Source organism: Anser brachyrhynchus (genome assembly GCF_964034855.1).
Source record: "Anser brachyrhynchus genome assembly, chromosome: 2".
Taxonomy (NCBI): domain Eukaryota; kingdom Metazoa; phylum Chordata; class Aves; order Anseriformes; family Anatidae; genus Anser; species Anser brachyrhynchus.
The window spans coordinates 154,084,407-154,215,770 of record NC_137695.1 but is presented as its reverse complement, the minus strand read 5'-3'; the positions used below and the strand labels follow the sequence as shown (position 1 = coordinate 154,215,770).

Sequence of the window (131,364 nt, the reverse complement as noted above, 5' to 3'; positions counted from 1 at the left end):
AAGTTTGAGTTCTACAGTGGCCTCAGGTTTTGGGGCTTAAAGTTTGGCTACTCCTTGGATAAACCCATGTGGGAGTAGATCACAGTGGTACTGTTGTCGAAGCATTCCAAGTAGTTTGGCTGATCCTAAGGGAGACAACCCACTGAAAAGCGTCTTGAGGAAAAATTTCTGAAGGTAAGCCAAGCTGCTGTTTTGTTTTGTTTTAAAGTTGAGGATGTGATAAGAGAACGAGTATTGTGTGTTGTGCATGCGTGCATCCTTGCCTGTGCATGGTTGCAAGTGCTGGTGTTAAAAGTAAGCGCTAACTTCTTTTCCTCTCTGTGAAAATCCCAATTTGAGAATTAAACAGACTAATTCTGTTTCTCCTTAGCCATATCTACTGGTTAATTCTCACCGTTCTAATTTGTGCTAAAGTAAAACAAAACGTCAGACTTAACCTAGAGTATGTTTAAAGGTTCTAGGAATAAAATAACATTGCACAATTTGGAAACGCATTAGGTCATGTAGATCGTTTTTCTTCCATTGTGTTGGTGCTTTCTAAACAGATAAGTCATAATCCCGTGGCGCCAGTGACGGCATAAAACAAAGCTGGAAAAATAGCTGGGAAAAGGCTACAACGTGTATGATTTATAAGATTGTCCGGAAGTTTTACATAGATATGGTGGCAAAGGTAAGTCCCTTAACATTAGTCAAAAATTAAATTTCTCTTAGAAAAAAACATGCAGGCACAGTTAATGCAGTTTGGGGGGTGGGGGGGCACTTTTGAAAACAGGCATTTACTCTTCTGTTTAATTCTTCCTGCTTTTGCTTTGTTTATGACAAAAATCCAAACTTATTTAAATAAAAGTACATTGGTACGCATTTTTCTTGTCTGTTTTGTTCGCTAAGATTTTTCTTCCAGTAACTGCGTGCTCCTCCTAACCAAGTATGCCAGGTACATCCAGCTCGGTTCATGTTTTCTAGGGGTTCTGTGCAAAGGGCATAGATAAAATTTTGTCTTCCACCATTCTGCAGGGGCTGAGTATCAGTAACGTGGGTCTTAGCTGTGATGTTGAAGCCCATTCAGGCAGTCCAGGAACACCCGGGCGGTCCCTCTCTGTTAGGGATCAGCAGCCCATCTAACGTGTCTGTTTAAAGCAGGAAAGCCCAACGCATGGGCTCTATGCACCATGAAGGGAATGCAGTTTGTGTCAGTCGGGATCATTTGCTGCCTGATAACATCTCTTTCTCGGTAGAGAAATAATTTCCTGTAAACAATATGGCTTTATCTGTCGTAGGAATCTGCCGCTTTAATAAAGTGAAAAATTATTTTTTCCAAACTTTACACAAGCCTTATCTTTCTCTGACAGGAAGAAAGGGAGGTGGCAGGGATGAAAGATGCTTTGTGAACTGAGCTATGTTTACTTAAGGTTATGGAAAACACGCAGAAAATGTACCCATTAAATGCATAGCTCACTACATTCTTTTAAATGCATTTTCCCAAACATTAAGGAAGGGTAGAATTGACTAACTACCAGTTTGTAGGAAATGTGGTGCATGAATTTTCTTTTGGGGGAGATGTTTCACGCTTACAACGTAAGGAATTTATAAGCTGGCAAATCTCTTCTTAACCCGGATTCCGGTTTAGAATTAAATAGTCGACAGAAACGCTAGGGCTGAATGCGATTTCACGAAATATGACATTTTTGCAGACTACACGAGGTCTTTTCTATGCCATTAAACTGCCTGCTGTAGCCATCGTAGGTTACACCCTTACTCCTGAGCGCGGTGGAGATGCACCACATGCCCGCTATCTCCACTTTCAAAGCTATTCTGGTGCTCCAGGCGTAGGCGCTTCTCCATCACCAAGCCTTACTGGTCCCGCGCTGTCAGCTAGGAGGTACGAACCTCGTACAGGCGCCTTGACAGAGGTGTTGATGAAACTTTGCTTCTGCTCAGTCAAGAGCCTCTCACACACGCTTGCGTAATTTGCAGTCTTCCAGAAAAGTTGGTGTTACGGGATAGAGACAGTGAAACGGGAAACAGACTGGATCATAGCAGAAGGAGGTCTCTTTGTGAGCATGGGGACAATAAAAGTAATTTAATACAGAGTTTTCAGGTCAGATGTACCAGTGTACGTGTGTACTCTTGGTGCTAGAGGCCAAGACCAAGAGAACATCCGTTGGTTTCCGCTTTCAAGTGAAAGCGGCAGGTATGGCTCAGATACAAGCTCAGGAAAATCACTGCATATTTTTTCCTTTGAAAAGATGTAAAAGAAGAAAAAAAGTCATCCAAAAAGGGCTCTTTTTACTGACGTATCCTGTCCTTCAGAGAACTGAGGCGTTCTGCTTCGTGTCTTAAATGCATTGCTTCTTCTCATTTTTATTTGCTAAAATTGATTAAAGGAAAAATAAATAGGTATCTTTAAATGTGTAGAGGCTTGTTCTCTAGAAAATTTACTTCCAGATAGGAGACCTAAGGAAGGACAAGCTCTAAAGTTCAGGACTAAGCTTTTCAAGGTTCAATCAACTCTTAACCGCTTAGTAGCAGTCTTCAAATGATGGCTGTATAGTAGTTACAGGAGCTCAACTTCAGATACCAAGTTTCACACGTGACTGTTTGCCACTGCACCTGTGTAGTTAAACCATATAATAAGAGGTTTTAATGGCTACTCCTTAAAATGCTAGATTTGCATTAGATATGGTAAGCTTTTAATTCTAATTTGGGGAAACAGTAGTAGATTTCCCCTTTTTAAGAATCAAGTAAGTTGTTTATAACAGCAATCAAGAAGCATTCTTGATTAAAAAAAAAAAAAGTTAATTTTGGCTGATATACCTGTTCCATATTTCCGATAACTGGAGAGACTCCTGTTGTCTACAGGGGGGATGTGCGTAAGTGGGGTTTGTACCTGTTATATACATAAACAAAGCTGCTGAAGCCAGTTCAAACTCCAGGGAGAGCAGGACTTCTGGTTTTATTTTGACTTCTTGGGATGACATTAAGATGCAGAGGTAGCTCTGGTTTTACTGAATTTTGCCATATAAGCTTTCTTCTTCATTCTTAATGTGTGAATATGACAACGGATGGTATTTGCAGTGTTTGCTGCTGGAGAGTAAGTGGCTGGCAGAACATTATCATCTTCCATGTACATCCCGCTTTATACTGAATTTTGGGTCCAAAAATGGCTCCAGATAAATGTAATGTGTACTTATGGCACAACAACTGAAAGGGCGTTAAACTAAATGGAAATAAGATCATTTCCATTCATTTAAAAACTATTTAAAGGAAAGTTACTTAAATGAAGGAACGGATTTTTGGAAACTGCCTTCCTTCCCTGTTGTGATGAGATGTTGTAGCAGTGTGGCAGGGTCCTCATGTTGTGTTTGTCTGAGCTTATACAGGGCAAAACAGTGGGACTGAGGAGCAGTCTGAAGCTTCACCCGCTTGTACGGAGATATTCAGGCTTTTGGGTGCAGTTCGGAGCTTTGCTGGTGTGCAGGATTGTGCGAGCTAGCTGCATCATCAGAACAAAACTGCTTTGGGGTAACCATCGCTGATTTTCCTTCTTGAAGGTTACCCCAGTAGCCACAAGGGCTAGTTATCTTCTAAGGAACGTTAAAAAAAATAAAAAAATAAAAATAGGAGTAAAGCAGAGCACAGTTTAGCGTGGTCCCAAGCATCGGTGGTGTTCCTCACAGCTAGAGATCACTGTACAGTGAATTTACTTGCAGGAATTTAGGACGGCTGTTTCAGTTTGATGTATTTCTATAAAGACAGATTAATAAAGCCTGCAATATTAAATCACTTAATCACACAGATCTGCCTATTTGCCCCATCTATCTGTCTAAGAAATATTGGCATGTCATTCATATTTCCGTTGCTTTTTTCTTTTTTTTTCTGAAGCTTGTGGTCCCTACCGCACATGCCCGAGTGACAGAAAATGAGAATGGCTAAACTTGTGAATATCCCGGTGTAGTGGCAGTGAAGGATTATTTTTTTTTAAACTCTACCATTTTTTAAATTTTATTTTTCCCGGAATAAAAATACTTTTGGCATTTCCATTGTTAGGAATGGATGTTTAGGGAATTCCCAGATTTCCATTTAAAAAAGACACTTTTAAAGCAAGTGGAAAAACACATTTATGGCAAACATTCCTATGTTGTAGGGTGTAATATTGATCCTTAAGATTTTAATCCACTCACAAAAATTAAACTTGAGTTCTGTTGAGATTTAGAAATCCTAGAGCACTCCTGCTGGTTCCTTTCAGAGAAAAAGGGGATGGAGAGTTCCTTCCATGGCAGTACAGGAACTCTTTGCCTTTCACTCCTCCTCATCTCCTCTCAGAAAGAAGGGAAGTGTTCTCCCTCCTGAGGAAAGAGCATGGGGAAGCAAGTGCTAGTAAGGGAAAAACAGCGATACTGTCTTTGGTGGCCTTAGTTTGAGAATACTGGAAAGGAAATGGAGGAGGGAATGCTGGAAGCTAAGCAAAGAGCTATACGAGGAAACTTTATTTTACTTTTTTTTTTTTTTCAAAAGTTTCCTCAGTACACAAACCTTATTTATAGACAGTAAGCAGAAGAAGGGATTATCCCATGAACTGAGATATTTTAATATGAAGAGAAGTCCAGCAATGCCCATGAGGTTCCCTATCCTTTTTTGTTTGCTTTTACAGGGGTTAGCTTTATGTCTGATGGTTATGTTTGTTTGGTGCACCTGTCCGAGTGGAGTTTCGAAGAGCTGCTGTGGCCTAACAAGGGTTATTGTAAGGATGCCTCGATCTCTAAGGCATGGAGCAAGTTCGGGCTCCCTTTGCTTGGATCTAAAATCAGGAACAGGTATATAATTTTTTTCAGTGTTTTGAACAGAGCCTGTTCTCAGTAAATGTCAATGCATGGAATAGGATATACCATGCTGTTTTATTTTGTAATTAATTTATCAGGACAAGGTGCAGCTACAAATATTTCATTGGGGTATCTCTTGGTGCGTTCACGAGAGGGCATTTTCTCTGATGTGGGAAGATACCAGCCAGGTCTTGCAGGTGATACCATCAGTGGAAAGAGACCTGCTTCACCAGGTCCTCTAATTCAGAAGCTACTTCCATGAAGGCCCAAAGGCTTGCTTGGAATTCTGAAGCTACTCTGTTATCTCTGACAAGTTGTCATAACCAGCGTCAGGCAGGACAGAGCCCAGTCTCCGTGGTCTCTGGACACAAAGCCATCACAGAACCTAAACTACTTGAGATTGTGGGTTAAAGGTTTCAAAAATATAAAAGCGGCTCAGGTGAGTATATCCCACCGTCAGATGATTTTCTAATTCTCAAGGTTTGTAATTAGGTGCTAAAGTAGCCTGGAAAATAGCGTTTCCCAAAGTCAGCATGACACGTGAAAGTTGTATTTAATTTTATGCTACTCGAACCTTTGCCAATGTGTGGTGGTGGTGTGACTTTTCTCAGAGATATAAGAAAATATTAAGGAAAATCATAGAATCATAGAATATCCCGAGTTGGAAGGGACCCATAAGGATCATCGAGTCCAACTCCTGGCACCGCACAGGTCTACCCAAAAATTCAGACCATGTGAATAAGTGCACAGTCCAATCGCTTCTTAAACACCGACAGGCTTGGTGCAGTGACTACATCCCTGGGGAAAACAAAGTATTCTAAATACTGTTCTACCATTCCTGGTTTTAAAAACAGAGATGTATGTATAGGATGACACAGACCTAATTAACTGACCGGTAAATATTGGAATGCAGGGAAATTTGCTCTTAATTTATTCTCAATGTTAAAGAACACTTTAACATTTTTTAAAGGATTTAAAGTTATTTGAAGGAATAGTTATTTAAATTGCACACTTGGTAATTGTAATCCCGAGAAGTTTGTTTTGCTTGTTAAACTTTTTCATTGTTTGGCAATATTAAGCAGCGGTTAGATGGGGAGAGCACAAGTAGTATGTCTCTTTACCACAAGATGGAATAAAATCTTTATTTCTTAGCGATATGTAAGAATTAATATTTGACAGTAGTATAATTAAAAAAAAAAAAACAGAAATGGCATCTAGTTCTACTGGAAGATATTAAATGCAAGTAGACTAAAAGTATCAAAGGAAGAGTGGTAGGCTCTGTTTGCACATTTCTTTTAAACTAAATATGTAAAAAATGCCCCAAATGTCCTCCTCTTCCCCCCCCCCAAAGTGTTTCATACTCCAAATTGAGACCCCTTATTTATTTTCTAGTAGATCATGATTTGAGAACACGCACACGCATCCCACCTGTATAATGTCATCTATTTACTGCCACTGTTCTGCGCACAATGCTGTTTGGAGTTGCTCCTTCCGAACGCGTGCTAGAAATGAACTCATGACCCTTGGAAACCTTCATTAAAACTCTGTGTCAGATCTGCTGAGGTCATTTTGGTGTGGCTTTTCTTTTTCCCCCATTGGGGTTAAATGCTGTTTTGAGACGGCTCCTGTCGTACTGAGCAGTGTATGATTTAACTCGCTTGAATGTTGTCTCCTCAATGCCGTATTGTAAACATGGTGGGCTGAGGAGCTTTCCACTTGTTTATTTATATTCTTTTATTTATTTATATTCTTTCTATTCTGCAGGAATTCCAACACCACCACCACATCCAGTAAATATGTTTACATGTATGTTTAGCTCTGGCTTCCTCTCCTCCCATCGGAAAACTTAGTTAAGAGGAATTCACGTTTATTTTCTAGGTTATCATTTTCATTATTATTATTTTAATATATTTTATATAATTTAGTATTACATATATGAAGTGTATTATTATTATTATTATTATTATTATTATTATTATTATTATTATTATTATTATTATAGCCCAGATTTCCCAGATTTCTAAATTTGTTGCTACTTTCTGAATCCTTTTGATATTTTTTTTCCACAGTACTTGAAAGTGCTATTTTTAATCAGTGAATTTAGGAAACAGACTTTGTTCAACCATTTCACATGTTTAGTAACAGGCAATAAATATTTAAATGATCTAGGATGGTGTTTCATGAGAATGAAGTTTTGGATATAGTTTTTCAGCTTTCTTTTTGGTGCTAGAAAATTTATAGTATGTTATATCAGAAACAATTTCCATACAGATCTTCATCTTTCTTTATTTTTTTAGACTGCTTAAAGTACAAAGTTAAAGTATTGTACCAGAAAGACTGCGTATATAGTAGGGGTTAGAAAAATCAAGATCTGGTGAAGGTATTTCTAGGGTTATGCTGATAAGGTTAACTTACTATAGCTTCTCCAGCTGAAGTAATATTAAATATTGTGTGATGCACACGAAAGTCTGCAGTCCCTTATTAAAATAGCCACTTTTGATGCAGAAGCATTTTAATTAAGCCTCACACCTCTTTTTTTAGATAAATATATTTTGTTTTACAAGCAGGGAAGTAGATTTTGTGCATCTGTGATCTGTTGTATGAAGTTAGGAGGAGTTAGGGTTCTTGCTTTAGGGAAAGAAAATTTCTCCCATGAGTGAGATACAGGCCAAGGCTTTAGCCTGACCAATGTACAAGCTACATCTGTACCGACAAGTAATGCTAATTCTAGGGACTGATTCCTTCCCATCTCTTTTCTTACCACCACTAGAAGATTTCACACACTGCTTAGGGCTGTCTCCTCTAGCCTGGTGGCACCCGCACTGCATCTTCTCCGTCACTGGTGTAGTGCCGTAACGTGTGTGTGTTCTCTCAACGTCTGATGCGATGGTGCTGTGCTGTAGTTCATTCAAGTAGGAAGCTGAGGTGCACGTTGCATGGCTGAGTGATGGTGGCGGTGTATTTTGGTGCCTGAGGGTCCAAATGCAGCATTGCTTGGATGGGGGAGGAGGACTCCAGGAAAGAAGGAGCTTACTCAGTGGGCCAGTAGGTGTTGCTTGAAGCAAACTGTTCCAAAAACTCAGGGGTGACTGTTTTGGATGGAACTAGTTCTGCATACTCAGAAGCTTGGGGGATGGATATAATCCCTCTAAATTACTTAATGGCATGGACTCACTCATTCAGTTCGAAATTTAATCCGTTTCTTGCCCTTCTTCCACTTACTCAGATCCACTCACCAGTGTATCCTACTTGGGTCTGTCCATGGTTATAGATGTTATACCACCATGTGGCTGGCTTGGGGATACCAGCAGTGTGCCCTGACAGTCAGAAGGTCCAACCTTACCCTGGAATGCATCAAGCACAGCATTGCTAACTGGTTAAGGGAAGGGTTTGTCCTGCTCTGCTCTGTGTTCGTGCAGCCTCACCTTGAGTACTGTGTGCAGTTTTGGGCACCACAGTATGAGAAGGATATAAAACTGTTAGGGAGTGTCCAAAGGAGGGCTACAGAGATGGTGACGGGTCTGGAGGGGCAGACATATGAGAAGCGGCTGAGGTCCCTTGGTTTGCTCAGCCCAGAGCAGAGCAGGCCGAGGGGAGGCCTCATGGCGGCCTGCAGCTCCCTCACGAGGGGAGCGGAGGGGCAGGCGCTGAGCTCTGCTCTCTGGGGACAGCGACAGGACCCGAGGGAACGGCATGGAGCTGGGACAGGGGAGGGTCAGGCTGGGTGTTAGGGAAAGGGTCTGCACCCAGAGGTGGTCGGGCACTGGGACAGGCTCCCCAGGGACGTGGTCATTGCACCGTGCCTACCAGAGTTCAAGAAGCATTTGGACAATGCTCTCAGACATATAAACTGTCTTTTGGGTGGACCTGCATGGAGCCAGGGGTTGGACTTGTGAGTCCTTTCAAACTCGGGATATTCTATGATTTTTGAGGGCTAGGGAGAGGGAGATACAGGGAAACCTCAAGCATTCCCCAAAGCCATAATTGGCAGACTTGAGTTTGCTCTTTTTACCAAAAGACCGCTATTGGGGCTTCCCCCACGGTGGGGATGAGAAGCTTTCCTTGTCTCTCAGGAGTCAGGGAGAAGCCTAAAATGTATGTTTCTGTCTGACAGTGGGCATGTGGAGGTTTGCAGTGTGCCAAGCTCGGACCTTTCACTGATGGCTTTGGTACTGGAGCTGGTTCAGCCATCTCCTGCATGCATAGGAACCATGAAGTACCTGAAGGTTTTGCTGGGTCCTCAGAAGGATTTCCTCTAGTGCATCCAGGTGGGATATTAGAAAATCCTGTAGTACTGACCTTCCCTGAGTTTTTGTTTGAGCTGCTAGAAAAATAGGTAAGTAGAGTCACACTGAACTAAGGGCTTCCAATATCTTGTTTTCACTGATAGCTCACAACTATTAATTAGATCTGATGGCGGTTCTTACTGCAGAATAATAGCACAGATTGATGAAATAGTCTTTAGTCAGGAGTTACTGTGACTAAAGGCCACTTTCTGATTCCGTTACAGCTGGATGATTTCACTGATTCCTAAGGTATCTTCTTTTAGTTTTCATTAATGTAAATGAGACTAGAATCAGGCTTAGGTCAGAATATAACTGGAGAAACTAAGTATGTGCAAATGTAAAAGCATGTGGAGTGTGCACATAACTACATAAGGGTATTTAACTATAAAGTTTTACAAAATTCTCAGCGAAGATGTGACAGGGATGACTAATTTATGAGCATAGCTCCCCAGTATGAACATGAAAACTGAAGTTGTATATTTTTATTGGATGTTTGAGTAATGGTGTCTGTGTTACAAAAATAAAACCCCAACCCAAAACCCTTGACGTGATGTACTAATGAAAGTAGACTGAGCAGATGGTTTTTAGGGGCTGTACTAAACGTATTATGCAACTGTGCTGTTCTTTCAGGGAAAGATAAATGAGGCAGAAAGAAATATAGCTAAACCTTTAAAGCTTATTTTTCATTCATTGCCAGAACAGAAAAAGACGTGAAGAACATTCCAAAAATAGGAGAAATATTCAGGTGTGCAAGCTACAAAACTTACTCTTTCACCATCTAATTTGAGTAATTATCGCATTGCAGCACTGGAGTTAGAAACTTGTTCAGTGCATTGAATTTGTATGAGGAAAAATCATTGTAGGACCAGGAAAACCCTGCCAGCATGGCTAACAGAAGAATCCTAGATGGAACACACAGTTCCTTAGTTTGGGGATATCACAAAATGAAGCCTGAAAATACAAGTTTAAACTGAAGGAGTAATAAGAAGGAAATTTGGAGAGCTGATACCATTTAAGGAGTTTAACTGTGATTTAGGAAATTCAATTAAAAAAAAAAAGAAATTGTAAATAAACCTCTGCATTAAATTATTCTGTGAGAGAGATGGAGGGGTTTGGGTTAAAACTTCCACAGAGTGCAGTGCATGTGTTTTCCTCCTCATAAGGAGCAAAGAAGGAATAGGTGGATATCTCACATCATACGACATTGCTAGGAGTTGCCCAACATATTCAGACACGTGGGTGATTACCACAGTCTAAGTTATCTCCTCCCTTTTTTCCCCCCTTTTAAACAGATGTTCATTATGTTCATACATGGATTCCCAAAGGAAACAGCTTTCTGATTGCTGGATGCTGTCAGAACAAGCTGTATTTATTATTAAACTTTGGAGATCTGAATTCTGCTTGTTGTGCGTAGAAGTGTCTTAGAGTCGGGAATACAGAATTGTTGCCTTTCTCAGGGTATGAAATATAAGCTGTCAAAAGAGAAAACTGTGTTGCTTCTGGCCCTCAGGAAATCTACAGGAGTTTTGCTGTTGACCTTAATGAGACTGAACTTTCTGTAATACAAATGGAAAGTATGTATGAACTTTCTGTAGTATAAATATGGCCCGTCGTAACCTATCCATACTCCACTGGTGATAGAACCTTTTGTAATCGAGGAATACTAGTCTGAAAAGGATTTTATATACAGCTTTTTCCAATCTGTTTTTAAGGATTGTTTTCAGTCATCGATATCTATTATGTCAAAGCGTGAATTACTGGGCTGTGTTAATATGGAATTTGCAGTGTGATATGCAAAGACTAATGAGCTAATCAATGATTCCACCATTTCACAAGCTAGATACTCAAACTTTCTTAAAAATAAATAAATAAATAAATTGTTTCAAAGGTTGCTCCTTCAAAATGTTATTTAGATGTTATTAACATATCTATCCATGCAGAGTGAGGAGAGGAAAGTATGCCCATGGCTTAGTCAGTACTGCCCAAAAGTCCGGAATCTTGACTTGAAATGCCAAGTGGGTTTGGAACTGCCTGTGAGCTGAGGACACCGAAAGGCAGCAGAGGTTCATTTTCAGTCCCCAAGAACGGTTATGTGAGAATGAGCAGTGATCTTTGATTTAAAACATTCAGTTGCGTGCATTTGAAAGTCAGCCATCAGAGTTCACAACTAACTGGTTTTTGTTTGTTTGTTTGCTTTTAACCAAACAAAGGAGAGCTTTCAATAAACAGAAGCAACAAGATGCTTTTCATTTGCTTATATGTAAATCCCCATTACTTCTCCTCTCTCCCTTTTTGGGTGAAAGTCCTAGCGGTGTAATAATGTATGCATACAGTTTCTTGTAATTTAAAAAAAAAAAACAAAATAATGAAGCAACAAGTTCCCACCAAACTTATGGTTGCCTTAACCATTGAACGTGATGGATAGATGAAAGCATATCATATTTTATTTAAGCTTATTAAAAAAAAAAAAAGGCACCAAAGGTTCATAGAGCCTGAGACGTGTTTTATAATGAGGTGCATGTGGAAAACAGAAAGTAGGTCCTGTGTGTGTATTATATATTTATAAATATGTATTATTTAATTGGAGGAAGTAAAATTTTTTAGGTATGTCGTCGTGGTGGTTCCTACTTTCCTAGGAGGGAACTAAAGTATGAAGTATTTAATGATGTGCTAATATTGCAGAACAGTGATGGGGATTAGGAATAGAACAGCGGTCTACTGGAGCAGAGAAATCAAATCAAAATCCTGCCTATTGTCTATGAACTGTTAGATTTGTACAGCTTGCGGTTTGGGTACATAATTCCTACTGTACAGTTAATAAATCAAACCCAGCATGATCGGTGCTGTTTTTCTCTTTGCTCTGCTATCCTATAAATAGCTCGCTCTTCAGTGCGAATTGTGGCAACTTTCCCAGCAGGGATATAACAAAGATGTCTGTCTCCTACACCTGTCTTTGTGCCTTTTTCAGTACTGCTCGCTCTTACTACTGAGGATGAGCCTTCACGTACTGTGGATTTACTTTTTCCGTTTGACACATTTATTTGCTGTTTTCCCATATTACAGTAAAGGTGAAGAGAATGAAATCAGGGCTTGCGCTGTGTTTCTTATACACTTTCACAAATATAAATAATCTTACATTTTGACAGCATTACATTCTGAAAAGCTACTAGCAAAGTTCGCTTTCCTGTGTGCATTTCTATCTTAGTCCAGCTGTGGTGTTATTCTTGTACTTGTCATGATTTTGGCTGGGAGAGAGTTACTTTTTCTTCGTAGAGGCTCACAGGGTGATGTGTTTTGGATTTGAAATGAAAATAGTGTTGATAACACACTGACATTTTAGTAGTTGCAGAGCAGCGCTCACCCAGAGCCAAGGACTTTCCAGTGTCTCTGCTGCCCTGGCAGCGAGGGGCTGGGAGGGGACAGAACCAGGACGGCTGACCCAGGCTGGCCAAGGGATGTCCCACAGCACGTGGCATCGTGCTCAGTGATAAAAGCTGGGGGAAAGGAGGAAGAAGGGGGGACATTTAGAGTGATGGCGTTTGTCTTCCCAAGAAACCATTCCGCGTGATGAGCCCTGCTTTCCTGGAAGTGGCTGACACCTGCCTGCCAACGGGAAGTAGCAAACAAATTCCTTGTTTTGCTTTGCTTGTGTGTGTGGCTTTTGCTTTACCTGGTGAGCTGTCCTTACCTCAACCCATGAGTTCTTGCACTTTTACCTTTCCAATTCTCTCCCTGGGGAGAGTGAGCGAGTGGCTGTGCGGTGCTCAGCTGCCTGCCGGGTTAAACCACAACAGGACTCAACTGGGAGGAAAAAAAAAAAAAAGTTAATCAAATAGTTATGATTATATGATTGCTCTTAACTTTTATTTTTAAATATAAGGCTTTTTTTTTCTGTCTCATAGGAGCCTATGTAAGAAAGCAACCCCCAATCAAGAAGTCTATAAAGAAGGAAAAACGCCATTTAAATCTGCACAGAGCTCCAGCTGTGCTGCTGTCCCCAGATAGTCTGACATCACCTAGCAAAGAAAAACATGCTGTACAGTTGTAATAGGATTAAACAGTATAAACCTATGAGCAGAAATGTGATTAATACAGGGTATTTCGAAGCCCTGCAGTGATTACATTGCTATACTGAGAAAACGAGAGTCTGTTTATTAGAAACATTTTCAGTGTGTATGTATTTTTTTCTGAAGTTATTTATAATTGTTGCCTTTCCTCCAGGCCTGCAGGAGATATATATATATATATTTAAATCAACTGTGCGGTGCAATCAATATCAGTAGACTATGCAATCCTGTGATGGCAGGAATTATGATAAACCTCACAGTAAGCTCTGGAAAGATTTGTAAGTGTGCAGTTTGCACTGCCCCATTTTTATTAGCATTGTCATTATAAAGATGTTACTGGAAGCAGAAAGTTAATGTTCTGTAACAAAAAAAGAGCAATTATGCAGTCCTAAACACAGAATTCCACATTAAACATAGCAGATAAAAATAAGAAGCATATACAGTTAATCTAGACAGATACTATGGAAAAAAAAAATGAGCCCCTTACAGTAAAGCAATAACAACTTTTCTTTGTTAAGCACAGAACTAACTGCAAAACAACCTCCTATAATTTCCAAGTGTTTATCTCCTTGAAATTTTCAAGCAGAACTTCCAAAAGTGCACAGCGTCAGCTGGAATGGTTTCCTCGTAGTAATCAATGGGAAAATAAAAGTGAGAATCAAGTGCTGAATGCCTTCGAAACTTCCTCTTAAACTGATGTAGCAGGGGACTCTAGTGAGCCACGCAGATAATCCAACTGATGGAATGGGGATAACGGGCACAATTATTCACAAGAGGGTGAAGGTAAATGGGGTGAAAGTAAAACATTTTTTTAAATATAATGCTTTTGGACGAATCCATCGTTATAATTAGATATTTTTTTTAAACATAAATTATATACCTTACATTCCCTAAGTTATACCCTTCAAATATTTTGAGGATGCTCTCCTTCGTGTCCTCTCTGAAAATCTACCTAAAGGATGACGTTACGTACCTCCACCGCTGTAAATATACTTAGTTTTCCCTTAGTGGAAGAGTGGTTTACAAAACCCAGGAAAGTGTTACTTAATTTCAACCTTTATTTTTATTATTTTTTTTTAAGCCTGTATAGTCCCATAACTTTCTAACACAAAAATAAGCTGGAATATAAAACTAACGAATATTTGAACGGAGAAAAAAAATTAGTTAAGAAGATGGTGAAAGATGAAGACCAAAATGCTGTTCTGGTAAATAATTTATCTCGAAAATATTTTATTTATTTATTTATTTTGAAAATATAAAATGTTCTATAGTTAATTAACTGAATAATATTAAATTATATAAAATGCTGTATTTTCTGCATTAAGGACTTGATGAAAAAGCGTAAGAGTGGGAGGTGTGTGTACGGGGAGGAGGTGTTCAAGAACTTAAACTTTGGTCTTTGCTCTCATTAAACAAGAGTGCTTTTATTTAAAAATAATGAAACATGTTTCCTATGTGATAATACATGAAATAGGAATTAACAGAAACTGATTTTTAAAATACATAGTTATTATTCAGGGCCTCATTGGCTCTTCTGGTTATAGGAAAAAGTAATAATGCGGTCTGCCTGACAGTCTGCACCTTCCTGTAAAGGACTTCGTTGGGTGTTGTCCCCAGCACCCTCGGCTCTTCTCTCCGTTCCCCCTCAGCGTACAGGCTGCACAGTCAGGTTTTCCACTTCTGTTTCTACTTCTCCTCCACAATTTGTCACACAGTGGTGACCACGCACGCGCCCGTCCCACTCCAGCAGCGTCGAGCAAAGCACTTCTGCACATGAAATTCGTTGCCGAGTGAGTTCCTGAGCTGGGGGCGAAGGCGATGGGCTCTGCGGTGTAACATGAGCGCTGATAGATGCATTGATTGCTTAATTGAATAAAATTACCCAGATCCTTACTGCTGAGACATGGTTCAGAAGACCCGCAGAACAGAAGTTACGGATCGATGATGGGCACAGCTCCTGCCCCCAGCTACACACTCGTTTCGGTGCAGTTGCCAGTAGGCTGCCTGAGATAACTAATCCAGGTTACAAATAACTCTGAATTCAAGGTTTTTATTCATCCATCTAGATGGATTTGCGAAGCGAACATAGAACACTGGGCTGCGCAGAGTTTAACAGGCAGCGTTAGGCGGCAGTCAGCTTGCTGACAAGGACTGAACAGCTCAAGGGAAGGAGCGGGAAGAACATTAAGCCGTGCCGTCACTGTGCCACCCTGCTAATTCCTGCTAAACCTGGCATTATGTGTCTGCACCTTACACCAGTGATGGTGAGACCGGCGCCTAAGGAACTGGTATGCCCAATTTCATCGCTCTAGGAAACCTAGAGCGTGTTCTGAGGGGACGGTCAGGCAATTTGTCTCGCTGGCGGTGCCACGGGCTGTTGGGCTCTTTGCAGGCTGAGGAGGCTTCTCCAGCTTTAATGGTGTACGTGCATAGTCCCAACTCTGCTTAAATCTCTGCACTCCGTAATGAGTATTATGTCCTCAAAATGACCCAGGGGAAGTCTTGAAATACAAAATTGCAGTGGCATGTAGAGAATGGAGAATATTAAAGCTTATAATACGGCACTACTTGCAAACACTTGGACATGTTTTTAGTAAGTGTTTGTAATTTTGGTTCTTGGCATTCATTGTTGGGGTGGAGGAAGCTTTTCCTCTAGCAATTAGAAAGCAAAACCAGTAATTTTTTCTGAAAGAATTTTCAAGTTCAACAGTAATAGCGATGCATTTCAAAGTGGGAGCATGCAAAGGGGGTGGGGCAAGCAGTAAATGTTCTGATTAGTATTAAAGTGTCATCTCGAAGGCACGCGAAATCTATCAAACATCAGCTATGTTCAGTTTTGGGATGAGGTTCAACACGGCTAAGTGCCGGGTCCTGCACCTTGGCCACAACAACCCCATGCAGCACTACAGGCTGCGGGGAGAGTGGCTGGAAAGCTGTGCAGAGGAAAAGGATCTGGGGGTGCTGATCGATGCCTGCCTGAACATGAGCCAGCAGTGTGCTCAGGTGGCCAAGAAGGCCAAGGACATCCTGGCTTGTATCAGGAATAGTGCAGCCAGCAGGACCAGGGAGGGGATCGTCCCCCTGTACTCAGCCCTGGTGAGGCCGCACCTCGAGTGCTGTGTTCAGCTTTGGGCCCCTCACTACAAGAAGGACATCGAGGCCCTGGGGCGTGCCCAGAGCAGGGCTACGAAGCTGGTGAAGGGCCTGGAGCACAAGTCCTGTGAGGAGCGGCTGAGGGCACTGGGTGAACACTGGGGGTGCAGTCTGGAGGAGGCTCAGGGGAGACCTTACTGCTCCCTACAGCTGCCTGAAAGGAAGGCGTGGGGAGCTGGGGGTCGGCCTCTTCTCACAGATACGATTCCTGTAAGATTCCTATAAGAATGGCGTCCTTCCCAGAAAATTGTTTGCAAGCAAGCGCAGTACTCTCACATGCAGTAAAGTGCATGTGGACAGTAGGATTCCTTGAACAAAATGTAGCAGACATTTTGGGTTGGTTTCTTCAATTCCACAGCAAGCATACACAAAATTAATTTCAAGTCTTCTTACATGATGTAGTTTGATGTGTCTCTAACAGCACTCTGCGTTAGGCTTTGTGCATTCTACTTCATAAAACACTGGAGGTTTTACATTATTTTTAATATTCATATTATAATAAAAATAAATGAAGTTCAAAAATCAAGCACTGGGAGTTGGTAAGTGTTAAAGGCGACACTCGGTGTACTTCTGTTCTTATCCTCCCGCTAATATTTTTTGTTTTGGATCCTTAGGTCTGTGAACACAGTTTACGGCTTCTCTCAAAGGACTACTGCTTCATTCAGGCAATTAAATAACACTTATTTGTGTCCTATACTGAGTTTTGCAACCTCCCTGTAGCTTAATTAATTTTCTTGTGGGTGCTTATGTGGCATTTTTATTGATTTGCTTCTTCAACAGAATGTTTTCACAAAACACTTGTGGGGAAAAAAGGGAAAGTGATGCATTGAAGTTTAGGGTAAAAAGTTTCTCCAGTTGCATATGTTCAATTTAAGACATCTAGGATGAGGGGTTTAAAAAGAAATCATCACATTTTTAAGCACAGATTCTAAAAAAAAAAAAAAAAAGAGCTATGCACATACATAATGCTTTTCAAAGCAAATTGCAATATGCCATGGTGAGCAATCAGAAAGGAAGGAACACACAGTTAATGATCGCTTGGGTGTAAATCATAAGCTCTGGGAAAATTAAGAATAGATTTTCCAGAATAACTAAACCTCATGTTTCCCTCTCAGTAGTTTTCAGCTTTTGTAACAAAGAGGTAGTTTTATTTTACAGACAAACGCGTTTTCTGTGTAGCCCTAATTCATGTCTGGGTCAGGTCCATCTGCAGTGCTGAGTCAGAGATCCTGCAGAAATTCAATATGTGATGTTAAAGATCCCCAGAAATAACTCCTGCAAGAAACAAATGGAAATAAAAGCTGTACAGGGCAATATTAATTCTAACTTGTAATTGATTTTTACAGCTTTAATTCTGTGGGGCCACTCTATTGAACAGCTTAGCAAGGTGCACTCTGGTTTCACACGAGTGAAAACGCTTTTTCAGTAAAGTGCTTTGCCCTTTTCCTGGTGGGAAAGCCCAGCTGGTAACTGAGAAAAGGAGTCAGCATCTGCCCTGTGCCCCGGGTAAGGAGCATCTCTTCATCCATCCCAGCTCCAGAAACAGGCTGAAGCCCTGTGCGATACTTAACTCCTCTGTACAGGAACTTTGCATCCGTTTATTTTATTTTTTTCCCCCCTTCATTTTTATTTTAAGAGATTTGTTTAAGAGGAAATCAACTGCTGTGGGCTAGACATGGTGGCTAAAACAGGAGACCGCTCAGGGGACTGAAGGGAGCTGGCAGCCGTACTTGGAGAAACGTTGGTGCGTACAGGAACTTACCTGGGAGTGGCTAGACAAGAGCTGGGGCAAGAAAGTAACTGCAGAAAGTACCTGGAAAAAGCCTTTGAGGAAAATAATACACTTGTGAACAAAACTGGGACTGAGAGAAGAAAGGTAGCAAATGGGGTCAGACAAGGAGATAGGCAGGTGAGGCACGAGCGGGTAGAGAGCGGATCGTGTGTTTAGTAAACAGGGAAAGTAGGGCAGAAAGAGCTGAGCAAACAGGCCAGGGTCAGATTCCCTCAGGAGGTGAGGGACGGGATGAGGGCGCAGGGACTGTAGGGCCTTGCAGGGCGTGACCTGATGCACAGACCGCAGTGCTCCTCCGTTTTCAGAGGGTGCCACTGAAACGCACCCGAATGATGTGGGTTTTGATATGACAGCGTGCGGTGGAATTTCTGGAAGCACCCGAGGGTATTCTTGCTTAGGCTGTGGACGCTGTGAGTCAGAGCTGCAAAGACTTTGCTTTAATCTGGCTCCGTGGCCTGGCCGAGCACCCTCACAGCACCTCTCTCTTTCTCTCCTGACCTCTGACAGAGCTCCCAAAACATTTTGACTAGGCCAGACACCAAAGCTCCAGCTCTGATTTTTTTTCCTTCTCTTTCATCCTTGGTAAAGAAGCAGCATTTATTAACGCAGGCTTCTGATTGTGTGAAGCAGAGCTGTACGAAATAACAGCATGGAAGCAGCAACACACCATGTGCGGTGTTGATGCTCAAGCAGCGGCTCTGACTATGTGAGAGACTTGGGACAAGCACTTTTCTTGGCAGGAGAGTCCACCCTACTTGCTGTTGTGAGGCTCGGTGACTCAAGGACCAGAGAATGTTCTTTCAATGCCAAGGTAAGGATGAATATTACTCATGTCCTAAAAAGAGCACAAGCCCTTCCTTTCAGGGGAGGTGAGTGTCTGAGCACGCACGTGCTTTGATCTTTATTGCTCCAAGCAGAAAACGTTCTCCAGAAGCTGGCGGATACAGAGACAAGCAGGGATGGCAGGAAGGACAAAAAAGGGCACGTGAAGCTGGAGTCCAGAAAGTGAGAAGTGGGAGTCAAGGCAGCTAAAGACAAAAGCATGATCCTAAATGTCTCTTGTCATCAGGTCAGGATATCCATCCTGCTAAAATGTTGCTCTGTCATTCCGATCAGAGGAGAAAAGTTAGCAGAGGTATGTGTCCGCAGCTCACGTAAGGGTCGTCTTTTCCTTCTCTGATGTCTTGTATTTGGGCCCCTGATGTAAACACAAAAAAACCCCCGCTGCATTTCTGTATTAGCTCTCTTCTGAAAGTCATTCCAGAGAAGCATCGGTGGGTGAACATTCGTGCAGTACAGCTTCTCCAAGCCTTTCTGCTAGGGCCTAAGGCTCAGTGTGTCTGTGGCTGAGCCCTCCTTGGCAGCAGCCCTCCTGTCCTTTCACATGGCATCTGTAGAGACTGACAGTGTGCAGTGCGCTGTGAGGCTGCGGGCAGCGTAACAAAACAGAATAAGGCACCAGCTAGGAGAGGTGACTTTGTTTTGCAACAAAATTATTTCATTTCCTCACACTTGTCCTTCCATACTCATAAGCACCAGGACGCTTGAACTTCCTGTGGTGACACGGCGGGTGAGTTCCCATCACGTGTCCTGAGTGTCCTGGGTTTGCCTGACAGGCAGATGCGGTGTTTGGACGTGTCTTTTGTGCTGTTTTTGAGTTTCCAGTAGTTTTCATCTTTTGTGCGTTCATCTTGCCCCACTGCTGTAAGTCATCGGGCAACAGTGCGCTTTCCATAGGCACTGGTGGCTTAAGTCACAGGGACCCTTCTTCCTTTTGGCTACAGCGTTGTAGTTTGTTCTGTCTTCTTCTTAGATGCAATCTAAGGGCATTGGCTTTGATGAATCCTTACCTGTTACGGGTTTTTCTTTGGAGGCCAGAAGACACCTACAAGAATAACTACAGGATAAAATTGTGAAGCTGGTTGTTAGGATAAAAATCCCAATTCTTTCAAAGTCCTAGGAAAAAAAAAAGTAATGCAAAGAGGAAAATTGCAGACATCAGCCCGACCATCTTTAAGGACATGGTGGTAGTACAGAGGTTGCTTCCACAAAGACAAAAAGACCACCGAGACTGATCGCTCTTGCAACTAAGAATTTTTGCCCAAGTGATGGGAGAGATGGCTCAGTCCCAGAATTGTGGTGAATTGGGTTTGGGGCTCTGGAGGCAATATTTAGAAAATGTGGGTCATTATAGAACTGTTTTCTAAATTAAAAACTGGCCTAAGGAATATATAGGTTTTGAGGCCTTCTGCCTGTGGCTGAATTTTGCTTGTCACGATGCCATGTAAGCAGCGATATTTGTAAGTTATTTTAAAGGCAACTTCTCAGTAAATATGTATTCATTATTTCTCTTACAACAGGAAATTATTTAGGTTTATTACTGGAGTTAATGCCAAAATTAATTCTTGTTTTCACAAGTTTTGCTCTCTATGCTTAATTGAATACATCTGCAGTATGACAACAACAAAAAAATCAAATAGATAATATAATATCATCAATGTTTAGGAAGGATAATGCAATTTCTGTGAAGTCATTTGCACTGAAATTAATTACAGTGACAGACACTGGAGTTCAATACTAAGTTAATTAATATTGAATATGTACAACATTTATGATGATTTAAGAGTGAAGGTGATAAAACTGATATTTGGTGATTATTAGCGTAGAAACAAAGCAGAAAAGCAATAAAACAGAAAAACGTGAGGTAAAAGTGGGTGTTTGTGAGTACTCCGATGTAACTTGTTGCATTTTGTCATGGAATCACAGAATCATTAAGGTTGGAAAAGACGTCCAAGATCACCTGGTCCAACCATCCCCCTACCACCAATGTCACCCACTGAACCATGTCCCTAAGCACCACGTCCAACCTTTCCTTGAACACCTCCAGGGACGGTGACTCCACCACCTCCCTGGGCAACCCGTCCCAACGCCTGACTGCTCTTTCTGAGAAGAAATGTCTCCTCGTTTCCAACCTGAACCTCCCCTGGTGCAACTTGAGGCCATTCCCTCATGGAAATACCTGTCATCAGGCTCCTTTCAAGAATAAAAAAAAAAAAAAATAAAGAAATAACTTACTATCTGAATAAAAACTTTGGAGCTGAGTGAAAAAAATTGTGATTCACCATAGCTAACACATGATGAAGTATGGCTAAGGCGTGTGTAACTTTTGAGGCACATTCCCGTAAAAAATAAATTTACAAAACACAGCACAGTCGTAAACAGTATGTGAAACACCCATAAGAACTAGTGTTTATTTACAGATCCTTTAACATTGTGGAATTTTTTGGTTAAACTTGTACAAATACGTCCCAGTATACATGAGGCAGTATTATCAGCCACTGGGTTTCCAGTTTTGTCACGCGTGTTCTTATAAACTATGATTTTTTTTTTTCCATCGTTTTTAAACTATATGGACGTAAATGTAACATATAGAAGCTTTTGAGGTGATCTAAGGGGAGCCGGGAGCCCTCGCTCCGCCTGAGGGGAGGGCGCGGCGCGCGCCCCGCCCAACGGTCGCCCCTCAGCCGTTGGGCGGGGCGCGCACGCGCCCCCCTCCCGCTCCCTCCTCCCCCCCCTCGGGCCCCGCCCTCTCCCCCTCCCCGCCCCCCGTCGCTGCGGAAGAAGCCGCCGTGTCGGGCGCCGCAGATTCGCCATAACCCGCCGCTTGGCTAGCCTTACCCCCCCCTCTTCCCCCCCCCCCGCCGCCCCAAATCCATCAAAATAATTTTATTTATTTTTTTCAAGGAGGAAGGGCCGCGCGGCTCGGAGCGGTTTTTTTTTTTTTTTTTTTAAAATTTGGGCTCTTCCCTTTCCCGACGAGGCCGCGCCGTTGGGGTTTCGGTCAGCTGCCCCCCTCCCCGCTCCTCCCGCCGCCGCCCCCAGCCCCTTTCCCCGCCCGGTGATGGAGGCTGCGGCTGCAGGTGAGCGGGGCCGGGGCCGGGCCGGGCGGGGGAGCGCGCACGGGGCCGCTGACAGGGGCCGAGCGCTGAGGGAAGGGGGGAGGAAAATAGTCCCGGCGCGCGTACCCCTCCGCGTGAGAAAGTAGTCCCCCGAGGAAGGCGGGCAGCCGCCGCCCCCTGCCCACCCTTATCAGCCATCGCGCTGCCGCTGAGGGCGACGGGGGGCCGGGGCTGCTCGAAAAGGGTCGGGGAGCAGCGGGGCGCAGCGCGGGGCAGTGGGGCGGCGGAAGGATTACGCGCTCGCCGAGGTGAGGCGGCTCTGAGGGAGCCGCTGGGGGAAGGGGCGGCTGAGGCACGGCGGGTCCTGAAGCGGACCTGAGCTGCTCTCGGCTGTCCTCGGCCGCTCGCTGGATCTGTTGTGTCCCCAGTATTCAGCGGGGTGTGATAGTTAACGCGGAGTTCTGGCATTGCTCTGTCACCTTCGTGTGTTGGTTAGGGTTTTGTGGGGATTTACGTGCGGAGTCATAGAATCGCTACGGTTGGAAACGACCTCCGAGATCATCTGGTCCAACCAACCCCCTGCCACCAACATCACCCATAAACCATGTCCCTAAAAAATGAAGTAACACAGACGTGACAGCCAACATAATACTGTGTATGTGCTGTCTGCGTTTCACAACCCTGTGTTTGTTTTACGGGTTTGTGAGGTGATGTTGCAATGCTTTAATGCCGGTTAATTGCCCTGTAGACTGACATCTAGCTTTCAGCTGTCATTCCTGGAGATGAATTTTTAATTGATATTTAGAATCCCAAATTATTTCTGGCTCTCCTGGGCAGTGTTCATAGACAGTACAGCTCAGAATTTTATGCCAGAGAGGAAACAGGAGAATAACTTGAATCTAAACAGCGGAATACCCAACAAGTGTTGTGTTGCCTGAGTACTATTTTGTAAAAGCATTCCAGGACCACTTTATATTCTCTCAGAAAGAGCAGTCAGGCAGTGGGACGGGTTGCTCAGGGAGGTGGTGGAGTCACCGTCCCTGGGGGTGTTCAAGGAAAGGTTGGACGTGGTGCTTAGGGACAGGGTTTAGTGGGTGACATTGGTGGTAGGGGGACGGTTGGACCAGATGATCTTGGAGGTCTTTTCCAACCTTAATGATTCTATGATTCTGTGATTTAGATGGGAAACTAATTCTCTTACTACTACTAATAATAATTCCTAATTTATTCAAGCACATTTGTCTTAATAAAATGAGCACTGTGAGAGCAGTTGAACCCAGAAGTGCTGTGAGGGGCCGGTGCCCGATAGATGCTGCACCCAAAGGGAGCGTTTCCTTTGGGTGTGCTTCCAGAAGCCAGGTTCAGAGCATCTCAGCCAGATCATCCTGAAGGTGATGGCTGAGTGCATCCTCTGTGCTCGTTCTCTGAGGGCTTCCAAATGTTTTGGGTATTACAGTGCTATGACCTAGTGTATTTTTGTGGGGACTCCTGTAGTGTTGCATTTCACCACATGAGGGCGATCTTAGAACGTTAAAAAAGACGGTGTTTATGGACATGTATCTTTTTAAATGATGGAAAAACTACTTTGTTTATATATTTGATATATTGATTATTCTGAACTGCTGCGGATAAGCTTCTTTATTTTATTATGTTTTCATACAGAGCCATTTGTGGAGAAGACTTGTTGCCTTTGGTAGTGGTCTAAACTTGTTAATAGAAGATCCCTTTTAATCCAGTCCTGAATTTATACTCTAGGCAACATAAGTGTGTGTAGGGGGTGTCTTCTTTTGAAGAACTTTACACATACTTCTGGAAAAAGTTACAGAAAGCTAGTGTGTGTAAAAACTAATAAATAAAATCATATATGTATATCTGCCTTCATTGATTAAACATCAGTAGTTTTAAAGTATTTTTTTTGACAAATTTAGTAATGCAGAGGTTAAATACAGTGTTTTGGGGTATTGTGAGAATGGAAGGATGTGCTTCAGACAGAGGAGAGGAGTAAGAGCTTTGTGCCTTTTCCCTGTTGGGGCAGCTTCACAACGAGGCACGAGGCAGGTTCTGCTTTCTGGTGGTATCTTGGACAGCTCTGAAGCAAGGCGATGTAATTTGTGATACCCAGTCTGCTCGTAACTCAAGTTAACTGCCCGAAGTTGGCGCATCTGTCAAAAAGCAGTACTGCGGCCTGTTACTCCTTTCTTTCTCTACCTGTTCATTGGAGATGACGATGTCAAACCACTGTGTCAAATAATCCCAAGGCTTTGTCTACTACATTGCTATCCCTAAAGATGTGCGCCCACCTTAGAGCCCTAGAAGTGCCTCCCCTTGTTTGTTCTTTTCTTCCTCCAGCACAGCAGTGGGGGCAGATGCGCTAACGTGAGCAGACAGCGGGGTCCTGGAGTCCCCTAGCTCAGAAAAGACCTTCAAGATCCCCGTGTCCAACAGCAGCCTGGCCTACTGCAGCCCTTCAGTAAGCCCTGTCCCTTAGTGCCGCCAGGTGTCAGAGGTTTCATCTCCTCCTTCATAACTCTTTGCCTTTCCCTACCCTCCAGTTCCCTCCTTCCCAGCTAGGAGGATTCTGATTTATTCACCTGCAGCTCCTACCGAACTGTGCTATGTTGTTGGCTGTACTTACGTTTATACCTTTAAAAGAACTTTTTTTCCCCCTTCTTTTAGATTTTCAAGTTAAAGCATCCAGAGTTCTAAGCTGAAAATGGACCTCTGCAGCAATAAGCTGTGGTGTTTGGTTTGCTTTGTTGGTCTGTGGTTTAGGACCATCTCGTTGTAGGGCTGTGTATTGTGCCTCTTAGGTTTTTGTTTTAGAGTAGTGCACTTCTTACCTTGATTTTGAGGCTGTCTTTAAACTGTTTGCCATTGTCAAGGGAGCTTTCATGGAAACCTCTCCAAGCCCTTATGGAGTGAAAGTAAATTGAAAAGCTTATTTTGCTAGGGACTTACCTCCTCTGAAGGCTCCTTTCATACACAGATTACTTTGGGCTTTCAGGCAGGTCTGTTACTGGTGAGGTGTTTAAAAAAAAAAAAAAAGCTGCATTCTGCTTTCTTATTTCTCACGTTGCTAAAATAATCCTCATTGACCTGCTTTACTGTGGTTTTATTTCTTAATTTGTCACCATTTACAGTCTGTTTGTTTTCCTCATTTCTATTCTGAGAATGTTTTCTTCTAAAGCTTCTTTTCACTGCTATGTGCCATGCTAGGCGATACATATATATTTTTTTCTTGGCCTTTCTAAAAGCTTTGATAATTAGTATCAAGTACAGTGCTTTTAAATAATCTTCATGGTGATTTAGCTCTTTTTGGAGCCCTTTTTGTGGTTTGCTTTTGTTCTCTTAAAGATGCTTTTAATCTTTATATGGTTCACGTGGTCATATTGTTGAAGTTAAATGTTTGGCTTTTTATCACTCCTGTCTGGGATTTCTGAGTCCTTCTTTAACTGTGGTTGCAGACCCAAGGAGGGTTACACATCCCAAACCTTTTCTCCTCTTGCCTGCTTGCTGGGCGAAGCGGCCGTTCACGGTGTCTAAATATTTAATCTTGGTCTCCTGTCCTGACCTGGCATTTGCATAAGGATAATTGAAACCTAACGGGTGTTGTTTCTCCTCTCTGTAACTTCTCCTGTCTCCTTCGGTGTGCCAGGGCCATTCCTGCTGTCGTGGTCAGGCTGTTGCTGATGTGGTCCTGCCGCTGCTGTTCTGCACAGTGCCGGAGTTTCCACCTGCAGAGATTGCGTTCCTCGTTGAAATGGCCTGTTAGCTGGGGCTAGTGCTATGCCTCAGCTAACAGAGGGCACTGCTTCACAACCAGCTACTTTCCTACTTTCTTTTCTCTTCAATTTTTATTTGCAGGCTGTGGTATCCCACCGGTGTTAGAAGAATATTTATCAGAAACCCGTTTGGATGTGTATCTGTCAACATCCTCATTTACAGCTCAGCGTTCTGGTTTTGACACTTTACTAAGTGTAGCGCGTTACTGCTGCAGCATGTGGATTTCTTTTTTCCTTTCTTAAAGCAACTACAAAGAAATGGAAGACAAAAACAACAGTTTGTCTCGACTCTGTGCTCTCGTTTCACGTTAAAGTCTTTTTTCTGTGTTATCCTTAATTTGAAAATCGACTTTACCACTTCAAGGCGAGTCTCTTTGATCTTCGTGGCCTGTTGCGCTTGCTTCGGTCTTCAATTCCAAAACTTTTCCGTAATAAGTTTTGGGTTGACGCCCGTTGCTTCTCCGTGTTCTTTCCTCAGCTTGTAATGCTCCCGTAGGCGGAGATGAAGCTGTCAGCCCAGCTCACAGCACTCATGTTCCAGGGGGTTAATAGCACCCCTGTAACTGCTGCTTTTTTTCCACAGCTTTTGCTTTTTCTGTCCTTGCTATATTTGTATTTTTTTTTTAAGGCAGTTTATATATTAACCAAATATATTCACACACTTCCGTGTGATTTATTCTTATACTGTATACCTCTCTAACATCTGAGAGCCTCTAGAGACATAGTTTGCCTTGGAAAGCGAACTTCTGGTTGTCTTAGGAAAAGGTGACGAATGCACATGATTACATTTACCTTAAAATCAATACAAATTAGTATGATCTCAGTGTGCTTTAGTTGTTTACAGGAATGTCTCGTATAGCTACGGTTCTATAACTTTCTCTCTTGCATCAAAATGAAAAATGTTTGTGGTGTGTAATAATTAATTAAATTATTCCCACCTTAGCTAGCAGCTAGAAGTGAAAACAGACACGGCCAGGTGTCCTTTTCCTCAGAAGCCGTGCTGTGCTGCAGGTTTCGTCCTCCACGGTCGTCCTGCACTGGCAAATTGCACAAAACCAGTTGCTAACACGAGTTGGGGATCAGGCGAAGGGAAACCTTAAACTAAAAAAAAAAAGAAAACCTAAAACCGCTGTCTTCTCTCTGGCCTGCTGCTTTCAGTGCAGTTGTTTTGTTAGTTGTGGACCTGAGTGCACTTAGCCATTTTAGAGGGGTTCTGGGGGATGCTACTGTGCCGCTGCTCCCAAACAATAACAGGCAGCGGGATCGCAGAAGCACAGAATTGTAGGGGTTGGAAGGGACCTCAAGATATGATCGGGTCCAACCCCGCTGCCAAAGCAGGTTCCCTAGAGCAGGCTGCCCAGGTAGGCGTCCAGACGGGCCTTGAATGTCTCCAGAGAAGGAGACTCCACAACCTCCCTGCGACGTTTTGGGATGTTTTATACAGGTTTTGTTTTTTTTAAATGCTTCGTGAGGATCATGCTTTTCATTTGCAGATATGCTATAACCCCCCCCCACCCAATGGTTCTTGGTGAGTCATAATTTAGAAAACAGCAGGAAACAAGTATTGATTTTTTTAATTCCATCAAATGAAGAGAAATAAAATTAGTCTATACTACTGTCTTTATTAAAATGATAACTGAAATATTGTAAGGTGGAGGAAGAGGTCTAGGGAATAAACCAATGGCTAAATTATAGCCTTTTGGAGCCAAAGCATATGGAATCAAAACTTGCATTCATTTAGACATCTTTTTTTTTTTTTTTTTTTTGAGATAGGAAAATGCAGCTGAGAGTTACTTCCATTTTTACAGGAATTATGAAATAGCGCTGATTACCTGAAGGTATTAAGAACATGTAATCATGCATTTCAGAGTATTTTAGAAAATTGTTTTCTTTTCAAACAGATTAAAGTAGATTTTAATTAAAACACAAAAAAGTGTCCTTTCTGTGAAGCAATAAAAACATATTACTCTCTAATACGGTTTTCAAAATTTCATATATTTGAAATATCATTGAAAATGGCAAAAGTGTGACACGCACAGAGTGATAAGATCTGATGCCCAGGAAAAAATACTGTCAATATATTTGGCATTAGCAAAGGCATCAGAATTGAGTGCACTGTCTGTGCCAATTCCTTTATGTGCGGTTCAAGCAACTTTTTATACTGAGGAATAATTCCGCCTGTGTTAAGCACAAGTTACTGTCTTTTTGCATGTTGCTCTCACGTTAACTGTTATCTCAGTATTTGAATACTTCTCCCTAAAGAAGCTACCAAGGAAAAGGATTGTTTATTTTTCTGGGACATTATGATACCTTACGTACTCAGTGTTTGTGTAGGAAGAGATCTTTAATAAAAACGATAGTTTTACGGGAAGAATTGCGCCCCCCTTCTGATACGATAGGCAGTATTGTTTTTATTGCATTTGGAACTTAAGCAGAAACCCTTACGTTTTCTCAGTAATTGTCACGTTGGTGTGCAATTACAATGTTTTGTGTCATAAATCTAACTCTATTGCATAAAGACAGCTTGCGGTTAATACTGCCGTGACTGAATGCTTGCAGGTTTCAGGGTGGAACATAGCCCAGGACAGGGAGAAGTGGCAAGATAGTGACCAGGTCAGGTACTGAAGTAACATGAGTATCTTTTATAAGCTCGTTTGTATCCCCAGATAGTGCTGTGCTTTGCCAGTAGATGAAGCTACAATTTGCTTATTGTAACGTTTATGTTAGCTCATTGTAAACACCCATCAGCTGTTAGATATCAGGAGTTTTTCTTTTATACTAATAATCGGCTTAGAAATATTTTGAAGTTAGTGCTGGTTTTAGGCAGTTGGTTATCTCTCACTACACTCTAGTGCCAAGATATATTTGGGTGGGAACTGATTTCCCTTCGTCCACAAGTGCAGCTGGTTTTGTAAGCGTGGGTTTGGAGATTTGAGGGTAGCACGCAATGTGAGGAAGTGAAAGTTGTTGGAGGAAAATCAGAAACAACGCTGCTGTTGTCGGGGGATGTTAGGAGCGGCTGCTGCTGGTAGCAGCCTTGCGGTTCCAGGGGCTTTCTCACCCGGTGCACAAAGACTACGGGGTTCACTCAGGTGGGCTGGACAGTGAGGTTACACGGAGGGGCTCTTGGGAAAGGATTTAATGAGACGTAGGACAGACAGCAGTGATCAGGCCAGGGCCTGGTCCGACAAGCATGCTGCCTGGTGAGAGTTTTCACACAACAGGTCCCTTTTATGCCGTTTTCCGTTCCTCCCCCTCCATCTAAACGTTCCTTCATCCATTTTGTATTGTCCCGCAGACCCTCCTCAAATATCCCAAGTCTTCCCGCTCCTCCTTTCCCTTTTCTTACCAGTTCCAAAGTCCTGGTGGCTTTCTCCACAGCTGTGCCTGCGCTTTCTTGGTGGCCCATCATTTAGTAGCTGGAGTATTTTGGTCCTTGGCATCGGCTGTGTTGTGCGTTGGCTGCCAGGTTTGTGTCTCTGTGTTCCCGTTCATCATCTCTCCCATTAACTTACTGACCTTCACACTGACAATGTCCCCGATCAGATAACCTTAATGAAGCCAACTCTCACTTCCCACGTGTCCTTAAAACTGAAAAAAGAATGAGATCTTTTTTAAAGAAATTGATGTTTCTTGGCTCACTATGTCCTGTTTCCTTGCTGATGCGCAACAGAAGGACTTTCATATAGTTGCTTCTAAAAGGTTTTATGTAGAGAACCTTTACAAAAATAAATAACTCACCTAGTAATTGATTTTGCCACAAGTCCTACATGCTATGACATGACTTATTCCAGAGTTGGAAAAGCTGAGTGGCAAAGAGGAAGCAGCATTTTGGACCTGCCTGTTGGGCGATACGACTGAGCATCTTAAATATAAGTTGTTGGGTTTTTTTTGTCCAGAAAATTCTTGGTCAAATTTCTTATTCCTCGGGCCACTAGCTATCAAGTGAACTTTTATTTTTATTTTTATATTTATCTGTGAAGTTCTAGTTCCTTTTAGCTGTTTCAGAACACTACTATGGAAGTTTTTAAATATTGTCTGTATTAAAAGTGTGCTGAGAGTTTTGGATACATTAGAATGATTTTTGGCATACAAATACAGATGGCAAATCTCCCTTTTGTTTACTTTCTTTGTGTTCATTGTGAAAACAAATATTAAAAACAAACAAAAAACCACCACCAACAACAAATAAACCTCCAGACTGTGTTTTGTGCTAAAGGAAAGTTTGTGACTCGTTAAAATTAACTCTTTAGTTATTGTCATATAATGATCAAAAGCATATATGGCAATAAGATAACCTATTTGCATAAATAATTCTATTTTCAGTAATTCTTCTAATATTACTGCTTTAAAGAAAAAGAGGACAGACTCTCTTATACTTTGGGAAGGGGACTGGGAACAGGGGAGCCTAGTCTGCAGCTCCCTATTTGTCTTCAGTAATCCGTTTGTAATCTCCCTTCTCTGTCTACATGCTCGGTATAACATATTTTTTTTGTCTATTTAAGAAGTACCTTGAGATCTTCAGAAGAATGGGGAAAAAAAAAAGGCTTCATTTAAATTATAGCTTAATTTGCCACTTTTCCATGTAAGAAGAAAGTCGCTGGTAATATTTATTTCAAGATACATTTAGCAGGGTTTACCTGGGCAAAGTGAAGATAATGAATTAACACGAGGCGAGCTCACTAACTGGAATGCTCCAAATTGGTTTTGGCTGAAATTCCTGTTGTTTGTTTACCTGCACGCTTGATTACTGTTCCTTTCATTCTCTGCATATTTAATTGCTGTCTAATTAATTGCTCTGTTGATTTCCCACATAATTAATTATCCACTACTTAATCATTGATTCCCTGCATAGTTAATTGACTTATTGCTTATTTGATTTTTACACTTAATTGCCTATAATTCATTGCTCTATTATTGCTATACCACCTAATTAGCAAACAGTTAATCAATTATCATTTGCTTATTCCTTATCTAGTGGTTTAGGCCCATGATCAGCACAGTTTATCCTCTGGATTCTGACTTCCTTTTCCAGTTATTCTTCCTAAAATCATTTCTTTCCTCCATTTTGTTTCAATCTCACTTCTAAGTAGAGCGCATGCATCTCCTTTATTTTGATGTGCTCTGTGCCACCTGGGCTGTTCCTTTCTGGTCTTCAGCTTTATTCCTGTTCGATTGTTTCCCATTTTTCTTATTACTTGGTGTTAATCCCACAAATTTCTAAGGAAAGCCTTAAGCTGAGGTTTGTATAATCAGGCACTTGAAAAAAACAAACAGACTTTTGGGCATTCTTCTGGTTTTCAGCCCCTCTCCAGGTCCTCACCGGGAGGAACAAGAAGTAAAATGGTTTATGAGCGCTGAGCACAACTGTTGAAGGAGGAGACAGGAGACACAAAGCAGTGAGCATGAACTTGCAGAGAAAGCAGCTGGAAGGTCAGGAAGCAGAAACAGTGGCAAAGTAAGCCTCAAAACAGAAGTGTCCGCTGCATCGTGGGATTTCAGCGTTCAGTCGTGGTTAAACTTTTGTGATAGATGCTCATAGGTCTTGTAGTGGGAACATTAAACACGTATTTAGACAGAAGAATCGTCATCCACTGGGTTAATAACAGGCATCATTCTATTTTTAATAAAAGAATACTGCTAAATAACCAGAGCAGAAATGATTCAAAGGAACATTTCCATTATAAACTTAATGCAACCAAAATAAAAATGTGTGTGTGCTCGAGACAGCAGAATGCCTGACAAGGAACCCTACCAAGCTCAAAAGACCATGCTGAGTATATTATAAGTTTTACATAGCTGTGTGTCTCTGTAGGATACAGCATATTCTGTACGGCAGGAATAGTGTTTGGGCTGCTTTTCAGAGCTATTTTAAGAGATGAAGGCATACTCTGCCTTTTATTTTTGAAGTAGTTGTATTATTTCTAAGGATTAGTTTGCTTTTGTTACAGTTTCATTGCAAACAACTGTAAATGAGAGCCAGCACTGCTATTCTGAACGTTCAAAAGTTTTTTCGGGAGTGGGGTGAACCATACAATTAGTGTGTCACAGAGGGAGGGGAAGAACATCAAATAGGGGGTTTGGGATTGTTTTGGGACTAGGTTCCAAAGTACAGCTTCTTTGTTCGCTTTCACCCCAGATTCATCCCAAAGCTCACAGAAAATCACATTGTTTCTGGCTATCCATTGTTTATCTGGCTAACCTGTGGATTAGTTTGTACCTTAAATAGTATTGGCTGTTCTGGTTTGATTTCAGTGAGGATATGTCCCTAGTTTTCCTTAGGGGGACAGAGGGAGGGGAGGAATTGAAACTGATGTCTGGGCCAGGGGTTTATATACAGAGCTGAGGAGCTAGCGTGCTGTTAAAATTGATTCCTGGCTGTTACTAGGTTTTACTGGAAATAGAAGGGAGCGGGGACTGTTGAAAAATCAAAACATTAAAGTGAATGACGGTGTGGTGGTTTTACTCGGGTGGGCGGCTGAGCTCCACCACAACCGCTCTCTCTCCCTCCTCAAAGAGGAATGGGGAGAAAATACGATGAAAAGGGCTCAAGGTTTGAGATAAGGACGAGGAGATCGCCCAGTAATTATCATGATGGGCAAAGCAGACTCAGCGTAGGGAGATAGTGAGATTTATTGCCTATTACTAGCAAGCTAGAGAAGCGAGAAACGAAGGAAAGAAACCAAAAGCACCTTCCCCCTCCATCCGCCCTCTTCCCCCCGAGTGGTGCAGCGGAACGGAGGAATGTGGGTTATGGTCAGTGTATAGCGCTGCTTCTCCGCCGCTCCTTCTCAGTCACTCTCGTCCCCTGTGCTGTGGGGTCCCTCCCACGGGATGCAGTCCTTGCTGAACTGATCCGGCGTGGGCTGCCCACAGGCAGCAGCTCTTCAACAACTGCTCCAGATACGGGTCCGTACCACAGGGTCCATCCCCCAGGAGGAAACTGCTCCAACCTGGGTCCCCCACGGGCGGCAGCTCCCCCCAGACCCCCTGCTCCTGCGTGGGCTCCTCTCCACGGGCTGCGGCTCCGGCCCGGAATCTGCTCTGGCAGGGGTCTTCCACAGGCTGCAGCCTCCGTCAGTGTAGGTCCACCTGCTCCACCGTGGTCTCCTCCACGGGCTGCAGGGTGGAACCCTGCTCCACCGTGGTACTCCATGGGCTGCAGGGGGACAGCCTGCTCCACCATGGTCCTCACCACGGGCCGCAGGGCACTTCTGCTCCGGCGCCTAGGGCACCTCTCCCCCTCCTTCTTCACTGACCTTGGCGCCTGCAAGGCTGTTCCTCACTCCTCTCCCTCTCCCACCTGCTGTGTGGTGCAGCGTTTTTTTTTTCCCTGTCTTAAATATGCTCTCACAGAGGCGCAAAACAACATCGCTTATTGGCTCAGCTCTGGTCTGCAGTAGGGCCCTTACCTAACATGGGGCAGCTTCTAGATCCTTCTCACAGAAGCCACCCCTATGGCCCCCTGCTACCAAAACCTTGCCACGTAAACCCACTACAGACGGCAGTCTTAGAAAGCAGACAAAGTATCCCAAATTAACTCTGCCAAAAATTTGTGAGCTTTTTTTCTTTTTTAGTTGAAGTTTTCTGAATTATTAACTTGATAGTAACCCTTCTTTATTATTTACTCTCATGTGTCTTTGTGTTCACATCATACCTCTACTACTTTGGAACTGAACTTAAAAAAAAAAAAAAGATTTTGTCTAAAAAATTCTCTAAAATATCAGTTTAAAGCATTGACCAAGAAATATTTTAACGTAGTTCTTCGTTGGCTGCTCCTTCAAGAACAGCAAGGTCCAGGACCATGTGTTAGACGTGCAGCCTAGAGTCTCCATCACAGAACTGCCTTGTAAAGGATAAAATGTTCAGTGTTTGTACCAACAGGATGCACACCAACACTGGGCAATGTCTTTATCTTATATAATTTTCTGTTTATTAGATGTTTAAAAAAGTGCGAAATCGTAACATTGTCTGAGGCTGAAAGGGCAAAAACTGGCTTTGTCTGTCCTGCTTCCTTTTAGGTCTTGTCGCCAAGATTTGAATCAGGTGAAATTTTTTGCCCTATGAAGATCTGGGTAGAAGTCTAACCGTTTCTTCAATTCTGTTTGTGATTTATCGTGAATGCTGTCATTTAATGATGTAATATTCTTTGTTTTAGCTATTCTTGATGATCTCACCAATGTGTATAAATACCTGAGGTGTGGGAGACAGAGGGATTTGCCCAACCTCTTTTCAGTGGTTTGTGGGGACAGGACAAGGGGTAATGGCCACAAGATGGAGCACAGGAAGTTCCGCACCAACATGCGAAAGAATTTCTTCATGGTGAGGGTGACGGAGCACTGGGACAGGCTGCCCAGGGAGGTTGTGGAGTCTCCTCCAGAGATATTCAAGGCCCGTCTGGACGCCTACCTGGGCAGCCTGCTCTAAGGAACCTGCTTTGGCAGGGGGGTTGGACTTGATGATCTCTGGAGGTCCCTTCCAACCCCTACAATTCTGTGATTCTGTGATACTCACTGCCTGTTACCTAGTGGTAGTATGAATAAATGACTAAAATTTGGAAATACTAACTTCTCTTTTAAAATCTGTTTTTCAGGGATCAGTTCCATCTTCATGTGTAAGCTTTGTAACTTATTTTCACCGAATCAGTCAGAACTATTGTCTCACGTCTCTGAGAAGCACACAGAAGAAGGGACTAACGTCGATGACATCGTTATTCCGCTCCAGCCTCTAACAGCACCAACTAACATAAACAGAAATGGAGAAGGTACATAGATAAATTGAATGACGTGTCATTTGCTAACAGTCATTTCGTTTTTTTAATGAAACCCGTGGCGTGGTGGGTTTTCATTGTGTGTGGAATGATTTACATTGCTTGTTTCTGTGATGGTCGCTGTACGTTGCCAGCCTAAATTTCAGTCAGTGCAGATTAGATCAGGGGATGGACGTGGATAAACTCAGCATGTGACAGGGGATGATTACAGTGCTCCATTAATTTTAAATGTCAAGTGTAGCAAAGGCTGCTTCCTACAGCTTTAATTTGAAGCCCTAACAAGAGTGGGAAGAGTGTTGTTAGTGCTAGACGGTTAAGTTTTCTTAGGCAAGCAGCCAGGGCACCGTGGGCTGGGGAGGTCTGGAGGTTTCGTGCTTTGAGTAATTTAACTCCTTGCTTGTTGGGTTTTAGATAATATTAATTAGTTCTAGTCCCAAAAGGCAGTGGCATGATTCATAATTTACAATTGTGCTTTGGTGTTGGCACTAGTAAAGAAATTAAAAAAAAAATCTGGTAGTCAAAGGTTGAGTTAGTTATGCAGAATGATTTTCCTCTGCAGCAGCAGCAGTTACATTTGTGACCATGTTTAGCTGATTATAATTGCAATCCCTTGTAACGGTAGCAATGGGTTCAAAATAATTCAGACTTTCTAATTATATCTTCTTTTAGACCCTTACTGAACAATGGGTTTATATAGTTGGCAAACCTCTTATTTCAACATGCCTACAAGGATTTCCAAAGTACCTAATAATTATGGTTGCTGGATCTTAAAAAGTGTGTGTTTATAAGTAACAAAGCAAAACAAACAAAAAAACAACCAAAAAAAACCCTACACTCTTAATATCATACTTGAAAACATATTTTATCATTAATGTATGTGTGTGATATTTCTTCCTTTACTTACCAAGAAAAATTCAGTAGTTCTATTGACTTTATCAACATAAGAAGATATTTCTAATAATGGTCATATAGTATTAAGCTATAGTTGTTATCTCCTCAGATCGTTGTTGAGAAAAAAATTGTACCAGATCATCATTTCACACAGTGCCTAAAATTAATGGCACATTAGAAGAAGATGAATAAATTTTAGATCTGCATCCAATTTTAAAATGCTATTCTTATTTTATTTTAATTGTAAAGAATGAGTATTTCAGGCATATGGAATACGTCTTTCTTTCTTAAATTTTTGTTTCCTGTTAGCACTTCACTCTGAGCATTGTGATAATGGTACCTTGAAACATATTCGTATTCCTTTAAATAAAAAGGCTCTTCTGTAGCGTGCTTGTTGCATTTGGGGTAGGGACTATCTGCACTATATTATATGTCATTAAACAAGCATTGTATTTATCAGACTAGTATGTAATTATGGTTATGATCTGAAGGAGCAGAAATTAGACTTATCCAGCTTTAAAGAGAATAACTTCATAAATCAAATTACGCAAAAAAAATCATATTAAATTACCTTTTTTATTGTTCTTGGTGAATGCATCTGACGTGATCACGTGGTGCCACCTTTTTCAGATCATGTAGCCCTATTCTTTGACATCTGCTGTTAGTAGGAATGCCAAGGTGAATTACTTTCACGTCATTTCAGCGTACAGAAATGCAATAATATATTTTTTTATTCTTATCGCACATTGATTGGAGAAAGAGCATAGTGTGTTCTGAAGTCGTATTGAATTTTTCCTATGTTCTGCTTAAAAAATTAGGAGACTTCACAGCTGAATGTAGCAATTTGAAATTTCCCCCTCATGTTATGGAATCAGCAGCACATAAAAGTTGAAGGTTTTAATACCCATTTTTTCCTTACTGGACTCCTCTGTACTTCTTTGTAGCATTTCAATCTTGACAGTAAAAGGAGAAGTGATTGATGAATGACAGCCTGGAAATTACAACTTCCTTTTGGTACTTGTTGGCTGATAGATGAACATATTTTTGTCCTTTGAAATCATAGTTTCTCTTCCAAGTACAGGTAAATGGTGTAGTTCCTCCAGAATTAGTATGGATGAGTGAATGTTGTTAATGGAGCTCGTTCTGCCTGAATACTAAATTAATGATTTTATAAGTACTGTGAAAAAGTAAAACGCTAGGCAAGTAATAAGTGCTTATTACTCTAAAGTTATTTTATTAGCAATACTCTCTGCTGAATTTTAGTTAGTCACGCCACTTCCCCGTAATAATTAAGGCATGATATATTTAGACTTGATTCGTCCTGACCATTTGGATTTGATTGGGTGACGTTAGAATTGTGCAACCAGGGGTACCAGGCAGATGTTGCTGTTGTACAGGTTATGAATTGGTCACGTCTTGTCTGGTGCTGGAGCATGGCATCTTTGTTTGGGAACGGACAGCTGTCTCCTGGTTTACGATGGTAATGCTTTGAGGAACGGCATGGATGGTCCTAACTTCCTCTGCCTGTGATATTATTCTGTGATGGATGTTTTAGGCCGTATCCGCACTATGGGCTACGTGCTCCCTGCAGCGCAATCTTCAGGCCTGATTAACTGACTGTAAGACCTGGAAGGAAGTTACAGTCTGCCTATGGTAATTTTCCCAGAGATTTTTAACTCATTAGAGGTCACTTAAAAATGCAGCGGATGCATCAGCCTTCTCACGACTTGAGGACGGGCTGTAGCGAGAGCAGGCTGAACGGCTTCGGGGCTAAGAGCGTAGGTGCCGTGATGTGCACACGTAACGATAACTGTATAAGGAAGCTGCAGACGAAATTTATTTGTGTATTTTTGTCTGATGCCTTCTGCAGCAGATTCTGAATGCAGCCACGTACTGTTGGAATTGTTTACATAAAAGAAGATAAGCTTTTTGTTTTTTTAGCAGATGAGGATGGGATCATGTTGCATAACGCATCTAGCCGGTAGCATTCGGTCAGGATGTTTATGCAAACACCTTCACAAGCGTTTTGTGACTTCTGGCAAACTTTTTGTTTGAATCGTGCTACAGCTCCCTTTCTTTTGGAGAAAAAGAGCAATTTGATAGGGATCTGTTATGTCTCCTACTCTTCCAGAGTCATAGATATTTGCCTTTTAACATAGTTTAGTGACAGTTGTTTTCTACATCTTTAACGTTAATTACCCATGCAATTGAGTTAAACCTGAGGGCTAGAAAACCAGAGAAAATTTTTATATGTTTATAATATATAGTCTTGTCTATTTGTTGCATCTCCCTGTGCATAACAAACTAACTTTGGAAGATCCTGCCTTGTAAGGGTGTTGTCCTTTAGTGAACCAGTTTTGGCTAAATTTGGTTTTGATGCGAGCTACACAACCCCTTCACTGAGGATCATTAAACCCAACAAAACCCACAGTCCTGGAGTGCTGCCGTCGTCTTCACTCTAACCTACGAAGAGTTAAAAACTGTGTGTGTGTGTGTGTGTGTGTGTGTATGTGTGTATTTGCTTAGTTAAACTTCAAGGGAATAATTGCATTTAATTCTGCTGTATAATAACACGAAGGCCTCATAAATAGAAATGTTGCATGCTACTCTGAACATTTCTGAGATGGTTGATTATTAAATGGACTGATTTGGGGAAGCTTATGTGAATAATTCCTGTGGAGGAACAGTGCAGGAGTAGACTTACATAGTTATGTTGTTGTGTTTTTTTTTTTTTTTCCTGTTCTCTTTGTAAATTGCCTTTTTTAATGCCTTTGAGTACATCAATACATAGCATAGCACAGAATGTCTTCCTAGAATATTGCCATTGTGCATTCAATGCCAGTTAACATAAAGGTTACTTTCAGTGAACCCGTGATGGGTGTAAAAATCCCTACGAACCACAAAGATGTTCTTGGGGGGAACGAGATTTCACTTGTTAAATCTTTTTAATGACCAATTAAAAGCTTGAGCTTCCCACTAACCATCTTTGAAATGAGTGCTTTTTATATATTTATTTATTTTATTATTTTTTTAGGCTGGTACTTTCCTTTAGCAAGGGGTGACGTTTATGATTGGCTTGTTTCTGTGCGAACAGATGAATACAGTGTTCAATTACTGTACGTTGTTAATCTTAGGTGGCTTTTTGAACTGTGGTTAGTACAATGAATGGATAGCTGGTGGCAAGCTGGGTACAGAGAGACAGCTGGCATTTATAGTCCTGTGCATCATTCAACATTGAATTCTGGCATTGTTAAAATAGCTTGAGGTATGTTTGGCTCTAGAAAGAGGGGAGAAAAAAAAGCAAGGAATTTTGGTGATACATCAGTAGTCCACGAGGCCTCCTGTTCCAGTGTGTATTGTTTCCAAGTGCTTACTGCCAAGCCTTTTAAAACGTCTGAGAACTGCTGGTAATTCTTCTGCTGGTAGGCTCATTTACAGACAGATGTAAATTTACACATTCGTTGTATTGGTTGCACCATTAGGAATCTTACTGGTAAGAACTACAATTTGGTAGCCCACAGAAAAGGACCTACCACCGACCTGCTAAAGGAGCAGTTCTCACATTTCCACTTGTATGCAGGATTTTGTTTCCATTGGTGTCTTAACGTGAAAGTGCTGTTCCGTTTTTCATTAGGTTTACATTAAAACCAGTCAGTGAGCGGTGAACCTCTTCTACCTGATTCTGTTCAGTTTCTTTTCGGAAAATATTTGGTATACTCTGGTAGAGTTTGGAACGCAAAGGAATGAAAACAGCGTCGTACACAGAGAATGTGGTGGTTGTATCCAGTCTACAAATCCTAAGACTTAATTGCTTTATGGTACCTTGAACAGCATCTGTCTTCCCGATACCATGCTTGATGCACGGGCACTCCGACCTTCTTACAGGCTGACATTGATATGTTGTTTGTTCTAATTGCGTATTAATTTCTTTAACTCAAGGCACCAAGTACTGTTTGCTGCAGTTGATGGATGTCAAAATAACGTGAATGGTAGTGAAGTTTTGAGAGCCCTGAAATCACCTTTCTCTTTTGGGCTGATAACCCCCTGCTGTTTGGGCTGATAACTCACCAAACTACTTTCACTGGAGTGCAGTAGCACAGAAATTCAGAACACTGCTCCTGAATAATTGCAAAAAGATTTGTGAAAGAGTTAATTTATTAATTTTTTCCCATTCACCACGAGGCTTTTAGTGTTCATATGACATGGTTAAGTAGACAGGCGCTGTGCTCTATCACTGCTATAACAAGACAAAATGCTTTCTCGTTCACTTGATACCAGTTTCATGATTATCTCGAAACTACGGTCTCTGTATGTGGGCTTTTGTTTGTCTGGGATACATAAGGGAAGTGATTCACGGATTCTGAAGCGATGCTGCCACCACCTCCTGTTCTCTTGCCTTAAGATTCGTTGAGGTCTTTTATTTTTCCTTATGTTTTAAGTCAAACAATTTAATCTTCCCTTAAAGCAAACTTCAAGGGACCTCAAAAGATGTGACTACCATAAGCTGAAATATGCAAGAGTACTTTTTTTTTTTTTTTCTTCCCAGAGCATCAAAAACAGAGTGGTTGGCTAAATTTTAGTATTTTCCCTTTGCTTTTCTCTCATACTACAAATACGATGGCTGACAGGCACTTCATACCTGTTCTATTTCACTTTTCACATTTTAATGCATATTATACAATGTGTTCTTTTGTTGTTTTTGTTTTTGCGATTCTATGACTATATCAAGAGTTTTTGCCCTTTTCTTTTGATTTTCAAAGCTTAAATTCACTGCACACAACTGAGGGTTCTTAAACTGGAATTTAGTCACCCTGGGGTCCAGAATGATCCGGGCCTTACACAATCTGCACAGCATTCTGGAGAGTATTTTCTGTGTTCATTCAATACAGGAGGCAAATCGTGACTAGTTTCAGAGCGTAGGTGTCTAACATTGGATAGAATGCATGCCAGAAGCCTGGAAGAAGCCTAGCTCTGTCCTGTTTCTCCATACACCATCAGGCAAACTCTTCTAGATGTGCATGAATTTTTCTCTCTGAGCTCTGCAGAAGCAGATCTGTTATTTCACCAGACGTCTGCTCAGACTCAAAAAGATACTTTAAAAGCGAGCATGCTTTGCTCTCGGTGAACTGAGTTTATTGCAGAAGAGCAGGTTCAAACTAAAATGTGTACAAAACAGATAATTCTTCAAGTAGTTCAGTGTAAAGAACAAAAAACAACCAAACCAAACCAAAACCAAAACCATAGAACACCTGAGATTTGCAAGAAAGTTAGAGACTGATACTTTTCATTGTATCCCCTATTAGATGGGAGGAACTGATAGCTAGGATGATGTCTCCTAAAAGTACCTGGTCACCATCTGGAAAATTTGGCTCCCTCTGAGTTTCTGCTTTTGTCAACTAAAACTTTTCTGACTGGCTTAGTCAATCCTGAACAGTTTCATCTGTGAGAGGCTGATAGCAAGGTTGCTTTTGAAGTAACTAGAGTAAGGATGAGAGAGATCACCAGCAAGAGATACGGGTGTGAAGCTAGAAAGTGCTGGGAATAAGAAATCATGGGAATTACAGAATCTTAGCAACATGAATGGTTTGGGTTGGAAGGGACCTTCAAGATCCCCTAGTTCCAGCCCTGCTGCCACCTCCCACTAGATCAAGTTGCTCAAAGCCCCATCCAACCGGGCCTTGAATTATTAAGAGTGTAATTGCTCAAATTATTACAAGGACAATGAGGTTCTGGTTTTAAAAGACAAACTGCTTTTTTTCTGAACGTATCTAAAGTGCTTAAGCAATTTCTTTGAAAAATCATTTTAATTTAAATGAGATTTTTTTTTTGGTGGAGTGTCAGAACACAGCAGAGCAACTCTGTAGAATTTGCGTGCTGATACAATTAGGCAGTAATCTAAAAGAATACTTGCAGTGTAATTTCTGTAAAACTGTAGCACTGATATCTGTCGATCTCAATAACACGCGTTATTGCTTTGGTTATTGCTTTGTGGCTAGCAGAAATGCCAACAAATGTCATTGTTTAAAAATAAGGCTGTGTGAAGCTAACATTTTTTTAAGCTTTAGGGTCTGAAATTTTATTTAATATTCTTAGCTTTCAAAGATCTGATGGATATTAGCTAATTACCAGAGTAACCCTGTGAAATTTCATTATAGCTTCTTTTTAACTTTAGCTTTCTGTTTCTAGAGCTCCTTGCAGTGAAGAGGAAAAGGGGCAGGCCAAAAGGGTCTACTAAGAAGTTCTGTGCAGACGAAGATGTGGCAGACAGTAACTCTGCTCCAAGTGAAGAAACTCAGCCGGGGACAGAAGAAGGACCAGAACCGGCTGAAGTCTCACCAGGCAGCTTGGAATGTAGGAAATGCAATCGGAAGTTCTCTAACACCCGACAGCTGAGGAAGCATATCTGCATTATTGTGCTCAATGAAGGAGAAGAAGAAGGAGATGGAGGTAAGAAAATGTGCAATAAAAAGATGCAAAGTGAGCCAGCGTGTTTCTGTCATGTAGCTTGATTGGTAACAACTTGTAAGCCCTAGTGTTAATTTTCAATGGAAAGGAATCGTCTGTTTCTTTTAACAGAAAAACCTTGTTGAAGCACAACTGAGAATATAATTAGACAAGATTATTTTAATTCTTTTTTGGAAAGGTCAAAAGGTTTATTGCACTACGTTTATTGCATTATAGTTGTCTTAAACTCACAGAATCACAGAATCGTCTAGGTTGGAAGAGACCTCCAAGGTCACCGAGTCCAACCTCAGCCCTAACACTAACAAGTCCTCCACTAAACCATATCTCTAAGCTCTACATCTAAACGTCTTTTAAAGACCTCCAGGGATGGTGACTCAACCACTTCCTTGGGCAGCCCATTCCAATGCCTAACAACCCTTTCAGTAAAGAAGTTCTTCCTAATATCCAACCTAAACCTCCCCTGGCGCAACTTTAGCCCATTCCCCCTCGTCCTGTCACCAGGCACGTAGGAGAACAGACCAACCCCCACCTCTCTACAGCCTACTTTAAGGTACCTATAGAGAGCGATGAGGTCGCCCCTGAGCCTCCTCTTCTCCAGGCTGAACAATCCCAGCTCCCTCAGCTGCTCCTTGTAAGACTTGTTCTCCAGACCCCTCACCAGCTTCGTTGCCCTTCTCTGGACTCTCTCGAGCACCTCCATGTCCTTCTTGTAGTGAGGGACCCAAAACTGAACACAGTACTCGAGGTGCAGCCTCACCAGAGCCGAGTACAGGGGGACAATCACTTCCCTAGACCCACTGAACTCACTGAAATGCTTATTTTAGATAAGAAACTTCAGTTTCTCAGAGGATTACACTTTTCAAATGAGAAGTGATAGGGGCCACAAAGGCGAGTATCATCCATCGGTGAAGAAGGATGATTCCTTAGAGATGTTTCTGTCATGCACCCTGGGAAACCTGAATTCAGTTCTCTTCTTTTGATAGATCCAAAAAATGCCTTCCAGGGTGGCTTGTTTTATTGTATGAAAAATAACGCAAAACTCACGTTTCTATTTCACCAAAATTAATATGGATTATTGTCTTTGAATTACGAGAATTCTGTTATCTTTAAGATGGGTTTAAATATACTCAACCTCTCAAAAGTTTTAAAAAGAAAAGGGTGAAAATTCATTTAATTTTGCTCTAAGGTGAATATCACATGAATACAAAACAATACAGTAGCCCAAGTTATCTAAACTTATATGAGCTTTGTGTTTATGTTAAAATGAGTTTTTTTTTCCTTTAGCTGTAGTTGCATTGCATGTTATCTTGTTGGTTCTACTTACAGACAAAGTTTGCCATCGATTTTTCTCCAGTTTTCTATTACTGTTTTGTGTCCACTCTATCATTATGGTGCACAACTAGTCCGAGCCCATTTTGCTTCCAGTGTGTTGTAGAATTTAACTTCTGCGGCTAACAATAAAATGGGCTTAGAATATGTTGACAGAGCGCACAAACTCTTGCTTCCATAAATTACCTGATTTTTTTTTTTCTTCTACTGTCATCATTGGTTGGATTTTTCAGCTACACGTAGAGACATTCACTCCAGCAGTCTCACCTTGGGCATCCCAAGTGTCAGTGCCCTTTGCTGTTTGTCTGTGTTAGGTACGATGTTAGCATTTGCCTTATTTTGTCAGTGTTGCCTTTTCTAAGGGTCTTTTTAAAATACAATCTGAAATCAGACTATAAGCTCAAATTAGCTGTTCTTTACCTGTTCGCTCATTAGAGCTGCTAAATCTTACCTAGATCCGTTACGCTACAAAACCCACTGCCAGATTTTTCAAAGTAAATGGCTCATTTTTTTCCTTTCAAAAAAGAAAACAGCCTCAATTTTATGTGAATGGAACATTTTTTATTTACTTTCTGGCAAAAGCAAAACAATCAAGAAAAATGGCATTCTTGCGGAGCGAATAATGAGGGCTTTCAGTTGTTGGCGATTAGTGCAGCTACAGTGTCTCCAGCCCAAAGCTTCGTACTTTGGTGGCTAACTGTAATGCTACTGGGGGCTGGCTTTTATCCTGAAGGGGTAATTGTTTCTTGGATTACACCTGGGAAATTCAGTCTTCAGCCATCTACTGATAACTGACCCATCGGAGGGAAACTTCTTATCTCTGGTTTTGCCACGTGAACTGCTTTGGCAAAACTTTCCAGTTTCTGCATGTGTCGATAAAAGTAGCATGCATGTTGTTGTTATCCTTTAAGGAAATACGATCACATTGAGTTGCTCAAAACTTTTTGATGCGTGTACAAGACCAATATGGCCTACACCGAGGAGTTGGTCATAGCTTTGTGCTTGACCAGCTCAGAAAATACGTTCTTCAAACTTGGGCTTTTGGAGTTGTATTACCATCAGACTCGATTTTCATTACAAAGAAAGTTTCGAGGATGATGGGTGAAACTTCTAAAAGTGAACAAAAAAGCCTAAAACTAAAAAGGCGAGCAAATCATGTAATTGTAAATGCCTTTTTTATCTGTTCATGTTATTTCATGGGGACCTGTTCATACTTCAAAACGCTTTGCACAAGTTTGCCAAGATCCTAAGTTGTTGACAGAGCCTGTGAGCTGGAGGTTTCACCCATATCTGTCACAGTGAAAGCTGCTGTGCTCGTTAATTTATCTAAGTGGGTTACAAAGCTGTCTGGTTTTCTGCTTGTCAGTATGTTCTGTGTTAATGAGTTTGGGAGCGTTATTGCGCTGTTTGTGAAATGGTGCCGCTTTGGATTGTTTCTCAGACCTGATCCTGCTCTTTTCCTTGGCTGCCATCTTGCTGTATAATTCTGTTAAACGATTATTAATAATTCTCATTAACCTCTTGCATAAGGTTCATAATTTAGAAAGCTCTATGTTCACAATGAGACTATTCTTATTTGGTGTGAGTCTTAAGTAGCAGACTAGATGATGTGGCAATTGCTTATACATCTAGGCAGTCGTGTCATTCCTCTCAGCAGCTCTGCTGTATCTCTTTGAAGATGGAGGACCACAAATACAAGTGGCGTTCAAAAAGCAAGAGCATCCTCGATTTAGGCAGTGGCATAAATGTATTTATTTTGCGTGTGTTTTTTTTTTGTGTGTATAACGTTCAAAACATATTTCAGTTCCTTGAATAGATGTGATCGACACCAACATTTTCTGGACTAAAGTGTCTATGAGACAAAAACTTCTTGAAATCGCACACGTTTTGGTGTGTATGAGAGAAGCAGGACTGACACTTCTGATTTGATGACATTTCTCTGTTGCTGGCGTTCTAAGAGCTGGATGAATTTTGCTGAGGCTCTTTGAAGCGTTCAGAATTAAAATATCCTCTCTCATTTCTGACACAGCAGTTGAGAATAGAGGGCTAAAATCGTAAGGATCTCTGACAGCAAGTTCTTCCGTAGTTTTTGACCTCTTGCCTAATACGTATGGATTGTTCTTCCCCATTTTTATCCAGTGTTTAAGCTTTTGCCATTCCAACTTGAAATTAGTTTTATCAGTTTCTCCACTGCTTCTTGGATTTTTTTTTCTGTTTTCATCTGCTTGCTCATGTTTTTAATTTCTTGCAGAGTTTATCACTGTATGGATATCTGATTAAAAATAAAGTACTGGGTTTGGCTGGGATGGAATTAGTTTTCTTCATACGGTGCAGCATTTTAGATTTGTGACCAAAATAATGCTGATAATACTCTAATGTTTTGGCTATTGCTAAAACAGGCTAAATATTGAGATGGTGTATATTGATATTCTCTGTAATATTCTTCACCGAGGGAAACCTAATCAGCATATTGACCTGAAGGTGAAGTTAAGATATCAGGTTTCCAAATAATAAAATTTGTTGCTTTTTATAGATCCCTAAGGGAGATGTTGAAACACTTATCATAATGGATGTCTAAAATTGCAGTGGATAAACAACTATAAAACGGTATGGAAACAACAGCATGTATTGGGCTGAGAAATGACTGGTGAATGTAATTGGCCTCTGCTGTTGTTTTATTTCTGGGATCAGTGATCCACATGACTTCTGTGAGGTCAGTTGCTCACTGAGGTGGTTTTCCCTTTCTTTCAGGAGTCAGCAAGCCGTACTGGTTACTGACATCCTCTGGGCAGCTAACTTACTGCCTTGATGAGTACTGGTTGCCTTCACCTTGTGGTCCCATTCAGTGAAACGGCAAGGAAAAAAGTGTGTTCAGAATTTGCACAGAGTTAAAAATGTTAATTTTTTAAAGAAATGCCCCATATACACCCTCAGTAAACGTACGTGTGTATACACACACATTTCCTAGAGGACTTCTCTGCCTAAGAAAGTCGCTATGATTCAAGCAGAGCTGTTTGAACGCTTGTTTTCGTTTCTGCTGATTAAGCCAAATTGAGGGTTTGGTTAATGGGCTGGCAGGAGGGACTGCCATCCATTCTTTTTGTCCTAAAACAAAACTGGGTGAGTTGAGAATCTGCCTGAACAGGCAAAAAATGGAGCTGCCAGAGCTCGTGCCACCAAGATGGGATGGGTTTGAGCGTTTTGGCTGTTGCTGGATTGGGTCGGTTCCCCAGCAGCTGCCTCTACACTCTTGCTTTGAGAGAGAGGCAACAGGTCATTAATTTAACCTGCCTCCCTTCCCCACACTGCAGCACGCATGAATCTCTGGCAGGTACACGACATTTGATGGCTGGGGAATGGGATTTGGGTGGCAAACAGATTGCAGCAGTGGTCAGCCTGGGTTCTCTTCTCTGGAATAAACCACCTTGAGCTACCAAAAAGGATTTTTAATCTTGATTAAACAAGTGCCTGATACAGATCAGTTTTGTGTCAAAGCAGAGAGGCTTCCATCAGTTCAAGTTCATTACTTAAAGCAGTTTAGGTCAAACAGCACAACTTTTAGTATTAAATAATTAGTATACTCAAGCAGTTTGAGAATTCCTCTGATTATTACCACCTCTTCATTGTACATCTTTAACACACTTCATAAGTTTTTCTGACCTCTTAAAATTGACTCCAGGTGGTTCTTCTGCTGCTCAGATCTTATTGCAGACAGTCCAGATATTATTTTAGACACTTTCAAGAGATTCATAGTGAATTAGGAGCCTGTGTAATTCTTAAGAAGTGTCACTTTTAGCCTTAGTTTAAAATACTTTTGCCATCAACTGGATTTTCATTTACATGACTTCGTTCTGTGAGTAGTGTGTCAACCCGTGCAGGAGAAACAATTGCATGTGTTCATTTTGAACGGCCAGTTTACTACTTCTTTTTTTTTCCTCCTCAAGCTGCTCTCTTGCTGCTATGAAAAACCAGTATGCTTTAGGGGGAAAAATAATAATTTGAATGAAGAGTAGTTTAAAAACAGACCAATTAGGAATGTGTGGCTGTGCCTGCGCAGTGTCGTACATCCAATTATGAAGGCAGCGAGCAGTACTCGCAGTTAAGGGCTCAGCCTGAAGCAGGGGACAGATGAACAGCCGAAGTCGACAGGACTCTGAAGGTACTGGTTTGTTCAGAGTCGACAGGAGGTTTCCTCATCAACGCAGGTACAACCATTCCTTAAACATGTGGGAAGGCGCAGGCACCGTGTTACGTTCCTTGCACGAACACAACTGGCATTTAAAATGCCTGTCGCTAGCTAGGGAAGGTCAGGTTATTAGTCTGTTAAGTGCCAGCTGACAAGGTGCTAAGCTGACTGCTTACCAAGAGAGGCACGGTGAGGCAGTTTGTCTAAATAAATCTGTTTATGGGCAAGCAAAGACTTACCGCTCGGAGGAAGTTTGCTTAGCTATTCTGAGTTGCGTATACTTCATTTGTCCTAAATCTTCTTAAAGTCATCAACAGATGCTCCTTTGTAATACACTAAGAATAGTAACAGGTGAATTGTCCAAGTTGTGAAAGATAAAACACGGTTATTTGACTCTAAACAGGGGAACAGTTAAGTAAATTTTTTTCAGGAAAACATCTAAATTACCAAGATGAAAAGGCATCCTGTATTGTGGCAAGGCACTGTGAGCCCAGTGGTCAAAGCTGAAGCTTATCTTTTTCATTAAAACATGCTTTCCTCTTTTCCTCTCCCTGTGTGCTTTCATAAAAGTCTTTCTAGTTCTTTTGTTGTTGTTGTGTTTTTCTCTGTTTTGTTTTTTGGTGCAAAGAGAGTTCAGGAAGAAAGCAGCTTTTGTTGGGAGGTAGGATGGTTTGGGTTTGGTGATTTGGTGGAGGGTGGTTGTCTTTTGTTTTGTTTTCACAGAACCACAGAACCACAGAATCATCTAGGTTGGAAGATACCTCCAAGATCACCCAGTCCGACCTCTGACCTAACACTAACAAGTCCTCCACTAAACCATATCACTGAGCTCTACATCTAAACGTCTCTTAAAGACCTCCAGGGATGGTGACTCCACCACCTCCCTGGGCAGCCCATTCCAATGCCTAACAACCCTTTCAGTAAAGAAGTTCTTCCTAACATCCAACCTAAACCTCCCCTGGCACAACTTTAGCCCATTCCCCCTCGTCCTGTCACCAGGCACGTGGGAGAACAGACCAACCCCCACCTCTCTACAGCCTCCTTTAAGGTACCTGTAGAGAGCGATAAGGTCACCCCTGAGCCTCCTCCTCTCCTTTGTTTTCAGGTTATGCACAAACTGTGACATTGTGCTTGTAGGAAAAAAGTATTGCAGCCCCAGCTCCTTATCAACAAATCACTTCTGGAAGATGCCTGTTGCTTTCAGAAAGGGAAGGAATAGGGCTACTTGTGTCAACGTGCATTGGATTAGTGGATAGATTTTAAAGTTTAACTATCAGAACTTTTTGTTGCAATTCTACATATCTTCTTAAAATCACTTTGCAATAGCATTTTTGGAGTTCTTTTTTGAAGGCAGGGAGTCATCGTCAACTCTTCGTTGTAACAGGTCTGGTCTTTTCCACAGCTCGTACCCTTGGCTGTACTGAAGCAACCAGCAAACTGTTCTGCCTGATAGAGGCACATAGGAAGAAAAACAGCATGAAATAGTTGTTAGCTGTTAATGTGGTAATAGTAGTTATTCATTAGTGTTGATCACTGACAAACTTAACTCTGTCCTTTTTTTTCCTTTTCTGCTTTCTAGTAGAATCCCAATATTCTAAAGTTAATAGTTACAAGTTAAGCATGAAAATGTTTTTGTTCTCTCCTTAAACTGATTAACTCTTACTTTGTAATGGTTAGAAAAGAGGATTTAGGAGTAGGATGTTTAGAATCTGTTCATATTCCTACAATGAATTCATTCAGCACGTGATCCTAAGCAAAACGGGGAAATTTCTAATTGCATCTTTCCCTTCAGTCTATAGTTCTGGATTTTGTTAGCTAAACATGCAAAGTGTCAAATCATTTTTTTTCTAAAACCGTCACTAACTGTGCACTGAATATAAGCAATGTAATTAACCTAATCAATTCCTGTATTGGTTGTTTGCCAGGACATAAAACAGCCCCAGGGAAACACAGTTCAACAGGCAGTGTACGTTCGTGTGTGTTCTGATTCCCTATGAGAAGACGTTCTGCTGGTGGCCCAGTCCTCCTCCGAAATTTGTGCAGATCTGTTGTTGACAGTAAACTAATGGAGGCAGTTTCACAAAGGAAACGTGGAAAAACGTTGTTTCCCCCCACCCCGCTTTCATACCACCAAAAGAAAACACTACACAAGCAGTTTCTGTCTTATTTCTTTATATTCAAATATAAAGGGGTTATTTCTTTATGTTCAAATATCCCTTTCAAGTTTTGCTGTCAAATGCTGCTGTTAGAATTATTTGGTTTCAATATCAGTAAATAACTATATTAAAGATCTAAATGGAGACATAATAAGCTCCTTTACAGCAAAGCAGGAATATCTTCTAAAACCGTAGAAATCTACAGAGAAAAAGGTAGTTGAGGAGAGGAACATATCACGGAATTTTATTAATGAAATCTAAGCTAACTCCTACGCACCTTGTGTTCTTCTGTGTGTTTTTGGTTTGTTTGTTCATTTTTAAATCTGTTTAGACGACTTGTAGTTTAGCCAAACACTGTTTACAGGTGCTGTCCTAACTATGCTACTTTGGTTTGTGCTTAGCCCTTTTTGTTTTTTGTTTTTAACCCATCTTCCCCTAATCCCTTGTTCCAAGACCATGGGAGACCAGAATCTCAGCTGAGCATTAACAGAACACAAAATGAAAACACAGCCATTTCCATGCATCCTATCTTGCCACCTCTTTTGCTATTTGCATGTCATAAACAACACAACACACTACAGCTTTTGCTGCTACGGCTTTATATTTATATACTGTTTCCCTATCGCAGCAGAGCAGCTAACAGCATGTTATGAATATACATTGAATGACTTACTCTGGTGATTGTGTCAGCTGCTTCAGATCCAGGAAAAAAAAAAAACCTTCTGAAATTCACTGGGTTCATTTATAATTTTCTTTCTTCAATCAGTTTTTGCTTTCCTTACTCATTACCTCTGGAATATTTGCATAATGCTTTAATTTGCTATGAGAGTTTTCTCTTGCCTGCATTTTACTACCACTTCATCTAATATAAAGAAAGTTCTGGGTATAAACTTGCAGCCCTCTTTTTTTATTCTTTATACTGCTAATTCCTTATTTATAAGCAGTTTAAAAATTTCAGTAAGGAATGCCTCGTTTGCTGTAAGGAAGAAGAACTTCAAGGAAGAACTGAGTTAATTTCTAATTATTCTTTATTTCAGATGGGTATTTTGAGTACTACCGTTGCGTTGCTTTCTGGTTAACAAGTCCAAAAGTTATCCAATTTAAGAAGATGAAGACATTCTGAACAGCAGAAGATAGGGGATAATTTAGAAGTGCAGGCCTTTAAAAGTCAGAGTTTTATGGGTCAGGAGGTACACAGAACCAAAAGAACTGTTTTTAACCTTAGTTTTTCTCAGATCAGTACTGAAAAAGAAAAGTACATTTCTGGTTATTAATTTAGTGTAACTGTGTGGAAAAAGCCTAATCCTAAGGGACTGTTGAAACACTTTCCGTTAAATAAGATGCATAATGAATCAGGTACTAGGAGAAATAATCCTAGAGTCACTGTTACAGTGACATACAGAAAGAAGAAAAACAATTTGCTCTTTCACGATGAAATCATAAGACATTATACCAAGTTTGTAGGATTTCCACAAAAATCCACAATAATTTAAAGATCATTTAGGAGCGCAAGTGTTTCTGAGAGTCCAATTGTTGTTTTTCTCTTTGTTCTCTGTTTGTGTACGTATCACACTGGGCTTATCAAGGAGAGGAAAAGTTGTTTTCCTTTAGGGATTCATGCAGCACACCTTGTTGTGAGCACATACAGTTCTTTCTACAGCAGCGTTACTTTTCTCCTAATTCTTTTTGTAGCATTAGTAACTGCTACCTGCATTTCTTTCGTACATAGTTATATATGTATTTTTTTGGTGTTTGCTCTTTAGGTAATGATTCTGACGTTGACCTTGACAGGAAGGAAGATGAGCGAGAAAAAACTCCAAGGAGGCCAAGAGTGCAGAAGACAGAGAGAACTCCATCAACTAAGGAGACTGAACAGGTTCCAGGAGCTAAAAATCCTATTATAAGCGTGGTTTTGACAGCCCATGAAGCTATTCCAGGTAATCAGAATCACCAATTAGTTAATTTATTTATTTTTAATGCTGACAATATATAAAAGAGTCATCATTCTAAGACTGAACTCCTTAGAGTGTATATTATCTGAAAAATCACTTATTTAGTATTATTTGGTCATCTTGATTCGGAATCTCTGTATCTGGCAGCTACATCATTTTAGAACTACCATTACATTTCTTCATAGGTGTGAGAAATGCTGGGAAAGAAAGGACTTTTTGGACCTGGGTTTATTTATCTGCATTAACATCAGTTGTGGTTAGGCTGTGAATGGTTTTAAAGAAGAAACTGAAAATATCAGTGAGTGAAGAAAAGGAAAATATTTCCTGTAATATGTTTGTTTATTTCAGCTCTTGATTTATGTATCTTTTTATGATAAATATAAATTTGATTATGAAAACACAAACAGCTTAGTGTATGCATAACTTAATATTTATGCTGAGAAATAGATTGACAAAATATGTACCTATATTTGAAAATCAAATCAAGTTCCTATGTAATGATTAAAGGATTCTTCATAACTTCCTCTAGTGCCTTTTAATCAAAGGGTTTTGGAATAATTTCAAAGTTTTGATTTTAAACCTAGACTTGTTTTGTCCGTTAATATAAACCAGGTACTCACCTGACTGACAAAATGCCTTTTTACTAGTTTTGTGCATTATTTTCAGCTTTGTAGCCTTCAGCCTTCTCTTCTTTGTTGCTAACAATTCTGGATTGTTGTTTTGCTTACAGATCTCAAAGCAATTGGAATGCATTTATTTCTTTTAATGTCGTGGGTTGGAACATACCTGGATTTCCTGTGCTCTTTGTCTTTTGATAATGATATCTGTGATATGTTTGGGCTTTATTTTTTAAGATTCATTTCTCATTGCAATGGTAGAGGATGCTGGATGAGCTACAGATACCCTGGGTGCTTAGAAGGGAAGTAAGAAACACTTTCAAATTCATTTTTTGAGAAACCTCATACAGGATTTTTGACTTATGCTGAGCTGTTAAAAAAAAATTTGGTCTTGCAATACTGTAAATATGGGGAAAGCTAGAGGAGAACCTGTGGGCACTGGAACCATGGAAACCTGGCTTTGTGGTGGTTTGAGTTCTGCGCTGCTTCATTTCGCTAACCACAGGCCCATTCTCCTTGTGTGATGTAACTCTGGGCATCGCAAGGAACAGCTCCTTTGGGCAGAGGGGGAACGCGTGATGGCTGGTTAAGGGGCTCGCTTGGTGTTGGTTAATGGATTTGTACATGCACCGTCCCTTCTGCAGGGCTTTTGGGAAGATCTTCTCTGTCCACGTCCTACATTTTATGAACACAGTAAGAATTTTTATCTTTGAGATCCCTACCTTTCTGTCAAGGACAAGAACAAAGTTTCAAGAGGAGGAGGAAAGACATGGCAGACGGTGCCCACAGAGGCAAATGAAATAATGGTAAATACAGACAGTGAAGAAAATACAGTACGCATATGCAGAGAGAAAGGAAATGAAAATTTAGGGATGATTGTTACCTTAATTGCTACGTCATAAAATTTTTATTTGGACAACAAAAAAGTTTGTCTTTTCCTTACACATATGCTTTTTAAATCACTCAAAATATTAAGAACAACTTCAGCTTTGGAGCCTTTTGTGCATAGTACATGTTGTGTTCAAAAGGCTGTAATGAATTGAAGGGAAGTTTCCAGTCAGTTGTGAATTTGCAGCTCTTTTTGAAAGTCCTTTAATTTACTTGATTGACAATCAGTAATCCGACTAATTTGGAAGTTCCCAGGTAGAATATGTACAAGAAAAAAAGTCATTGCTGTTACAGCAGCTATGAATTATCATCCAAGTTTTCAGCACTTACACATTCTGGAAGTTACTAACTAAGTGGTTAATTCTTTGAAGACTCAGGAAAATGTTTCATTTAGTGTAATTATTTTTACTTTGTTTTTAATTGATTACCCTTCGGTTTTTGTCATTAATTTTGTCATGAATTTCCATTAATCACCATTCTGTGATAGTCTAACTATTGTGTTGTCATAACTCCTGGGCTCATCCCCTTCCTCACTAGTGCTCTTATGTCTGAAATTTGACTTCCAGAAGACATTTCATACCCGTCCATCCCATTTCTTTTTCCTGGAGATTTATGACCTGCTGAAGAATTGAATTATTTCTTTACGCTGCTTTTAATGATTGTGAATAGATAAAACACTTCCCACCTCTCTCCTGCTTTCTGCGTGTTAGTCATCTGTAAAAGTAGGTTGAAGATAAAGTTAAAACTTCCTGCAAGCAGTAGCATTCTGTAGCCACCTGTTAAAGTTGCGTAGAAATACCCTTTTTGTGTATAGTACACTAAGATCTTGTTGAAGATCTATAAACATTCTATCAAATAGAAAAAGAAGCCTTTAAGAATTAGTTGGATTTTATCCACAGCACAGAGGAAATCCTGCTCAGACTGTATGTCTCCCTTCTTAAGTAAAAGATGCTTTTAGGAGTGTTACATTGACTGTTCGCTTTAATTTCACTCTACATTTTTTAGGTTTGGGACACTGCTCCACATCATGTGTTCAATAGGTTATGACTAAATTGATCTCTTCAAAATCCCTTTGAACAAACAAATCGGCTTCTAACAACTCAGAAAATACACTCGGACAAGATTGAATTTTTTTCCCCGTGCTCCTTTTCTGTAGTGTTTTCTTGGGAGGCACATGAAAGGTAACAGGTTTACAGCTTTCGGAATTGGAAAGCTTGCATTAGCCCACCAAGTACAGTCTGACTAGAAGTAGTAGGTATTTTTCTCCCTGTGCAGGACCTGAATTGCCTTCAGCCATCACTGAAGGGACCATAAATCCTTGAAGAGAGGGAAAGTTGTGCTTATGAATGCGTAGGTCGTGTATCAGGTTAAATGGAGTACAGGTGGGTTTTGTTTTTAAGTACTGCAATAAAGAATGAGGGTAAATAAGTATAATTATATGCACGTCTAGAAATACTTTGTTTTGAATGACAGATACTCATGTTCATAGCCTGTTTTTAAGAACCAGTGAGTAAACTCCGTGCCAAATACTCAATCTTCTGTATTTAATGTACCATATATAAATTATGTAGGCATCTGAAACCAATTTTATTATTCATGCTCAATTAGTGTGATTCAGGAGAGATTCTACTTTTAATGTTTGCTTTCTTGTTATATTCAAGTCCTGTAATATTTTAAAAATTCAGCTTGTTACTGGGAGAGATGCCTTATGTTCCTGTAAAGATGGAAAATGGTAACGTTTTTTGGTGAGGTTCTCTTTGCCAAATCCCTGAAACTTTGGCTCATTAGCAACTCGATTTCTGAAGGAGTTGACTTTTTTCTCCTGCAAATTCTTAACACAAGGCTGTGCAGGTTCTTGTCTCCCCAGCTTCAGCTGGTGAACAGCTGTCCATAAAAGGCCAACTGTGTTCTTGTGCTGTAATCTTACAGGTGCTTGGATCCTTCTCTCGTGAAGGTGTTGTGAAGTGGGAAGAAGCAGAAGAATGTATTTTTGCTTAATATTTTGGGACCAAGTGACAATGTAAACTCTTCCCTTTAAACTAGTAACAGTGCTTTTTGTTGAAAATGGCCTTTCTTTTGTAGCTCACAGAACTACGGCTTTAGGCTTGTGACACATCTGCATGGTTTAAAGATCCTACTGTTGCCAAAGGAGCTTTCCTGCTTGTCTCTCTTATTTCCCAGTTCACTTCTTCTTTCTGGTACCAGCACTCGTGCTTGTGTCAGCCTGCAGCAAGCCGATTCCAAAGCTGCTAAAATAGATGTACAAACATGAACATATACATGCACGTGCTCATTTTCTCCATCAGAGAATTTTTGTTTTTCTACCAGTTCTGCTTACTGAGCCATTGCACACTGGGGCCACAAAAGTGTCAAAAGCGTGAAGAAGGACAGCGGTGACAAAATGTCTTCCAGGGGTAAGACTAGGCTTGGGACTACCCCTTTGTAAAGCAGCTGGGTCAGGCCTTAAGTCATTAAGCCCAGTATGTGTAGGCTGCTGTCACCAAGGCAGTGCTATTCTCTTCTCCCTCCCCAGTCCCTGACAACAAATTCCTGTCCTTTGGACCGTTATACATGTTTACGCATTTGTGAGGTAAACCAAGTCAGTAACCCAATTATTTGTAGGAAGGGAGAGGTGGTTTAAATTTCAGCCAGATCCCTTCTCTGCTTTTCTGCATCCTCATGAACCCCGGTGCTGGCACATTTAAGGTGTCAAGAACATGGATTTAAAGCAAATGTGAAATTAAGCAAGGTTAGGAAAATTTATCCTTTCCCCTCAGTGTGTTTGCAGGTATCTTGTACCTAAGATTTAGCTAAGCCAGCTAGTGGCCAGCTGTGTTGAAAGTGATAATCTTCATCCCAACATATGTAGCTCTGTGTTTCTATTTCTGTTTCAGAGTTAAAGTGTGTTTAACCTCTTTATTATTAGAAGAATGACAAAAGATTATTTTGCCTTTTTTATGCTTTATTTTGGGGGTGGAGGGTAGGTTTTCATGGGGAACATTTGAACTCATGATTTGGGTTAATTTCTGTTGGTTTCATTTTCATACTTGTCTTACCGGGGGGCAACGTACATTTGGAACACATTCCTTAAGATATTACAGAAACTGAAAAAAATACATTCATTCAAAAAGAGATTGTAAGAAACAGATACTCACTTCATACCCTTCAATATTTCCTGTACACAGGTACCTACACTACGAGTTTTTTTTAAACTTAAAAAAAAAATAAAAAGAAAAGTCATAGCTTAAAGGCTGGTCTAGTCAGATGAGACATCTTGCAGTATTCCCATGGGAAAGAAGTGAGAACCTTACTGTGCACGGCCTCCGAGAGCTGGGAGTTGCTTCTGGATCATCATATTTAATACATATCTATTAATTTGTCTAAATCCCTTTGTGAATATATTTGTATTTTCAGTCTCTGTAAGATCCTGCAGTAGTTGTTCCATAATTTAATTACATACCGGGTGAAACCATACATTCTTTTGTTCCATTTCAAGCCTGCTGACTGCTTATATCTTTGAAGTGCTTCTTGTGTATGGTTTACGAGATAGAGGATTATTCACACGTTTTTCATGGTATTCCTAATTTCAGAGGTCTTTCTGATATTCCTCTTCCAGTTATGTCACTTCCAGGCTGGAGGTCTCTGAGCTATTTATCCCTTTTCCAAGGGGAATTCTTCCGATTTTAATTTTGTTCTGTTTTACAGTTCTTCTATAGCTTTTTTTTTTTTGTCTGTACATGAAATTGTAGGAGGTTCACAGAACTTAGTTGTACGGTAGCAGGAATTTAGTTATTGTCATCTCCTGTTTTACTTTTGCTCCTTTCTAATAATCCCTTCCACTAGATTACCTTGTAGACTGCTGATGAGCCTTGTAGAAGTGCTCTGTAGCAAAGGCCAAGCTGGCTTTTTCTAAGGGGCAGAGTGTCAGAGATTAGAGGCCATCATCACTGAGTTTGAGACAGAGGTAAGGCATGCTGAGTAACGCTTGTTTGTAGAAGTAGCTGTCAGAATGTCACGAGGAACTCAAACTTTACTACCCTTAAAACAAGTTTGCTTAGGTGATGTCATCTGAAAAGAAGAAAGCAAGAGGCATAAATGAAGTCTAGTAAATTAAAGTTAATTCCGAGTTTAAAATAAAATAGATATGAAGCAGTTGGAACGTTTTGGAAGGGCACGTTCAGTGCAGTTGACTTTATTTTTTATATCTGTATGCTTTTAACGATTTAAAATGATTGTTCAGGGAGCAGTTACGAAAACTTTTGCCTTAGTTGTTCGCATGTAATATTTTTAATGGGTTTAATGTGTAGTGGATTCACTACCTCTTACGTTGGGTAGAGCCTGGAAATCAAGTTTCACTTGCAGGGTGTCTTAGTCATTTGATTATGATCGAAGGATCACAGAATCATCTCAACATCACCTATGTTTTTGGACTCTGTTAACCCCGTAGGGAATCTAGTGCTAGGATGACCTGGAGTGTTCTGTCCACTCCAAGTATGCAAAATGCTGGCCAGGCAGTACTTATCTAGCTCGCCTAATTTAAGTGATTAACATTTTACACTGCTGGCACAAGAGTCTATTAAACAGTTCAACAGCCTGTTCAGGAAACCATCAAACATCCTGGAAGGCAGAAGGCACAGAGGAGGTCCAGTGAAGAGCGTTTAATGAGGATCCTTGTCTCACGTGCAGGAAATGGGAGGCTGGAAAGAGGTAGCCAACCTTATCGAGCAGTTCAAGATCTATTTTCTTTCAACTGAATTGCTCTAATTAAAGAGAACTTTGGTTCTATTTTTAAAATAATAAAGTATGGCGATATTGGTCTGGTGTCTAATATCAGTGTTACCTTTCTTACGTCGAACCCACTGATTGAAGTGCATCCCCTGTGCTGTCGTGCCGAGCTCCCATCTCCCTGGGCCACGGCGGTGTGAGCCGGGAGGTGCAGCCTGGGCGTCTGGGAGAGAGGAGAGGTGGGGACGGGAAGAACAGCAGTGAAAACGCCCTGGTGACATTCCATTTGAAAACCTGGAAGTCAAATTCTGATCAACTGGCAGAATCTCTGCAACAGAAAACAATATTAAAAAATCAGTAGTCAAAAAGGTCATTTTTAGATGCAGTCAGTTCGGTGAGCAACCGAGCTAAATACAGTCTGTTTATCCACAGGGCTTGCTGGTGCCCCATCTGGTATCAAAGCTTACATACTCCCAAAGTGCCTCTTCTCAAAATATCTTCACTTCCCACTTTAAATCGCTGTGAGGGACCCATGGGACCTCCAGCTTTTCCCTTTGTCTCCGTTACAACACTGCTCTCCTCAGTGCAGTGCCCATAAGTCTTTTGTGCATGCCGTTGGGCAACCCCCACCTGTTACTGGTTTTCCTGTATAGCATAGGCATGTATTATTTTTTTGTTGTTGTTCTTTTTGTTTGTTTATTTTGATTTTTAAGAGACTTTGGATTTGAGATTTTGGAGACTATATTGCAAAATCTCATTTCTTAAAAATCAAAATCTTTTAGTCCAAAATTTGGACTGTGTAAACCTTCGGACTGTGTACTGTCTCTGGTTTTTAGCTTTCTTCCCCTTATAATTGTTGTTTCTTAGGGTTTGTGTTAATACCTCTTGTATTTTGTACATAATATCTTCAGAAACCTGCTCTCTGGATGGAACAAGAAGGGTTTTAACTTCATCCCCATGTTAAAGGAGTAGCTTGTATCGTTCTTCAAACTTTTTTTCTATTCATGGGTGTCATTTTATCGTAGAATCATTTAGGTTGGAAAAGACCTCTATGAGTAAACAGTGAGAATCTGTTAAAAAAAATGTATTGATTCTGTCTTTTGCTTTCTAGGTTCCCATGTCATTATGTAAACTTGCTTTGATTCTTACTATAAATTATTTTCTCAGTCACAAAGGTATATGGTACTTTATTTTAATTTTAATTTTATTTTAATCAGGTGAATTGAAATGAGATCAAATACTAATGTAATATCCAAGAAAGAGAAAATAAAGTAGAACATACTGGATTCCAGTTTTACCTGAAATTGTTAAACTCATTTAATTCAAAAATATTTTCATGTGGAACCTTACTTGTTTGCTTGTCCCGTGTATATCATAGAACAGTCTTTATTTACGGATCTGGCTTTTTTCTTTTTTTTTCCCTAGGAGGTATGGGTAGTTATGTATTACTACATATTTAATGCCTTTTCGTTATTCAGTGCATGGTCCCTTGTTTACTGTTCATGTTTCAATACCCTGAAATATTGCCCTGAAAGCATTTTTTTCAGAGATTTTTCTATAGTACATGTTAGTAGAATACGAAGATTTCACAAACATATATCGTTGTAATATATATGTGAATTAATAAATGTTCATATAAATTTATTACAACTTTTGAGCGTAGTAACTCCCTCGTTTAATGCATAAGTAGATGAGTTACGGTTGGATTAAGAAATTAAAAAGGGGATCAGTCAATAATGGATACTTGGTTTGATATACTTGGGATTTGTTTTTCCAGTGTAAATTAATATTTGTGATTTGTAATTACCTTCAGTGCTAACTATAGAGACTTGGCAATAAATATTTCCTGACTACTGTCAACTGTTCGGGGTGGGGAAAAAGAGCACTCAGCTAAACAATCTCAACTCAATCACATCTCAGAATGTGCTTAGTTTTGCCTCGATTAACTGCAACGCTCTGTGGGATAGAATCTGATCTTTTTGTTTTCTGCACAGCCCTTTTACTTCTGCTTCTAATGGAAATTGAGACGTGCACATGGAGCATATTCTTTTGTTCTGAGCAGACGGCAATAAGCCCCAAAACAAAAAATGTAAAAGATTTGTTCAAGGAAATGATGTCCAGACTTTCAAATATAGAAATAAGTGCCTTTTTCCCCCAGCCTCATTTGTGGAACTGATTAAACAGCTCGGCTGAAGTTTTCAGCAGTAACATGGAGCAGAAACAGAAAAATGAAAATTTCATTTCTAAAACTTAATTTTTAAAGGTGGAAGTAATTGGATATAGGATCTCGTAGTAGTAGGTATCAAGCACTTTTATTACTCTGCATAACCAGCAGTTCTGTAATGGTATTTAAACAGATGTTTGGTGTGAGTACTGACGCGTTTTGGAATTGTACCTATCATTTTATGCACGTGAATTTAAAAAATGAAACTAAAATAGCTGAACTAATGATTACAGAGTTTAATGTTTTATTTATTAGGGGCTGTGGCAATAGGACAAGGGCTAGTGGTTTTAAACAGAAAGAGGATAGGTTTAGATTGGACATCAGGAAGAAATTCTTTATTCAGAGGGTGGTGAGGCACTGGCACAGGCTGCCCAGAGAAGCTGTGGATGCCCCATCCCTGGGAGTGCTCAAGGCCAGGCTGGATGGGGCTTTGGGCAACCTGGTGTGGTGGGAGGTGTCCCTGCCCATGGCAGGGGGGTTGGAAATAGATGGTCTTTAGATGTCTCGTCCCAAGCTAAAGCATTCTATGATTTACACTTTTATGTTACAGATAAGGCACATTTTAATAAAATATTTTTAATGAACATATTTTGTTCTTGTTTTTAGGAGCCACAAAAATTGTTCCAGTTGAGGCTGCTCCCCAAGAAAGTGAACCCACAACTCCAGAGACAACAGTTCAAGACCCATCACAACGAAGAGGATATCAAGAATATGCAATTCAGCAAACCCCGTATGAACAGGCAATGAAATCAAGCAGGTAATTTTTAAATATTTATCTTCATTTTCATGCAAAATAATTCATTTTCATTAAAATCAATATGGAAGCATTTCATTTATGTTTTCTGGGCCTTTTCAATAAAGGAACAGATGAAAATATTCTGTGCATAGGTTGCAGAATTTAAAAAGCTATGGGGAATACCTTTGTATAATAAATAAAGGTAAGTCTATTATGAATATCTACAAAGTTTTTGACATACTATGTCACTAAGTTTCAATATGGTAAATGCAGCTGGTTTTGTTTCCTTTTAGGTTGGGTCCAACTCAGCTGAAGATCTTTACATGTGAATACTGTAACAAGGTATTCAAATTCAAACACTCCCTCCAAGCACATTTGAGGATTCACACAAATGAAAAACCTTACAAGTGTTCGTACTGCAGTTATGCCAGTGCAATCAAAGCCAACCTTAATGTTCACATGCGGAAGCACACAGGGGAGAAGTTCAGCTGCGATTATTGTACATTCACTTGTCTCAGCAAAGGCCATCTCAAAGTCCACATTGAAAGAGTTCACAAGAAAATCAAGCAGCACTGTCGCTTCTGCAAAAAGAAATACTCAGACGTTAAAAATTTGATCAAGCATATCAAGGAAACGCATGACCTTCAAGATAAAAAGGTGAAAGATGTTTTTGACGAGCTCCGCTTGATGACGCGAGAGGGCAAAAGACAGCTTCTGTATGACTGCCATATTTGTGAGCGCAAATTCAAAAATGAACTCGATCGAGACCGTCACATGCTTGTTCACGGTGATGAAAGGCCCTTTGCTTGTGAGCTCTGTGGTCATGGAGCCACCAAGTACCAAGCTCTCGAGCTTCATGTTCGAAAACACCCGTTTGTCTATGTGTGTTCTGTGTGCCTGAAGAAATTCGTCAGTTCTGTAAGACTCCGTGCTCACATCAAAGACATACATGCAGATATGCAGGAAGCTTCTGTTTTTAACAGTTCTATCAATCAAAGTTTCTGCCTGCTTGAGCCAGGAGGTGATATCCAGCCAGAAGCTCTTGGTGAACAGCAGCTTCCACAAACTGCAGATGAATTGACTATCACGAGTGCTAATGTTATTAGCACACCAAAACCACCTACCTGTACAGGTGAAACAACAGCTGCAGACGTAAACCATAATGGTCAGCCTAATGGTGACTTAAAAATTGATACTGTTGCTTCCTTAGAATTTGAAAATCCTCTGGTGGAGGATGTAGGAGAGACTCTGTGTCAGGCATCAACAGACACAGCAGTCCCAAACATTCAGTCCTGTGTAGCATCAGATTGCTTTCTGCTGAAAAATGGTACCTCTGCTCCTGATGAGTTAAAAGTTTCTCCTGCAAACGAAGAGGAAGTTAATCACTCCAGTTCTGTAAACGAGCAGGGTGAAGCAATGCAGCTTTTGCTCTCTGAAGACAAAAGTTTAAATCTAAATCAGAACAATGCGGTGACTGAGAAACTTTCAGTTTCTGAAGAGCAAAGTCAGTCCGCTCCTTCGAGTGAATCAGAAACAAGCAACTCGTCAGTTCAGAACTCAGCAGAAACCGCCACCCCTTTGCTAGCACCAGATTCTAACGCAGCCATCAGCCCCCAGGCAGCCTCTTCTAATGCAGATCCATCAGATAATCGGAGTGGAGCTGTGGCCTTTATGCAGATCCTGGATAGCTTACAGAAGAGACAAATGAACACAGAGTTGTGTGAGAGGATAAGGAAGGTTTATGGAGATTTGGAATGTGAATATTGTGGTAAGGAGCAGTACAGTGACGTGGGGTTTTTTTGCTTTGTGTTTTATCTTTTTAATGTTATATTGTGGGCTATCTTTTTTCCTGCTCCTCTGGCTTATAGTTTTCGGTATGCTTATGGATCTTTGCAGCAGTACTATTTTTGTAGTTCACTATGGATTCAGGGAGGTTCACTTTGTGTTGTATGAACAGTATGAAATAATTCAAATCTCAAAAACCACTAGTAGAATATAAATATAGCAAAGCAAAGCTTTGCCCTGCTCAATTTTCTGTTGATGTGAAACTTGATAGAACTGGACAGATTCTTTCTGTCCGCCTGCCTCTCCCCACCTCAGAACTTTCAGTGGGGCCAAGCTCATCAGATTTAGGCATCTGCGATTAACCAGTCTGGGGTTTAATGCTTAGACTCATTATCAGCTTAGTGTAAAAATCAATGTTTCTTCTCTAGCATGGCAGGATGTATGATCATTCTGTACAGTAGATACATATACTGGTATATTTTTGTGACTTGTTTTGGACCAGTTTCTGTGAGATGAAAACTTCCGTTACTTAGTATAAGATCAAGACTGTTCTGGTTTTAATTGTTTTTTGAATTTATGGAAGTGGAAAGAATATACCATCCCCATTTATTTCAGCTGTAAATTTTTGTGCTTACATAACTGGGATGAAACAGCTTGGGACTTATCTTGTAGTCTCCCTTCTTGAGAAAGGAAAGGAGTCTAAGTTAAAAATTGTTGATTTTGAGACATCATAGTATGTTTATATACACTTTACTTTTTTTGGTGTTTTTATGTCAGAAAAGCCTTTAGGAAGGAGTAACACGAAAGGAAGTAACAACAAAGATTTCTGATAACCCCTTTTACTGTATAGTTGAATTTAGAGTCTTTGCATAGGAGAAGAGATTGAAAGGACTTCCTCATTAGGAAAAAAATGATCACTGATATGTAATAAAGTTACCCTTTTTAGGCTGTTTCAGGACATGTGATATGACCTTTTTAGACAAAAGCATATTTGTAAACGTTTTCATTAGTGAAGAGTCTTTAGACTAAGTTTTCATTACAGAAAAAAGGAACAGGTTTCAAACAGCATGCTTTGCCCTAAAAGAAAACTGGGTATGCATTGGAATTTTCACTAACAACTGCTTAGAAATTGCTTTCTCCCTGTCTGATTTTATTTTCAGGCAAGTTATTTTGGTACCAAGTGCATTATGACATGCATGTTCGTACTCACACTCGAGAACATTTATATTACTGCTCCCAGTGCAATTACTCTTCCATCACCAAAAACTGCCTTAAGCGTCACGTCATTCAGAAACACAGTAATATTTTGCTGAAATGCCCTACAGAACATTGTGACTACTCTACTCCAGATAAATACAAGCTCCAGGCACATCTTAAAGTTCACACAGAGCTGGTAAGTAATGAATGAAAGAGTATGTTTGTCTTAATTCAGTGTCATCTTTTTAATGTTTGGAATCGTGTGGCAATGCTTGAAGATGTAGATGAGAGTCCTGAGCATGCTCTACACACTTCTCTGCAGGGAATACATTAGTTAGAGCAACTATACATTTGATCTCTCTCATTGTAGCTTCCAGTAGGGTGTGTGAATCCAGTAGGGTATGTCTGCATCCATTTTCTTCCTTCAGTTTTCCCAATATTCTCAGATTCTTTGGGTCTTGATAGAGTAAAATGATGTCTAGTACTATTTACTTCACTTCATTCCATGGAACTGAATCTCTTCCTTCTTGCAGGTGAGTATGGTAAAATGAAAATCTGTTTCTGTCTTAATTAACAGGGTTAAATTGTTGAGGAAAAAAATATATGTGTAATTTTGCAGTAGGTCTAACTAAGTTGCAGCCCATTTACCATCCAGTTACCATTTCCTGTAGTGGTTACAAAGACGAAGAGTTCTAGTTTCAAAGTCTCCTATCTTATTTGGTAAGCCTTCCGGCTCTGAATGCCCATTGCAGTCGCTTCTTGTGCTAGAAGAGGTACTGGATCTGTTTTTCGGTGTCCTGTTACGTGTTTTCTTTGAGACTGTGTAACGGACTGCATGCCGTACTGGAAGCCCTCTTTCAGTAAGACGCTGCTTTGTGAGTTTCTCTGCTCCAACATCATCAGATAAATAATCTTCTGAGGAAAAAATGTTTTCTACATCAACCCTGCTTGCATATGTTTCAAAAATAGCTTGTGATGTTCAGAATAGGAAGGAATTTAAAAGTGTCTAAGGAAAGAAACTGTTATTCTTCATTGTTAATGACGGTGTTTTTTAGAAAAATTCACTTAAATGTTTCATCTTGAAAGATTAAGAAAAGCCAATTCCTTTCTTTACATCAGTGTTGCTTGGGGTTTTCTTGTTGCTTTATTACTTTGCATGGCTGGGCCAAATAGGTTTAGCTGCTGTCAGGAAAGGTCTGTGTACCGTGGCTGACTTTTCATACCATGTAGCAGGATCCTGTTCGCTTGCAAGGTAAAGCGCTGAGGTGCGTGCTAGACCCGTGTGTACTGAGGTTATGATACGCTTATACCGTGTATGAACACAGTTTTTCCTTCCAGTTTCATACTGACCTCTAGAAAAGGGTGTTGGCAAGAGCCTGCTACCCTGGAATAATGAAGTTGGCCCACTTTCGACTGTAGTCAGTCCTGGAGGCGGTCTGCTTAGGTGGAGCATATTGTCTTGTATGATTTTATGTGAAGATACTGACATTGAGTAAAGTACAGTCGAGGATTTCATAAAGTCCATTAGCTATTTGTAATTACACTTTCTTGACTACAATGCCTGAAAATTGGCATGGGCTATGTCATTTCAGTTTAGCTTTTTAATAGTTTATGCAGTAAAATATCTCCAAAAGTTAATTTACCCTTCTCTTGAATTTATTTTTGTTCTTTTTCCAGCAGAGGGAAAACAAATAAACAAACAAACAAAAACGGTTATTTAATAACAACGTTCACCCTTCTATCCTGTAAGAACAAGGAAACACGTGCAGAGATAGTCCTCTCTTCTTTACACAACATTGTAGTTTTCACTGGCATTGTCTTGTAAATAAATCTTACACACCTGCAGTATTGTGGTGGTTTTACCCTGCTGGGCAGCTGAGCTCCGCCACAACTGCTCTCTCACTTCCCCTCCTCAAAGGGAAAGGGGGAGAAAATACAATGGAAAGGGCTCAGGGGTTGAGATAAGGACAGGGAAAGCACTCAACAATTATCATCATGGGCAAAACAGACTCAGCATAGGGAGATTAATGAAATTTATTGTCTATCACTAGGAGACCAGAGCAGTAAGAACTAAAAGCAAGCTAAAACCACCTGCCCCCCATCCATCAGCATGGGCTCCTCTCCACGGGCTGCAGCTCCCCCCAGACCCCCTGCCCCTGCGTGGGCTCCTCTCCACGGGCTGCAGCTCTGGCCCGGGGCCTGCTCCTGCGGGGGCTCTCCATGGGCCGCAGCCTCCTCCAGGCCACATCCACCTGCTCCACCGGGGGCTCCTCCACGGGCTGCAGCGTGGAGATCTGCTCCGTGTGGGACCCGTGGGCTGCAGGGGGACAGCCTGCTCCACCAGGGGCCTCTCCACAGGCCGCAGGGGAACTGCTGCTGCGTGCCTGGAGCACCTCCTGCCCTCCTGCTGCACTCGCCTGGGGGGCTGCAGGGATGGTTCTCACTCTTCTCTCTCCAAGCTGCTGTTGCACCACAGTGTCCCCCCATCCCCCCTTTCTTCAATCAGCTATCCCGGAGGCCCAACCAGCATCACTCATGGCTCAGCTATGGCCAGTGGCAGGTCCCTTTTGGAGCCAGCCGGAGCTGGCTCTGATCTGACATGGGGCAGCTGCCACGCTCAGCTCACATAAGCCACCCCTATAGCCCCCCTGCCACCAAAACCCTGGCACATAAACCCAATGTAGAACTCACCACGTATGTACACATTCTTCCTAATCATATAAGAAAGTAACATCACAGCTATTGTGATATTATTGGTGTATTCCCTTTTTTAAGTGATGATGTTTGAATTAAGGATTCATGTTAATTTTTCCCCAGACAATTTCTACATAGCTGCCTTAAAAAGATGTTAACATACTAGTCTAGTGGTTTCAGGTTGTCTTCTACAGCCTGCAGGTAGGCTCGTGGCCAGTATTTCCAACAGCTGAAGTTGCTTTAAAGTATTTGTAAGAGATAAAAGCACTTCACCTCCTAGTCATGTGAAGTACTAGTCTTTTGTACCTGCAGGACAGCTTAGCAAACAAACAAAACAACATAGGTGACAAGAAAGGGAAGAATTTATTCCCCCTTTTATCCCCTTTATTGCTGATATTTTAAACAGAATCTGATTTTCTTATGAAATATATGGAAAGACATTTTTTAGGTGGCTTTTGAATTTATTAAATTTATGATGTGCATCTGATGGCAAAAATCTGTGTAGATGATGTGTGAGAGCACGTTAGAAGAAAGAGGCTGAAATGAGACATCCCGTGTCCTTGTATAAGCCTTGTACCTGCTTTTCAAGTGTGATAAACGTCCGCCAGCTCCCACCAGGAGGATGATTTTCATGATCCTAAATAGAACTGAGAAAATGCATTTCATAATTAAAAACAGTGTGAAAGTGAGATCTTTCAGAATTATGCTTACTGATGCTTGCTGTCATCTGTATTTGAGTATTTAAATGGATTGAAAAATTCATGTATTGGCATTTACGCAGTAACGAACCTTGGCAGTTCTCTTACTGGTCTTTGTGCCCTCTGCTTGCTATATTTACTTAACACCTACCTTTAGTAAACAGGGCTGCTCATTCCAAAATACACAATTTAACAAACTAGACATAGTTAAATATGGAAAGCTACTTTAATGTTAATTTTCATTTGCAAAATTAATAATAAATATTAAAAATAAAGCTTCCCCGGTGATAGTCAATATAAAAATCTCAGCTCTTTGTACAAATGCACATATTTTATTACGATGTTCCTGACTGCTCTTCAGCTGGATTCCTGTCTTATTTGGTGAACAGGGTAAGCGATGGTTGTTAAAAAGCAGCTTTCTGTTCATCCCCATCACTCAGTATATCGCACCAATCATCTGCTCTGAGTAGACAAACATCACGGAGAGGTTTGTGCCTGAAATCATTTTAAATCTATACATAAGTGATACTTAAAGATAAGCACCTCTATAAAATGAGTGCGGACCCGGAACAGCTCCTTGCTCTTTGGTGCCTACGTGCATTCACATACATTTCTGGATGCAAATGATTCTGTTCTTTGGAAGGATGCTTAGAAATTTCATTATGCTGCTGACCTTTTGTGTAATAGCGTGGTTAGAGCTCTGGGTAGGAAGTGAGATACTTGAGCTCTGATTGCTTTTTTCCCCTTCCTGAGCAGTGTCTTCTTCACACCGTCACTGATCTGGTTGTGATACCTCTACCTTTGGGCTGTTACCACTGCAAAGTAAAGAGTGCAAGATACTTGACAGGGAAAGAATTAACTGAAAAATGTCTAATTGGGCACTCAGTTGGAAAATGGGTTTTGTTTTTGGGGCTGGCTTCCATAATAAATGTCAGTTAGCCATTCGTTTTTACTAGAAGTTAATTCAAGAAAAATGCTGAAAAAGTACTCTATGCAGTTGCTTAACATTTTGTGAGCTGTGATTTCTGCCACCTGACAAACTTAAAAGTCTGTCTAGCCATTTACAAATTTTTATAACATATATATATAATATATTAAGTATATATATATTATATGTACAAATATATAATTTATAGCTTCCTTCATAGCTGTGCTTAATCACTTTCTGGGTACATCAGACCAGCTTAACAAAGTTACGTTTTGATTCTTACATCAGCTTAGTTCAGGAATCTTTCTTGATTTTATTTTATTTTTTTATTTGAGCATCATGACAGCTGTGGTGAGGATTTCTGAACTCTTTCACTCCTCAAAAGTGTAACCCACGAGCCCAGCTTTGTTCTGATTTGTTCTTATTTAAAACTTCTGTTGATTCTGTAGGTGCAGAAGCAGGCTCTGTCTCTGTATTACTCTACAAAATTAAACAGATTTTTTTTTGGTAATTAACAAATTGTGGAAACTTGCTGAAAATACTCTTAGACAAGGGCAGATGTGCATGAGTTCAGTGTAGCTTATTCCTTACTACAAGAAGGTCTGCAATTGCATGTCTGAGTAGGACTTGAAGCTGTAATTGCAGGAATTTTATTTGAGGATGTGATAACCCCGACAGATGCCTGACAGTGTTTGCGATTTGCAGGACTATGGCTAGCTTCCAAGCGCTCATCATGTGTTTTCCTCCACGTTGAAGAATATTTGTATCAGCTATGGAAAAAAATAAAAGAAGAACACAAAACATTCAAGTATCAAACTATCAAAATGCACTGAAATTAAAATATTGGAAAGAAAAAACAGTGTGGGAGGAGAGTTAAATATGGAGAAAGTAGTTTGGGGAATATTTATGTACTGTATGCACTGGTTTGCTCTTCACAGTATTCTGACTTGGTCCTGAGGCAAATAAAATTACTGTCATGCTAGCTTAGACACTTCCTGTAATTTGTCTTTCGTCTGTCATCAGTTTCTGTGTAGTACCTTGCTTTTCATGCCTTTTTTTTTTGGCTCCTTTTTTATTATTATGCTTCTCTGACGTGTATGTGTTATTGCTTGTGTAAAGCAATTATGCCTTGCCAGATTCCTTGCAGCATCTTCTGTAAAATCTTGTTGCCTTTGTTTTGTTTCACTGTTTTTGTTTGCTTTTGTTGTTGTTGTTGTTGTTGTTTTGTTTTTAATATATGTGCAATATAAGAAAGCAGAAAGAGTTGAAACAGGCAAATACTGCAGTATGGGGAGAAAGTGATGCTAAATGTCTCTTCTTCCTAGTTCCTTCACCAGCACAGCGCCTGGCATCAGGAGAAAATTCCTCTGACCGTTAGCTTCACAGAAGCTGTTTAAGGAAGGGGAGTGGCGATGGCAGAGAGCTGTTTTGTAAGCCAGTGTAATCCATTTGGCCCAAGTACTGCGCTCACCTGGCCGTCAAGTTCAGAGGCCTTGAGCAGATGAGAAGCATTCAATTTTGGCAGTGAGCACCAAGATCTGGTAGAGCTTTGTTTTATTTCCTGCTCATGAAATAACATCAGTACTACTAAAAGGAGTAGAGTGTGTTGTTGATTTCTGTGTCACATTTGTCTCATTTGGGCTTGAACAATTTTTAGAATGTCTGTGGCCTTAATTTTACACTACTGATGAAACTGTTTACAAGCAGTTAAGAGTTCACACAGTCTCTTTAGAAATTAGTGGCAGTACTGCCATATAGATAGTGAATTTATATTGATATATAGCACAATCATCTATTACTCTCTGTGTGTTCATAGGATAAGGTAGTTGTGTCATTCAAAATGTCACTTTATTGGTGAGTCCATTCTAATATCCTGATAACATTTATGATGTTTTGCAGCCTTGGTTATGTTTGTCACTGCTTGGTTCATTAAATATTAACTTCATAGTGGTCCATTGTTTTAAATGCTACATAGCCGGAGTGTTGTGGGTTTTGTTTGCTTTGTTGTTTTATGGCTGTATACTAGTACAGCTACCCATGGAGTTATCTTGAAACACGTGCCTCAAAGAAGCAGAATTCTCTTCAGTGAGCTGTACGTTATAACATAAGTAAATATTGCATCCCTTTCTTAGCACAATTTAAATTCATTTATATGAAGAGAAAGGCATTGTGTTTCCTGTGTAAGCGGCCTTATTTCATAATGAACCGTAGCACAAACAAGAAAATTCTGTGACAATAGCAGACTACTTTTTTCACTGGGTTTAAAAATATTTATGGACCCAATTAATTCTTGATTTGTGGAATTTGAACAGTATTTTCAGTCAGAAAACTAACTATTTTGGAATTATTTTAGCTTCTTTTATATTCTCGAGTTGGCTAATAGGGGGATTAAGCAAATCTCAGGAAGTATGGATGTGACTCTGAAATGGAAGTGGTTGATTGGATTATGCAGCTAGGCCCTAACAAAGATAGATCCATCCCACCTGTTACTTTTTTTTCCTTCAAAAAAACCCTCAAAGGCTTTTAAAAGGCAGGCGGTCTGCTATGGCACAGAATAAATAACTTTTATTCATAGCAGAGGAAAACTTGAATGCTGAGAATGTGATGAAGGTATTACTACAACCTCGGTCTAAGTCCTTCGAAGTGCCTCTGTCATTGCCTGTGACAAGGGCACTGAAGAGCTCAAGCTGTGCTGGGGGGACCTTCTTTGGGACCCTGTGTTGTAACCTGGGAGAGCTCTGAAATACTCAATTTGCAAGAGAGGATTTCTTACAAGCCAGCTTTGAGAGTGATGGGCTTACACTGAAGGACTAGCGCTGTAACAAGCTCTCAGGGCAGTGACAGAAGTATACTTAAACAGTCAAAAACTAATAACTTAAGCTCTGAAAGTCTGTGACACTGACCTGGACAAACAACTATGAAAGGTTTGACTTCAGCTGTATGCATTCTGTGAGACACTGGAGCTTGGCTCTGCTCAGAAGTGCAAGTTGTTATGCTGCAAAGGACGTGTTGTGAAGATCATAGAGTCATGAGGGTTGGGTTGGAAGGGGCCTTAAAGCCTACCTAATTCCAACCCCCTGCCATGGGCAGGGACACCTCCCACCAGGCCAGGTTGCCCAAATCCCCATCCAGCCTGGCCTTGAACACTACCAGGGATGGGGCATCCACAGCTTCTCTGGGCAACCTGTGCCAGTGCCTCACCACCCTCTGAGGAAAGAATTTGTTATACCTAATCTAAATGTACTATATTTTAGTTTAAAGCCATTCCCCCTTGTCCTATCCCTACACCCCCTGACAAACAGTCCCTCCCCAGCTTTCCTGTAGCCCCCTTTAGGCACTGGAAGGCCGCTGTAAGGTCTCCATGGAACTTTCTCTTCTCCAGGCTGAACAACCCCAACTCCCTCAGCCTCTTCTCACAGGAGAGGTGCTCCAGCCCTTTGATCATCTTTGTGGCCCTCCTCTGGACTTGTTCTAATACTTCCATGTCCTTCTTGTGCTGGGGGCCCCAGAGCTGAACACAGGGCTCCAGGTGGGGTCTCACAAGAACAGCGTAGAGGGGGACAATCCCCTCCCTCGTCCTGCTGGCCACTCTCCTTTCGATGCAGCCCAGGACATGGTTTGCTTTCTGGGCTGCAAGCACACATTGCTGGCTTATGTCAAGCTTCTCATCAGCCAAGCTCATTTACCGCAGAACCTTGGTGTAGATAACTTTCTAACTGCTTGAAGAAACCTCTATGAATTATTATATTTTATTTCTTTTTACACCATCATCATTTGGAAATATGTTTCTTGGTGCCTGTAGGCTCGTGTTGTTCCGGAAGAGTATAGCAAGAAAGTAAAGTTGTTACAGCATTAAAGTAGTGTGTGTGGAGTGGATTTATCTTTTGTTATATAACTTTATGAAGCAAGGTATATTTGTCCTCCTGTTCTGGGCGCAATCTGAAGAACTTCATAAAGATCATCAGTGCTCAACTGTAAATTAAATTTATATTGACTATCTTTTTTTTTTTTTGATTTAGAGTATATTTTTGAAACCAGTTACATAGCAAGTCTGAGGAATAGACCAAGATATGTAAACATAAAGTTCACCTAGCCCCTAAAGGATACTGTGCTTATGCTTTTCTTACACCTGTCAAATTATTAACGTGATCATGCAACCCAGCCTCTGAGAAAGTACAAATATTGCTAAAGAGTTTAATTAGAATTAATCTGTCAATTTTCATTTGAGTAACGTGTTCATGTAGAAGTCCAAAATCATCAGTAGCAGGTTGGGGATAATAGGTAACACAATTAGAGAGATCCTATTTCCCCAGATTAACAGCTCTTTCTTGAGAGTATTTTGTTAGCATTGCAGGCTTCTTGAATCTCTTCCTCCAAAAACTAGCTAGTGGTCTGTGCTGTTCCACCTTCACTTGAGGTTCTCAGGGCTGAAAATGGCGACTGCCCCAACTCCACGTTAGCAAGATGCTCTACTTATTCTACTCAAGGTGTTAATTCTCCAGAAGCTGCCATCTCCAGTCCCTGGCATGGTTTTCTCGCAGGAGCAGATGATTTTCTAACCGTGCAATCAGAATTCTTGTGCCATTGCCATATTAACTGCAGCAGGAGTTTCATATGCCATATCCTACTGTCAGGAAATTATTTATTGCTGTTTCAGCCAATGAGTTATTTCTTTCTTAGAGCTCTGTATGTGATACTGAATGCAAATACCTGCATAATGTTCCAAAACCCATTTACCATGAGAATCCTTCATTTTTTGCATTTCTTTTAAGAGAGAAGTCCATTTTTAAATGCATAACCGCAACATACAGACAATACTAACCACCTTGTCCTATTTTCATTAATATTCAGAGATGCTCTGTGGTTGCAGGTGAGAAACTGGTAGAGTCCAGAATTCTTTTTCTCCTTTTACTTCCAAATTTCTTTTTCATAACACAGGAGTCATTCTCTTTTTGGTACAGTAATCTCCTGTGCTCTTCAAGAAGTTTTTTGTCTTCCTGAAATAACCACTGAAATATCTGTTCTGTAGCATCAAGTCACCTTTCCCAGTGAGTGGTTTGTAGATACACATCTCCCACAAGGTAGTATGTTATCTGGTTATCTGCCTAGTTGTCAAGACTTACTAGACTTCACTCTATTTGTTGTTTGATACTTCTCTCATCTATTAATCTGATCAGTGCAGAGGTGAGTAGATGACCCATGTATTTGATTGAGTGTCTATCTGTTGTGTCAGCAGTTGCTTCTGGAAAGAGCACTTTCTTCAATTTATATCAGCAGCAAAGATTATTTTAAATTGGGTAATTCTCCAATTAATGAAGTCCTGCATTTTTATGTGGAGCCAGGTGCTTCTGGAATAACGCTAAGATTACAATAGATATTACATTAAAATTGCATATAGATAGAATTGCATCAAAGCTCTCTAGTTCAACTTCTTGGATGGTGTTAAAGCTTTTATAACATTGGTGACACTGATAAAAGCCAGAGGAGTCTGGAAGTCTTTAAATCAATATAGTAGAATAATGCTTTTTTGGTAATATGTGAAATGCTGAATATTTATAAAACGTTAAAAATGTAGCCAATAAGTAATGGCATCTGTCATTGGTAACTCTTCTGCTCAATTCCAGGCCATTAAGCAGTATTATAAATGCACATACTGGTGGATGTCTTCAGAATAATGAGATCTGATCCTTAGGTTTCAGAAGGGTGGATTTGTGAAATCACTGAAAAAAACCTGAATATTCCTGCTTCTATCAAATAAGTTTTAGTCTGTTATGTGACTTTATCTTTCAACTCCCGATCCCCTAAAGAGTCAGCCAGAAGATAATGCTTGCATTTATTGTGCATTTTCTCGTGTGCTGTAACTTGGAACCCTACATTCATGAGGATTAATGACGTGCTTAGAATTCTTCCATATTTCTCCTTCAATTATTTCACTATAAATATCTTAATTTTTTGTTAAAAAACGGAACTGTCAGTTATAACTTTGTTGAGAACTATGTATTACTGAATAATGGCTGCAGTGATTACACTAGTGGACTGATAATGCAATCTCTTTCTTTCTTGCTTCCTTAAGGATAAAAAGAGTTATTCCTGTCCTGTGTGTGAGAAGTCATTTTCTGAAGATCGACTTATAAAATCACACATCAAGACAAATCACCCTGGTAAGAAAAAATCAGGGAAAATTTCTCAGTCTTTTGCAATAAAAGTATAAAGTTTAGAGTGAGCAGTGTAATGTGATTACATTGGAAAAAAAAAAGAAAAAAACTATTATAATCTAACTACTGGGTTTGCAGGTGTTAGAGTGAAGGAGTTATTGTTCTAGCTTGTGTGTTGTGTAGTAAATCAGGTAATTGTGCTAAGCAATCTGTCATCACCTTGCAAAGAGCTAATGTCCATCCAAAAGAGGACTTAGATGAATTCAAATTAAGTATTGGGATGTCTGGAATTAGACCCCCAGACATCGTGTAACAGCACATGAGACATAACACTTGTATTGGCCATACATAAACTGACAGAAATGAGTGTATTGCACGTTATTTTGTCTGTAAGTAGTTTGTTGTGATTGTAGGCTAATTCATGTGAGGTCCCTGGGCTGAATCCAGGCATGCTCAGTTGGGATGTGGCTGGGCTAAACTCCAGGGCCAACTGAAGTCTGCAGGAGGGCTCAGACTAGAACCTGCCATCATATTCTACAGCCAGTATTAAGCTGGTTTGGAGAAACCTACCTGGATCCAAGCTGACCGCTGCAATTCATTCAAACTCTATTTACACCTTGCTTTACAGTGCCCTGATTTTGTTCAAGCACAACGTCCATATTTTCCTTCTCAGTATTTGTGTGATGTTGGGTAGAAAGGCTCACTGCTACTGTGGATGATGGAGAGATGACTGTATTGGGTAACATATGTTAATTAGCTCATTTTACAGTCATACTTACCACCCAATATAATTGGGTATTAAGAAATAAAATACCAGCCATGCTCAAACTGAGTTTGGGAAAGGAAAAATCCCATTAAAATACCTTTTTTTTTCTTGTCTCTGAAATATAATGTGTAAAGCAGTAGTTCCTTATCTTCCTATTGCCACTAGATAGTGCTAGGCCCGTGTTTTTTAACATTTTCCTTTACTCTGAGTTCAGACTAGCTCCCACTTCAGCTATCTTGTTTCCAACCCTCTTTATTTGGAGACCACTCTACAACAGTATGATTGGTGGAGGGCTTGTCATACATCCGGGAAATGTCCAGTACACCAAACTGAGGTGAGGAAAGGTTTCTCTGCTGTGCTGTAGTCAGTCGGTATGCCACCTGGTAGGCATAAAAATTAAAGCTCAAGAGCTGTGCCTGTAAAGCTATTGTGCTGCCTCATCCGGGGAATGTACAAGGTCTCGCTAAATAATGCAGTCTGCGAAGTAGCAGTACTCTTTGTACTGTGCACGGCGCCCTGCTGTGCTAAACTCATGAATTTAAATACAACGAACAATTTATTTGGTATCTGAATCCCTCTAAAAGTATAGCATAAATTTTTTGATCCAGCAAAGTGTTTTTTTTAATCTCTGGATTATAATAGAACTAAGGTTTAAAAAAAAAATGCACAGCCTATTATCTTGTATCCTCATTTCTAATTCATATATGTGAATAGAACTTATCTAATAAATCTGGTATTTTGCTGCTATATCTCCATGGTGCTAAAGAAATATGTCTAAGATATGTCTGTGCAGTAGTTATGCAACAACTATTTTAATATATGGAGCAGCATTAATGCACAGATCTTTCCCCTGTGCACACTGTCCTTGTAATCAGGAGGAAATCCTTTATTCCCACAACATATTTAATTACAAGCAAAGTAAATGTAAGGGATCTGTTGGTATAAACTGTCAAGTATTGCAATGGAATGAGTGCAATTGTTTTTAAAAATGTAAATGGAAAATAATAAAGATGGAAGAAAACAATGGATGCTGTTAAAAGGAATTGAATTTTAAAACGGCACATCAAAAAATAATTTAAAATGAAATCATTTCATATTTATCATTAAAATGCTATTTCTGTAGCTCCCCTAATCTTCCTCTCTTAATAACATTCAGCACACACACCCCCACCTCTTCCATTTTCATCAAGTAGAAAACATGTTATTAACCCGTACTCCAGTACTCCTTCCTCTTCTAGGTTTACAGAGAATAGGAGTTGAATTCTAGTCCCATGAAAGCAGTGGGACAAAACTCTGTCCCTTTAGACTTGTAGAGCAGTATTTCAAACCAAAGAGAGGGAGAGAGTTTGGCTTTATTGCCAAATGATTAGGGAACTCAGCAGTGAAGGAGTCTTGGATTTTGGTCCCATGTCTGAATTACCTGCCTTTTCACCCACTGTCTGATTTAACATGCAATTTAATAGTCCTGAGACTATTTTTAGAAGCATTTGGCAATGTTTTCTGTATGTGTATTTAGGATGTTTAAATTTAATCTTCCTTATTTCGAGCTTTTTCACAGTGACACCTAAAATATTAAATCATATGGAGTAGAAACTTAGAGTTGAGTGTGTTTAGCCTGAATAAAAGAAGGCTAGGAGAAGAATCTTAATTGCTGACCTGAGCTATTTGATATAAGAGTAAGAAGGTGATAGAGCCAGCGTCTTCTTGGAACCGCACAGTGAAGGGACATGAGTTAAAACATCGAGATTCTGATCAGATATTAGGAGAATAATTTTGACTGTGAAGGTGGTCAAACACTGGAATAGAGTGGTTGTAGACTGACCGTTCTTGAATATGTTCAGAACAGGGTTGGATGTGACCCCACGCAGCTTGGTTTACCTTTGATATTGGACCTCCTAAATTGGCCCCGCTTGGAGCAGGTGACCTTAGAGGTCTTCCAATCATATTTATTCCACGAGTCTCTTTCTGATTATCAGGCATTCTGAGGAGCATAGCAGTGACTGAAGTGAATGGAGTCTGGAGATCGTTGGCATCTCTGGAGATCTGAGGTGAAATCTTGAATAAAGACTTCTGAAAATACCGAAGAAAAAGGCACCAAATTGGTTTATTGGGAAAGTTCATTGCTGGAAAATAGTTTGTAAGCCAGTGGCACACCCAAGCTGTTATTTATTTGTTTTAACCAGACAGTGGGGACACTGAGTACACAGATCAAGAGAGAAAGGTAAGAATATACTAAAAACGTTAAAGGAAAAGGTCCTAAATTTGAAGTGCTGTGTTCTTTGCTTAGGTCTTATCTGAGTGACAGGAGGGAAAGTAAAGCTTTTAAAAATTTGAAGTGTATCAGGATCTAGCTCTTCAGTTTTAGTTATATAACAGAGAACAAACTCCCTGATGTCCTTGTGATTTTTATTATCTATTACTTTTCTCTCAGAGGTTTCAATGACTACAATTTCTGAGATTCTTGGCAGAAGAGTTCAGCTGAAAGGACTTATTGGAAAACGAGCTGTGAAATGTCCCTATTGTGATTTTTATTTTATGAAGAATGGCTCAGACCTTCAGCGTCACATTTGGGCTCATGAAGGTAATACTCTGGTTTTAAGCTTTCAGCCTTATAATCTGTCTCATATTCCACACAAACTTCACTGGCATAAAAAGAAACTGGAATCCTGTTGTTTTGATGTGTACATACAACTTCAGTGTGTATTTTAATTATATCATCGGAATGTGGCAGCTAGCTGACGGGGACATAAACAGCGATGAAAAACCCATAAGGCAATGCTGATGATATGTAGATGTATATGACTTCTTAAGGAAAAAAAAATAGTAAGATGGTAGCACAAAGTTTAAAAATCCCTTGGACTTAAAGTCTTGTTTACCCAATCAAAGATTATAACAGGTGGAAGACTGTTCATATGCTCTTCAGCTAATAATCTATGGAACAGATTGTGTGGGGCCATTGAGCACTGTCTGGATTCTTCATCCATTCTTTTGAGTAAAGCAGATAATGGGATTTGGTACTCCTGAATTGATCTTTTGGTTCCAAATTGGTTTTGCCCATGCAGATAATTTTGACATTTATACTAGAACTGTGTATTTGAAAGCCTTAACTGTGAGCTTACCTGCCTGAGCACTACAGTAGTGGTCTTCAATAGCTTTCACTCCATTAAGGAGCTGAGGTAATGCAAATTGTAAGCTCAGAACAATTGCTTGTGGATTCTGTAGATAGAGTTTATGCTGCCAAGAAAGCTTGCTACCCATCTCATCGTAACTAGCAGGAGAGAGAGGTGAAGAGACATTTATTCCAAAATCAAAGCATGCAATCAAGTCTGCTTAAAAGTAGGCTATAATTCCTCCTGCTTGTAAATCTAGTTTTAAGATCATGAATATCAACCTAAGACTGCCAGAGCCTCGTGAAACTGTTGAACTACTCTGCTAGTTCCGATATATCCAACTTTTCTTTGAAGGACTTACTTTGCCCTTGTATATCTTTGCTAGATGAGATACTGTCTGTCTCTCTGTGTTACGTGGTTTAGATGGTTTGAAAGAAGTGAAGTTCTAAGTGCTTGCATCTTAGACAGAAGAAAAGGTACCACTGTGTGAGCCATTAGCAAACCTGATGCTAAATAACAATAAAACACAGCTTTGAACATTCAGCTCGTGCTTATATATTAAGTACCTAATGAACCCGTCCTAAAAGGAGGACATTCTTTATTGTAGTAAATAGAGAATTAGAGTTATCAGGAGACTTTTAGAGGGACATTTCATTGTCAGTTAGGCATGAAGTTAGGCAGACTAGATTTGACTTTTATGTGAAGGATGAACATGTCAAGACCAAAATATTTGTATTTGAGTTTAAACTCAGTACCGCCATTCAGTAGAGACGTGTTTAATTCTAAAAGGACCACCCTAACACTCCAGTGTCTTAGTAAGCTAAATGATGCTCTCAAGAGCTCAGTATCATTTACTTAGAAGATGCAGATTAAGTTTCTTATATCATAGAATGGGTTGGGTTGGAAGGGACCTTACAAAACATTTAATTCCAACCCCCCTGCCACGGGCAGGCACCCTTGCCACCAGACCAGGTTGCCCAAAGCCCCATCCAGCCTGGCCTTAAACACCTCCAGGGATGGGGCACCCACAGCTTCTCTGGACAGCCTGTGCCAGGGCCTCACCACCATCTGAGGAAAGAATTTGTTATACCTAATCTAAATGTACTATATTTTAGTTTAAAGCCATTCCCCCTTGTCCTATCCCTACACCCCCTGACAAAGAGTCCCTCCCCAGCTTTCCTGTAGCCCCCTTTAGGTACTGGAAGGCCTCTGTAAGGTCTCCCCAGAGTCTTCTCCAGGCTGAACAGCCCCAACTTCCTCAGCCTGTCTTCCTAGGGGAGGTGCTCTTGATCGTCTTCATGGCCCTTCTCTAGACTTGTTTTACTATGTCCATGTCCTTCTTGTTCTGGGGGCCCCAGAGCTGAATGCAGGGCTCCAGGTGGGTCTCACAGGAGCGAAGTAGATGGGGATGATCACCTCCCTCACCCTCCTGGCCACTCTGCTTTTGATGCAGCCCAGGACACGGTTGGCTTTCTGGGCTGCAAGTGCACATTGCTGGCTCATGTCACCATCCCTGGAGGTCTTCAGGAAATGTGTAGATTTAGAACTAAGTAGCATGGTATAGCAGTGGACTGTAGTACTAGGTTAAAGATTGGACTAGATGATCTTAGAGGTCTTTTCCAACCTGAATAATTCTATGATTCTATTTTGAGCTTCTCATCAACCAACAGTCCCAGGTCCTTCTCCTCAGGGCTGCTGCTCAATACGTTCTCTGCCCAGCCTGTATTTGTGCTTGGGATTGCCCCGGCCCAGTTGCAGGACCTCGCACCTGGCCTTGTTGTCCCTCATGAGGTTTGCACAGGCACACTACTTAAGCCTGACAAGGCCCTTCAGGATGGCACCCCTTGTCAACATCCGAATTTTAAAATGTCAACATTCAACTTTTAAACTGTTGACCTCATTGCCTATGTTGCTCATGCAGTCTGAAATTTCTCTCTTTCTTTCAGGGCAATGTCTGCCCTCTCATCAAAATGTACAGCTTGTTTCATAGCGTGTTTTTTCTCTTCAGGTGTCAAACCCTTCAAATGTTCTCTCTGTGAGTACGCCACTCGCAGCAAGAGTAACTTGAAAGCACACATGAACCGTCACAGCACTGAGAAGACGCACCTCTGTGATATGTGTGGGAAAAAGTTCAAATCAAAAGGCACTTTGAAGAGCCATAAACTCCTTCATACTGCTGATGGTAAGTGCATGTTTATTAAACCCAAGTTTGTTTTAGGGCAATAAATACTGCCTGTACTATAGGACCTTATAAGCTTTCTTCATTTGAACACTGAGCGCTACTTAAAAAGTTTGTTTATTTCCAGGAGATACTTCTGTTCGTGTCATAATTCAAAAAGTTTTCAAAATTAATTTCTGTGAAAGATGACTGTCTCTGAAATTCCCTGAAATTTTTGCTGTGGCTTTACATCCTTCTGTATCCTTTCAGAGCACTGTTGATCTCAATAGACATTTGAAAATACAAATAATTCCGTGGTTAGTTTTACTTTCTTCTGGGAGAATATTATTAGGAGTTGCCAAATCCAGTAGCCCAACAGAGGAAAGGCTACTGCAGCTCTGTGTTCCCGGGTCTAGCGAGTGGCAAGTTTGGGCATATATTTCTAATAAACACATGCACAGCATATGCATTTGCTCAGTGATTTTAATATTTCTGTTATAATAACAGAAAAAATTGAGATGCAAATCCTGAAGAAAGCATTGTCCTTTATTTCAGAATTTGGGACACAACAGTGTTGTATTCCGCTGTGATTTTCAAACTGAACTAAATGATTTAGCAGGAGAAGTTGTGCTGACCTTCATTATGACTTTGTACCTTAGTCTTTGTTACTCATGCAACCTTTTAAAACCTATTTCCATTCTTTATTGACCGTGTCATTTAAATTCTTTTTCATAAAATTTGTGCCTGTTCTCTAGCACTGACCTTTCACATAAGCACGCATGCTCCCTGTTACATTCTTAGAATTTATTTGAAGTTTTTGCTCCAATGATACTTATTTAATTTTATGTACACTTTTATCAATGTATATAATACTAGCAGAAGAGATGTTTTTGTTTACATTACTATGATACATATTTTAGAAAGCATGTATAGTATTACCAAGTCAGTAAATCCTTCCTTATTCAAAAAGCACTTTAGTATTTTCAAGTAACTTGGTCAGTGGCATGCAGATTTTGCACATATGTATAAATTACATATGCAGGAATCAGCGGGTTCACTTATTGAATCTTTCGCTGATTCCTGGCAGGAGGAGAGAGCAAGCTGTATTTGAATAAAAAAGGAAAGCTGGAGCACGATCAAAGATCTCTTCCTATGGTGCTGTAAAAAAAAAAAAATCAAAAAAAAAATCCCCACATGGAGTTTTATTTCAAAACCTTTCTGTTTCGTTTTCTCCATCTCTCATATCCAAATAGTGAAACTCGGTAATGAACATTGTATTTGCTTTTACCTGTTAGTTCTGTTTCTTGAACAGGTTTATAGATGTGTAAGTAATTACTGCATGTCAGCTGAGGCTGCTTTGGAAATTTGGCACTGGTAAGAATAGCACTGGAGTAGTCCAGGAATTAGTCTTGGGTTTAAAGGTGTGAAGCTTTTTCCAACGTTTGCGTGCATGCAAGGAGCTGTATTCTCCGATCATTTACTGCTAGGTCAGGCCGAAGCCTTGACTCTCGAGGTAATACCTCGAGCTTTTTTAAACTGGCTTCAGCTCGTCATCGGCTGTAATAGCCGAGGTGAGTGCAGGTTCCTTGTTGCTGCGCCTCCCTCTTTGACTGGTACAAATGCGGTGCTCCAGGAATTCCTCTTACCTTTGGAAAATGCATTTTGCACTGGCTCCACATGGGGACAGATTCCACTACCTATGGAGCTGTAGAGTCATTTTCTACACTAAGCCCACCCCAGTGAACCCTTCGTGTATTTCAAACACTTGTTAAAAATAAGGTAACATTTGTCACCAGGAGTGTACTGTATGATTTGTCAAGTGAATTTCAGCCGCTTGAATGCTGACAGTTTCTCTTTGCCCGGTGTCTCCTTGCACAGTGACAGCACTTCAAAACTTCTTACTAGCACGCATCTAGTGTTCTTCAGTTATTTCACAAATAAATGAATTCGAAAGATGTTTCTGCTGTTTATGACGCTTGTCTTCCTGACTTACGAGTCTAGGCAATTTTGGTTCAAATATCAGCCCTGCAAAGTCAATTTAACCGGTGGAATATAAAGTAGTTTTCTGTCTATTTTATTTCACTCGAGGGTGACATGATAGAAAACAATTCTGCAGTCCAGGCTTATTACCGGTTGTGATTAAAAATAAACCAGAAAAACTGGTTTTCATTATTTTAATTAGATATCAGAAATTGTATCAAGGCTTTTCTTAGCTATGTTTATGGAAGCTTTCACGCTCAGTATAAAACACTTTCAATTTTTTGAGCGAGATTCAGAATTTAAAGAAACCTGAGCTCTGCGAGGTAATACTTCTTCATCCTTCCTTTTGCTTCTTTTGCTTTTTGGCTAGCTTTAACACATTCTTGTTCTGCTTTGATCAAATAGAGTTTGCCATCCATGGACATTTAAGAAAAGAATGCAGTCTGTCTGTATTTCGTACAGCTTGTAATTTGGCTGGACATAGTAGGACTGATACAATCTTAAAACACAGAGAGTATGAAAGCAAGACAGTGAAAGGAGAGAGATTTTGTTATTTTAAATCGAAAGGGAAAAAAGATTTGGGTGGGAATGTAAGGGGAACCTACAGCATGGTTTTATCTTTGAGAGTTTCACTCTTTGCAGAGCCACAAACAGCAACAGATGTTTCTTGAAAATGTCAGAATTCTTTCCTGTTAGAGTAACGATTTCAAGGCCAAAAGCCGTCTCTTACGATCACACAGTCTGGTATCTTGCAGAATACAGGCCATAATTTAGTCTAATAATTTTGCATCGCATTTCAGCGGGGTTGTAATACATTTTATTAGGAATAGCTAAGCAGACTTGATTGAAAGACTTCATGTGACAGGGCATCCATCTGATTTTGAGGAAATTGTCTTAGACGTTAATCATGCCCCCTGTTAAAAATGTTGACTTTATTTTAGACTCAATGTTCTGACCATCAGTTTTCAGTAGCTGAAATTCCAGTTCTTGTTCTTCCTTTTTGTTGCTGCTGTTTCAGGTTGGAGGGCACTACCTGCAGTATTGAAGCCTGACTTGGCAGGTCATAAACAAATTTAAAATATACTATGAATGCAACATAGAACACTGTAGTCTTCTCTATAGAACTTAAAGAAGCACCTTTCTTCGGGTTACACTTCTGAACTGAATTAATGTGTTTTTCACCAAGCAACCTTCAAATTACATTGACTATTTAATTGTGTCGTGTTCTGTGGAAGACCTGCTTACAGCTCAGACTTTCAGTCTGAAAAGTACTTGAGAAACAGCATCTCAAATCTTTCTGCGACTTTATAGCTTGGTATCTGTAGGAGCAATGTTTGTGCAAATGTGCACCAGTTGTCTTTGGACTTCCTGTCCACTGCTTTTTAATCGATTCATTCAGTAGAGAAGAACTTCCATCATCATTTTAAATCCATACATTTTAAGGAAATATGCACCCTTGTAAAATAAAGAAATATGAATTAGCACTGCAGGGACAGGTGACAGAATTTGGCTGTTCTCCCTTCTGTTTGGTAGCTGCAAGTCACCACATAGGAGGTGTGAGCTAATCCCAGTATGTGCTCTCTCTTGCCTTGTAGGACTGTATGTGAGACTGAGGGTTACTGCCGAGATTTAGATGAGAAAGGACAAAAAGTCATAATGAACAAGGCAAGCAGGCATCATTCAATCTGCTGCTACTAGAGCAACTTGTGCCCGTTGTCTTTAAAACTGTGTAAGCAAAAGTGAAAGGTGGGAACGCAAGGCTTCTGTATTATTTGCTGTATTAATCCTATTTCATTCTATGACACATTTTACTTCTCCTTAAGCCTGTGTAGAAATCGCTTCTAAAGTCATTTGAATCATTATTGGAAGAGTAGAGCTCAATATATAAGGAAATCTTGTGGTAAAAATAATGTGTCATGTCATACCCTACCAGAAATACACCAAGAAAGCATGCAGAGAAAACTGAGAAAATTTCAGTGTATTTGAATCGTAACAATTCAGTGCCGGAGACAGAAGTAGGGTAAACGCATGACCAAACACTGGTGTTTTAAAGATTTACAAAGCTGCTTTAAGAGTAGCAAAATAAAGGTGCCTGCAGTTGTAAATCCTCGATTTCCTTCTTCCATTTAGGCTCTGCTGTAGTGATTCTTTCTCTTTTTCCCCCAGGAGACTATTCCAGGAGCATCTGGACTAATTAATGCTTATAATTTGAAGATGACACTCAAGTCTTTTTTCTTCCTTACTGCTCTTAGCCCAAAATATAACCAAAATTTTGGAGAACAGCTGCCAGACTTAGAGTAGCGTTTATTTTGGAAATCATCTTTATGAGGAAATATAACCAGGAGATTTTGGAAAATTAAATAAAGTGATTCTGTTTTTTCTACTCCCATTTCAGGAAAGCAGTTTAAATGTACAGTGTGTGACTATACAGCTGCGCAAAAGCCACAGCTCCTCCGTCATATGGAACAACATGTCTCTTTCAAGGTAACAAAACATATTAATCATGGTTATTGATAACATTTGGAAATATATGGAAATTCAGGCAACAGTTTTAAAATTAGCACATTTTCCTCCCTGGTCACAATTACTAATGTAATTATTATGTAATTTATTAATTAAATATATATATATATTAATATTTTAGGAATTTTGCCTTTATATTCAGACTTCTGTGATAGATTTTTGTTCATAGACAATTTATATTTAGAATCTTTACTTGCCAAACTTATGTAAGTTTTGCAATATAAAACAAACATCACTGTCTTTTTCTGACTGTCATTCTTTGAGATATCTAATCTCATATATACCTAAAAATGTCCTGGGGAAGTAGGAAAGTAAATCCCATCCGTCACTGTTTGTTGCACACCTTAATCTCTGAAAGTTTGCCAGTCTCATGTGCTGTAGATGAGTTCATATACTTGAAGAAAATTGAACAGAATTAATTTTAAAGCACCCCATTTATCTGAAATGTGTCTTGGAAAGAATTTTGAAGATTGTTAATGTTTCTGTGAAGCGTTCAGATGAGAGATACATTTTTTGTTAATAAACTGTAGTATGGTTTTACTTCCAAATTTCATATTGGTTCTCAGCATGATAGGTCTTGATGTAATGAATTGTGAAATGTTATATTCAGAAAACAGAAATGATACGAGTTTCTTTTCCAGAAAAATCCAATATTTTGTATATATGAAAATGTTCATTTTAATATAACATTTTATCTTGGCAATGAACATATTTCGTATAGAAAACGTCATATTATTTTGATATGCAACATTTTTCATTATCTGACAAATTAGTTTGCTTCTGTAGAGAGTACCCTTCAACCATTCCTCCATAAGGCAGAAAGGAAGACAGTCTTTTGATTCATGGCTTGAATTTTGGAAGACAAGACAAATAAGAAAATGAAGCAAGTCATCCAGAGAGATAACAAATTTTGAACAAATACTTTTTCTTTCTTAAGTATGTGGTTTTACTGTATAATTGTATCCTTTATTTAAAATATTTTTTCATAGATGGACATACACATTAGTCTTTTTAATGGCTAATGAGATGAAAGTACTCATAATGCAACTCTTGAAACACTGATGGTTCTGACCTCAGGATAGGTTTTAGAACTGTTGACCCAGCGCCTCTTTGCAGCATTAAAATGCGGCTATTCAATGCATTATTAAGAGAACTGCAAAACGCTGAAAAGGAGTTAAAAAACTGTCTCTTAGTAACATTTTGCCTCCTTCTGGGATAGTTGCTTGCATGCATATCAAACTCAACAAGGTATGTCAGTAGTGATGTGACCTAATGATAATTTAATCCAGCCTATTTCCAAGCTCTGTGTCGCTAGAGTCACAAGGCCCTGGTGATTCACAGGTACCTCTAGAGAGTCTGGATATCAGGACACTCACAAAAGTGAATTCCAGAGCTGCAGAGACAAAAAAAAAAGAAGTTAGTTTGTTAATTGTCTGAGCATTGTTTTTTCTAACTGGACAGTGAGTTACGGCTGATAGCCGGAGTTCAGAATGCCAAGTAGCACATGTACTCATGTTTCTGGCTACTTCACTTCAAGATGTACTGGAAGAAAAATAACGTGTATTTAAAAAGCAATTATCAACATTTGATTGGTTCAATTTAAATTTAGGTATCTGAGGAATTGAAATGGATTGGATTTTGGGTTTTCTTTATGTGTACGTTTAAAGATAGATGAGATCTTGGTGGCTATTGTTCTGCTGCTTTTCCGGTCTACAGATCGTCACGTTGTATAGAACTTTTTGATTTCATTTCAGTTAAACCAAAGCAGGTCACAAGAGATTTTTCTTTGCATGGGAGAGGAAATGGCTCAAACATTCTTCTGGTAAACATCCAGTCAGTACTTACGCAGAATCTGAAGAAAAAGTGACATCTTGATGTAGTTAGAAAGATGTGCAGATGCAGAGTGACATAAAAAGTAGTAGAGTAGATGTGGATAACCAGAGAGAAAACAAATTAGATTAAGAAGGTGTTTAGGTTACGGTATGTGAAACTGAAAGGCAATGGAGACTAAGTTAGTTAAAAGATACTCAGAAGCAGCTAAATGCTACAAGGGAGGAATAGTTCAAAATAAAAACTGCTGCATTAATATAAAACAATGTAAAGATTTGGTAATATTACCTTTTTTGTTGTTGTTGTTCATATATACCATTTACTAATGCTTGTCACATTATTAAAAGTGTTGCTGTTACATGACTTCAGTACATTTTTTTGGTCAGTTAAAAAAATGTAATTTGCGTGGCTCTCAGCGTTTAGTGTACCTTTAGTCAAGTGGTTTTTTAAAACCTCTTTTGAAAAGAGCATTGCTAATCAACATACACTTCATCATTTAGTGTATTCTCACAAATATTAAAATTGCTGGCAGCCTTTCAGATAAAGAAGTTCCATTCAGATATATCATTCATTAATTTCTCTATATGTAGATGCATTGTAACTGCTGAAAACCATACCGGGTAGTGATATGTGCATGTCCTTTTTTACCGTTCTCAAATTCTGGCACTCATTCTTTTAGACAGATTTATTGCAATATCGATATTGGGCAGTTTTGTAAGATACATTCAGATAGTTTTTATTGTCAAGAATATTGTCATTTGACATTTTAGCAATTTTTTGTGACTGTCACGCTCCATCAGTTTGCACTGTAGATAGTAGTAGTGCAGTGAAGTTGCTGCTGTTGCACCAGTTATCATGCAGCTCAAAGGAATCGACAGGACATCCAGAAAACAGCCCTTTTCCAGTAGGGCTCGGAGACACTTGTGAAAGTTGCAGAAAATGGTGAAACTGGAATAGTCATGGGCAATAATAGAGGTCTTGGGGAGATTTCTCTGCCACAGATGGGATTTCCCCATATGTTTGTTTCTTGTCATGATATTTCATCCTCTGTACTCAGGTGAACTGTGCGAAGTAATCGTACTTAGTTGCCTTCCAGATAGCATAAAAGACTGCATGTTGTTCAGCTTCTTAATAGGCATTCCTGTACCAGCTGGTTTTTGATGACTAGCGTTGGGTGGGTCTGGTTGCTGTGCATGAAGCATTTTGCAGCCCATTCTGAGGAACTTTACTTTCCCCGAAGTCGATGTCCACGTTTCAGGCCTCAAATGGTTCTGCCCAGCTTCCTGAAACAGTTACCTGGCTCACTCAGTAGCTCCTCAAAAGCTAGCTTTAGGCACAAGGGCTTGTTTTCCATAATGTTTTCTTTAGCAGTGTCTGTCGCTGTCAGTTGAAGGGAGACATGTTCTTAAAAATTAATTAATTTAGGTCCCAAAACGTAACTCATACCACCAAGTCAGTACTGCTTGTCAGTGCTAGGTTAGAGGTTGGACCAGCTGATCTTAGAGGGCTTTTCCAACCTGAATGATTCTGTGCTTCTATGATTCTAAGTTGTGGTACAAACGTGAAATCCAGTGAAAGGCAAGCAGTAAAGAAGACAGCAGTAAAAGAAAGGGAAGAGATCAACTTTGTCAGCTGTGGGTGTCTGTTAAATCAGCTTGGGTGTACAGTCACGTTGTACCTTCATTTATTTTAGTTCTCTCACTCCCCCTTTTCAGACAAGAGTTACTTTGCTCACGGCAGCTGAGTCATTTACTTGTAGTCAAAAGTCTCTGCATGGTCAGATCATCAATTATGAAAATATGCGGTTTATTGAATTATGAAGAGTACTAATCTTGTAATCCTGAGAATACGTGGTGCCTTACATATAATGGCAAGCACTAAATTCTAGGTAAGATTTATTTACAACTTCCATTTACATTGAATTTTGGAAGGTCTCCATGGAAAATGCCCGATCTGGAAATCAGCAGGGTTTCTTTGGATCTAAACATCGCAGCTTAGACATGTTTGCTGAAGAAGTCAAGAAATGCTTTCTAATGTTTTCCTTTTTGCTCCTAGCCTTTCCGTTGTGCACACTGCCATTATTCCTGCAACATATCTGGGTCCTTGAAGAGGCATTACAACAGAAAGCATCCTAATGAAGAGTATGTAAACGTAGGTTCTGGGGAGCCTGCAGCAGAAGCCCTTCTCCAACAAGGTATAGCTCCCCTATATAGGACTCGTTATTGTTTTTTGCTGAAGCAAACTTGATTTAAATATAAGCTTTTGCAGTATGTACGTTCCTCTTTATTGCGTGTTACATTATAAATCATTACGACTTTCTAGTAATTCTGAAACTTATTCCTTGCAGTGTCTGAGTGCAGGTAAAGAAAACTTGCTGCTTGTCTGATTCCCTTAAGTAGTTTTGCTGCTTTACACTGGCCAGATGAACCAAAGCAAACAATTGACTCTGCAGTCAGATACTTTTCTGAGTGTAAAATGTACTGAGCGGTACATGAAGCACAAAACTTCTTTGGTTCTAGTGCCTGGTGTTGAGGATATAAAGCCAAATTAAATATAAAATTGTGTTGAAAATATTTTAGTGTTTATTAGAGTTAATTTTATTACTTTGCTTCTTTAGAAGGTGTTTTTCCTATTTTATTTCTTTTTAACAAAAAACAGAAGAATTTTTCAGGAATTCTGAAACCAGAAATAACCTATCGTACATCTTTGTCTATCAATTTCTGAGCAGAAGTGTGTTGTAGAATTTTGCAATTATTTTCACAGGCAGCGAAGGTCAGCAGAGAAGCTGCAGTTGTTTCAAAGGTGTAATAGTTACGTGGTCGGTACACAAAGTCACTGTTCTGTAGTAGGGCTGGTGAAAGCAGAACTCTGCAATATCCAGAACTTTGTTTAACTTGTCGAATTTCTGAGCAGTAAAAGGAATTATTTGTCCATAGATTGAATTCTATAAATACGATCCTTAATTTTGTATTAACAATGTTTTTGAACAAATAAAATTAATCATATACTGATTAACTTTTCCTTTCCCCTGTGGGAGCCAGATAACTGCACTTCCGAAAATACAATTTTTTCATTTCAGTGGAAAAGAATTAAAGTTGAGAATGCAGGAATCTTCTAATAATGAAGACATTGGAATGAGCTTAAAGGGAACAGCCTTTAATTTTTTCTGTGGTAGACGTTGTCATCTTTGACTTTGCATCCTTCTTTCTCTTCCTTTCCTTACAGAGCATTCACGTTTCTTGTACTACCACTAGTGCTGTGCTTGCTTCCCAGATACTGACCTGCTGTGTATGGTCGATAAAAGGGCTTCAAGCCCATGTAGTAGCTACTGAGCCTGTGCTTCTTACCATAGCTCTGTCATGAAGAAAGCCATACTAGTGGCTGCACTTTTCCCCCATGCAACCACCCTTGCCGGCTCCATTCCCTAATATGTGACCCATTGTGTGGAGTGTTACCTGTGGACTAAAAATAAAAACGGGAGACCTGCAGACTTCTTATCAGAATGTAGAAAGATGTTTTTTTTTTTTTTCTAAAATGTCTTGGTATCACACTGGGGAAAAGAATGTTCCTTTTGGGAGACTGAGTTGGGATTTGCATTTGGAGTTGATATACATGAATGCTATTGAAGTTAATAAAAATTTTTCCTAATTTTGGGATAAGATTTTCTGAATCTGGCTCGCAGCACAAACAGATCAATGTGGACGTATTATTATACAGAATGACAAGGTGTGTGTTTCTGAGTTGCTTGGGTCAGCAGTTGCTGCAACCTGCTGCCCAACTAGCCTCTATCAAGTTACAATTTACCATATTCATAGACCTGAAAGCAATTTTGGAAAATTATTCATGTATTCCTATAAGGGGAAAAAGACCATTCAGAGCCAGTATCAAACAAGTCCTTTGAAATTAAAGGACTGCAGACAAACAAGAAAAGGCAGGAGAACCAGCAAATAAATGGGTTTGGAAACAAATTGAGAAGGGAAACTAACAAAGATTAGCACCTAATGAAAACTGTCTATCCCTATTCATCTTTTTGTGTTCTGCCTCTTCTAAATTACTGAGCCCAGAGTGAATTGTCTCAGATGTGCTCATCTTTTATTTTCCACTCTCATCACCTGGTTTATGACTGACTGCATTGCAGACATTCCAAATACCTTGACTGGAAACACCTACAGGAGTGTAAACTGCTGGATTCTGCTCTAGATTCCTCGAGTGCTCAAAGAATAGAAGAGGGAACAGGCTGCTATGAGCAACTGTCTTGCAAGGGACAGGCAGTAGTATTGCTCTTCTGGGTTTATGTTAGAGATTAGGATCAGAAAAATTCCTTGGTGGTGGTGGTTTGTTTTTTTTTTTTGTTGGCTTTCTTGGTTGGTTGGTTGGTTTTCTGTTTGTTTTGTTGTTGGTGGTGATGGTTTTTTTTTGTTTGTTTTGTTTTGTTGTGTTTGTTTTTTAAGAAAGTCTATGAAAATGACATTTATTTTGGTATTTTAAAATAATAAAGAAAAATATATACTATAAGAATTTGATGCAATCTGCATAGGGAATAACTGGGCATTCCCTTACTATTTTCCCCTACTAACTTTCTCATTTGTTAGCTTCCTTTTTTAGTTCAATTTGTTCTCTAGTACTGGGCCAGTCACATACATTTTTTTCTACAAATTGTTTATTTGCTTGTAACTTAATTTCACTGCCATCCCTTGCTTTGCATGCTCTGGAAGATGTTTTTTCTGCTTTTGTTCACGCAGCAACTTGTGCAGTACGTACGTATGATCTATTTGTGGCCTCTGTGTTCTATTGCACCACTGTCACCACTCTAGCAGACAATAGCAGCTGTCTTAAGAAAATGTTGGGCATGAGCTGTATAATATTTGTGTGCATTGCTGTGTTACAGACATCAGATTTGGTATGAAAAGTAGATAAGGTGTGTCATTTATTGGCTCTCTATACGTTCCCAATTAATTTTAAAGAATTGTGTGAAAATTAATTTTCCTGAGCTTTGATAGCAATTCTCTGATATAGAGTTATATATTATCAGTTTGACTCTGTGCTTCCATAGTTGTTCTTTAATTAAAGTCACAGTGACAAAAGTTGCAGCTTTAATTAGTCTGGTGTATTGTTATAATAGTTCCAGTATCAAATGATGTGGGCAAGTCCTCTCTTTTACAATGGTGTTTTTGCTAATAATACAGATTAGCGTGGAATGAGTATTTTGTTTCATTTTCTCTAACCGATAATATCTTTGTCCTAATCTGAACCAAGGTATTTTGCTTTTGTGAACTGCAGAGTTTTAAGCTCACTAACAGAGAAATTTTATTAGTATTGTTCAGAGACAGAGTATTGGGCATCTGCTGTAATAGTGAAGTTTGGTGAAGACTTGCACTCGAGGGAGAGCAAAGACTGGAAATCCTAGAGGAATAATAAGTGTCAATGGAAACACCCTTGTAACAGAGGGTAGTTATCTTCTGTTTTACCAAAATAGAAAGTTTCTTTTCACCTGGTAGAATGCCAAATGGTAAATTTCCATTACTGTAAAACGAAACGATTTTTCTAATCGCCTTATTCATAAAAGACTATGTGCAGTGAGAACTTGGTTTATAACCAGCTTATGCGAGTATGTTTGAAGCATTTGAATGTGATGGGTAAGAGTCATCATTTGCCATCTGGTGCAGAAACCAAGATCTGACATTTGACCAAATGACTTCCATAAGAAAAAGAAGTAGAGGCTTTTTAATCTAGTGTATAAATCTGAACACTTACGATTTCATCATGCTCAGTTTTTGTGTTTTTTGTTTGTTTGTTTGTTTTGCTTTTTTGTTTAACCCATAATGCTGCATAATCATTAATCATTGTGCTAAACTCATGCCATTTATCACTTTGTAAGTAAACAGAAAACCTAGGTTTACAGTTCTATATGTTAACATAAACAGCAGAAACCCGAAAAAGCAAAGATAGTTGGGTGCAGATGGCAGGTTGTTAACTCTTCTTGGTTTGCTTTAACAACATGCCAGGAAACTTAATGTTTGCTTGAAACTTGAGAAAGCTAGAACAAGGATCTTCAAGGAGGTACTTTTTTTTTTTTTTTCCAAAACCACTAAAGTATTTCTCTGCTGTGCATGTTAAAAATTAAGGTTTCACTGCTGTTTATAAGCACTTGCAAAAAAAATATACCAGCGCTTACTGAAAGAGTACAATTGTGCTATAGTTTGGGGCTGCATCCTGAAAGCCAGCAGACCAGGGCTTTGTAAGAAACCAGGGAACCAATTTTTAAACCTAAAACTTCAAGAGACCCCAGTCCTCTAGATTTTTTGAATATGCATGCAATTTACATTTGAAGCTGCAACAAGGTGCAATGGAGCAAATATTTAAAACAGTCTCTAAGGAACTCTGTGATTTGAAATAAAAGAGTATTCAGAGTACCAAAGTATTTGTTTATATTTATTTAATACTTGTGATAGGCTTTGTTTGTGTTGGACCTGAAGCAGAACATAAGTCGTAGGAACCCTTGGTCTCCACAGACGTTTTCCTTGGAAACTTGGACTCATCTCTGTGAGTGCTGCTTAGTCTGAGTTTCAAGCAGAATCACGAGTGTGGGAATGATTCTGCACAGGCTGAAACATCCCTTATTTTTACAGTGAGTTTGCTTGTGAGCAAACCGAAGAATGGGCTGAGGTTGATCAAACTTAGTACGTTGTCATTCATTGGAAAAGCTTTTCCCTTTCTAATGCCTGTGCCACTTCTAGAATGGCTTTTGTTAGCAAAGCAACGGCTAGCAAGCACAAGCTCTTGCCCAGGAGATAAGTTATTATTTACTTTGCAATTTAAGTTCTTTCTGTTGCGTTCTGGCTTCCTTTAACATCTAGCTCCATAGACTTGAAACCAATACTTTTTATGTGGACCTAATTACAGAAATGAGGCAGTATCTCAGACTGATGCAGGTAGCTGTATGTTCCTGCTCCTTCTTTCTAATTGGTCTGTGGTAGGGGTTCCCTATGCAGAGAGGTGTAGAGGCAGGTAAAGATGGGAAGAGCATTCCTGCAACTTTGCATCCATCACAGGGAGGCGTGCAGGCAGGGATGCAGGATTGCTAAAACTTTCCAGATAGGTGAGTTGCTCCAGACTCCCTCTATTACCAAAATTCCATCATCCAAAATTGTCTTTTAAGCATTGTACACCTACTTCATTGTTTTTTGTTTGTTTGTTTGCTTGTTTGTTTGTTTGTTTTTGTTCCTCTTCTTGAATGTTGGACTGATGGTGAAAGCAAAGCTTATTGAATTACAGTTGTGTGGCTTAGTAGGGATGGAGTCAAATGAAATGTGTCTTTACTGCCTTGAAAAGTACTTAATATAAGAATAACCAAATTAATTTATTTTTGTTTCCTTGTAGGTGGCATTAAGTGTCCTGTTTGCAGTTTTGTTTATGGTACAAAATGGGAGTTCAACAGACATCTTAAGAACAAGCATGGAATGAAGCTGGTGGAACACGATGGGGAGACAAAGTGGGAGGTAAAGCAAAGTTGTCATGGCTTTGGCCCTAAGATTTTAAAACGTTATGGAGAGAAAGTTAAAAAATATTCAAAAATGCGTTCTCAACTCTATTTAAGATCAGGAAGTCATGTGGTCTCTTAGCTCCATTTTGAATACATACACTGCTGTCACTGTTAATCTTGACTGCTTTCATAACTGGTAGGATTAACAATGTTGTAAGTGCTTATTTCTGTATAGGGAGGGCTCAAATCCTCTGCTGCACAAAGACTGAAAATTTTAGCAAAAAATCATAAAACTGAAAAAACTTACTGCCTTTACTATATGCCAAATATTCACTGATGTTAAGTCAAAGATGCCCAAAGCTGTGAGGTTATATTGAATTAATAAAAGAAGCTTATGACTTGGTCCAGACAATGTTAGACTAGAATGTTAGACCTGAATTTGTAAGTGAATAAGCTAAAAATGATATTATATGAAATATTTGATTATATTAAACAGTTATTATAGAGAGGAAGTCTTCCACCATTTATTCTGTGCTTCTGGATTCAGTCCAAAGCATGTCGGAGTCACAGTATCAATGATTAAGATCAGAGCTTAAAAAATTGAAATTAGACTTTAGAAGTTAGGTCAGGAAAACAAAGCAAAACAATAAAACAATCAAACCACCACCTGGATTTTCTCAGTTTGGGTGGGGTAGTGCAGCTACCTTAATCAGCCATAACATTTTAAGCTGTAACATGGGTAGCAATTTGTTTTAAAATGAAAACTGTTACTGTCTAATGTCTAATTAGACTTGCTGTCTAATAAAGCAAGGTTGAGAATAGATGCAGAAGCTGTGACAAAACCACAGAATTATCCAGATCTTATATTAAAAATCCCAGTTAGCATGCTGAGTATGCCATTGCCTGATTAGGCTGTTGTTGGTGTCCAGCGACAGGGAAATCCAGAAGTCAGTGGCAGTTGTCTGATCTCCACAGTTTAAGACCCATTCTGGATTTCAGGCCATCTAGCCCTAAGCATAAGCATAATGCCTGATTTGGAAGTGCCATCCTGCAAGTTTGTGTTCAACAGTTCTTCAGTATCCATGAACAGAGGGTAAAATCCTCAAAACTATCACAGTAGGTTCTGTACGGACAGTTATTCAAAGATGAAAGGGCAAGTATTTTAAAATGCATCCATTTGCATTTCACAAACTGTTCTACGTCCACCCTCCCAGTTGATGCCCAAACATGAAAAAGTAAGAGGGCCCCAAGGATTTGAGCCTGTCTCTGCTATTGGAACTGCTATAAATAAAAAAGTCCCATCGGGGGAGAAGTAGATGTAAACAGCTTGTCTTGAAAAAACATGGTTATGGAAAAGATATTTTTTTTCTAAAATAAAATGCCATTTTCAAATGTAAGAAGCATTTTACCAGATCTGCAAAGACAAGTCAAAGACAAGAATTAGACTAATTTTGCCCAAAATGTCCTTATTAGATCATGACACAGCAGAAGTCTGTTATTAGGTATAAAATAACTATGCAACAGAAATGAAGTCAAGATCATTTAGTGTGTTGAAAACAACCCTTGGGGAAAAATCTCGAAGAATAAAACTTTAAGGTGATATCCCAACTTCTAGATAATGTTTCTCATGAATTCTGTTTCACCCTTGATTTCTATAACTCTTGTTACAATAATTAATGTCCAAAATTCATTCCTTTGAACTCATAACTTCAGTTGTTCTCTAATTTGCTAAAAAAAATTGCAATTCTATGCTTCTCTGATTATCCATGCATTGACTTGGTTTTGTTTTCAAGTTAACTGCCGAAGTTTCTGAAGAAGCATCCACTCAGTATCTCCATATCACAGAGGCTGGAGAAGACGTTCAAGGCACCCAAGCTGCTGTAGCTGCATTGCAGAACCTTAGATATACTTCTGAAAATGGTAAATTACCTGTTTGGGGGTTGGAATACCAAATATCTTTTTTCATAAATATCTCATTCTTTTCAGTATACTGGGTAATATGTGATATCCTGTGAAACTGTTAAAAAAGATGAAATTTGTCATCCAGAACTTATTTCTGGGGGTTTTATATTTTGTCTTCAAGGGTAAGTAATGAGAAGTGACCATTGCTTATGAATTTCTGTGTCCTTAAGTCATTAATACTTATCACACTCTACTTTGCACTTTATTATTAGATGTGTGGAATTTCCTGCTTGTATTATTGAATATATTGTGAAATCAGCTGTCTTGGCAAAGTAGATGGTGTGTATCTAATGGCAATTCCCTTGCTATCATTTTTCTTCCTGCTTAAGTCAGCCAGCCTGCAGAAGTGACACAGTGGAATAGCTCATTTACCATGTTCCTAGGACAGTACTAAGAAACTTAATTCTAATGATGCAGAAAACAGAGTAAGCTGTTTCAGTATCACATTGAATAAGAACAAGAGAGGATTTAGATCATGATTACTAAGTCGGGAATAAGAAAAACTAGAAGAAAAGAAGAAAAATGTTCATGTTTCTGAGAGTATTAAAACATCAGAGACTAGAATCAGTGTTCATATATTTTGAATGTATGAGTAAATGCAGTGGCTATCAGAAGATTGCATTTTACAATTGTGAACTTTACTGTTCATACTACAGGTATGTTTCTCAAGCTCCCATTTTTATCAGAATTTCCAAGCACATTGCAGTTCAGTTATGCTACTAACAATTTGTGTGTATTATTTTACTATAATCAGTGAGAATACCAAATGAGTAAAAATATCTGGAGAAAATTGTCTTAAGCTATTATATATTTAAATTAATGTAAGCAAGATCCTGGAATGTACCATACATAACTTTAAACATGAGGCTGTAATTTTCAAAGTAGAATGATTTACTTGAATTCATCCAATTTAGGACACTCTTCTGGCATATTCCCTCTAGGCATAAAAAACAGTAGTAGATTGTCTGAAGGCAGTTATATAGGAAAAAAATAAAGCAAGCAAACATTCTTCAGTTCTGAATTTCAATTAGGAAGTCTCTCAGCTTCCTAACTCACAGTCCCTGCTATGAGTTGTACCTGTTGTTTGTTTAATCAATGTATTCCTCTAGATCTTTTTCAAATAGGCATAAAAATGAGCAGTGTGGTTTCACTTGCTGATTCATGCATTCCTCTGGCAAATTTGTTTTGTGAATACTTTCCTCCCATAGATCTATTATTAAAGTGTCAGGTTATCGAGCCGTTTGAAATTTATAGGCAGAACTGTGAATCAGGGTTAAAGCACGAGGGGAAAGAGTGTCTCTGGCACATAGATTCACATCCCCTCAGAGCTGTTTTACGGTAATGATCTTATGCTTGCTGTCTTTCTGATAAGGTGAAAGACTTGATCCAACGGCTGTAAACATCCTGCAGCAAATCATTGAGTTGGGTTCGGAAACCCACGATGCCACTGCCGTTGCTTCTGTAGTTACCATGGCACCTGGAACCGTGACAGTGGTAAAGCAGGTAAGAGCTCTTCTCTTCTCCAAAACAGCGGTGTTTTATTTTTGTATATTTGTTGTGAAATGCATATTGTTCTGCAAGGACTAAATTGTGAATGACTGTGTGAAACGCATACGGAATTTCTCCTCAACTAATTTTGGCTTTGTGTTGTATGTACGGATGTTTATATGGACATGCGCAGACATTTATACATATATACACCTATGTGTTTATATGTATAAATTGCACAGTCACCAGTATAAATACATAAAATGTGAACGGATAAATATACGTATGCACGTGAAAGAGAAAATAAAGCATTTTCAGGCTTTTTAAAATAGCATACCTGCATTGTGGGTGGGCACTTAGTCCCGATGTCAAGAGTCAGGAGATCCTTGGGACAGACTTTTTCCAGAAACAAGAGTGTGGAAGGTTGCAGCTTGTGTACAACTTTGTGACCATATCCAGCAATGAATCTCCATCACTTTGTCTTTGCAGTGCTGTCCTGTGGCTAGAGAGACTTGTGGGGTCCTAAAGTCATGCAACGTGGGGGCAAACAGGACTTGTACTCAGTCTGAGTTCATACTGCTTTTCTAATGGGGGATGCAACACGAGTGATCTGCAGGCACGTAACAGCTCCGAGATGAGGATTTGCAGATGCTCCTTAACAGCAGTTGCTTATGTGAGATAGAAGTCAGTGTGACCACCCACATTGGGGAAAGATAAAGAAAAAATCAAGTGAATTGTAGTTGGTTGAGAAGATACGTAATTGATTTTGTTGTTCCCAGGGAAATTGTGCAAGACCAGATGATGTAGGTCAATATTCTACAAAAATGAATAAGATGACTTGTTAATTTCAGGCTTTTGCAAGGGTTCTGTTTATGGGAAACATGCTGGATTCAACTGGTAAAGAATTAAGTGACAGAAATTGTGGTAGGCAATATAGTTCCTTTTAAAATGAGACAAACCTTACAAGATATTGGTAGAAGTAACTTCAATATATATGTATACTTCTTAAAGCATAGTACTGCACAGGTTTTACTAAGGATATTTGCAATGTACAGTGTTACTAAAGCATTTTAGAAATTAAGAATGGAAAGATATAGATAATTACCAAGTAAAGGTGAATCATTTTCAATTTGAGATGGCTGTTGAGTATGAACATCAAGCCCGGTATTTCTTCCTTATAGGTGTCTGCTAATTTTGATGCTGACATTTTATGTTCCTTCCCATTGTGTTCTCCAAGCTATGTTTGTTCTGCCAGTTTCATTATACTTCTCTAGTTTATTATCCCTTTTTACATTCTGTTTATATTCTTTGATTCCTCACGGTCCCTGCACTCAATGTGGCTGATACGTCAAGGAAGGAAAGTACATGAGAAGTCTTAAATTCCTGAAGAGTTTAAGTAGCTCTTGTTATTTAAATGAACCAAAAGTGTGATTGTGATGAATGCCAGAACTAACTTTTGAGGTTTTCTTTTTTTTTCAGTATTGTGGTTATTAAATTTGTGATAACTCTCTAGAAGTGGAAAGTCCATAGTCTGTGAAGACAATGTTTAGATAATTGCCACCCAAATGTCAGGGAGACAAGGCAGAAGTTCAAGAAAAAACATTTTGAAATGTTACTTGGCAAGTATTTTGCTTAGAAACTATGTAACAGTTTGGGGGATTTATTTATATATTTTTTAAATTAAGAAAAACAGATCCAAATTTGGAAAGGAAATTCAGTCATTAAAGAGGAGAGACATTCCAGTCCTTTTTATGTGCAAATTTCAAAGCAACTTTAACTCTAGTCACCACCAACATGTATGCTGTACTACATCTATGACCTGTTTCAAAGGTTGCATGCAGCATCAGCCATTGGTGTTTGCGCTACCTGTCAGTATTACTGAAAACTGTTCTTTAAAATGTGTCTTTTGAGGCCCTTCTACTAACGGTCTAGGAGAAAGTGGAACCTAGGTAAGTGGCAGCTGTGAAGAAGAAATTACATTTGTGATACTGCAATGTTAAAAAACAAACAAAAAAACACAATTTAAAACATTCAGCAATTCTTCATCTTTCAATTATCGAATCAGATCAATTTCTGATTCATCTTAAAATCTATCCTCTTTGTTAGACCATCTGAATTTGCTGATAGCATTTTGTAAGTAAATATTCATATTACAAATTAATTGTCTGTCACTTTTAAATCCATATTTCTGGCCTTTGAATTTGCAAGCTGCTAAGCATCGATCACTGCTTTTTCCCTTGCCTTGTATACATTAATGACTTTCATTGGTCTAATGTAAGCCTGGTATAAGCTCCACTCCCATATCAAATCCTCAGAGCACAGAATCTCTTTGCTGCATTTTCTTCTCCCGCTTTGAGTCCTGTTGCTATAAAATGCCATTTTTCCCCAGTTTGAAGTTGCAGAGAAACAAAATCGGTGTGTGCAGAACTGAAGTATGTCTCAAGCTGAGCGATCGCGTGCTACCTCAACTTACATCAGGTTTTACTAATGCCTTACTTAGATGCTCTGAGCATTGTTCCTCTGTCAGCGTGTTTCTTGTGGCTACAGGAATGACTGGAGCCTCTGCGACTTTTCAGTTTGTGTGTGCAGAAGTGTGCAGATCTGTGAGTTTTCCAGGGCAGTATCACGAGGCAGAAGGCCTACTGACACCCGACTGGCTGCCTAGTTACCTTTAGTGGGCGTCATGGAAGTAGAGGAAGGGAGTTCTGTAGATTTTATTTATTTATTTTTAATTATTGTCATCATTTCACTTTTTTTTTTCTCTTTTTTCTATTTCTACTGATGCTTTATCAAATGTTTGACCTATTACACAGCCCTAGTTACTGTTTCCAGTTCTTCTCTTCCTGCGAGGATGGCTTCAGAATTATAGCCACATCCTTTTTTTTTATAACTTCAGGGAAAATGTTTTTAAATGGTGTTAGCATGACTGTAATCCTCTCCTATTTAGAACTGACAGCTTTTCTTTTTTTCTTCAACACCGAGTTGCTTTCTATGGGATATCACTCATTTGTACCTACCACTTTGTCATGTTTTAATTATGCTGAGTTCCTAATTGTTAACCTTGAGGTGATCATAAGACATGTTCATATTTCACTTTCCCACTGGAAAATTTATTCCACGCTGTTCTGTGACCTTCAGCTTCACTTGTGGATTGTGAGACAAAAAAAATCATCCAGGGTGTCAGCAATATATCAGCATCATCTGTCACTAAATTTCCACTCTTGTTCTTCAGTGGCCTCCCCGAGTCCTTGCTTAGCAGCTTGGTTACATTTTTTTTCTTAACAACATTTATTGTTGTTCTGGTTTTTATGCTGTTATGTGTTGCTGTTTTTTTTCTTTGAGGACATACGTAACCCATTTTTTATCAGTTCTCACCTTCATCTCTCATTTTTAGCTGCCTTTGCAAGTTATCTTCATATTTTTGTATTTGCTCCAAGAAATTTCTTCTAAATCCTAAATTATTATATACTTTCAAAGTATTTTTTGCTCTGTATATCACATTACATCATTACTGTCTCTGTCTACCTTTTCCTGCCTCCAACTTTGTCCTTACTTTCACCTAAAAAAGTGCTGTTGACCCTTTATTCCTAAAATTCTGCGTGAATCTAGACGTGCCTGTCAGTAACACAGCCATCTTCACCTTTAGCACTTCCCCTAACCCTGTGCTCAAGTGTCTTCTGTGTGCAGTACTTGGAGTGTCTCATGGTAATGCAAGACTTCTGCCTGCAGAAACAAGCTTTGTTTTTGTCCGTAAGTCCTTCGCAGTACGCTGCTACATGTCGAGTGCATTTGCTAGCTCTGACTGGTATCTTCTTTTTTAATTTCTTTCTGTTAAGTCACAAGACAGAAACATTATCATGTTTACAGTGTTCTATTAAATTATTTCCCTGAGATGGACGCCTTCATGATGCATGTTTATTAGATCACGAATACAAATTATTATTGAGCTGAACTCAAGATCAGATTTTCCATTCGAAGCTCCCCGCTTTTGAGTCGAGTGTTTAAATTATATATATATATATGTATGTATATTCAATTTTGGCTTTGGAAACCTTATATTTGTTGTTCATAGGAATGATATACAAGAAAATCCTTTGACAGCGTAACAATAAAACATCTCAGGCTGAATCAGGATTCATCTTTATGATTTTAAACTAAAAAAAAAAAAGTAAAGTAGCCCTCTTTAACTTGGATTATGACTGGGAAAAATGGGAATTGGCGTTGGCTCTGATCGTGCCATGTACGTGAGGCCTTTCAGAGGTTCTGTCTGGAACCTGAAATGACTTTAGCTCCTCCTTGCCTGAGTGCCAGTATATTAACCTATTATCAAGATTAAACTTTTCGGGTATCTAATTTGGGAGAAATCCTGTTGTGTGACAACATACTGCCGCTAAGGAAAGTACTGCACACGCCTGAGTGAATACCAAGATCCTAGTGTGAAGTTCTGCCAGTATGGGCTGAGATTGGCAAAAATCCACACTGAAGCTTTGATTGCAGCATGACACAAAAAGTGTAATCTTGTCAGTTTGAAGCCATTTCAGTTAATAGTAATTCAGTCTGGATCACTACAGCTACTGGTGGTATTTATTTATGGTATAGAACTTGAGTTGTTCTGCACTGCTTACAGAAAAAAATGTAACAAGGTGGGGAAAATGTGAAAGCATAGAATTGTGAGTGTGAAGAATAGCTAGGAAAGAAGCTAATAAATGCTTAAAAAAGATAGGAAATATTCATAAGGGATGGTAAAAATGGACGAGAAATTGGGGGGAGAGCAATTCTGTAGGAACAGAGCACGTAGCAAGAAGGAGGAGGAGGGACCAGCACCGTAAAACAAGTCACTTTACCTTCTGTGGATTTGACTCTTTGTGAGCTATTACAGATGCACTTTTGCCCTCACTCCATAGGGTGGAGACTGTTTTGTTTGTGTTTTTGTTTGTTTTGCTAGCAGAGCCTGTTCAGTCCATTATTTATATAGGAGAATTATTTTCCTAGCTCACAGGCAGAATAGTTTAGTGGGCAATATTGGCAGTGGGGTGATGGTTGGACCAGATGATCTTGAAGGTCTCTTCCAACCTTCATGATTCTATGATAAGTTAAGCATTTGTTTGTTTTAAACACTGAGTTACTTGTGAAGAAACATTTCCCTCAGAAATGAGCACTCGTGTTATTTTTGCAGAACAAACTGTATATTATTCTCTGGAGAGACAAGATTCAAGGTGCATTTTCTTGGTTTCACAATATGAACATCCTTGAATGCTTGTTTTCCGAATCACCCTGTCTTGACTGCAACATCATAGAGTTGTTCCTGTCTGGACAGTGTCCAGCACCTCTAGTTTTTGTTATAGTTGTTGCTCGCCCATTTCCAGTGCTTGTTAGCAGGAATGTGTAATAGTAACAAGATACGTTTTAATTCATTTATTTTGCTTAAATGCGGGGTGTGTTATTTTTACCAAACCTCTTTGAAACAGAGGGTTCTATGTAGGGTTCTTTGTCCAAATTTATTTTTTCTTTTTGCCTCAATTTACTGAGCAGAGAAGTAGATAGTCTCAGTCAAAGTATACCATAGTATCCATTTAAATTTGGTTGTGTGTTATCTGCATTTTGAGCTATTTTCACATAGATAACTGGTAAACAAACGTTCTGTTAATTTGCTGGTTTTAGACCCGAAATATGTTTTGTATGTTCTACTGGCGCAGGGGTTATTGTCCTGCTTTAAGAAACGTATCACCAAATAAGTGTTTAAAGCTTTAAATCTTGTTTTCAATATTATTTTTCCTGTATGAACAAGCTACTGAGATCCATCTTCATTCAGAGCAAATCCTGCCTGTCTGATATATAGAAAACAGCTAGAGCAGAGCAACACTCTTTGTTCTCTTGGACAGGAAAACAAAAAAAAAAAAACAAACCACCCCCCCCAAAATCCAACAAACCTATGCCAAAGGTATTGTTCACCACCTCAAATCTCTGTACTTTTCCTTATTTTCCAATACTTCTGATTAATATACCTGGGTATATTACCAACAGGTATACTACCAACTATACTAGGTATACTACCAACAGAATTTTTTTCTGCCACCTTACTTGTAGCACATTGGCATGTAAAAGCTTAATCAACAATTCAGGGCTTCATGTCCCAAGTAGTATACAGACGTTTGACTTGCAGGATCTTTGTCGGTGTTGACATTTTGAAAAACTACATGGCCACTCTACACAATCTAGAGTTGGCATCTCTCCTCTAATGATTTCCTGTGGCTCTAGAGCAATCACTTCAAGCTCGGTCGGATGATCACCACGAAGATCGCATTAATCACTAATTAATATTATTAGTCACTAAGGTGATTATACCAGTCTTTCTGCACAACTGTTCGTTATTAATTAACTCTAGTTCAACCCTATGGGATGTAAGTCCTTCCTGTTATCAAGCCAGAAAGCTAGTGTCCTCTTCAGGTAGGATGCTTGGGCATCCAGGTGATGGGCTGAATGGTGCTGGCTTATTCTGCATGCTTATTTTTATATGGGTTCTCATTTTATCCGCTTTGCTAAAATGGCTGACCAAGCTGTCATTATTTTATGCTACGGTTACTCTGATATCCTTTCCTTCTGACATTCACAGATGCTGCTTTGCCCCTTTTTTATACATTCAGAGCAATTTAAAGATTACTTCTCTCTAGTCTGCCTGTCTTACAGTATGTCCATGTGATCTTCCTTTCTTTTTTGCCACATCCAGCAAAACCTTGGTTTGATTTCCAAGACTTTGTACTCCTTTCCGACTTAGTGTCCTGTCTCTCGTTAGCTGTTAAGTTTTTGACTCTCACCTTTGATCAGTCCATGAAGATTTAATCGCTCATTATTTTTTTCCAAACAAGTTTCTTAATGCCTTCTTTCATATTGTGCTTAGTTATGTGGATATTTAATGAAGAACAATTTGTACCTCATTGTCTTCTCTCAATTAGTCTTCAGAAATATGATGACACCAATTATCTCTGGTTAGGAAATTGGTCTGTTGATACTGCTGCCTGCTAGACAAAGGTATCGCTGTCTCATTTATATTGTACTCACCCATTTCCCTTCTTCTGTGTCTGCTTACTGTCTCATGTTTTCTATTGAAAATATAAGGCCTTTGGGGCGTGAAATACTTTTTTCAGGTAGAACACCTGATACAGTCCAAGTCCTGGTCTAAAGCACTACACTAATATTACCAATAAAGAAGAGTAATTGGCTGTTGAACGCTTTCTTGTTTTCTCCCATTCAAAAACAGACTGACCTTACTACCTCTGTATCTTGGAGTGCAGGATTAGGATGAAGTCTATTCCTGAAAAGCACGGTAACCTGTTCTCAGCCTGGACTTCTAAATAACTTGCTCTGCAGAATAAGTATATCAACCATTTCACTAACCAAGCAGATCTTTATCAAGCTGAGGAAAACACTGGAATTTCATGCATTTCACCCTTTATTTTAGTTCCTTTCATCATTTTATTCTGTGATCTCTTCAGGCTCTGGTAAAAATCCTGCCATGGCAACAGCCACTTTCTTCAAAGGGACAGCAGTAGCAATGCACAGCAAAGCTTATACATCGGCTTGAAGATGATCACAGGACAGAATTTTATAGTATAACACACCTTCAAAAATAAGTATCTAATAATATTAGCATGGCTGTCATGTCAAGGGCTCCTGCATATTGTACCTCAGCGACGCTCTTTGTATTTTAACCTGGCTCTGATTTGTACCTACGTGATGCTGGGTTCATCCAGAAAATTTGCCAGTACAGAGTTCTCTATGGGTTGATAATCAAGACTGATGTTCTTTTAGAACACGGAGCATTTTATTGTTTAACTTGATGGTGCCAGCAAAAGAAAGTTTTATTTGGGAAAGATGTCCCTGTTTTCTTAGCTTCTGTGGAGTTCTTGTCATCTGTATAACATCCAGAAAAAAACTCATGTCAACATTACTGCCCTCTGTTAGAGCTCTTGAAATGGTGGCAATGTTGCCACATTTCCTCAGAAGGAAACCTCGTGATACAGTGTTCTGCCAGACAAGGGACACTGCCAGTCACAGCCTTTCTGTCAGGATATATTCGACCAGCCAATGGCTAAAGATTCTTAAAAATCACCAGTAGGAAGATTTGTTTGCCACTTTGCATTTTTTTATTTTATGCAAAGCGAATCTTGCATACTGAATTCCCCTATTGTTCTGAAACTATTGTGTGCCAGTTTGTCTTTGTTTTGTGGTTCTCTATAGAGATTCATGTGATCAAATTACAGCGTTTTTCTGTGCATGTCTGTGTGTGTTTTTCACACAATATATCTATATGTAAACTAGAATAAGCAAGGATGGAGTTCAAGTTACCAACTGGCACCAAACAAAATGGTAGAGACAGTCCCGTAGGCAGGGATGTAAGCTGGCATATCACATATCCAGGTGCTCACTGTGATCTAGAAAGCTTATATTCACTTTTCCTTTTCAGCTTTTATGTAGCTAATTTGTAAATTTTCTTACCGTGGTGTCTTATATAATATAAATAGAAGCAATTGTAACCTAGTGTAAGGTTTCGAATTCCTGCAAAATCTGTGTGCTTAACTTTTTTTCTTAATGGCAACCTGAAAGGCAGCGTTCAATCTGAAATCAAGGGAGAGATTCCGCAGAGGATTTTGGGTCAAGCCTAGCAAGGCTGTTTTAAACACGATGGGTCTGGTACTCCTGCTGACTTCAAAGAAAATTGAAGGTAATCATTATTTCTGAGGATGAGCTCCAGAATAAAAAAGTAGCTTTAGCAGCAGTTTACTGTACATATTTCCTTTTTCTACTTTTCAGGGAAGGGAAGAAGCATTATTTTCCTCAATGGCTTGAATTAATTTATCTCAAAATAAAAACGACTTGCTTGGTTTTAGAGGAAGAGGTTCCTGTAAGAGGTACCCATTTTTTGTGTCATTTGGATGGCCCTCAGATATTTGCATTTAGAACTTTAGATAATTTAGAAATTTTGAGCTTTTTATAAAGACATGGAGGCAGAGGATCCATTAACTTTCATGAGAGGCACATTAAGCCAGGAAGAAATATTTATGCAGGTAATGAATTGGTTTAGTATGCCAGCTGTGTATGGCTTCAGATTCTTGCTGCCATCGCTTAGCAAAGGATAAGCAGCCAGATGCTTTTCAGCTGGCTCTCAAACAGAAAAGAGGTCATGGATGCTACTCTTCAAAAGATTTGAGATGCCAATAAAAAGAATTGAGTGTAGTAACTTCATTCATTCTGATGGCAGCTGTCCCACTGTTTCATCAAATTGAGGGATGTAAATTAACGTTTTGAGATTATTCCCTGTGGAACGATCTAATAGGAACCAAGCAGAAGCATGTAAACATTGAACTGATTTGAAATGTAAATATCCAAAATAATGTGGTAATTTGTCAAACTAAAAGGATTACAGATAGCTGTCCAAAAAAAGATACTGGAAACTAGAAACACCAGAAATAGGGGCATTAGTCTTCTGTACCCTGCATGACAAGGGTAATAAAACCATATCGATAAAGGTAGGTAGGGAGGTTAAATTAACTTTCTTTATTGGCCATTTTCATTTCAAAAGCATATAAAACTGAATAAGTATTAGATTGCTGCTATTGAATTGAATGAGATTCTGGTTTCATTTCATTTTCATGTCAACTGTGCTTTATTTATCTTCCTTTGTTCATTATTTATGTACACTCAACTATATTTAAAATTATTTATGGGTTTTGATTTAAAGTGACTAAAGTGAGACTGTACAAGATTCTTTTCAGACCGTGTTGTGCATTCTTGCTGCTCTTAGTAAATTTAGTGTAATTTTTCTGGCCTGAGGCACATTGTCAGAGGATTATGTATGATGCACTAACACAAGAGTTACTGTACATTACATAACTGAAAGGCCAAATAATATTAGAAGACTCCTATCTGTGTATGTTTGAAGATCCCCAGCATCGAGCACTGTAAGATTATAATTACTTGACATTTTTAGCTGCAGCTACCTGTCTGAATCCACTGGACATGAGACTTCTGTCCACTTGTTGTGACCTATGTTAGTAGATCTTGTGTGGATCCTTCCATTTTGAACAGGAGCTGCCACTTTAGCAAGTAGCCTCAGGAAAGAGGAGGACATGGTTAAAAAAGGCAGAGTTCTGTCTGAATTAACAAAATTTCCCCCCATTATAAAAGAAAAAAATACTTAAAGGTGTGTCATCAGGAGAAGAAAGTTGTGTTACATTTCTTTTTATGGTTTGGCTTGTTGCATCTTCAACAGAAACTCAAAGCTTGCATTAGTAAAGGGTAATTTTGGGGATACCCATATTTTGTGTCAACATAAATTTGTTTTTCTGAGGGTGGTGGCAAATTTTCTTGTGTCAAGACAAAGCAACCTGCATCACCCAATTTCGTAGGATATTGAACTCCAGCAGGCACTGTTTAAAATAGCTTCCATTTAAAATGTTCAGGTACGCTTGGTAAAAGAAACAGAACATAGAAAGGACTTTATCCCTTTCCCATAGTTTTATCCGTATCATCTAAATCCTGTGCAACAAAGCCGGAGTCAGCACCAGTAGGTACAACTATGCTGTTGCAGTAAGGTCAATGACAATGGTAAGATTCTCTTTAGAAGTTAAATCTTTCACCGGTTAAAATCCACTTATATTTCATCAGTGTACCACAGACATACAACTCTGGGACCTCTGAATAATTTAACACCTGAACATGCTTGTTATTGTTCAAGAAAAAGCTTTGTATAGCCTGATGAATTGAGTGAAAGTTCAAAGTGATACGGAGTCCTATGGGGTTTGTGCATCTCTGTAATCTTCTTGATCTGACAGATATTTTAAACGTGGAAGAAAAACGTTATAAAGAAAGTCAGTGTACAGCAATGGGAATGGTTGCTTAGGGGGAAAAAATGAAGTTAGGAAGGAGCAGCTAGAAAATAAACATACAGAGCTTCTTTTTCTCCTTGTAAGTCTTTAAGGGGTCAAATGCATGCTTGGACGCTTCTCTGTAATTCTTCCCTACTGTCCCCATGCCCCCCCTAAGCACCAATACTGAACTCCAGTATATTTTCTTGGACTTGATTGTTCTAATAATACTTCTTAGAAAGCAATGCATAGAAATGATCTACTACATAGAAACATTTCATGGAAATGAAAGCTACTAATCTGTGTGATTTAGTAGACTTCCACGCTTTGGAATCTACCGTGTTTGACCTGTTTTTTCAAAATCACTTACGAGTTCAGTGCTGCCAAGAGCACAGCATATACACTGCCCTGAAATACAAGGTTTATGCTGAAATCCAATAAACCGATAATTTATTGATTCTTTGTTCTCCTCATATTACTGTTTGTGTGGTTATTAGAAGTACCATGGAGGTTTGCTTTCTGTAAAGCTATGTCGGTGAGCCACCGATGCTGTCCTCATGCCCTGTTGTTTGCATAAGTTGGTGATTTATAGATGCACTTGATGATGTGAAAAAAAGCATTTCTGTAGAGAATATGACGTCCTACAAATTCAGTAGGTTACTTTCTTACAGTGAGAAATAAACGTGATTTATCTCTGCAAGCTCACTTCATAGAACATTTGCTAAGCCTAAATGAAAGGGAAATAGGCCTTAATAAAAACTACCCGTTTTCCAAATGGGAAAGGAAGAGAGGATCTGATTAACTGTGTGGTGCAGATGCAAGTGGGTTGGCTTTTATGCTCAAGCAAATAAAACAGCCCCCTTCAATGAACAAGGGGAGTGGTGGTGTATTGGAAACACTTAACAAATGCCTTTGCATATTCTTGCATGTGTAAAAATTTACCCAAAAGAATATTATTTTATCATTAATACTTGTAAGAATGCATTTCCTACACGTGACTTAGTTTTTGAATGTGCTGTTATTGGTCTGGTGCATGGAAATATCTGGATGGGGTGAAGAATTAAGATCTGTTCTTGAATCCTAGTGAGTACTGTAGTCTAATAATTCACAAATAGTTGCTTGAAGTTCTTTAAATTTGATATGAAAATATATTGCATTATTTCTTTCAGAAAAACGTTCATTTAAAAATCTGCTATTTTCAGTTGCTACTATCAATATCCTTTCAATAATGTAAAAATTGCTGCCTTGCAAACGGGTGTTAAGGAGATATTTCATTAACACATTTCACCATTTTTGTTTAATAAAAGTCCATTGAGTTTAGGTTACAATGAGTATTGCTACAATGAAATTTGTAGTTCAATGAGCTTTAAAATAAATTAAAAACTGGGGACTCTAAGTGTCTTTTCATGTGGTTTTAGACGTATTCTCACATCAGTGATACTGGAGGAGCTGTTTGACTTCCGATTTATTTAAATAAGATTGGTTTTGAGTGAATGACTGGTGAGAGGTTAAAGCTGTTCCCAAAGTCCTGTGTTTCTGTAGCTTCATAGCTCTCCATGCATATAAATGAGATGCTGAGCTACTGCTGTCAGTATTTTGTATGGCTATACACTTATTCAAAGTGATCATTACAAATTCTGTGTAAAACTGATATTTTCTTTCAAAACTGCCTGATTTCTAATTTCTGTGCTGTGTGTGCATTAATCATCACAGTACTGGTTATTTACTGGAAAAGGTGAAACTTCTGTAACCTCTTCAATTTCTTCTTAGGTAAAAGAAGAGGAGCAGTCAGCCAATCACACTTTGATGATACAAGAGACCCTGCAGCAGGCTTCAGTGGAGCTGTCTGAACAGCATCACCTGGTAGTCTCTTCAGATGAAGTGGAAGGAATTGAGACAGTGACTGTCTATACACAGGGTGGAGAGGCTTCAGAATTCATAGTTTATGTTCAAGAAGCGATGCAGCCCGTAGAAGAACAAACTGTGGAACAATCTGTGCAGGAGCTCTAGAGAATGGTGTTAAAAGGAGACGGCTGCCTGATCTGCCAAAGCCAAAACTTTCATTTCTTTTCCTAACAAGACCAAAAACAATCAAGCTGACAAATGTTCAGATTATGTGTGAGGTGAGACCGTGCTACTAGATCTGGCTTGATTGCATCAGTAATTCAGAGATTATGGACAAAACTTCCTTGGATTTTTTTTCCCCTGGAAAAAAGTACATATTTTGAGGAATAAGTATTCATCCTTATTTAAGACATCTGTCATTTGATTCCTGTAAATATCCCAAAAATATTGTCTGTTCAAAACTGTGCTATACCACAATAGAAAAAAAAAAATCTATAAAGGTAGCTAGAATGTCTAGAAAACTCATTCCAGTTCATCCCATCTTACAGATACTAAATATGTGTTTGACTTCACTGGAAGCAGGGATTTTTTTATTTTTTTATTTTTGTAAAATTAGAAGGACTTCTTATTTTTGAGTATATGCTTAGAATGTGTTTGCAGAGTTGTGGACCTAACCCAAAGAAAGGCTCAACATTTAGAAATATTCCACAGATGGACTTTCATTTGTGTTTGTGAGTTGATCATTTGGGAGATATTTAAAGCCATATATGATAATTTTGGGTACCAATAGCATAATTATTTTTTAAATAATTGGATAATGATAACTTTCCATCCCACCTGTCCAGTACCATATGATGAAACCAAATGTTTGTCAACTCAATGAAATGGTCTTCTGTTTTTAAGAAAAAGATATATTGAAATGATTTGTAAATTCTATTAAAGATGTATGTTCATATGTTTTAAACAAATGTTTGTAAATATGACTGTGTGAAAGAACTTGTACAAAAAGTAAGTAAATATTGACCAAAATTTAGATATTCTTAATTATGCATGTATATAGCTCCAGATTTTTCTTCATGAATCTTGAATTGTTTCTGATTTAAATATTTTTAAATTTGAGCTATAAAAGTTATTAATTAATAGCAAAATTGTCATGTTTTCTTTTAAGTGTTGACTTCCTTTTCAAAGCTAAGTAGAGAATGCTGTTTTGCATTGGCTCTGACAAATTATTCCTCCAGTCAGTAGTTTCTAATCAGGAAAGTAGTGTAATGAAAACTAGGAGGAATTTTTTATGTGACTGAGCTTATTTATGGGCATTTTGAGTGGACAAGTGAAGAAAAGCTTTTAAATGCATTGATGAAATGCAGTGAGTTGGTCGTCTACCTCTTGTAATTCTGCTGGTTTTTATCAATGTGATACAAAATCAGGGTGCAAACATTTAGTGTTAGCTTCTCCCTTATCTGTGGTGATAATAAATTTACATGTCCCAGGGACGTTTGGTTTGTAGGACAGAGACCTTTTTGCCATTTACTCTGTAACTGGCTGGGCCCGGTCTCGAATGTCAGTGTTGATTTCAGTAAACTTGCCTAAAATGAGCCATGAAGTGTGTGTTCAATAACAATTGTAACATAGAAAATGATGCACCAAATGTACCAACTTGATTAATCCGCAACAGAAACTTGGTTTTGTAATTACTGCTTAACATTTAGAGTTGATTTGCAATAACAACTTTCTAATATCTAAACGAGAAGAAAACAGTCTCAAATGGTTTTCTTAGAATTTATTGAAAATAGCCCAATTGCTATTAAGCTACGTTTGGAAAAGCATCAAAAAAGCATCGTGATCGTATGTAGTAACAGCTGTGTTCTTAACATAAAACCTTTCTGAGTCAATTCAGTAATGTATTTTATTATTACCTGGCAGTGGGGCGAAAATGGAAAAGTATTTTACTATATATCACTCAAGAATTCTGAAGTAAATTATTTCCAGAGAGACTCAGTACTTCTGTCTATATGAGGTGTGTCTGTACTTGGAGGAAGGGTTAGGTTTTATTTATTTATTTACTTATTTTAATTCCACTAAGTCATAGCCATGCTTACCTACTGTAATTTAAGCCTTGACTTGCTTTTGTTGTACAGCACTGGAAGTACCATGCTTCCTGCTGTGTTGGAAGAAGAAACTTCAGTTCATTTTACTAAATTTTACGAATTCATCAACAGATAAATTAAAGGATGAATATATTTATATAAAACAGTAGGTATTCTGATTTTAAAGCATAAATATTTGTGTTAATTTTCTGTAACCCTTTTGTTTTAGAAATACTTTTCAATTCAGGTGCTTTCTTAAGTTAACATATGAGGTGTAGGAACAATTTCTTCATGGAGAGGACAGCCAAGGATTGGAACGGGGTGCCCAGAGAAATGGTGGTGTCCCCGTCCCTGGAGGTATTTAAGAGACGTGAGGATGTGGCACTAAGGGACGTGGTTTAGTGATGGGACTCGGCAGGTCAGGCTGGTGGTTGGACTTGATGATCTTGGAAGTCTTTTCCAACCTAGATGATTCTGTGATTCTAAGTCAGGAAAGATTTTGAGCTGCACTGAGTACAAATTCTTGCCACCATAATTACGTTTTCATCTTTCTAGGATATGCAACTGTAATATTATGAGGAGATAAGTGCTTCTTCTTGAACGTAAGTCACTGAACTTCACAAAATGAATGTCCAAAGAATTGTCTGTCTTTCAAAAGCAGGTTTCTGAAAGGAAGAAAACGGAGAGCTTTGTCCATACCACTCATTTGAAGAGGCCCCAGCTGTTCCAGTTTTCTTTTGTCTGAATTGGGAACCACCAAGAAGGTAAGAATTAACTCTTTTGCATGGCAAGGTCTATTTCTGTTATCACCTAAACAGCACAGATTGTTTTCAATGTAGATTCAAATCCTTTTATCCAGTTTCTTTTGCGAGGATTAGATGACCTTTCCTGTTCAGGGGAGACGAGGAGTTATGGCTTTAAGTTAGTTGAGTAGCTCCTGCTTCTGAAGATTATACATTCTTCCCCACACCACTAATTTTTATTAGCATTTGCTACTCTATGCAGTCTTCTGGTTTTCCTTTTTGACAGCTGAGGAGTTATCCTAGCTTTAGGCTAACACTTAGCAAGTATTGCTCTTTAAAAGTTTATGCATGCGCAAATCGAGCAACTGGGCTAACTGATGTGCAGGGCTAAGAACACATCAAATGGTTCCTGGAATGTGTTGAGCACAGGGGAGATACGTCTCGGAATCGTGCAAAGATTTTAAAAAACGGAAGAAGGAAGCTGCAAATAATTTTAGTGGCAATGAGGTCTTATTTAATGAAGGGCAAGGATGATGCTTGAAGCTAATCCCTCCTTGTGTTACAGAATGGAATAACCGTCTGTACACAGAGGGGAAAATGTGAGCCTTGAAGGACAAAAGCCACAGGAGAGGGCTTGGGAATTGAGTGTTCCAAGTCTTGTTCTTTTCCATCTCTTTCTAATTAGTTATATCCGTAGAGACTAGTTTGTCTTTCCTTAGTAGAGAAAGAGGATGGGATGTGCCATCCTTTGGCAGATGGTTTGTTTTCTGTGGCCAGTTGTGGTGCCCCTTGATCCCAGCACCGTTGCATGATACTAGTGATCCTGCTTTTAACCTGCTTTTGTAGCATCCTGGCTTACATGGCACTGCACCAACAGGGGCTTTTCACTGGACCTTTATCACTTGTCTGGAACGTCCATGGGATGAAAAGAGAAAGGAACTGCATACTTCTGCTCTGTTGATTTACCTCAAAGTTTGGATTATACGAAATCCCAACTAAAGAGTACAACAGATTATAATGTTAGACTGGTTGTTCCTACTATAATAAGGAATAACACTCCTTATGTAAATGTACTTGAAATAAATGCTTTTAATGTCACTTTTTAAAACAAGTTTACAGAAATGACATTGCTGCAAGTTTGAGATTTTCAAAATGTTTTAATGAATTTCTTTGGAATAATCTTCTAAAGTTTTAAAGTTCTGAGTTCACACACAGTATCCTGGCAGTGCCATATAGAATTTAGTCATACTAAAAAGAAAATAAAAATGTTTTCACATTCCAATAAATTTGCTCACCATGTGGATGTGCACTTTACAAATTTCGAAGAAACAAACAAACCAAACCTGCCTCTCAAGAATAAGCATGTACAGTAAACACCGTAGAGAAAGGAAGAAAGTACTGGAAATAATGTTACAACACACTCAAATTTTCAAAGAAATGAGTTCTTATTGGGCAGAGAATTTGGTATATGAGGGATCTTTGTGAAGCTGTGTTTAACTGTAGAATCAGGATTTGATTTTTGGCTTGAGCTCTTCATGCCTGCCCATGGAAGAGGTTTGTCATTTGCTGCACCAGCTTGTTGAAACTTCAGTGAGGTCCACTGAGATGTGGAAATTGACTCAGGAGGAAGTTTTGAGTACTTGGCCCTTCTGAACATCAAACTCTAGGGATAAAAGCACACTGAACACCCAAGTCTCACTTCAGGAGAACTTGTTTCTCAAAGTTGCACCTAATTGTTCATGGAGGTAGAAGGACTGTCAACCACTCTTATGCCTTGAAATACAGCAAGCCCTGCCTAAATGTGGGGTTTTATTTCTGTAAGAACAGTGACGTTCAGCTGAGACCTCTGCAACTAGTATTGAATTGGAAAGAATATTGATTTTTATTTTGCCATTCTTTTGATGTGAAAATAACGATGATTGTTATCAGAGTGCACGGAGTAGAGTCGAGTGAAGCAGATGCCGTACACAAAATTACAGAGATTGTTTTTCTTTGGTTTATGTTTTGTTGATGCCACAGTACAGTTCCTGCCTTTTGTAGCCATGTTTGAGCTGTATCTGAAATTTTAATCATGAGCTTGTTTGCAGACTGCATCATTAGCAAAAATGCACTTTCTTTAGGTAATGCTGCTAAAATGCTGCTAATACAGTCTTTGCTCCTAACATGACAAACTGCAGATGTTCCTTTCCCTTTTATAATCTGATCACAGTGAGGTTACTGAGTTGTACCGCACATGGCTTGACAGCTTCTCAGTTTGCATTTCCAGCGTTCGCATCATTAGCGGACATCATTTCCATCAATAGCAGCACGACTGCATTTGTCTTTTGTTCTTCCTTAAAATGAGGACAACTTTTCATCCTGGAAGACTTTCATGTTCACTTAGAGTTATATTTTGGCACGTCCTGAGAGCATCAAACTTGATGTTACGACATGAATATGTAGTATCATCTTCACCTCGGGAATAATTCCACAAGGTGCAGGGAATTGGTTAGGTGATCTTTCATGTGTCCCTGCTCAACTCGCCTGTGTTGGGCTTCAGTGATTACAAGCAGCACCACACATTGCGAAGGGCAGCGCAAATTGCAGAGCCATTGTTGTAGGTTCCTAACAAAAGCTTCTGTTCGAGTCTCCACGGTCACTCCTCGAGGTGCATGAGGCAGAGGAAGGAAAGCAACGCCTGTTCCTCTCTTGCTAAACGCAAATGGATAAAAATGCTCTGCTAATAGGTGAACGTAATTCCTCTCAGTCCTATACAAAGCAGATCAGTGCAGACTCACCGTCCCAGAACGACTTCTTTCTGAGAAAGAGATACCAGCGACCAACCTGATCACCTCTCCAGATTAACCAGCCAGAGGAGAAGGAGAAGGGCTTAGTGTGATGCAAGAGTGGAACGATGGGATGTCATTGAGTGAAAGAAATATTAGGCCAAATATTCCGATTCATTTCATGGTGAGGAGAACTATTAGCTTGTAAGATGGTACCTGAAATAGTAAATGCTTCTCTTCTTGGGATGCTTTATTATTGTCCTGACTTGAAATACAGCCAGAGAGTGGGACTGCTCCTGGTGGGAAGGGTAGGGCAACTGACCTCAAAGGTTCCTCTTACACTTCGTATTTCTAGGCGTTTCATAACAACAAAGGAGAACAAAATGACCTGTTTTATATGCGGAGCTACACCTAACAAGGATGCTTTAGAGAGGATGCTTCAGAGAGCTTACTCTGAAGTAATTGATGGGATGGGCGCCGATGGGCTGTTAAATAAGAGCAAGAATGCAGTTTACTTTTTCTTATGCCACTTATTCATGAAAAGTCCAGTGCAGGACTTGAAATGAGTGGTGGTTGCCAATAAAATATTAAAACACAAAATAAACAGTTCTGACAATGCTATAAATGAGTTTTTTATTCTCTATAAAACATTTTTACAGTCCTCTTTGCTAAATGTGGATGAAGAGGGAAACTGGAGTCAAAACATCCCACAGAATTTGGCTGGATTTTTCCAACGCTGTGAATTTTTCTGAAAAGCTGGAAATAACTTTATCAGCCTAGGTAAAATAAAAAAGGATCAAGAGATTTTCAGTGTTTTGGAATGAAATCAAAGAGAAATTTATAGAGCAAGCTGCATTATAATTTTTTTCTTTCAGTTCAAGGAATCTTCTGGAAAATAAGGGGTCATTTTGTGTTATGCACCCAAAATGAGATGTACCGTAAGTATATTTTACAGAATCACATAAGATCTGTAACACTGAAGCTGTAGGAGCTACTTAATTCATAATATTCAATATTCTTTATGGGCTAGCAAAGGAATACAGGACAAAATATCATCATAGATTACAGAGCCAGTCAATATGTTTACAATTTGTTTTGGAAATACTCCCCCCCCCCCCTTTTTTTTTTGTTTTTATTTTAGCTTTGAGAGCATTTAGTTTTCTGCTAGCATTGAGACTGAAAATACTTTCTGGGCCCTGAAAGCTGGATGTACTAGGGGTATTAATAATAACATACAGACCTTTTTTTGGTGCTACACAGCTTATTCAAATCCATCTTCAAATGGTTTTAATCAAGTATTTCCTTCATCTAATGGTAATTAAATGAGTTTCAAGATATGATAGAAAAGGTCCAAGTCAAAAAATCACCATGTCATTGGAAATGAAGTAACATCAGTTTTTACTGAAACAGCAATATTTTTAACAGCCGCGTGGAGCCTGAATTTAGATCATCCCCAGAGTATGTGAAAAGTACATTAGTAAATAAGTGGGAAAGTTTTTGTGGCTGTTGTGATAACAAGTTCTGTGACACACCTTTTCTTTGAATATATGATTTACAATGTTGGTGATGACACAAGTGTTTGGTAGTTGGCTTTTTAGTTTATTTTGGCTGAAAGCCAACCCCCGTAGAGAGGTGTTTTGTGTTAGGACCAACCAATCCAAGCTGCCAGAATTAGAATTTAGGGAAAAAAATAAGAGAACATTTTGCCGATGAGAGTGCTGTTCACTGGTGTGACTGGAGTCCAAGTGGGAAGTAAATAACCCCAGGGTGATTTTACAATTTCAGACTGGAGAAAGAATGGAAGTCAAATCAAAAAATTAAATTTGTGATCATCTTGTCAGTCTTCATCATGAAACAAGCTCAGAACTTGCAATACACTCCTGAATTTCAAGGGGAAAAAAAATCATTGCTGATTTCGATTTGTGGGTTGTGTTGTTTCATCACAACAGGTGCCTGTTCATGGCTCAAGAGAAGTAAGGGACATGACAAATGCTCAGAAATACCAGTAAATTGTAATCCCCTATTGTAAAAAAGCCTGCATGATCTATCTCCTATCTTTAACTCTGGATTTTGAGGGTGTGGGGGTTTTGTTTGTTTGTTTTTGTTTTTATGTTTGTCTTATCTCTTGATCAAAGGTCAGTTATTTACCCAGCTGAAGCAGCCACCCTTCCCTTGCCATAAAGGTAGCCAAGACAGTGACATTCTATTTAAAATTTGGTTTTACTTATTCGGATTCAGACGTTCGGATATTTGAAACCTTTAAACAATGAATTGCACGTGAAGCCATGTCTACTTAGAGTTCAGTCCCTCTGGAGCTTTCCTTTCCTCTTTGATGCTTCCAGCACCTTGGGTGTTGAGTTGAACTTCTGGGCACTAGCACGGTGCAAGAGCTTGCTCCTACACCTTGCAGCGTATGCACGTCCTGCCGGCACAGCTGTACTGTTGTGTGGGGTCAGGAGAGGCTGGGGACAGTAACACCTGAAACATCCGCGCTGACTTCCTGAGGCACTACACAAGGTTCACCTTTGAACCTAGCGGTGTTCATCAAGACAGCGTGGGCCTCAGGTGCTGCTCTCTTCCGTTTGCTGGAGGCTACTCCAACACCAGAGGTTGTGTACGAGCTCTCTCATCCACGCCGAGGAAACAGGAGCATTAATCTAACCCCGTACCCTCTCCTTGGGTCATACCTGAGGGTTTTGCCTCATCCCTCTGCTCACAGAGCTGTTGGGCACCCTTGAGGAGGCCGGTGACTGTGAGCATTTGGGGATTTCGCTTCTACCAACCACTATGGTTAGCTGTGGGAAAAAGTGCAATGGGGACAGGATAAACTCTTTACACTATATAACTAAGGGTGGGAGTGCCATGGTAAAATGTTTTAAAGTTCTGTATTACTTAAATTCATTTTTATGCTGAAAAAGTTCATTTCCCATGTGCCTGAATAATATATTTTTTTTTCCTGGCAAAAGGACTTAATGCTGACTTAACAGCATCTACATTAGGAATGTGATCCGCTATAGCTCTCTTCCTTAAGGCGTGATTTAAAAAAATAAAAATAAAATGGAAAACAAAAGCAAAAACAGACAAAAACGCAAACAAAAAACATGGACAAAGCTCTAGATAATGTACTTTAACCAGTCTCAGTGCTTTAATTTGCCTGGATCAGAATGGGAAAAAATAAAAAATAAAAAAATTGCTAGCTGACAAAAAATTTAAATGGATATGGACTTTTAGCAGAAAGTAAATAACAGAGGGACTGCCACAGTGATTGTGTTATGGTTTTGGTGTTTAGTCTAGTACTGTATTTTATATTGCTTTTTCCTGAACCTGCAACAGAACTTCCAGCTTTCCCTGCAGTGCGTTAAACTACAAAGATGCAAGATGTTAATTCTGAGAAAACTTAGTGTTTATTTAGCCATATGTTAAAAAGAGGAGGCAGGGTGAAATCTATTCCTGATACTGCATACTAAGCAAGATGCACTATTTGCTAATTTTATTTTATTTTATTTTATTTTTGGCTTGCCACTGGAGGCTACAGTCTATCTGCTAGTGGCAAGCCTTAGCAGATACCAAGAGAGGAGCGTAACACCAAGGCAAGCATGAACACAGCCTGCAAAGCCACATGTAAAAGACACAATACTTTCAAAAAGTCCAGACTTCTTGTAGCGTCACAAGAAGGAGAAGCATGTCTTTCTTTTAAAAAGAGTTATGTGTTTAGTAGCAAAATTCTGTATTTACACTATCCTATGGGCAAGCCACCAAACTCCTGTCCCCATGCCCATTCTTCAAAGCAATCAAAGTGTTTTGTCTTAAGCTACAAGATTTTGCTTTTTACTTTATTCTGTCTTTTCACGGCCCAGTTCATTAGCTGTGAGTGCTGGTACTTTATGCTTAAGTTGTTCCTCAAAGACCTGAGGGCATTGAGTGCTGCGAGGCATCAATAAGGTTTCTACGCTAGATGTCAGAATGTCCTATATCACAGCTCAGCGTAAAGCCAGATTGTCATTTAATTGCGTATTTCCCACTTGAGCCAAGATCCATCTGAACTGGACGTTTGTGCTTATTCCCTTGTGCTATATATTCGGCAGAACGCGCTCACCGCTTTCACTATGCGCCCAGAGCTCTTGATGCTCTTTTGTTATGCTGAATATGTTGGTCCGCTTTTCAACCTTTGTTCAAGACAGCGTGCTTTATCCAGATACTCAGAACTGTAAAAGGATTCTCTGTATTAAAGGACTTCACTTGTTCTGAGACGATAGATCCTGCTTATAAAACAGAAGGCGCTAAGACTTAGATACTGGGTGATTTACTGCATGCTCAAACCATTTCACTAAGGCTGACACCACAAGGGTATATGAAATTGTGCTTAAATCACCCTCCCGGTGATTTAGAAGGACTAGTTAAATACCTGATTTAGAAACTAATAATTGAGCCTATGTGCACTGGCAATTATGTATGCGGTAATTGCACGTGTTAGGAGCATGTATCATGAAAATGGGAACCAATGGGGTTATACTGCTCCTCGGGAGGCTTTAGAGGTGGAGAGGAACAGCTAGAGTGGTTAAAAACAAAATTAGCTATGCATAGCTAGAGATTTTAAGGCATCAGCACCTGAACAACAGGACTAATTCTCCAGTGCCAATGAACCTGGGAGCTCATCGCCGCTAATTGAGTGTTCAACAGCTCCGTGCCTTCAGGTGGGAGCTGGGCAGTAATTCCTGCACTCCTGGCACACCGGGTGACCGGAGGACTCTGGCACTATCTGGCACATGAGATGAAGCTGCTGTAAAAATAGACGCAGAACAGTTTCTCAGGACTTGCTGACGAGCTGCGCTGCCAGTTTCTCAGCATCCAAAGGTCGAGTCTTATTTGCATAAGGCAGAGCATCGCAGCAGCTCTCAGCGCAGGTAGCAGCCCACGAGGATCCCAGAGAGCTGCAGTGAGTTTTGAGCTGGCTGCCCTCGTGATTGCTGTTTTCACGGTGTCGTGGGCAGGGTCTGAGCTTCTAGGAAGTCAGTCCAGTGAAAGAGGCAGGTGAAAACTTTCACCAGTAACACGTACATCATCTAGCAGAAATCCACAGCTGGTAAAACGGCATTTCTCCCCAGATGTAACTGTCTCTTACATTCAGTTACACAAAACTTGCAAAGCTTATCTGCTGCCTGGAAATAGTGTTACAGTCCTTCTGGGTTACTCTTGCCATCCTTCTTTGTCATTTGGAGGATAAAAATAGCACAGGTCAACCCAATATCATGCTCTAGCTGGTGACAGGCAACTACAGCTTAAATAAGGTTGCAATTTTGCAGTTCCTATAGATAGATAGATAGATAGATGAATTTTCAGTAATCTTAAAAATGAAATTCAGAGGACAATGATTTTGAAGATTAAACAGAGTGAGATGTCCAGGGCTGGTCTTCAGAGGTGAGGAGTATTTGGCATGCCCTCTGAGGTTTTTGAATATCATGAAGTATTTTGAAAGTCAAGCAGTATGTAACACAACCTGGGCTTCCACCAGTGACAGAATCCAAAGTTATTGCTTCAGGATGGTGGCCTCAACGAGTCCTAGTTCCTTCTTTCTTAACATGGTTATCAGAGTACTTGCCTACATCGTGACTGCTATAACAGGATGCTTATCAAATCTACATAACAAGTATTTTGGAAGCTGGGATCAACACTGAAAATGCCATGTGTATTTTGGAAGCAGGTCTGGATGACATTTTGAATGTTGACCCCGGCTTCCAAAATATTTCTGATGTCTCCAAAATAAATAGGATACAACTCAAAACAATCAAGTGCAAGGAAGAAGGAGTCATCTGTGCGACTACTGGTTAGGGGCAAATGTGCTATGTAGAAGCCGTACAGCAGAGGACCTGCATATGGTACTGAATCAGAAAGCACTGCTAGAAAATTGGTCTGAAAAAAGGCAGAAGTTATCCCAAGATGGATGGCTTTCAGGGTCCTGAGGGCACTGCTAGGCCTTAATCACAGAACCACAGAATCATCTAGGTTGGAAGAGACCTCCAAGATCACTGAGTCCAACCTCTGACCTAACACTAACAAGTCCTCCACTAAACCATATCACTAAGCTTAACGTCCCTGACAAGCTTTTCCTGGGACCCTCACCCACACTCTCCACCCATGGATCTGGGAACCCAGTCCTACCCCGAGCTCCTACCCCCAGCCTTGTCTGCCACTGTACCTCCTGCCCTATATCCTGTTGTTCCTCGCTGTGTTCTCTAAATGAACACAGGACTCCCTAGATTCATCACCTGCCTTGTCTGGGACAGCTGATGGACCCCGTTATGAGCACCCGACTTTTCCTACACCGTTGAGATCCTGTTGGACTGCGGGGTGATTGATAAAGGCACCGCCTGAGCTGGGGTCTCACTTGGCTTCTACCTCAGCCCCACTAGCTGGTAACTTGTAAAAGCCGCAGTGTGATCCTTCTGAGTGCTCGGCGTTGTGTGTCCGGTCCTAGGAACTGCACTTGGGCACTGCTGTGGACTGCCTGGAAGAATCCAGGGGAGAACAGATGTTTGGAGGTGCAGTAAACATTGCCTTTCAGGAAACACCACTGGAAGGCAAGGGGTTGTTTAGGAAAAAGAAGAGAACAACTGGGTACATTTTTCCTGTAAGAGCTTCCCACAAAGCAGTGAAGTTCCTATAAAGAAGAAGGTATCAGTGCAGTTTGCATATATGCGATGAGAGGGACAAGAAGAAATGAGCTTAAATATCAGGAAGAAAGATGCAGAACAGACATAAGAAAAACTTCACAGAAGTGAATTTTTTGGGAAAGGGTTTCGTCAATGCAGAGCTTCAAAAGCAAGCTGGACAGATCTACTTAAGTACTGTTGATCCTCTGAGGCAAAAGGAGAGGCTTTATGGCCTCTTAATGTTAGAATCCAACTTTATCAAATTGAATAAATCAGACGGACTTGGTGTGTGACTGGAGCTTGTGAGTGCTTCTGCCATATGAATATTTAGGAGTAATCATCTTGATCATTTAAGCATGCTCTCTGTGGCCTTTATGGAGCTGTAAAGCACAAATGCAAGTCAAGCCAAGTACATCTATCCCAACTTTGTTATATGCATTTGTAAATCATTTGAATGTTGTTTTCCTAAACACTTTTTAGGTTTGTCATGCAAAGCTAGAACTTCAATTCTAAGCCCCAAATTAAGTTTTTTAACATAAAAATGATCATAGAGTCGCAGAATTGATAATTTAGATTGGAAAATACCTCTAATACCTCTATGATCATCAAGATCATCAACATATAACCTAGCACTGCCAAGTTTACCACTAAACTATCTCCCTAAGCACCACATCCATGTCTTTTGAACACCTCCAGGGGTGGTGACTCAGCTACTTCCCTGTGCAGCCTGTTCCAGTACTCCACAACCTTTTCAGTGAAGAATTTTTTCCTAATATCTGACCTAAACATCCCCTTGGTGCAACTTGAGGCCATTCCCTCTAGTCCTATCACTGGTTACCTGTGAGAAGAGGCCGACCCCCAGCTCCCCACACCTTCCTTTCAGGGAGCTGCAGAGAGCAATGAGGTCTCCCCTGAGCCTCCTCCAGACTAAACAACCCCAGTTCCCTCAGCCGCTCCTCACAGGACTTGTGCTCCAGGCCCTTCACCAGCTTCGTAGCCCTGCTCTGGACACACTCCAGGGCCTCAATGTCCTTCTGGTACTGAGGGGCCCAAAGCTGAACACAGCACTCGAGGTGCGGCCTCACCAGGGCTGAGTACAGGGGGACGATCATCTCCCTGCTCCTGCTGGCTGCACTATTCCTGATACAAGCCAGGATGTCCTTGGCCTTCTTGGCCACTTGGGCACACTGCTAGCTCATGTTCAGCCAAGCATCAGTCAACACTCCCAGGTTCCTTTCCTCTTCACAGCTTCTGAGTCACTCTGCCCCAAGCCTATATATAGTGCTGCATGGGGTTGTTGTGGCCAAAGTGCAGGACCCGGCACTTGGCCTTGTTGAACCTCATCCCATTCGCCTCAGCCCAGCAGCCCAGCCTATCCAGATCCCTCTGAAGGGCCACCCTACCCTCAGGCAGATCGACACTACCTCCCAGCTTGGTGTCATCTGCAAACTTGCTGAGGGTGCACTCAATCCCCTCATCCAGGTCATCAACAAAGATATTAAACAAGATAGGCCCCGGCCTCCAGCTGGATTTAACATGATTTATCACGAGTCTTTGAGCCCGGTTAACCAGACTTTTTTTTTTTTTTTTCTCCCCAGGGAAGTGTACATCTGCCCAAGCCATGAGCAGCCAGTTTCTCCAGAAACTGATGTCTGGAAGATTAATTCATCTGTACATTAAGAGCTTTGACAGCTCTTCCATGCTAAGTATATGTGCTAAGACCTGGGATGTCACTGAAATTTTTTAATAATAGCCATAATACAAAGTAAACTGCTACTGCATATTTTTTTTTATAATCTTCATATTAATTATTATTACACAGCTGATGCAGTGGACTGCAACTAGATTCATCCCAATTAATCCTTTGCAAGCTTGCAAAAGTAATTGTTTTGCATTTCTGCCTAACACTGAAACTACAATAGAAACTTCAATCTGTTCAGCTCCTGCTCCAGACCCTTGGTGTCTTCTTCACTTCTACACCAGCAAAACTGACTGCAATAAATTTCTTTCCTCGTTGGGAATCTTTTTGCATTGATCTTTTCATAAGAGATCCCAAACTCTTACCTGCCGAAGTACCCTTTGAATAGTGGTTCTCACTCTCATTTTTACTTTTATGTTTGGGCCATGCGTTCCATAACATGGCTTCCTTGGTGAACATGCAGGCCATATTGCCATTAATTCCTGGTAGTGTTTCCTTGCCTTGGCCAGCATGCCACTCTTGGGGAGTACAGCAGCTTCTCTGCATCTGCCCTGTGTATTACTCTCCTGCCTTAGCAATGACACCTTCTGTGCTGCTTAATCTGTGCTTCGGCTGAATTTGTCTGCTTCATCCATCAGCCTGATTTAACTGTCTAGTGAACCTGAGGTGTGAAGCGTTTCATCTGACTGGGATCAGTGTATTCCAATGGGAAGAACGACTCTGAGCTGGTGATGCTGCCCCCCATAGCGTGGCAAAGATCTCTGTTAAAAGTAAAAGGCTTGAATTCTGTTCTACTTAGATTATGTAGCCCACAGAACATTGCACGAAATCACTTCCTCGTGGATTTGGGTTCCAGATGCTTCCTTACCTCTTTGGCAAAAGTCATTTCCAGTTCAGAGTTCACATGAGTCTTTCTTCCTTAACCATCATTAGTACAGTGATGATAATCACACGCTGATGAGAGTGTTGCTGTTATCTTGCCTGGTGTTCAGAAGAGGTAAGAGAAGACAGCAAAGACATTATATATACATATATATATATATATATATGGCTTTCAGACGAACTGAAAAACCTTCAGAGCTGTGACTTCCTAGCGAGTGGACCAGAATAATTGATGTTAGAATTATAACCTTCTTGTAGCCTTTCATCTGGCTACAGGGGACAGAGTTTATTTCTGTAGCTCTACCTAGCTTATCAAGAAGTAAAATGTATGCATCTCTTTGAGAGGGCAAATTCACAACTTTTCAGCCTTCGCAGGTGATTTAGAGATTAGTCCACCTGCAATTTTTCTTACCTGACTTAATCTGTTACTTTTACATGCATGTTTAAGCCTTTTATCTACTCCTGTTTCCTTGTTAATCTTTCAAGCACGGATAATTACAACTGTTTGAACTGGCACAGAAGCTCAGCCTCATTGAGACTGGTGGGGATCCAACGGTATGGCAGAAAGGTGAGCTAGATGGAGCTTACTGCAGCTACTATATTTAGATCTATGCACATTATTAGTTGACAGATATAAAATAGAATAAAGTAGTTCAGTTGGAAGGGACCTACAAAGATGATCTAGCCCAACTGCCTGACCACGTCAGGGCAAAACAAAAGTTAAAGCATGTTAATGAGGGCATTACCTAAATGCCTCTTGAACACTGGCAGGCATGGGGCATCAACCACCTCTCTAGGAAGCCTGTGCCAGTGCTTGACCACCCTCACGGTAAAGAATTTTTTCCTGATAACCAGCCTGAACGTTTCCTGGCTCAGATTTGGCTGTTCCATGTGTCCTGTCTATTACCAGGGAGCAGAGACCGGCACCTCCCTCTGCCCTTCCCTCCTCAGGAGCTGTAGGGAGCAGCAAGGCCACCTCCCAGCCTCCTTTTCTCAGACTAGACAACCCAAGGGTCCTCGGCCTCTCCTCACAGCACATGCCTTCCAGTGCTCTTACCAGCTTTGTTGCTCTCCTCTGGACGCTCTCAAGGAGCCTAACATCCTTTTTATGTTGCGGAGCCCAGAACTGCACACAGTATTCGAGGTAAGGCTGCACCAAGACTAAGTACAGTGGGAGAGTCACCTCTTCTGACGGGCTGGCCGTGCTGTGTTTAACACATCCCAAAATGCAGTTTTCCCACTAGGCTGCAGAGCACACTGCTGGCTCACGTTGAATTGAACCCTGGGCAATACCGCTGGTGACCAGCCCCCAGCCAGATGTAGTTCCACTTCCTACAACCCTTTGAGCTCTACCATTGAGCCAGTTCATCACCCAGCATAGCGTGAACCTGTTTATCTCACAGTTGGTCAATTTGTCCAGAAGGATGCTGTGTGTGATGGTATCAAAGGCCTTAATGAAATCCAGAAATAATTACACCCACCACCTTCCCTTCATCCACCAAGTGGATGACCTTATCATAGCAGATCTCCAAGGCAGGACTTTATCTTGATGAGACCATGTTGGCTATGCCTGATAATAGCTTTGGTCTTTAAGCGCCTATTAATTTGGTTATACATTTCAGAGGAATGATGATAATTTATTTGCCATTTCTAAATATTTCTGTAGCTGATGCTCTTGGAACCAAAGTTGGGGTCCTTCCTTCACAGCAGAGGCTTGCTATTCACGTGAGAAATTACAGCCCCTGTCCGACCTGTCTGCAGGTTGAATTCTGAGGTATTGCATTGTGCAGTGAAGTACATTACCTGTAACATGTTCTGCCCAAATTGCTAAAACTGTGAGTGCACTTCCTCAGGAGCAGCTGAACTGTCCTTTAGCAAGAGAGGGAGCCCTTCACGGAGGATGTCACACTGCCTTGGTTCACCAGTCAGAGACTTACAGGTTTGAAAGTGAAAATTTGGCCCCAAATGAACAAGAAAAGGAATTTATGAGGGTTTTGGTCTCCCAGCACAGCCACTGTTGGACCAGTTTGGCACTCCCAGAGATCAATGAGAGTTTTGTTGATGATTTCAGTATCAAAAGGGTTGGACCAACTCAGAGCACTTTTCCGCTATGGGACTGGAAAGCCAAGCAGTCTGGTTGAATAGGGAAAAATGTAACATAAAATCAAATTCTCAACACTCAAGCAATAGGCTTTATTCTGTATAAGGGAGAAACACATTTGGCAGCTGCTGATGATTCAAAATGTCAAAGATTACATGTTAATTGATTCTCTTGTTAGGAGTTGCTTATTACCTTTCAGCAAAGCCTGTGCGCAAGACGAATTGAGCTTTGAGAAGTGTGTGGAACAGCCATGAAAGTGCTTTAATGGGAAAAAAACATCATGTGCAAAGGACATCAAAAGTCTGCTCCTGTTTGCTGCTCTGCCTCTTTCTTTCTCCCTTTCTAGTTTCTAATAGTTCCAGCCCTGCTGTGCAGCTTTTTAATTAACATCTCTTATTTTATACAAATGGTGGGTGTAACGCTGACTCAACCTCCTGTCGCTGGATGTATGGCTTGGAAAAAAATGTTTGCTAGTCGCAAACATGAGACGGAGAAGTAACAAAGAAATGAAAAAAAAAAACCACCACCCAAAACCTCACAAAAAAAAAGACTGTTTTCTAAACCACCAGGTCTCTTTGAGCATGATCCAAAATCCACTGAAAGAAAGGAGATCTTTTTTTCCATCAGCTTCAGTGGACTTTGGAGAGTGCTCTGTTCTAACAAGTGCCAGCTGCTCTCCTTTAGCGACTGCCGTCGGTAACAGCGCTGCTGTAGCTACGGATAAAGGAAACAGCGTTCAGGGTCTCCATGGGAAAAAAAAGAATGCCTTTGTAACGCCTTTGTCCCCTGTGTTTGTAATAACAACATGTAGCGAATGTTTTCCGAGGGTACGATGGCTGAATTAAGGCACTGCAGCCTGCTCCTAGGGCACGGGGGATTCAATAGGCTGCTATTGGCGTCTCCAGCTTTGATGGCTTAATCCTGGTTTTGCACTTACCTACACGCGTTTATCCGGGAAGATCAAAGGGCTGGGCGACAGGACACTCATCAAGGCTCCCAGCCCCTTCCTGGAATCAGCAACCTGAGCAGGTGCTTGGATGTGCTGTAATGGATATCGCACGTTAAGCGAGTGGGGTCATTTTGTCATTAACGTGTGCCCACCTCTTGCGGAGGAGGAGGAGGAGGAAGGGGGCTGCAGGCTGCCGTCAGAGCCTGGGTGAGCCCCAGACCCCTTCGTGCTGCCCGTCGGGAACAAACCCACTGCTCCCAAAGCACCTGAGGTGGGAAGCAGGGGTGTTTTCCTTTACGAACCTCTGCAAAGCAGCGCGTGATGCTTCAGCACAGAAGCAAGGCACGCGGCACGTCCCGCAGGCACTATCCCGTGCAGGTGTCGCAGTGCTGGGGGTTGCCCTGCACTCTGCTAGCTCAGGCCCCAAAACCCCTTAGCACCAACAGATGCGCTTCTGTCCACCCGTGGTCTTTTACTATCTGCCCTAAAATCTGACTTTGCCTCTTATTTCTTCAGCTAAAAAAGGCTAAAAAAGTGGTTTTTTTTCCCCCAGCCCCATGGAGACAACGTTATCACACGAGCTTTAGCTGGGTGCTGGTCCCAGAGCAGCAGTTAAAAGCCGTGCTCTTTGAAGCACGGTTAATCCAAATATGTACGAAAAAGCACCAAATATGTACGGAAAAGCACCCAGCAGAAGCAGCCCTGCACATCGCCAGGCATCATTAGCACGGAGCTCCTTCTTCAGGGGACGGGAGCGCAGGGCGCACGCTGAGAAGCAGCAGATTTCTGTTATCGGAGGGTGAAGGGAATGGCAGGGCACGGGCGGCATTTGTCACAGCCGTGTCAGAGAGTGAATGACAAAGGAAGGACAGCGCTGTGTCTCTCCGGCAGATAGCCAGAGATAGCAGCCTGGAGCCAGAGCCACCATTGTCACTCAGCCATTGTGAGAAGCGACAAAGAAGCAGCGGCTGCCCCGCCGTTGAGGAGCAGCATGAATTATTAATGGAGCACTTGTAAGTTAAAAAAAAAGAAAAATCATCGGCGCGCCATGCTGCAAATACAGTGATAACAATTCCCTCCCCTCTTCTTTCCTCTTTTTAATCAGAAGATGGAGCATTCGGGGTTGGTTGCCTCTATTTCCATTTAATAAGCGAGCAGGGTTGGAGTGACACGGCATGGACTCTGAACAGAGTCTGCATGTTTCCTTTCCCAGTAAACATTTCAGACGAGTCTTTTTCCCTTTACAGAGCCCTCTAAATAAATCCCTGAATGCTAAAGGTGAAGTTTCTATTTCCCCATTTCCTCACAGTCATGTAGGTTACCCCTTCCCTTCCCTTCCCTTCCCTTCCCTTCCCTTCCCTTCCCTTCCCTTCCCTTCCCTTCCCTTCCCTTCCCTTCCCTTCCCTTCCCTTCCCTTCCCTTCCCTTCCCTTCCCTTCCCTTCCCTTCCCTTCCCTTCCCTTCCCTTCCCTTCCCTTCCCTTCCCTTCCCTTCCCTTCCCTTCCCTTCCCTTCCCTTCCCTTCCCTTCCCTTCCCTTCCCTTCCCTTCCCTTCCCTTCCCTTCCCTTCCCTTCCCTTCCCTTCCCTTCCCTTCCCTTCCCTTCCCTTCCCTTCCCTTCCCTTCCCTTCCCTTCCCTTCCCTTCCCTTCCCTTCCCTTCCCTTCCCTTCCCTTCCCCCGAATAGTTCATCTCATGAAAAGTGGCAAGATTGGGTCTACTCTGTTGTTTAATTTTAGGTGGAACATATATTTTTCTCTTCCCAAAATATAGGAGGTTGTGGGGTTAAAGTAATGAATTGGATTTTCAAGTTTAATTGCTGCTGGCCTGTTGTCCAGAGAAATTTCTCTTTCAGTGTTCAAACTGAAAGGCCGCTCTACAGAGAGGCAGTAAATAACAAACTTGAGATGATTTGGCATTAATGTTTTTAAGGGAATCAAGGGTTTATAACCTATTACTTTGTACCAGTGCTCTTCTAAAGCCTGTCTGCACGGTTTCCGTGAATTAGCGATGTGCTTCTGCTAGCCTTTAATTTTTTTCTCAAGTGCTCTTAGGTCCCTTCCTTTTATTTCCCCCTCACAAAGACACACAACTTGGGTTTGACAGCCTGAACACATTCCTGATGGGTTAAAATTAGTCCCCGTTTCCACCTCCTTTGTGTGTGAGATGCACTTCTAGAGCTGGAGATGATTTGTAACCGGGCTACCGGCAAAGCACCGGGAAATGGAAGTTCTGAATCACTGTTCCCATAAACGTGGCTTTGTAGGACGTGAGAAGCTGCTGGGACCCTTCTGAGGTGCAAAAGGTTTGGGGCTCTGTGTGCGTGTGTCCTGGTTCATGCTGCTTTCCTGACAAGCACTTGTTTGCTCCTGGCCCTATCTGGTCCTCAGCTTACAAAATAACTTGTTGGCTCCATCCCTTCTACCTCCTGCCCTGTACATCCACAGACAGGCACAGCTGAGCCCATCCCAGGTGTAACAAAATGGGAAAGCAGGTGGGAAAAAGGGCACTGGTGGCACTACCTGAGATCGTAGTGAAGTGCTGGGTGTGGTGCTTCGCTATTAAGTTCATAACTAAGTAGTCATTCTGAGTTTTTTTTTTTAATGTTTATTTTTCCTTTACTGGGCTTTGATTAATTTCCCTTAGAAACAGCGAGGATAAAACTTCCCACCGGTTTCAAGAAAGGCTGTGATAAATCTGGGCGAGGTTAAATGTGAGCTAAATATCTGCGTTAACAAAAGAGCAGCTGGCAGCGGCTGCATCTCACAGTGTGATGCACAGAGCGAGATACATGCTGGATGGAGGAGCAGCTCGGGCTCCGCGTCGGAGGATATGATGCCCTGCCGCCCTCCCGCTGCCAGTCCCCAGGTCTAGGAGTGCAGGAGGAGCAGCCCCTTAGGCACGGGGCATTGCACAGGTTGTTTTAAGGACAGACGAACGGAGGATTGGTGTTTGTGGTGGTGTCTGGCACCTTCCGACAGCATTATGTACAAACACGTCTTAAAAGGAAAAATAAAATCCTCACCTCCCACAAGTGAATAGAAATATGTCTTCAGCTACTGCAATGCAGCCCATAAATAGAGCTTCTTGCTCCTCCAAACGCTCTTTCATAGCCGTTTAAACAGATACAATAAACTATTCTGGGTAGTAGATAATAAACCTTTCCTAGCATATATCTGACTGGCAAACAAGCAGAAATGTACATGCGCTGCAGCTGACTGTGGAAAAAATCTGACACTTTAGTTTTCACTGCACTAGATTTGCAGAAGCCCTTTGTTTTGTTTGTT

At 40.1% G+C, this 131,364-nt stretch overlaps 1 protein-coding gene across 7 annotated transcripts; it reads left to right on the top strand.

Moving 5' to 3' along the window:
• The first annotated feature begins 21,839 nt into the window (after window positions 1-21,839).
• Window positions 21,840-111,344, top strand: ZFAT (zinc finger and AT-hook domain containing). 7 transcript variants are annotated; one of them, XR_013946173.1, is made up of 18 exons: window positions 21,840-22,038; window positions 34,393-34,563; window positions 41,647-41,907; window positions 51,360-51,533; window positions 60,609-60,759; window positions 61,032-62,506; window positions 63,684-63,916; window positions 74,114-74,201; window positions 77,393-77,542; window positions 80,080-80,253; window positions 84,605-84,693; window positions 88,618-88,756; window positions 93,943-94,061; window positions 95,839-95,965; window positions 97,380-97,510; window positions 106,100-106,217; window positions 106,307-106,404; window positions 110,131-110,267. XR_013946173.1 is itself a non-coding variant. In XM_080579030.1 (17 exons), exons 1-17 carry the CDS (start codon window positions 22,020-22,022, stop codon window positions 110,208-110,210), a joined length of 3,699 nt encoding a protein of 1,232 aa, XP_080435156.1. In that variant the 5' UTR covers window positions 21,840-22,019; the 3' UTR covers window positions 110,211-110,350. The 7 variants fall into 7 exon arrangements, 5 of the variants coding, with proteins under 5 accessions (XP_080435156.1, XP_080435157.1, XP_080435158.1 ...); XM_080579030.1 differs by lacking the exon at window positions 106,307-106,404 and having other exon boundaries at window positions 110,131-110,350; XM_080579031.1 differs by lacking the exon at window positions 110,131-110,267 and having other exon boundaries at window positions 106,307-106,407.
• Window positions 111,345-131,364: the final 20,020 nt, after the last annotated feature.

Excerpts from the sequence above, each read along its gene's own strand:
- ZFAT (XM_080579028.1), top strand. Across the intron at positions 60,760-61,031 it reads CAGGCAATGAAATCAAGCAG|GTTGGGTCCAACTCAGCTGA; the intron begins GTAATTTTTAAA and ends GTTTCCTTTTAG. Across the intron at positions 84,694-88,617 it reads AACAACATGTCTCTTTCAAG|CCTTTCCGTTGTGCACACTG; the intron begins GTAACAAAACAT and ends TTTTGCTCCTAG.